Source organism: Betta splendens, chromosome 21, assembly GCF_900634795.4.
Source record: "Betta splendens chromosome 21, fBetSpl5.4, whole genome shotgun sequence".
NCBI classification, from domain to species: Eukaryota; Metazoa; Chordata; class Actinopteri; order Anabantiformes; family Osphronemidae; genus Betta; species Betta splendens.
This window is the reverse complement of record NC_040899.1, coordinates 6,403,228-6,540,110: the sequence shown is the minus strand read 5'-3', so window position 1 is coordinate 6,540,110 and position 136,883 is coordinate 6,403,228. Positions and strand designations below refer to the sequence as shown.

Genomic DNA, 136,883 nt, shown 5'->3' with positions numbered 1-136,883 from the left:
GCTGCAAGTCACTGCTGATGCTCATCATCAAGCCACCACGGCTGCCGTGCCTGTGCAAGCCTCGACCATTACCACTGCCTCCAAGGCTCAGTGAAGCCAGTCAGGCTGCATCCTGAATTAATGCCCTATTTCTTATGTTGTGCACTACTATTATCACACCATGTAGGGAATAGGGAGGTTGTTAACACATGCTCTAGACCGCGGGCTTCACTAACCACCCCCATTTTCTTTAGTGTATCTCATTATTTAATCCTTTTGCTGGCACCAAAAAGAAGTGCCTCGGATGAGGTTGACTTTTTGTTTTTAGTTGGTTTTCTTTATGATCCCTGGATGTTTTTTTCCAAAAAGCAGTAGCCAGATGGACACTGTTGTTGGCCTGCCACTCCTCATGAACTTTGACAATTGTCCAGGAAGAAAATATCCATGACACCATCAAACTGTTCGCATTGTGTGTGTATATAGATATATGTAAATATATTATATATATATATATATATTATATATATATATACATATACGTCATCCTATTTCCAGGTTCAAGTTTGAGTACTTCTAACCAAAAACTTTATGATTTTGCTCTTTTTAACATTCAAACTAAAATAATTTACTACTAATTTTACCCTATTCATCAAAACTAATGGGGTTTGTGTCACCCCATATTATTACTATTACTACTACTATTATTATTATATATATTTTTTTCTATTATTTTTTTTTGGACAGGCCTTGATGAAATCATATCAAATCATTAGTTTTTTTGTTTATTTTTACTGACTGTATTTTTTCTGACATTTTTAAAACCTTTTAAATCTAATAAGTTAAGATTTAACTATCACTTTTTAATCGAGGTTATAAGGCTTTAAAAACAAGTAATAAGTGGCCGATACAATGGTTATCATTGCTTTAAGGGTTGGAGGCACCCGCTGTGTCTCGGAGTCTGTCTTTCTGGAAACACTGAGTTTTTTTGTGCAGTGGCCACCGATCTTTTCTAAAATGTTGGCCTCGGTGCGGATCATAGACACTGACAGGAAATTAATGAAAGCATTATGTTGATAGCTTTAAAATGAGCTGCAGATATACCATCCCGTGTCCAATGAAGGGTGATTTGCTTTGGATGGTGATCGAGTGGAGAACTGTACATTACGATGGGTTTCACAGGTAGACGTCTGTCGTCTTCAGCCGAGGCAGACGTGAGGGTTCAGTAAACCGCATAAGGCGCCGCAGTCGATTGGGCAGTTTTGTTGCGGACTAGTCAGAAGGTGTGGTCATCGTACCAAATGTATGGTGGCGCTGGCTAGGTGGAGTTGTTGTGTTGTTTTGTTTTTCACTTTTTTTTAATAGTAGTACCGTCGTATCTACTTGTGCACAGTATCTGTACCAAAAAACTGGATTGATGAGCTGCAGTCTGCCTGTTTTGGGAGGAATGAAATTCTGTCTTTTTTTGTCTGCAGTCACTTGACTGGCTTATAAACTTAAGATATACCAAAAATATTTGTTAATAATTGCTGTGTGTAGTCGGTGTAGTTTAGTCTAGTCAATATATTTATGAGTGCAGAATCTCTCTTCATCATCAACAGATTATAGAAATGCAATATTTTGATCATTTTCCAAAGATGACCTTTTTTTTAATTTGACCAGGTGTCTCTTAGCTCAACTTTAATTGGCAGCACAACTGACCAAAAAAAAGGAAAGGTCTGTGGCGTCAGGGCATGCGAACGTTGTTTCCTTTTACATGCATCAGTTGTGTTTAGATTTTACCAGGGCTTTGACCCGAACACCTGATCCTGATTTTCTTTTAGCCATGTGATGGCGCCTTTTTCATTTAAACCGTTTTGGTAGCAGTTTTGGACATTTCTAAAGCATAATGGAAAGTTTTATTTTTACTACTGTTCAGCCATAAAACAACAGCTTGAACCAAAGTGGTTTTTCTCAGTAGGTGCTGTGCCTGTCCAAGCACATTTGCCGTTCATGAGCTCCTCTTTCCACACCGCTAAAGCGAAATGTTTTCCTCTTCTCACACCTTGGTTCATACCTGGTAACTCCTGATTTGGTGCTGCTGGATAAGGATCACAGAAACTTAGCTTTAACAACTTGCTGCTGAAGCTCCTGGTGGAGTTGAGCTGTTGAGAGGCCTGCATGCTTTCCTATAGCTTTATGACTACATCCTGTGAAAAAACAGGTTTTGTGGTTTCTCCCCTCCCAGCTGGAGGGCTCACCTTTGTAAATGCATAGACCTGATCATCAGATGTCGTACTAGACCACCTATCGCACCATCGTTCTGAACCAGCATGTTAGAAAACGATGCTGCTCCCTGAATCTGTCTGCGGACTAGTTTAAAACCTGCCAATTTGTCTCGCCTAACACCGTGTTGGGCTAAGTACTGTTATGTGCTACACATTTAGCTGAACCCCTCACAAAAGTAGCATTGTTCTACTGCTTCCACATGACAAAATGGAAAACCACAGTGATCATTAAATCACTGGGACTCTAAGCAGTGAAATTTGTCCGCGTTATCCTCTTGTGTACTTCTTTCTGTTGAATTATTTTGACTGAATATACCTCAGCAGCACTTAAACATAGGGTTCAGCTTTAAACATTTCTGTGTATAGAACAATGTAGAATGTATGAGTACTGTCTGGCTTACCATTCAAAGTTTATACTGATAAACCATACATTAAAGGACAACCTACTACTGCTATTTTCTAGTACTACTATTTATGGGGTATTTCCAGGTTTAAATATTATTTTGAGATCCTTCTTGCCAAAGTAAACGCCTTTCTCTTTGCAGTTAGGCAGGTGTCTGACTGCTCATTGTTGCTGGTTTCCAAGTCTTTCAGGCCACAATGGGCCTAAAGGACTCAGTCCTGTTCCAGTGCTGTTTGTAGTTACTAAAGAGTTGAACGTGTGCTAACAAGATGAACCAGTTGCATAATAGGATGTTACTGAAATATTTATCTGAGGAAAGACTTAAGAATTAGAGAAACGATCTTTTCTTAATTCTATACATATAAATATATATATAAACACTTGTAAGATATTCATATTTTATATTTGAACCAGTATGTTATCAAGACTGAATGTAGTGTTTACCATGCTTAATTAAAAATCTCCCCTAAATTTTCATTTTTTACTCCTGCAAAGGAGTGTGTTTTTTTTTTTTTTGTAGTGTCAAGACCAAAACATAGGAGCGGTCTGAGCCCACGTCTCGGTGGAGCGTGATTCTCTGGTACCCGTGTCTGTCGTGTTCTTTCAAACGGAGATTTGCTCCTGAGAGTTGGCTTCGGTGGTCGGTGATCATCACTTTTGTTCGTCTTTATTTTGGGGGTGGGCGTTAATGTGGACTTGATTTGCTGTGCTGTCTTTAACAATCATTTGAGTTTTTTTATGCCTTTTTAATTGTTTTGTATAGTGCGAGAGGGCAAGATCACTGGCTTTCTTAGTTTGACAAAGATGATTAACATTATCATTTATGCCTTATTGTTATGTAGAAGACATGAGCATTGTAGCATTGTTGTGTTTAAGTGTGACTGGGAGCTTGCGCTCACCTGGTGCATTGTTTTTACTGAAACAGTACAGTGTACTTTGGGCATTTTTGGCACGCGGGATGATTCTGTTGCTACCTATGGTTTCTAGGTGTGACTCAGACAGGTTGAACATACCTGTGAGAAAAGCTTTACTAATAATTCCAGCAAGTGGGTGTGTGCGAGTGTCTAAAGAGGAACTAGCGAGAGCAGTCCGCAAACCATTATGGTGCATTTTTTCCCATCTTCCAGCAGGTGTTTGAGAGTGATTTGTTGTTTTTAAAGACAACACACGAGAGTACTTGTACTTGTTCACTGGGAGAAAGCCTGTTATTGAGCCACTTGGGATTAGTGGTGAGAGTACAGTTTGTGTTTAGTTATGATCAACAGGTCTGGCTTTGGCTTTTCGATTTCACTTCTGAGATTTTTGATGCTCTAGATGCATTAGCCACGCGTGGAGTTGTATGTTGATTCACCACACTGGTTTGCTGGTTTAAAGCGTTGGTTGACGAAGAGTGGAATACCAGTAAGGCAAGGAGCTGTTGTATACCTCATTTCTAACTCAAGACTGAGTGAAACCTGCTTTAATCTACTTAAGAAAATATATAAAAAAAAATGACAAAAACATAGATGAAAACACAAACTTGTCGGTGGAGAGGCCCATTCATACCTGTACTTGGTTAAGGCTTGTGTAAAGTTCCGTCACAAGGGGGAGACAGACTACACACAGTCCCCATGAATGTCTGCTGTTTAGCTCACAACTCGGAGGCGTTTTGCTGCACTTGGACGGAAATTGTTCGCTCTAATGTCCGGCGATTTATTTTAGTGTTGTGCTCTTAAATCGTCATTTGAAGTTTCTTTTGTCACAAATGGACCACCCTGTTTGATCACTTTAAGTTTGACAATCCTGATTTGTTCCCTTTTCGCTTTTGAAATGATTTCTCTGACCAGGTACAGGTATGTACGCGTCTTCCCACGTGACGGTGCGCTGTCGCAGCCCGCTCTCGCTTTCCTGTGGTACCAACATTAACCAAAGATTTCTAACCTGATTGTATATGAACGACGCCGCCCCCCACCCATCCCCACCTCACTGATTAGCATCAAATCCCAGCTGCACCCCGTCGCCCGAACCCGTGGCTCATCTGTAAAAAGTTAGCTTTTTATTGCATGCGAATGTGTCTCGGCATCCTGTCAGTGCAGCGGTTTCAGTGCCTGTGGGCGGGGATCGGAGGGGGTTCAACAGGAGCTGAGCGGGCTTCTCTACGACAGACACCAACGCATCTGGTGGTCGCTGGGTGATGTTTGTTAATACACACTGAGGGTTAATCCTGTGCACACTGTACATGCTCAGGACTCTGTATGTTTGCCTGTCTGTGAGCGCTGTTGCTAGGATGCCCCCCCCCCTTCTCTATTCTCTCTGTCTCTCTCAAGGACTGTGGTGAAAATGCTGTTGCCTCTCACTACTTCATTTGTACACTGTCGTCCTGCGACCATTAAACTCGCTTCTTTCCCTGTCCTCCTCCTGCTCATCGTCTCTTCACTACAGACTCTGATCAGCTGTGACACTATGCATCATGGTCCTTCACTCTGTATGGACTGTGTCCCTCTGGTTCAGACCTCTGGGCTTCAGTGACACTTTGTTTAATGCTTTACTCCAAGTGAGGCTGTAGGGACCTCACAAGCGCTATCCCAAAGCAAAAATCCAAATATTTAACTTTTGACAAATGCAGATACCAAAGATATCTCTGTCCTGTGTCTCTCTCTCTCTCACTCTTTCTCTCTGTGTTCTCTCTTCCACCCTGCAGCATGTGTATTAAGAGACAAACCCAGCACTGGCTTTAGCCCTAGCCTCAGTAATTCCAAAGCTTAGATGTATATTTTGGTATATTTCTGAGATAAACGTACGTGAAAAGCGTCTGTTTCTCGTTTGTTTGTTGTTATCTCTCTTTTCTGTCACAGCATGGAACTAATTGCAGAACTGTCTTACTCTTGGTAGGTTAAAGATATAGTATTTTTGTATGTTTTTGGGTGTGTCGTGTGTGGTTATCAGTTCACAGCCCAGGTGACCATGGCTTTTAACAGGAGAGAAAAATTAAAAAAAAAAAAAAAAAAAAACGCGTGAAAAAGCGCCAACCATGTACATATTACGTCTGTGTATTTCAAGACCTGCATTCTGTAAAACATTAACTACTCACGTTGGAAGCTTGGGCTCATCTAACGGAATGTGTCCCCATTTATTTCCCCTTTTTTCTTATTCTGCAGTCTGGTAGGATTTCTGAAAGGATTTTCCATGACTCTAATGTAAAGAGTTTTGGTTTTGTGGACTACAACACTGAGGGACACTGCTCCGATCTGACTATAAGGAAAAAAAAACAAGGAAAAGGCCTCCAGTCATGGCGGCATAGAACTGAACGATTGTGTAGGATTTTTAAGTATGTGAATCAGGATACAAAGTAGATTTGATGCATTTGTCTGCTGTATTTTTGTTGGTTTTGTTTTTATACACATAAGATAATCTTTTACTGTAACTGTACAGTTCTCTTTTGTTGTAAACATCATTAAACCATTTTCCAAGTGTTTTGACATGTGCTTTGTGTTTTAATGAGATCCAGTGTTCGACATGAATCATATGGGTGAAATGCTACATTAGGATTTACAGCTTCAAAGGCAGCGTAACTAACTCCTCATGAACCAAAGCTAACTCTAGTCTCCCCCATATGTATTTATGTACATGTCTGTCTGTCTATATATGTAATTTACCAACTGCACTGTTTACTGTTTTACAGTAAACAATAAAAAGCAAAGCATATAAGCTGAGTTCAGGCTTTGTATGTAATTATTTTTCATAATAGAGGTTAAATACTGACAGACTAATCAGACAATCCTTTCAGCTGTAACGCCAATGCTGGGCTCGTGTTCATGCAGGGCGTCACATTTGAGGCGGAGGTGCTGGGCTCAGACACTCGTAGGGGTCTTTGTCCTTGTCGTCGGCCTGTGGACAGGGAGGTGTAAAGGTCAAGTTTCGTGTTGGGTGACCTGCACGTCTCAGTTTCATGATTTAATGAGCGTGATGGAACCTGTTGTTTGCTATGAATGAATTAGGAAATTGACTACATAGACCAAAAGACCAAAGGTTTTTCCAGCCTTCGGCATAATAATAATGAATAATGAGTATGATTTGGAGACAAATCTCCTCTATAATAGAAAAAAAATTTTACAATATTTCTAAAGAATGGGAATAAATGCAAAAGCAATGATTTAATGTCGACCACTCTGGCGAATAAACAGTCAATTTCGATGACACCATTTTGAAAACATTAGAAAAGCCTTACCCTAGTTTTCTTTTTCTTGCCAGACTTTTTCTGAAAATAAAATTAAACATAATAGTTGACAGTGTCATTGCCAGAAAATGTGACCTTTTGAATATGTTTATTATTAGATGAAGCAAACTTACCTTTCTTCTTAATGGGTCAAGCTCCTGGTAAGGGTCAGTGTCCTTTGGTCTCTCAAGCTCCTAGAAAATAAAATGCAAACGAATTAACAAATTGTCAGTTTGTGAACATCATGAAACTTCTTCACCTGATTCTGTTAGGAATGAGAGACTCTTCCTTACCTGGTAAATGCCTCCCTTCTCTTCCCCTGACTTCAAGAGAAATACATAAAAATGAAAACCATGCAGATATATTTATAATGTAGGAAGAAACAAAAAACCTAATTAGCAGTCAAACTTAAAGACACAGTAAGAATTGAGGGCGTTTCAAAAATATACAGACTTACAGGCATTTCAACTGGAACACGGGAAAACTGCACCAAAAAGAGAAATTCATAATCATAAGTTAAAGGTCATAACAGAAATGATTCAAACATTATAAATGAGTTAATATAATTCTTATCGCCAGCAGCAAAGTGTTTTTATCTTCATTTACATTTGACGGACTGGAAAAAGGTTTTGTGTTTTCTGCCTTTTGCAGAGAATGACGATTGAGATATTAGGGAACTGATCTGCAGCTCAGTCCATGATCAAAATAATTAGATGGTGCAGCCTTAAACTCAGCGTCTGACAGGAAACGGAGGCTGGGTTTGCAGTATCTCACCTTTTCTCTGAAGTACAGCGCAGTAGCAACAATGCAGTAAACCATCAGGAAACCATCCAGAAAGTAGCAGATGACTGGGTCAGTGAAGAAATCCGCTCCTGGACAAACATTCAGGATAAGACACACAGAAGACAAACTCATGCATGGACTCGGTTACCAGTATCTTTAGCTCTGCTTTAGTTTTCAGATTGAAAAGGAAAAGCAGAAAATGAATGTGTCTGCAAAATCACTGTAAGAATGCGTCCAGATGATTTTAGTGTATCAGTAACTTCTTTGCTGCTATAGAAGATCTTGAAATGTATTTTTAATACTTGATTATATAGATTATGTAGAATCAAGCTTAGTTTTACCATTCCTGAAAAACTACAGAAATGTGTCTTTCTAGTAGTTATGATACATAACCACCTGAATAAAAAGCATGTTGCTGCTTTATTTGGAGACGCATGACTTTCACCACCGTGCGTGACTCCAGCCTCCGTGATGGACATTTAGCAACATTTGATGGAAAATAGTAACACAGTGAGGCACATGAAAATATTGAGTAAGGCACCTAAAACAGGAAATAAGAAACGACAAATGTGCTGCTTGACGCTTGAAGTATCTTCCTGTCAGTGCACTTGGTTGCTGTGAGGTTTTGATGAGGCCTGTTTATCGCTCTGTGTGGTTGGAACAGAGGGTCTATCGTGAAAGCGTAGCCAGTGGTGTAAGATATGTCACATAGGTCAGATGTTGACAATCTGACAATCTTCTTTGGAGAAACCTACAATGTGACGAGCAGCTCAGCTCGGACTCTTTACAACAGCCATCGAGGCAGTTCATGAAATACGCATCGGATTTCATCGGATTTTATTTTTTTAAATGTGTAACTGAAGGAATAATTGGCAGCAACTCATGATCATTAGGAAACTGTCAATACTGAGACATTTAGTGCTTCTCACAGATAATAAAGCTGATAATAAAATTATTTATATTTTTGCACAACATTTAAATCCTTACCAAAGACATTTTGTGGAAGTACATAAATTTAATTATTTCGAGAAGTAGAAAGAATATGGAGAGTTGTTTTAAAAAGACACAGTTGGCTGTAACATTAATGAGCTACAGCCACACTGCACATCATTTATAACTGTCACACACTGTGTTTGTTCTAAAGCAAGACAAACTATCATCAGTAGATTGGAATCCAGGCCTTACAGTTACAAATATAAAGTATTATGTGCTTGATGTGACATTAATCCTCCTTCACTCTTGGTTTATTTCGTTCTATTGTGAAAAATGAAAATTAAACTTTCCATTCACTGCATAGAGTCTAGAGGGGAATTATTTATTTATGCAGGCTTTGTTGTAATCCCTTCATCGCGATGAATCAGACTCAAATACATGACAGGACTTGAAAGAAGTTTTGATCAATTTGAATTCTTTTTGTTAAATTCACACTATGACATAAAAGCGAAAGTCTGGGAAACATCACAGTCACAAACAGCGGCACATGAAAACGCAAACATCCGAAGATAATCCCACAGCAAAGACAGAGAGCACATTATTTTATACTTTCAGTTGACACTGCTTTGAATTATATTTAATACCAAAAATGAATCCCAGAAAACCGGGTGAAGGAATAAAATCAACAAAATATTTCTGCTGCATGCAAATTTTAAAAACAATATAAAAAAACACTTATGCAAAAGAGATAATAACAATCTAATCTACTCAGCACAGAAATTAGAAATGACTAAATGTTCAGGTCCTTTTAAGACACAACTACTTTAAAACAGCAGATTCTGTCGTCGGACAATTTCCTGAACAGACGAGGCCCATGGGGTTTTGTATAAATACAACAGAAAGCTGCGAAATATAATGGAACTGAGATTTGTAAATTATTCCAGTTGTCATTTATCACTGACCGGGTTATACAGTTATGTGTTGAACCTATAATTAAATTTACTGAAGTGATTTAGGAAAATATGCATTTATTTAACTTACCACTACAGGAAACCTGCGCCACGAGCACAAACAGCACAAATACACCTGCCTTCAGTCGCTCCATGACTCTGTCTATGAAAAGGAGCTGTGTCTTTCCTTCTGTGCCAGTTGCTTCTTGTTGCCTCAGTTCAGCTTTCCTTGCACTCTTGATCAAAGGAAGTGGCTGCACTGACTACCTGCCGGTGGACTGAGACCTGGTTGTGTGTACTTCAAAGCGCCGCGCAGCCTTCAGCAACCAGAGGACGTCTCTCTCACCGCGTCGTTTTCTGTAAAACGTGACAAAATCAGCTCCTCCTGGTTCACTTTTGCGTTACTGCTCTCTTCTCTGATGCTCCTAATGTTTACTAACCTATATATAAATGGATCACAAGACATTATAACACAAAATATATTTAGTACACTAAACACTAGTTATATATTCCTTTAAAACAAAATGTTAATGTACTATGTTAGTGCATGTGTATATACCAGTCATGGATGCATTATGAACAGTTTACTGTATGAATGTTGATGAATACAATGTTAGAGACACAGTCTAAATAATCTGGTGTTAAAAAACTGGGTTTATAAAACTTAACATAGGTGGGATCGCATTTGATTTTAGGATTTGTCCTAAAATATAGCTGATATTACAAATAACACAAGTAAAAATAGAATAATGTACTATAATAGGATAGTAACACATTAAAAGCTACAAGATGTGGGTTAACTGTCAAACAGACAAAAATACGAGCAGTCTGTCAGAAGGCTGATGTGATGTTTGTAGCCACTGCATATTCAAAAGGTCAGAAGTCGCCCGTATGACACTTGAACACATTGTTAGTGTGTGTTTGGGTAAAGGGCACGGTTGTGTACATGAAACCTCTGCATTTTTTCAGGGCACTGTGTTTGTCTGAAGTTGCACAATCACTGTGATCTGTGACAGAAACCTATTTCACCAGCTGGAAAACTAGAGCAGGTTGTGTTACTTCATGTGACACCAGTGAAATGTTGGGCCTGAGGCCTGACCTTCCTGACGCTTGAGTAGATTAGTTTTGGGTTTTTTTTAGATTTCCGGAGATGATCAGGGCTTAGAACCAGCAGACCCAAGGACAGAAAACGATGCATTTGTGTGAACTATATAAGACTAAAGCACTTTTTATGCCATTTGTTCTTTACAGCTGGGAGCACATCCTCTCCTAACATGATTTCATAGTCTAGGAACTTTCAAAATAAGATACAAGACAAGTCACAGTAACTCTTGTTTTTACGTTTACCACACTTTGTATGACGTGTAAAACCATGGTGATAATGTTTTTATATATGAAGAATACAAAGAATACGGACGCACTACATTTTTTATGAATCTATTATTTAGGAGACTTCATGCATTTAAGCAGCGTTTATGTTTCCCCGTCTGCGCTCACCGCGTGACTTTCTGGGAGTTTCGTCGTCACATGATGCTGATGTTTGCAGCGGTGGCGCCGATAAACTACTAAAGTCCAGCAAATCTGTGGCTGCAGTCGGTAGATTCGTGCGTGAGGAGTTCGTACGTCGGTTCGCTTCCTCCCGGCGGGCGCCGGTATTTAAAGCAGCGTCCTGTCACTCGAGCAAATCACGGCGTTTGACGCTTGTTGTGTGTCGCTGTTGTGTTGACGCTAGCGTTAGCCTCGCTAGCATCTCCTAGCCCCGCTAAGTGAGCTAGCCGCGTCCTGCCGTGATTTCGCCGTGAACACAGCCTTACGAAACCCGGAGAAAAATGACGCAGGTCGGCGGAGTCCAGTCCTGGTGCCTGGGAGTCACGTTACCACTGGTTTTAGGTGAGTCCGTGTTATTTAATTGATTAATAACGATTGGCTGGAGACGAACGCAAGCGGAACAGATCATGTGTAAAACGTGTTTACAGTTACACAATGCGCCGTGAAAACACTTTAACAAACAGAGCACAGGTTGTTGTGGTACTTTGTTGTCAGACCTACACGCAGTGTTTTGAGTAAATCACGCGTATATTTGTGCGCTAACGTGCTTTGACGGATAGCTCCCCGTTAGCATGTTGCTTCAAACGTCATTAGCTGCTCGGGATGAGTGAGGTCCAGCGATGACAAACACAGAGTCGCTGAGTAAGCGGTAACTGCTGGACTCCACACTTTACACGTGGGCTCATTCTCAGCCTGAGCACAGTGGAGGTTTCAGGTTTCCACAGTAGCTTCCAAGCCCTGACAACTTGCACGCGTGGCCGTCAGACCCAACGCTCGATGAGCTGATTTGTCTTTGTAACGCTGACCTCATGCCTGAACGCGCTGTGCAGCGGCCGCTCTGCTCCAGGGCTTTGCGACGGTCGCCTCGCCCACTGCTGCCCCGCACCAGGACCCCGGCAGACCCGAGAGAGGCAGCTACCAGGTCAACGGCACCAATGGCACTGCGTGTTTGTTGGCGTCCATGGGCCTCCAGCTCAACGTCACCTACATCTCCCAGACGAAGGCACTTGTTGTCTAAATACTTTGAAATCATGCACTGTCACAGGGGATTCGTGATTGTTGAGATGATGACTGTTTCGTTGTTTTACAGCCTGTTCAGGATGTTTTCAACATTCAGCCCAATTTGACAAAGAGCTCTGGGTCGTGTGACTCAGACACTGCCATCCTGCAGCTTCTATCAGACGGAGAGAAAATCAACCTCACCTTCATCTTCACCCTGGTACTTCACCGTGTCTACTCACTGTTGTTCACAATCATTAGTCCATCTGCCAACTTTTTTGTGCGACCTATTTAGGGAGCAGTTTGAAAACAGCCAGTAGATGGCAGCAAGAGCTTGAAGTGAACTTTATTGACAGCAACATAAATGAATTCTAAGATTTAAAGCCTTGATGTTTTTCTCCAGAATACGACGTCCAGTAAATATCACTTGGGTGAAGTGTTTCTGACAGCAGTCTTGACAGATGTGAAAGGTAAGTGCTTTGTATCTCTGTCTGCTGTGATCTCTTAATATATTTAATTTTTAAATTAATCCATAGGTAGACAAAACACACAAACCCAGTACTCCAAAGTGCAAACATTCACCATAAACAAATGCCTCATACCAAGAGCAGTATTCTTGGTACACAACAGTACAGTTGATTAATCCATTACTTGTGTGTTCTGAGGAAGAGGAAGCTCTGAGGCCCTGTGTAACTGCAGTCCTGTATAATGCACACTGTTTATATACATGGTAAACGAGCACCATGTTTGAAAATGTTTAGACTGCCCAATACTCCATAGCTGTGTTTTGTATAAGCTTTCCATATTCAAAACTGAGTTGCATGTATTTGGTTTGGAGGTACACATACACTTCTCACTCATTACTTTGACCTAGATCCCTTCTCGGTCCGTAACGCCAGCCTGGACTACCTGCGGGGCACCCTGGGCTACTCCTACAGGTGCCGCAATGAGGAAACTCTGAGTGTGGCCCAGAATTTGTCCATCAACACCTTCCTGCTGCAGGTGCAGCCGTTTGGTGTGAATGGAAAGCAGTTTTCAACAGGTAACACAGAATTAGGCCCATTGTCTGGTAAATGTGATCAAATGACTCCACCACACCTTCCTCATGAATGTGTATGTGTGTCCGTCACTTTCTCAGCGGAAGAATGCCAGTTGGATGAAGACGACATGCTGATTCCCATCGTAGTTGGAGCAGCTCTAGCAGGTCTTGTCGTCATTGTGCTCGTGGCCTACCTCATTGGCAGAAAGAGGAGCCACGCCGGTTACCAAACCATCTGAGGCAGTTCTGTCTGGAGGCCGCAGTGCGATGTCCCGCCATGATAATTAACCACTGTTTAACGAGACCTGACTCTGACCCTCTACCTTTCATCTCCCTGTGTGCTCTCCCTTGTCCCTCATTAGTAACACTACTCATCGCTTTGTGGAGTTTGATATGCGCTTTCTGAACTAACCTTGTGTTTCATTTAAAAAGGGCAATTTGGAGATAAAATAGGGAAAATGTTGCAGAGGTTTCACTGTCCTGAAGCTGTATTGTACTATTTATCATTTCTGTGAAAGGGAATTTAAAGGAATTGTTAGTTTCTTATGTGTTTGCTTGACTTTGTATAGAGGTCTTTCCATTTAGTTAATTATTGTGAAGGGAAAATTCTTGCCTGTTTCTTCAGACAGTAAACATCTGACCTTTCTATAACCCAGGTATGCAGATCTTAGTAAACCTACTAAAAAGGCATCCAATTCTGAAAATTATACTAAATAATTTGATAAATTCTTAAATGACACTTATATTTAGGAATTTGTATTATCTCCTATGAATAGTTAATGATATGCTTCTCTTTACACTTGGCAATTAAGAACTATAAGTATCTAGCTATACCCAGACGACTGTTTAGAATGAAAACGGGAAGTGCAGAAGTAGTCAGGCTTTGGTCGAATACAAAGAAGAAATCTGCTCGCTATCATCTACAAAGCTCTGTGGTTAATATGTTATAGCTTGCCTGAAAAAGAACATGAATAATTATTGTTACAAGAGTTTAGGTAATTCATTCACAACCTGAGGCATCAGCATCATAGTCGGGTTTGTGTTCACCTGTTGCTTTTATGTCTTTAAGCTGAGACTCGTAGCGCCATCTACAGATCATGCTTGAAAGTTACCTTCGTCGCTAAAAGCAAGCAAGAGAAGGAACCTCCCAGCAGCTCAGAGTTAGTTCTTTGGATTGTGCTATTGCAAAGAAGAAAGAAAAAACAACTTTGCTTAAATGAGCTTTAAAACATACATGGTGCATGAAAATGTTTAGCACAACGGTGTAAGGACTTAATATTGTTGCATTATTATAGTCTGTTGGTATGTTATAGTATTTACGGTAGGGTTTTTTTAAATTTGCGCCTTCTTAGGGTTTAGGTCTGTGAAGGGAAAGAAGCTGCACTAATTCCTGACAAATGGTCCCATGTGATGACTAAAATGCATAAGTTCTGTGGCCAGTATATGCCCGTGCCTTCCTAACAGGACTTAAGTAAAGCTGTCATTGATAGTGTGTGCTGCCATGGATAGTAAATGGTGCCCCACACAGCCTTCATGTACTTTAACTACTGTTAATATATACAGGTACTGTTTGATGCAACAGGAGAGATGGCATATTTATGCATTTCCTGGCTAATCTAAAAATCAAATAAGTCATCTAAAGGGATTTTAATGGGTGTGTTGGAACTGTTTCCTGAAGAAGAACTCACTAAAAGTAAATAAACAAAACTGTTTGAGCTTTTGTTTTCTCTTCCTATAGTTCATCAACTGTCAAACCAGTTTCTGCCTCTGTCTCAAGTCTTTAAGTTACACATGTATTTCTTTAATGTTTCAAGGTACAAGCTTGCAATATTATGTGAATAAAATGTTATTCGAATAGATGCACAGCAGTTTAATGTAGAGGTTTGGGTGAAGTTATAGAATCACTGGTTTTATGGCCTTGAGGAGTAAATCAGCCTCTGTTTGAATTAAAAGCAAACCAAGGATAGAAAGAATAAGCTCTAACCAACAGTGTTCTGTCAAAACACAGCAATTGTGAAGTAATGTTAATGTAATCTGGTTCTGCACTGCTCAAACAACAAGAAACTGCTGGTTCCTACTTGTTTTCTCTTCTGCTCAAAAACAGCCTCCAACATGAAGCATGTTCACTAAATGTCAAACAAGTTAGCGGTCTGTTTACATCAGTCCATGCTCCGCATATAATGGAAGTATTAATAGGTTGGTTTACCAGACAAACCCCCACCCCCGGAGCATTGGTATGAATCCACCTTACTGTTGTTGGAGATGTGTATGCAGTTGTATACTAAACAAAAATGGAATTCCAAACAGACAAATGGAGATGAAGCCTGAATTGGTAGACGTTTTGTGCCTCGAGGCTCTGAGGAGGCCTGTCTCATAAACTCTCACTAATATTAGTGATAGAATGTTAAAAAGGTGCCATTTATTAATTAGAGTAAATGAGTCATCAAACGTTCACATACAGTTTATTACGACATGACCGTTCACCCTGCTGTGAAGTTTTTTAAACCTGCTATTTAAGATTTGATAATTTTTTTTTAAATTCTCATGGTGATAAACAGATCAGTCCTGAGACATTTAAATACTTGTAATATAACAAAGTGTGCAGTCATCCTGAAGTATCTTTAGTAGCAGATTGTTTGGAGGAACATAAGCCCCCTGATAAAACACTAGAAAGAAACACTCAGTTGAGAAACTCAATCAGCTGGAAAAGCAGTGTATCCAGCAGTAGATCCATCCGTCCGTTTAAAGTAACAATGCCCTTGTGGTAAATAGGGAGGTCTTTCAATATGAACTGTTACGGTTGTCCAGATTCTTCATCCAGGATTTGTTGTTTGCATTTCTTTCTGAGTTTTTCAATAGTTGCCATAGAAAGTCTCCCAGGTTCTGAAAAGATTTTCTGTTGATAAAGAGTTAAGAGACTTACTCTACGGATGATTGTCAGACAGTTGTTGTGCTGCTTTCTGCTCATCTCACCTGCATGAAGGTGTGGCAGTCCAGAGTGAAAGCTCCACTGGTAATCTGCTTAAAGCAGTCGCACACATCGGGCAAAGAGCGCGCTCGCAGGATCTCTGGCTGGTGGTGAATGATGAGAGTCAAAGCAACACGGAAGAGAACCTTGGAGCCTTCATAGAAAAGACAATCCCACACCCGCAAAACTGTCTACAAGTAAAAAGAACAAGGAGGAGGATGTTTGTAAAGAGATGAACTTTGTTGTTAACATGACATCTTTGTTTGTTTTAACATTAACGTTAATCTCACCTCAATGGGGAGAATGTCAATATAAAGGCAGATAAACCAGCGTGACACCACCAGAGTCCATATGCCGGGGTACTGGGCCATTAGCTGTCCTACTGCAGGGGCTTTAACTTTCACCAGCTCCTCCAAAACCTCCTGGTCAATCTTCAGGCCCAGCATAGCCGGACTGTAGTAGTCTACAATATGCCAGATTTTTATTGGCTTCCACTCTTCATCTAAGCCCAGCTGTTGGCAGCCATTTAAGCACAGATCTAAGATCAAGTCAGAACTTTCTCTCCGTGGAGTTCCACAGGGAACCATCATGGGACCACTGCTCATTCTTATGCTGTATCATAACGTACTATAACATCATAACTCTAAGCTAACACATTTGCACAGTAAGATAGTTGTACTATATGTAGCAACCAGTAATGTAGCCTAATTTGAATACTGACAATTTTCAGCTCCAAATAAAGGAAATGGCTGAAGCTTTTTGGTTTTTTTTCTGCTGTAAACACGGAAATATACAGATCTTTACAGGAAGTAGGCAGCTCTGTCCCAAAAAGACTGGTTTAACAAATTGTTAAAAATGTGTTGCTCTGAAATTGTTGTCTAAAATTCAACAGGTTTTCATCTAGTGAAGAACCCATTATTTTAGAGATGTTATACAAATACACTCTAAATAAACACTTCATCCATGAGTGTTGCACTTTGTATAACGTGAGCAAGCTCAAGCTGAGTCAGCAGCTACTAGAGAAGTGAAGGAGGCGTAACAACACTACCTGGGAGTATTCTGCCCAGCAGTGCGTCCATGAGCCAGAAGGATTTCTCTTCATCATTGGTGATGATAATGAGGTAGCCTGCTATGAAATTCATGCCCTGTCATAAATAAAACATACATTTAGCACATTTTGTCTTTAGAGACAACTTGAGGTTTAAAGAAATGTGCAAAGTTATGTCTATTTGATCAGAAACGTCGCATTGGGGAACAAGCCAGTCCTGTTCTCTAGGTAAACACGTGTCAGCTGTGTAACTGTGCGCTCACCTGACAGTATCCCACTGCTTTATTGTGGTGACCATAGGCCAGCAGCACGTTGTACAGAACCGCCTGCAGGCCCGGCTCTGCTTTGCTCTTGAAGAGGACGTTGTCAGGAAAGGTTCTGTGCATATCTGCCCATCAGCCGAACGAGAGGGTTGAAGAATCAGTTTTAATAAGTTAAGACATGGATGGTGCCACCTGAAGGGCAGACGGAACCAGCCTGCAAATGGTTGACTGCAGCATTAATGATGACCTGTGCCACTTAGCAAGGCAGCAGGCAGCCATTACTGATACTTACATCAGCGTTGTGCCCACTAAGGCCTCGTGTTGTACCTGTGTGGATGGTTTCTTTCAGCTTGCTATCGTGCTCCATGGCCAGCAGCGACTGGTAATAACCCGGCCTTTTCTCCAGCTGCTCCTGGGCACCGCTAGCTGCCATCCAGATCCTGGCCCGGTGCTCGTTAGGAACACCTTTACGCACGTACCTCTTCACTTCCAAAACACATTTTGTAATTACATCACATAGAGCAGCCGCACTCCCATGAATATCATGAATATAAAGAGTGGGTTTACTGAACGTTGGCTTCGTACCTGTCAGATTCTTCTCTATACGCGGTTTCTCATGAAGGAGCTTGGACCATCTCGTGGACCTTCTGTTGAGGACAGCTACGTACTCATTCATCATGTTCTTGTAGGATTCAAAGTCATCGTGTCTCTCGAAGCCATAGGGGTCAATCGTGCTGAGTAAATCCACACAAGAATAATGCACAAGGTTTTAAAGAGGGGCTTAAAGCTGATTTACTTTGCTTCCCGCCCTTCTTTATCTAACCTATTCCCTGATGACAGACACTACAGCGGCTCCACTGGGTTGGGTTTCTGTAGCTGGGAGATCAAATACCCAAGTTGGATGACTATTGAGTTTTAAATTACTTTCAAGTGGGATCAGATGTAGGCATGACAAACAAATAGAAAAGATGTATTTCTGTCCATACAAAGCTGATAATCATGTCAGACAAACCTACAGTAGCAGAAGCGCAACAGGTAAAACACAAATTAGAAGTACAGTGGATAAAAGAGGGAGGATGCTACTGGAAATAGGAAATAGGTGAGCAGGAAGTAAGCAACACAAATATAGACTTACGAAGCATCTAAGCTCTAGATTAAAGGCAAAACAAGAAATGAAAAGGACATGAAACTTACCCCTCACCGTCGTTAACACTTGTCAGATGCTGACCATCGTTTTCTGCCATTTCCCTCTCGATTGTCCGTCACCTGCCGCAGTCACAGTGGCTCCAAATCCACCCGCGACCTGCAGCGTGGAGACTATTTATTTTAACAGCTCTTATAAAAGAAGTGGCTGCTGTCAACAAAGCAGTCTGGGTTTCTGATATCTCACCTTTCAGCGTTCACGGAGAGGAGGGGCCTAGTAGAGATCCACACAGGGGTGTGCTTTGTTTGCATGCAAAACAATCGGAGGAAGAAACACACATATGTTTGCGCTTATGTCCGTTTACATCCTGCAGTCCACTAATATACTGCATATAATGTGTGTGTGAATGTATATATATATATATATATATATATAAAACACAATCTCTAGTTTACAAATCTTCACCTGTATTGTGACTATCTATAATCAAAGTTTGTATCACAACATGGCAATTTACATTTGAAAAGCATCACTCAGGAACGTTCTTTCAGCCTTAAGCTCATTTTTCATTTTCAGTTTTTTTTATTACTTTTAACATTAAACAGCTTTTTCACAGCTGTTCTATATGCGTCCAGCACCAAGCAGCCGGGCAACGCTGGCAATACCGGGTCAAACAGAGGGGAGCATCAAGCAGCTAAAGAGCCAAGATGAACAAGATGACCCATTCAACTGTTCACCTTATGAGCCTGAGGAGCTATGCAACACCAGGCTCTAACTGGTGCTTTGCTGCCCTCTGTGGTTGAATAAGTCACATCCATCCAGTTCATTGTTCTGTGAAGTCTCACAGATGTCATTATTAACACTGGTCCAAAAAAGCCACGACACTGATGCTGAATGACAGTATACTCCTTATGCCAACATGTCTTTTGTAGAAAGGTACCTTTGCCTTATAAAACTGATGTAAGCAGTTGTCTATTCACAGTATAAACCTCAACAAAGCAGCTACATGTACAGTGTAATGGAAAAACTCATGCTTTATTCATCATTCTTAAATGAACAATATACTTAGACTACTTACAGTATGTTCTAATTGTCACTACAGTACCTTCAGCAACACTGAACAGATGGGTTGAACAGAAACATAAATACTGAAGAGACAGGTATTTATTTTTAAGGCTTACTTTGTCGTCCTGCTGCTGTCGTCTGTAGTGTCCGACCCTTGAACCAAGGGTTTTGCGCCGCCATAACAAACAGATATGTGCCATGCAATTTAACAGCCTGTTAGTCCCCATACTTTAAACGTCCGCTGATACGAAGGATCATCTGATTAGAACCAACCATTCCATCTCCTAAATTAAATTCATGTTGCTTCGGATGTGATCCACACCATACAGATGTTACTCAGAAAAATGAATAAGTTAAACCAATATCATACCTCAATTAAAATGAACTAAATCAAAGCAGTGCCTTTACATTAGTGACAATGTATTGGTGAAACCAGCCTGAAGTGAAGTAAATGTGTTTAACATGCTTTCAGTGAGAAGCTCACAATTCCATGACTTGACAAAATCCACCTAACAATTAAACCAACAGCATATCATCGTATCACAATACTGAGGCATCCCGTTAGAGATCTAGCATTTCCTGTACATAAAAGAAATCTTTTGCATTTATAAATTGAACATATTTATATTATTCTTCATATAGCTCTCTTTGTAAACTGTCCCAATAGATACAGTATGTACAGTAAAAACTGCAACAGTTGTGTTGGTGCTGGTGTAGTAAGCACTTTGTCCCAAAGTTAGAGTAAGACAAGGGGACTTTGCACAGTCATTCAGAGCTTCATGTAACAAAACAAAGCCGACTAGGAAGAATCTGAAAACACACCGCTTTCTTCTCGGCAGTCCATTTCGAGCACACGCAGCCAGTGTGGTCGCCCCTGCGTACAGGGCTTAGCCTGACAGGTGATGCTCGGCCGCGAGCAGAGGGTCGTCCTGGATAGTGAGAATCCAGCAGGAGAGACAGGTGAATCTGACCATGTCCATGTGACGCCTCAGTCTCAAGAGGACGCAATAAGGATGTGGTCAGTTGTTGTCATCTTCACTCCGCTCCCTGAAAGGTGGTGTCCTGACAGTTTTAAGTGCTTCTGTTTTCTTGCTGAAGTCTATGATTTTCACTTTTTTTGTACAAGTCTTAAAAAAAACTATAAAGTCACTGTAAAAGAAACGTTCTGGCTTTCCAGACTTGGGATTGAATTTAGAGAGTTTTGCGTTTCGATCCTGTTACAATTGGTCGAGCAAATTCCACAAAATCATCTATAAGGACGGGCCAAGCTCCTGAGAATGAAGCACAGACACATGATCAGTGCCATAGTGATGACAGCAAGTATATTTGTTGTGTCATCCTAAACTCACCTTCCTCGTCATAATTTGACATGTCATCGGCGATCATGTTCCCAAAGTCCAACAATAGGTTCCATGTGTCTTTAGGGATGGATCGTTTATGGTGTTCCTGCAACACATGACACTGTTTAAACCCTGAGGCCTGTTTGGGCTCAGAAATGTTGATTAATGTGATTCGGACATGCCGATAGTTCAGTGTGACTTAGTCAACTCAGCATGTGATATCTGCATCGTTAATCTCACTCTTTCTGATTTACCAAAAGGAATCTGTTCCAAAGATCGAGGAACTTAAATCGTCCTGACAGCACCAGGTTCCAGTAGGCCACAGCCATTTCCAGGTCTGCACAAAGACACAAAGAAATCCACTTACATAGTCATGAACCAGTAGCATCAGTAAGCAAGGTGCTGCCTTTTGGTCAGTATGCTTACCTAGACCCTTCTGTCCTGGGTTTTTGGCAAAGTTAAAGGTGAACTGGTAGAAGTCCTTGAACTTCCCACTATCTTTTAGCTCCTGTTCTAATCTCGGCAAAAGGGCCTTCAGCTTCTCTGGGCTGTCACACCTTAGAAACGGGGTGAAAGGGGGAACAGAGCATACAGACACCTCAACTGGTTGTAGCATGAGTGTTGATGTTGCAACAAATTGGTCAACTCTGACACTTGAACCTCAAAAGAGAGAACACTGCAGCTCTTCTATTGAGTCTTTCTATGAAGACACAGAATACTTAAGCTGTGGTTGAGTCCGTCTATATATAGACAGCCTTCCCTTCGTGGAGCAACGCTAGGAGAACCACCGTCCAAAGATACTTCACACACAGTGTTTACGCACCAGGACGAAGCCTAGCGCACACTCACCCCAACTCTGTCATTCCATCCAGAAACTCCTTCTTGGTGAACTCGCACTGAGTGGCAGCACGAAACTTCCACGCGACGACCAACACAGTGATGCTGGCTGGATCCAGGGAGAGGTCATCACAAAACTGCTGGATCCCATCAATACCAATTTTATTCTCATCCTGTGGATCTATAAGGAAAAAGTAGAGAATTACTTTTTTGCCAGCTTTAATAAACATAAAACACAGACTGTAGATTATTCCAACTTGCCTTTGTAGCGATTGTAGAGCTGCTCCAGCCTTTTCCGGTCTACTGAGGTTTTCATGGATTCCTTACAGTAAAGATCTGGATTCTGAAAGTAGTTGTCAGTAGCAACTTCTAGTTTCCAGTCATTTTGCGTGAGGCAGTACACAGCTGTCTTCTCCCCAGCCTGTGTGAAGGACATGAACTGCCGTACCTTGTCCCTCTGTGAAGACTTCAGCTTATGCTGTGCAAGTACAGGACACGGACTGTCAGCTGTCTGCGCGATCAGACCAGGGAGCAAAGACAACAACAGGCAAACGCAGAGCGACACACAGACAAAGGCACACAACGACACACACACATCTACAGGCATTCAGACAACAGTGAACACTACACACTTACAGACACTCTCGCGCATGTTTTGAAGGGCTAGTCTGTCACACTGACAAACACACATTAGAAACACATTAGAGTTGAGCCAAGAGGTAATTATGTCCGGTCCAAAAGTAAGCTGGTCTCTTCTGAAGGGGGATGTTGTGGATTCTCAAAGCACATGCTGTACCCCAGAGGGCCCCTCAGATAACTACAGTCATACATGTAACATGAGCAGGCAAATAGGATGGCATCACCAGGAGGTGAAACAAGTCTGGAGTCAACACAAGCACCCTGCAAAACGCCTTAAAGTAGAGAAAGCAAGATTTATACAATTAAAAAGGGGAAAAGCTTTAACTGTGATACTGTACAAATATTTTATATAATGGAAATTTGTGTTTAGAAGATATGAAAAACAGTTCATAGTTATGAATGGGGGCAGGAAGAACCACACACTACACTATTATGATTCTTATTAAGATTATCGTGGCTTTTAGGATTTAGGATGAACTGATCAGGTTTTCAGCTGTAGCTGTGGCTGATTGTTGTAGTTGAAATTCACTATTTTTTTATGTAAAGACAGAGTAACAGACCGATTGACCGTGTAATGGCCATGACACATGCTCTATTAGAAGTCAACATGACATCTCCTCACACCAGCTGCAGCCTCGGAGCACTTGCACTTTACTGAAGCGCAGCATTTCCTGAAACCGGAGACCAAAACTGTGGGTTCACCGAGCTGACAATGGCCCGTTTCTGCTACTAACGACGGCATCGGGTCAACCGTGCGTAGTGGCTCCGTCCACACGGGACAGATTGCAGGTCATCGACTGGGTAACGTTACCGTAGCGTTGTGCAATGATCACCAGCTAGTAACGTTAACTTCTACTGGCTAACGCTAGCTTACGGGAATTAATCATTACCGACACAGAATAACGTTCAAGCGCCGGGCAGCACAGTTAGGAATAAGATGTGCTTCTACTTTAGCGGCCCCGTGTGTGTCTGTGTTTTGATCTGTTCACAGCCGAAGTTACCAGACTGCCAAAAAGGGACGTGTAGCTAGCTAGCTGCTCTCAAAATATCAACTGACCTTCCCTGGAAAGGCAGCGAACACAACTATCTCCTCATTGTTGGCTTTGCACAGCGCGACACGGCACGTACTTTGATAACACGACAGTTGTCTCGGATGTAAGCATTAATGCCACTGAAGCCAGTGCCTGGGTTTGTGTTTATTTTGGTTACCTACCATTTTCACACCCGCTGTTTGACCAGTTTGGTAGCCCGACTGTCGTTCATTATGCGCATGCGCAAAAGTCAAACGCTCATTACAGGATTATTATGATAGAAGTATGTTTGCAGTGACTGCACTTTTCATTTATAGCTAATGCTATTTGATTTGTTTTATTATACTTTTTGGTAATTGTAGGCAAGAACTAAGTAAATATTACGAGCATGACTGGTGTAACAGCAAAACCACAATTGCAGCCCCCAAAGCAAGGAAAAGGTAAAATAAATGTAAAATATGGTGCTGGTTTGTTCTAATACAGTGGATACGTTTGACCTTTCTCCGACTAATAAAGTAAATGTATCTTTAAATTCATGCTAGGCAACCCGATATTTGAAAATAACAATTAAAACGTTGGTCTTTGTTAGTTTTTAGAAATATTTGTAATTTGAATTAACAATATTATTCAAACTTCAACATAACATACAGCTGAGAATATATAGTTTATTTAGTGGCCTTGTGCTTACTTTCTTTTCACTTGTACATAACATAACATAACATAACATAACATAACATAACATAACATAACATAACATAACATAACATAACATAACATAACATAATTGTCAAGTTATGTTATGTTCATTATCCATTTGAAAACAAGTACTGTGTTACATATTTTAGGGAGGCTTACAGGAGGATCAGCTGAGGTTTATCTCATATAAAAACAAATACACCCTTCAACGAGTGTGATTACCACACACAGCACTGTAACTGATATAGTATCAGTGGACCTCAGCCTTCCTTTTTTGTATTTTACAGTGATAAAGCCCCAAAAAACAACCGCAAACTACAATGTCTAATATGGTGGTTGCAGCAACATAAGAATTGGGTTGAGTTTCGATTAATGGAAAACACTTGGCATTAGATATACTAAATCATTAATTTTAGACTTAATAATTATCTCAGTTTGACAGGGTGGATTTGCGAGTCACCAGACATGATGGGAAACAAGTGTATGTTATCTCTCTAAAACTGTCTTTGCAGCAGCTACTACTGTTATCACTTGTAGACAGCATTTCATACAGGACACTTGAGGCTATTGTACTTTTCTGACTTACCTCTTGTTCCTGAATTTATCTGCCTTGTAAAATGTAATTGCTTCCACATGTAAATGCAAATACTATGAGTCGAGGTAGAAGCTGAATTAAAAGACGGTCAGTTAGTTTTCTAATTTGCTGTATTCAGTCTGTCATCCTTTATATATATATATGTATATACATACTTAATATATATATATATCCATATACCTAACATAATTCCTTCCTTCTAAGTGTCTGCTGTGCAGGGTTAATGAGAAGTGCGCCTTTGAGATGTATTGACACACTCCCGTCCAGTAGATGGCGGTGTACATAAATAAAAGCTGGTTGGAATCCACCAATCCAGAGAGGCAGGCTGTGGGCGTGAACCCCTTTGGCTGTTTTGCTTTCGTCTCTTCGATGCTGTCCAATGAGATTCCTCTAAAGTGAGACACCGCCAAGATCAGATTGTGAGACGCGCCGCTGAAGCAGGGCTAGCAGCGAGCGGACAGAAAAGGCTAACAAACAGTTTGCTAACTTGTGAAGTGCACTGGTAAGACGCATTTTATAGAGTTGCGCCTTGCTGCAAAGATGCCGCGTAAAAGCGCTCTTGACGCTAAATGTCTGTTTAAGTAATTGTTGTGCTCCAAGTGTCTTGAAAAATAGCACAAACCAAAACAGAGCTAACCTTCGCAAAACTACGGCTAATTCTGTCAGTGTTGTCAATGACAGCTGTGGATTAAGTCGGCCGCTAGCTGCTAGCGTTAGCAGAGTGTAACGCCAGATGGCTAACAAAGCGACGGTGGTCCGGGGTTTTCATGCGTAAAAGCGAGTTAACTAGTTGGCTCCATCATTGCTGAAATAAGCAATGGGCTTTGTTAAATAGCAAAGTGCAGCGAAGCCTTAAGTCAATGTTCTGCGATGTTGCTAACTTTCCGTATGTAGCTAACGAGACCTAGATCTTTCGCAGGGTTTTTGGTTTTTTGCAACGTTTATGACTACGTCTATTAGTTAACGTATTCAGGTCTGCCGCTGCGTACGTGGGAAACATTTACTACAGATTTTATTATTGGGTGATAAAGGTAAATACTGTAAAAACGTTATACCAAGTAAGTAATACCATCAGTGATGAATTAGTAAACGTTAATAATTTAGAAATAAATATTTTTAAATTGAAATATTCACGCCAATTTAAGTTAGTAAGTACTTTTTTGAAAACTATAAATTAATGTGTTGCCAAGTATGAATATGGGTGACGATGCTACTGTTAATTTCTGACTACTATGCAGCTGATACGAGTGTAACAATTGAAAGAAGCATCTGTCAACAAATGACAAGTAACTAGTTCATATAAACAAATAAGCAAATTCAATTAAAAGTAACAGGCTTTGTAGAAGTCTTGTTGAATTATCACTATATTCACTTGCCTATTTAAGCGTTAACGTTGTAAAATAGCGTTTATGCGTCTTTATATAATTGAAAATTATCATTATTTACACAGTCTAATCTCCCAACTGGCAAATCCTTGTTCGACCCACTGTAACTTCCACCGGCGAGAGAGAAAAAACCTGAAGAAATTGAGTTAAAGAACGGAAACCTCATCACTAATAGAACATTTTGTGCCCATAATTAATTTAAAAAATGCTTAAAAGTACTTCGACATTAGTTAGTTTGTTTCCTGTTTGGAAGGGATTTAGACCTCCTCTTCCTCCATTCGCAAATGCCAACAACAACAGCCGTCGAAGGAACAGGAGAGTGCACTCGTAAGTGCACAGAATCACTATACTAACGTCGTTCGCTGTGTGATATCTATATCCGTTTCTTAAATGTTAGCCCATGTTCAACCTCGTCTGGAATCTGCAGCACGGAACCAATAAATGCTAAATATTATGTGAATCCTTTCAAAACGTGCCTTGGCTAACTAGCTAGCTAACGCCAGTAGCGTTAGGCTCTAACCTGTTAGCAGTCACAGCTAGCTGCATTCAACAAAAGATAGTTGCCCTCGTCGTGTATGAACTCTGTTTCCACCGTATGCAATCGTTATATGAGTTGCCGCATTGTGCTGCTACTTTATTCGCATTCATAGGTTTGCGCTCGTGTGATTAAAGTTAGCATGTTTTTGTGACCTGTAGCAGAAGTTCGATGATGCCTCTCCTCCGGACGTGCTCGATGTCTGAAGTAGCTAGGCCTTGTGCACATTTAGCGTAGTAAAAGTTGAGATCACCGAAGCCTGGTTTAATGGTTGTCTATACTTGGTACGTTGAGGAATAGCCTGGCAATGAATCGTGCATATGGGATTGCTCTAAAATATTCATATTTCCGTCGCGTTTGCTTATGAAATATACTGTAAATATAATAGTTGGGGACTCAAGCTAACGATAGTGATGTAGCTTTGTACAGTGTGCAGTTCAATTGGGCCTCAGTTTTGAAATAGCTGAGGCTTGATACAATAAAATATACTGTGAAAAATGTTTTAGTGATATTTTAATGTATCTTGTTTAAATAGTTGGTATTTTCCTGCTTTCTATTTCCAGAGGTCTGACAAGTGGCAAGCATTAGAAAACTTTCTTTTTAACCTGAAGCTCAATTCCTCCGGTCCTTTGGGATCATGGCTAAAGATGTAAGTAACTTTGTATAATGAAATTGTTTTTTTATCCAGGTTTTCATTTAGTCTACATTGAGCTCATGGGCTGATACGACAAAAAACATGTGTGAAATATAGCTCTATTGATTTATATTTAACCACATTTGTAAAGCTGTAATGTGACTTTTTGAGTATACTAAGGTCTTGTTTTACGTAGGCTGGTCTGATTGAAGCAAATGGAGAGCTGAAGGTTTTCATCGATCAGAATCTGAGCCCCAGCAAAGGTATATATGTTACTAGTTATTGTCCTGATTATGGAAGTATACTGAAACCTGGTATTAAAATGTATCTTCTGTATATTACCTAACCATCTGTTCCTGATTAAAAATGTAATCTTTGATATTTTTTTTAGTATTCAGAACAGATTTCTATCCTCATACACTGCAGTAGAGACACAGATCCTGTATTTAGCAAGAATGGAAAAAATCTGGTGCCACACATCAGAGTGGATGGTTACTATGCTCAATGCCACATATGATATTTTGTTTTTATGTAGTGCCAGAAACACCAGCAACTTGTTAAGCATATTGTCCTGTTACATATTACACATGAAATGCACTGCTTTTGAGAATGTTCCAATAGTGCGTGTCCACATCAAATAAATTTGGCCAAACTGTGGAATGACTTTAAGATAGCCATTCACACCAGACGTCTAAGAATATTGCAAAGCTAAAGCAGTTCTATAAGGAAGACTGGTGGAAGATTCCTCCTGGATATTATGTTTGTTTTTATCCACTACTACAGTGTTTGCTTAAAGTTATTGCTTCCAAAGGTGGTTCAACCACTAATTAAAACACTGCCACCATCACAGTGTTCATAAAGGCATAAAAGATCATGTGTGTTATCAGAATATATAGAGTATTGATATTTGAGCTTTCAATAAATATCCACACACATTCAATTAAAATTTATTATTTTAACTGCCAGATTGATGCAGTGTGGGGAATATAATGCCAGTAAGTTGTAATAATATTGATGTAAATCAATGAAACCTTTTCTTAATTTCCAGAGGTGAGTACTACACAATGAGAAATATTTATTTTTAGATTGGATCACTGGTATCTCAAAGGTAAAGATGGTGTCCAGGTCTGTGTGGTCGTTGGACGATAGAGGGCAATCTAGTTTAATTTCAGAGCTCTACTGTACTCAGTGCTGCTCTCATGTCTTCGATTAGGTGTCCTTTCCTTGGTCACTGTCCAGCCTACAGCAGCCCCCTTGGCAAAACAGCTACTTCCCAAAACCCTTGGTCCATCCAATGTGAACGTTGCTGCACACATGCAACATTTGCCTCACATGGTGAGTAATGCTTCACACATCTATTACATTGCATGGTCTTCCAAAGTCAGGCTTTGGTGTGTTCTTACCCATATTTGGATGAGAGTTTAAATCAGTGTTTGTTCATAGACAGGTTTGCTGTATTACTGTTGTATAAACTCCTCCATTATCATTGTGAGGTGACCAGTTGATCCTAAGCTTATAAACTCTACAGTCAGCAGGATTATACGTATCATCCCATTATACACATGGAATATACAGTATACATAATGGAAATCAGCTTAGATATCACCTCAGTGAAGGAATAAATCGCCTATATTGCTCATATATGTTACAAAATTGGACATCCATAGGACAAAATAAGATAAGAAAACCTTTAATAGTCACACAGTGGGGAAATTACTTTAAAGTACTTAAAAGTACTTCATACATCATTGGTCAGACTTGTTAAGAAATTAAAAATGTGAAATACTATTGTTGGTATATAATAATGTAATGTATATATTTGGCCAAGAATAGGTCAGATAATGATCATTGTTTTCTTCAACCTTGTGCTCTGTTATCTGTAGGTGATTGGAACACCCCAGAGGCCTACAGTATCAAATACCATTTTGGTAAACAGTCCACATACACCAAGCTCCCAGTTTCTTACTCAGACTCAGCCAGCTGATGCTTCTCCTTGGTCATCAGGGTAAATCTTCTTGTTCAAGTTCAGAAGCTTGTTATGTTTTTGTGGTGAGCGGGATTATTTAATAGCGTGACACTTTAATGACGTAAGTAATCTTATTGCTCTGCAGGAAACGAGGTAAAAAAGGGGAAAAGAATGGAAAGGGCTTAAGACATTTCTCCATGAAAGTGTGTGAGAAAGTGCAAAAGAAAGGAGTAACTACATACAATGAAGTTGCAGATGAGCTGGTGGCAGAATTCAGCTCTTCAGATAACCACATGTCACCCAATGACTCGGTGAGTGCTGAGGTTCAACCCAAAAAAGAGATGTATTTACACATTGTGGCACTAAACATAGTACTAAGTAGTTAACATTTAGTTTTTCGTCTGTGTCTTAGCATGTGTATGACCAGAAGAACATTCGGCGGCGCGTTTACGATGCACTCAATGTTCTCATGGCTATGAACATCATCTCTAAAGAGAAAAAAGAAATCAAATGGATCGGCTTGCCCACCAACTCAGCACAAGAGTGCCAAAACCTTGAGGTAGGCGCTCACACAATGAAACTTTGGATTCTTTGGCATCTGCTCTGCCATACGATGCCTGTATTTATTTATCTTTCATATTACCTATAGGTGGAAAGACAAAGGAGGCTGGAGAGGATTAAACAGAAACAATCACAGCTTCAGGAACTCATACTGCAGGTGGGAATGAATTTGTGGGAAACCTAAAATGCTATATGTTGTAAATCTAAAAATAAATCTTAGCTTTCAGTTTTTAACTATTTTTTGACTTTGTTTTGCAGCAAATAGCTTTTAAGAACCTGGTTCAGCGGAACAGGCAGACAGAGCAGCAGGCAAACAGATCTCCACCTCCTAACTCGATCATCCACCTTCCCTTCATCATTGTCAACACCAGCAAGAAAACTGTCATTGACTGCAGCATCTCTAATGACAAGTATGCGATATCCAAAGGCTCCTCAAAAGTTATATTAGCAAATTAACTTTTTAAAATAATGTCTCTACTTTTCATCCACAGGTTTGAGTATTTGTTCAACTTTGACAGCATGTTTGAGATCCACGATGACATTGAGGTGCTGAAACGCATGGGCATGGCCTGTGGTTTGGAGGTGGGAAAGTGTTCTCCAGAGGATTTGAAGGTTGCACGGAGCCTGGTGCCAAAAGCTCTGGAGCCATACGTTATAGGTGAGTGTCACAGTTCATGTTTACTGTAACAGGGAGAGTTTAAACATCCTATCATGGAAGGCTGTCTATGTCTATAACCCTTGGATATGTGTCTAGTGTTATTAATAAGTTGTAATGTGAGTTGTTCATGTCTATGAAAGTTATGAATCAACAAAACATTGTTTGTCTTTTTATTCTCAGAGATGGCAAAGGGTCCTATCAGTAATGTCTACATCACTGGCGGATCATCTGCTAATGGAGCACGCTACCCCACAAGGTGAGAAGCCTGGTGTCTGTTCTAATAGAAGCAGTTGTCATGTCTAATATTAAACTGCCCACTGTTGACTCCCACTAAGCACCAATAAAATCCTTGTGTTCCTTTAGTGATGGTTGCACTGATGGCACCATGGCTTCTAGCTCAAATGACTCTCACTACAGTGGGTCTCGTGTGGAGACTCCAGTGTCGTACATGGGGGATGACGACGATGAGGATGAGTTCGATGAGAATGACGATGAAGACTAAGTTGTCTACGCCTCACCGCTCCAACAAGCACAGTCCCTCAAACCACCTTCACCGTGGGAGTCAAATCCTCTTTTGTGTGTTTCTTCAACCTTTCCCCTGTTCCCCATGCCTGTATTTCTCTCTGGCTTACTCAGGGGTGTAGTTGAATATTGGAAAAAAAACAGGTGTGTGTATTGCACCCAGTCCTTATCTGCTCCTGAATCACGTGCACCTGCACCACAGTTCTCCAGGAGGTCTCATCCAGCTGATCTGTGGTCCAGCCACCACACTGAAGTCTTTGTATGTCTAATCCACTTCTAATAAGCCATCCCACTAAAACAACCTGTACAACCTACTGCTGTTGGAGAATGTATAATGTGCTTGTTTGAACAGTTATTCCTATTATTTTGCAATTTCAAATGGCAGACATGATGACGATCAAAATGTTCCAGGACGGCCAAAGTGTCTGCATAACGTGCTGTTAGTGCAACACCGTGGGTTCTGAATGGCCAAATGCAGTTGCCATGGCATCCCAGGATGGGGCTCCATCAGATGTGTTGATATTTTGTTTTGTGTTCCGGGCAATAATTTGAAATAGTTTCTTTCCCCCAATGTGTTGGACTGGCTTCCTTCTGTTCTGTAGGCAGCTGCTTTCCTGATCTCGTTTGCTAGTTTATTATTTTTTTGTATTCCTGGACTTGACTAATCTCCGCCCTGTTTATGCCTTGGTAGTGTTTACAAAAAAATGGCACCAGCAAGGTAAAGACTTTCACAACCCAGGCTCCTCATAGGCAAATAAGCTTTGTTTGTTAATTACATATACAAATCTACAACGATTGTAGCTCATAGTATCCTTTAGAGGCCAGTGGTTAGACCTTCAGATAGACTTTCAAAAATTATCGATGTAACAATGTGTGGTTGTAAAGGTCTTGATGTATTCCCTTCAAAGATCTCCCTTTTAAAACTGAGCAACACATGTACTGACTCTTCCAAATACATTTTCTGTAATCTAATATAAGTTTGCAAATTAAATATAGATTGTTTTAATAATGTTGCATCTATGATTATTGCAAGTCTGTTCCTGCTGACACACACTCCAGCCTTCTGGAATCAGAATGACTTTTAATTTTGAGCAATAAGCTGACAAATGTGTCCTGTAATACATTCTATCTCTGCATCTGTGCTAGTGACAGCCCGGGTCCATATGCAGCCTGCGTGTGCTCTCACACTGTCTAGGGCATGAGGGTGTTAATGGATTACCAAAAGGTGTTGACTCAGGTGAGCTGCGGTGTGTATGAATGAGTGTGGTGCCGAGTGCACGGATCTATTTCAGACACTCTCCTCGGGAGTCCAGCTCTCGCTCATGCGTCCTCTGCTACTTTCTGTGACCTGTCTCCCGTTACTTCACCTCTGCCATGTCTCCCCTTCGCATTGCTTAACCTCAGCGCGCGCTCAGCATGGATATTGGAGGACTCACCACGGTGGTGGCGAACTCTGCCTACATCAACGCTCGCGGAAGCATTGACGGTTCTAATCCGGCGGCAGCTCGGGATAAGAAATACCATTCGCGCCTCAAACTCCCCCACATCACGGTGTGCGAGGCCCTGAGGGACACCTTGGATTTGACCTTTGACTCTGTCTGCGTCGAACAGCCGATCGGCAGGCGCCTCTTCAGGGAGTTTCTGGATGCAAACAAGGAGTATGACGGTGCTTGTCGTCTGTGGAAAGACATTGAGGACTATGACCTGGCAGAGGACTCTGACAGGGTGAAGAAGGCCTCCAGGATCGTCCAGCGTTACATGGAGCCCTCTGCCAAACACTTCTGCCCGTTCCTCTCAGAGGACGTCATCGCTAGCGTGAGACAAACCATGGAGGCTGCCGGCGACGCCCTGTTTGCCGCAGCGTTGGCTGCAGCGCTGGGGTTCCTGCGGGGGGGCCCCTACGCCTTCTTCCTGGAGAGCCTGTACCTGAAGAGGTTCTTGCAGTGGAAGTGGCTGGAGATGCAGCCCATGAGCGAGGACTGGTTCCTCGACTTCCGGGTGCTGGGGAAGGGAGGGTTCGGGGAGGTGTCGGCCTGTCAGATGAGAGCCACGGGGAAACTTTATGCGTGTAAGAAACTCAACAAGAAGAGGCTTAAGAAGAGGAAAGGCTACGAGGTGAGGGAGCGGACGGAGCCCTTAATGCTTCGCTGCATTGTTCACATGCCTGTGATTCTTTGCATAAGTCCAGCACAGCTTTGCACCTTTTGACCATTAGTTGTAAACCTCATCTCTTATCTCACCATCCCTGCAGCAGCATCGTTGAGAGCTCCCGGATCAGGCTTCATTGTGAATGCAGGTGTTCCTGGCTGTGAAGATGCTAATCATCTCTGTCCCTGCCTCCGTCTCCACTGGCTTTAGCCTGCAGCATTAGACACTGAGACAGGGATAGAGTGATTACTGGAAGCTTTAGTGAAAAGCTCTTCTGAATGGACGCCTCTGCACCCGTGTGACTTGCCCTTCACACGTCCGGGGTCATATTTGAAACGCACTCTAACCTCTTCTCCAAATGCCACGCCGAGCATCCTGCGCTGCACATCTCCGCTCAGTCTTCTGAGAGAAAACTCTCTGTTCTGCTTGTCCTGTTTGAAACGGCACCGCTTTCTCAAAACCCCTCTTTCCTCATTTTCTCCTGCAGGGGGCGATGGTGGAGAAGAGAATACTTGAGAAGGTGCACAGCCGCTTCATTGTGTCGCTGGCGTACGCCTTCCAGACAAAGGAGGAACTTTGTCTGGTCATGACGATCATGAACGGCGGAGACCTCAAGTAACTTCGCATGCTCATGTTAATGCACCAACATGAACACAGACGCTCAGTCACAGCACAATCCCCTCATTTGTCATCCACATATGCATTAACCTGAGGACTGCAGCCAACAGAACATGCTTTTACTGCAGTTTTTCCACTGCCAGCCTCAGCTAATCAGATGATGCATGATTTAGGATTTTAGATGATTCAGCTTGTGCTCTGTCGTCCCTGAAGGTATCATATCTACCTGGTGGACGAGAACAACCCGGGGTTTGACGAAGCCAGAGCCTGTTTCTACATCGCCCAGATCATCCAGGGTTTGGAGCATCTCCACCAGAGGAACATCATCTACAGAGACCTGAAGCCTGAAAACGTGCTGCTAGATAACGACGGTAAAACATCGTTCTTATGAAACCCTCCCGCTGTGTCATTGCTCCTGATCTTTACATGCAGTGTCCTCTAGGGAATGTGCGCATATCTGATCTGGGCCTCGCCGTGGAGCTACAGGAAGGCAAAACCATGACCAAAGGTTACGCTGGGACACCAGGTACCGATGTGGTGCCTTTGCTCCAGCTCCTCACTTGCGAACCTTTCTTGCCACCGTCTCACTTTGCTTTCCTGAAGGTTACATGCCTCCAGAGATGCTGAGGGGGGAGAAGTACGACACCTCGGTGGACTACTTCACTCTGGGCGTGACGCTGTTTGAGTTCATGGCTGCCAGGAACCCATTCCGGAACCGGGGGGAGAAGGTTAGTTGCTTTTTATTGAACCGCGCGAGTTATTTATTTATGCGTCAGTGACCGATGGCGAAGTGAGCGGGTTATTCATCACCTCCGCAGGTGGAGCGCGAGGAGCTGAAGGAGCGCGTGCTCACGCGGCCGGTGGCGTACCCGGACGCCTTCAGCGAGCGCGCGCGCTCCCTCTGCGAGGGGCTGCTGGCCAAGGAGGCTGCGCGCAGGATGGGCTTCAGGAACGGGTGCTGCGATGACATCAGGGCGCACCCGTTTTTCAGGGACATCAACTGGAGGAAGCTGAATGCAGGTACCAGCTGTCTGCGCACCTTCTCCAGCATTTAATGCATGTCACCAAGCTGAAACCGCGGTGTGCATCACCCGTCAGGTATTCTGCCTCCTCCGTTCGTCCCCGACCCTAAAGTGGTGTACGCCAAAAGCCTGGACGACGTCGGGGCCTTCTCCTCCGTGAGGGGCGTCGCCCTGGAGGACGCCGACAGGGCCTTTTGTGACGAGTTTGCTTCAGGCAACATTCCCATTCCCTGGCAGGAGGAGATGATTGAGATGGGCGTCTATGGGGAGCTCAATGTCTGGGGCCCCGAAGGCAGCATCCCGAATGACCTCCGCAGAGAGTCGATACTGGAGCAGCCGAAGTCGTCCACCTGCTGCACGTCCTAGTCTGAGATACGCTAGTCTATAAAAATGACTGGAATAGAACAGGAGACGTGGAGGGTCTCGACAAGTCTCTGCTGAGCTGTCTGACGGCAGAACTGAAACAGATTGAGACTCTAAACTTTTTAAATGATTGGAATCGTTTGATTTTACAGTTCCTTAGCGCAGGTCTTTAGCTATGTGTAGCCATGTGCTCATCTTGGTGCTATGTCACACGTTGAACGTGGATGGTGTGGATTTAGCTCTAATGCTCCTGTAGAATGTATTTCAATCAGTGGAACGAACTTTGTCCGTCGCTAAGAAATAAATATACGCTACAATAAAGACTAAACAAATCACCTGCTCTCCATTTTTTCACTATTAAATGACACCAATTAAAACATACATAAGTTGTGACACATTTATTTAAATGTATTAATACTTTCTAAAAAATACATTGGTCAACGAAACAATTACGAAGGCAAACATCCAACGTGTGAACAGGCCCTTGGCAGTAAAATAGCTTATTTTGAGCAGGAATGTCGCGTTCACACAAACCCCCAGCTCACTTTGCTGTGGCCTGGTAGATGATCACCTCCTGCTGCGGGAGCTCCGCGAGCAGCGTGGCGTTGAAGCTGCCCCTGAAGCGCTCGGCGAACCTCAGGTCCGACTGGAAGCGGACCTTGTTGGCCCACAGCAGCGCCGTGCGGCTGCCCGGCCGGCAGAAGTGGCGCATGGTGTCCAGCAGCTCCTCCAGGCACTCGTGGTGGTAGACCACGTCGGCGGCGAGCACGTAGTCGTAGCGGTACAGCGAGCACGGGAAGTCTCGGCCCAGGTCCCGGCCCCACGCGAGCGGCCGGACCTGAGGGGTGTAGCGGGAGCGGCCCTTGGTGTTCCGCAGGAGGTTAAAGGTCAGGTTGGGCAAGATGTCCGGCAGGTCCGTAGCTGTGACCCAAGCCCCTGGAGGAGAGAGAGGAACCAAAGGGGCTCTTCACATTTACACACTGTTCACCCATATATACGTAAAGTGAATGGGCTTTATGGTCATATTCTTACCGAGCAGACTCGCCACTATGGAGAGTAAACCAGTCCCAGCTCCAATTTCCAGCACAGCTTTGTCCATCAGGTTCACCTGCTGCCGATTGTTCTCCAAGAACTGGCACAAGGCAACTGCCTGCGTAAGAAAGTCTCACTGTAACGTGTATAAGTGCAGGACAATGAGCGCGTGGCGGCGGGGGAGGCGGCGCGTACCCCGGGCCAGATCAGAGCCCCGAACGTGTCCATAGACTCGCGTATGCTGATGTCGTGACCGGCGAAGTGGAAGCTCTCCTTCCCCAGTGCGTAGTAGACGCTGGGCTCCCAGATGTTCCTCCGGTCCAGAGCTTCTCCTGCCATCGCCTTCTGGTCCGTCAATGCTGCCGAGGCGAAGCAGGTCACAGTGAATGCGAGTGCAATGAAACAGGAGACACAGTTCCACCCCGAGCTCACCCTCATCCTGCTTCGCCTGCAGTTTCCCATCGTGGATCTTGTCGTTCGCCTCCGTCTGCTTTCCAGGATTCTTTTGTCCGACGGCTCGTTCGACTTTGGGCGATTTCTCCATCAGCAATAAACACTGCCGAAACAGATGATCTTATAAAATAAGGACATCAAACAGGATGATGTCGCTGTTTAGTAAAACCCTGTTAGAAAAGCTCAATCATGCATCAAAGGTATCCGTGAAGCTCCTGCAGCTCCGCCAGTGCAGGTCTGTTCTGACCTCTGCATCCTTGCCTTTTATAGGCGAAGTACTTTTCAGATGATTTGTGTGTTTGTGACCTATTTAAAGTTCCGCAGAGTTTTTACCATGGCCTTGATTTAGTCCACTAGTCCCTGTGGCTGTCATTGGACTCCGGTGTGGAGCCCACAAACACAGCTGGTTAAACCCTGAGGTCAATGAGTTACATGCAGAGATGCAGGTTACAGTAGGTTGCTGTTTGTCTCAGATGCACATCACAGTCAAGACAAGAAGACAAATAAAAAAGCATCTAAGTATATAATAAATAGTAATGTGTGACTAATGAAAGCAAACGTACCTGTGAGGTCATTTCTTCTCTCTCTCTCTCTCTGCGGTCGTGTTTATATAGAGGCTTCATCGTGAGGCAGGGGTCTCTGGGGCCCTGTTTGAGAGACAGAGGCAGACAAACAGATTCACAACGTGTGACAGACAGATAAATAATCCCGGCCCCTCCCAGCTCTTCATCGTCAACCGCTCATGTCGCCGGGGTTTTTATTCCGTACGCGCGTCTCATCCTTAATGATGCGGGCACCTGATTATATGCAGGAGCTTCAGGATGGACCGGGACATCAGAATGTTCATGTTCATGTTGATCTGAGGTTTTCTATGTCTCTCCTGTCACCGTGAAGGCCAGATAAATGCGCTGCACTATAAAAGGCCGGGCGCTACACATTGTTTAGATTCTGGCCGTGTCCTGCAGGCGCATCGGGCCCGTAACGCAGCATTTACAGCCGGCTGCGGATCCACGAGTATTTACCGAGGCACCAAGTGTTTCTAAGCCGCCGCGCCGCGTTACGGCCGCCCAGAATCCAGGGAACAACTGCTCTGCTGCACGATGCTCCGAAATGACTGGGGGCGACAGATGACCAGCAGCAACACTGAGTCACTCTGTTCTAAACAGCAACACTGATAATCAGTCGAGGTATTATGGGATGTCCAGAGCATCTCCACGCCGGGAGTCCAGTGCTATCTATTTCATTCAATAATCACTTTAGATATGTGATACGCTGCACAGGCGGAAAGTCATTCATTTTTAATTACACCCACTTTACAATGATTGAGGCCGAGATCTGAATATGCACGTAATCTAAAAATATGTTATTGTATCGTAGCCACACAATGTACAGCAAAGCTACTGGATATGTCTCCCCAGTAATAGACTGGGGATGCACATTTACCTGTGATCGCTTAAAACCAGCAGAAGCATCAGAACCATAGAGAGTCTTCGAATGACATGTAATTAATATTAATGTATAATTGATGTGTTTGAATGAACAGTACTTTGGTTGAGTTTGATTGTGTGTTTAATTTGGGCACTGCCTCTCTTGCAATTGTTTTCTGATTGAATTGATTTATCATATGTAATAAATTCATAGACTATTCATTTAAAATTCAAAGTTTAGTCCATGTGAAATCTCTGACAAGGTTGAAGCAGCAAATACACGACATAATCCTCACCTCCACGTCCAAAGGTCAGCAAAGGTCGGAGCAGGTCAGTGGAAAATGAGTCACAGTCCCAACGAGCAACATGTGAGTCTGGGTCATTACAGTGTGTGAACATGTCAGTTAGAGGATTGGTTTTCACTGAGACGCGCTGACAGATGAATGGAGTCAAACACCGCATTCAGACGTAACACTTGAAACAGAACCAGAACAAGCGGAGAGGTGTGTGTGACCGGAGGGAGGACGGAGGGAGAGTAAGAGCAGGATTAAAAGCATCAGCAGCTTCAGTGGGCACTCGGCTCCTCATCTTTGAGAACTTGTCCCTCAGCAGCTCAACGACCGGTGACACTTCAGGACAACAGCTCTGCCCTGTGGCTGAAAGGCGAAGTGACCACTGAAGCCACGTGCACTGGACACAACTGATGATTTAAAATGATAAAGACTAAAAAAAAAAAAAAACCGACGGTGGTGAGCAGAAATTGGAGAAAATATTAGTACAAATATTATGGTATTATTTGTTAATAGTGTAAATATAAACACTTCGTTCTGCAAATCTGAGGCGATCTGAATGTTGATGAGTGAACCTCTGTGGCCTCTGTGTCACAGAAGCATGTAAACTGAAGGCGCGACATGAGACGTGACGTTTCCCAGCTGTCCCATTAACCACCTGTTCCCACTTCCACTGCTTCCAGCAGCTGTAGAGTTGGAACCTTTGCTCCGCTGTGGCCTGTGGAGCCTCCTACCTGTTTCCCTGTCCTGGTTCCTCCTGGTGTTTTGCTTCAGGCTGCTTTGCCTGTGAGCATCCGTCATTTCCACCTGCAGACTGATTCTCTCGGGGGTTTGTTTATTTCATCATCATGTGTTTGCGTGATCCGAGCGCTGCACACGTGAACCAGCGTGTGGGTTCCATGACATCAGTGCAGAGCAGCTGAGCTGGTTCCACCGTGAACAGGCCCAGAGCTTCACTCCTGTTTTCTGTGAGCACACGTGTCCGCATGTATGACCGTGTGTGTGTGTGTTTGTGTGTGTGTGTGTGTGTGTGTGTGTGGACACAAGTGTGAGCATGTGTTCTCATTAACCCGACCCGATCCACAGTGTGCCGTTGTGCGAGCGCCGGTGGTCAGAAACCTAATAGCCATGGACACAGATGCTCAGCCAGCAGCTGCCTCATCTCTGCTTCTCCCACTGCAGCCTCCAATCATGACGCTTCTCATCTTCATAGTAATGACATTTTCATAAGATGATAACTTTTATAGTTTGTGTTGCAGGTCATATTTTAAAGGAATAATAAACTATTTATGCTTTCTGCCAGTGTTTCTGGTCCTGTGATGCCTGTAAAAGTATGATACTAACTAAGTTGTATTAAAGATTTTACTAAAGTACTCAAGTTTTAGACGTTTTATATATAGATAGGCGTATATAGATGTAGTTTAAAAACTCATATATTTCATTATTAGGTTTTCTAATCAAAGCTCTGAAGCCGTGCGCCAGAAACCCAAACAACAGCCCAGATCGTGTTTCCTGCATTGGCTCCACCTGTTGGGAGGACGATGCCCCCCCCCCCCCTTTTCCAGCAGATCAGGGTTTGCTCACACCTCCAAGCTGCAGGCGAAGCTTGAAGGAAGTTTGGAAGTTGCACTCGTCTCATTCAAACTCAGGAGCCCGACGGCACAGACCTGCAGCCGTCACACAACATGAAGGACATGAGGATGCTGACTCTGCCTCTTCTCTTCACTTTACTGCACAGTGAGTAGTTTTCAGTTTAAAAAAACATTTTGAAAAAGGAAAAAGCAAAAATTTTTAAACACTATAACAAAAAATTTAATGTATAAACATTTTATTAGAAAATATCAGATGACGCTAGAGTCTTGATTCAACAGTGTGTTATTATCGGTTTTATACTTATTTCCTCATCTGTATTTTATACATTCATTCTAGTTTAGTCTATTTTATTTCTATTTACTCAGCATTAACCCTAGAAACACAGACAGGTTCATAACCAGCTCTCTCTTGTGAAACTGATGGTTTGTAACAAACCGTGGGCCGAGGCGACGCCTCGTCTCTTCGCTCTGAACTGAAGGAGCTCGTCTTGTTTATCGTCAGTGCGGTCTCATCCTCGCGTCCCCGCGGGCGGAGCAGGAGGTGCGATTAGCTCAGGGCTGAGTCCAGATTGTGCGGGGAGCGGTTCTGCTCCAGCCTCATGTTTACGCCGAACCCGCTCTGATGCTGCTTGAACCCAAGATCCACACACAGATGAAATGCATCCCGGGCCCCACAGAGGAGTGGGAGATCTCACCGCCTCCCTCCACCGATGGCCCCTCACTGACCCCGCTCCTAATTGGACTGAGATGAAAACAACCGCTTGCTATCAGCGGAAAATGCAGTTCAAGTTGCTGTGGGAACGTTCCGGGGCAGAGGCTGCTTCCCAAACAACAGGCTTCACATCGATGTCCGCAGCTTTGATGTGTATCTGAATTTATAATTAATGAAAAAACATTGGATGAAACTATGAAAATGTGATATTGAGAAAAATGTTGGTCATTTCAGTTGCAAAGGTTTCTATGAGTATTAGGGAAGTGCAGGTCTGTGTATGTGGTCGGTCTGACAGCCTGAGCATGTGGTGCCGAGGGTCCGGTCTGAGCAGGTCTCCACAGCTGTGCGATGCAGATGTCTGCGCGCGGCGCCGGCTGAGGAGGCTCAGGTTTCTGTCACAAGGAGCTGCTTGTCTGCACGAGGAACGGGTCCATCGCCACCGACTTTGGAACCTTCTGCTGATCAGAACCATGCAGTTCCTGGCTCCCCGGGGGAACATCCATCTACGAATTTGTCTCGTCAAAGACCTTATGAAGGTTTATTCCGAGCCTTTTCACAACTTGAAAGAATTCCGGCTGTTGTTTTATGCATAATGTATTTTTTCTCGCCTTTCTTTTGAGAGTCAAGGTTTGTAGCTTATGAAATCTTCTTTGTGTGGAAGCTGCTTTTATAGTGGAGTCCAACAGAACGTTGACGTACGCTGAGTTAATGACAGCGTCTGCTTTTCAAGAAGGAGAACAGCAGCTTTTGCAGCCACAGATCACTATTTAATACTTTAAAGACAGTTTTTCTTGTAATTGTGTGTGTGTGTGTGTGTGTGTGTGTGTGTGTGTGTGTGTGTAGGTTATCAGGTTGGGATAAAGCAGCTTGTCACACAGTCATCCATCACCTACATTCCTTCGCACCCGCGCTCCTGGCACCACCAGGATGGAGCAGACCTTATGTCTGAGTCTGAGCAGCTCCTTTGAATGTCTGAATTCAGTCTAAACCAGCGCAGTGAGGACGTTTCAGTCCTTTAGGGTTGATATGATTCACTTCACAAGGTTTTTGTCTTCGGCTGCTTCCAAGCAGAGCAGACGCGCATATGTTGGAGGATTCATCTGCTGTGAATGTTCACATCCTGTTTACACATCTTTGCCTCTGATCTCGGATCAGAATGAAACTATACATGTAGAAAAAACACGGAGATTGTCTGGTTTTTCATCAGGAACTACATTTCAAGTACATATATTCCTCTGTCCCTTCAGGCCCTTTCTGCGTGTCGGTGACCGTCAGCAGCAGCAAACCCAAGGTGGAGGTTCATGAGCACACGGGTAAGAGATGCGAACAGCTGCACAACACACAACGACTCTGCATGAACGTTTAGCATCAACGTGCAACGTGGCCGTGCTGCTCTCTGTCCGCTCAGACGCCGTCCTGTCCTGTGAGTTCAGGACAGAGAAGGACCAAAACCCTCGAATCGAGTGGAAGAAGAGAGGAAAGGGAGTGACGTTTGTGTATTTCAACAATAAATTCACCGGTGAGTGACGCGACTGTGCACGTGTTCCTTTCCACGACGCGTCGCCCACGTTCTTTGCGCTTATTCTGCCTCAAACGTGGCTCCTCAGGCTCTTACGCAGGACGAGCTACAATAGAAGGCGCGACGCTGACCATCCACTCCGTGAGCCAGAAGGACTCGGGCGAGTACCGCTGCGAGGTGACGGCCAGCGACGACCACGTGAACCTGGGGGAGGCGTCGGTGAGCCTCAACGTGCTCGGTGCGTTTCTGAGGACGGCAATGACGTAACGTAAACGCGCGCGAGGCCGGCGTGGCGCTCAGGACGCGGGTTGTGTTGTTTCTTGAAGTCACGTGTTAAGTGCTTATGGTTCAGGACCAGTGGAGCATTTTCCAACGCTTCCTCCTCCTCCGTCCAGTGCCTCCTCATGTTCCGTCCTGCGAGGTGCCGAGCTCCGTGTTCGTGGGCTCGGGCCTGGAGCTGCGCTGCAAAGACAAGCTGAGCGTGCCGCCCGCCACGTACCGCTGGTTCAAGGACAACAAGGCCCTGGCGGCCACGGCGGACGCGCCCTACAGCCTGGACCCGCACAAGGGCACGCTGGTGAGGGAGCGCGTCAGGAACCGCAGCCCGCGGCTGACGGTGACCTCGCCGCTGCTCTGACCGCACCCTTTGTTTGTTCTGGAGCAGAAGTTCCAGAGCGTGTCCAAAAACGACGCCGGGATGTTCCGCTGCGAGTCCTCCAACAGCGTGGGGGCGCCCAAGAGCTGCGTGGCCCAGCAGCTCAAAGTGATTGACTGTGAGCGCTTTGAATGGGACGGCTGCAGTAAGTGGTGCATACTGTTACACACACTGACTCTCTGTTCTCCTTTCAGATCCCCTGAATATGACCATCCTGATCGCAGGAGCTGCAGGGTTCCTGATGCTCACCCTCTTCGTCTGCTTCTGTGTGTGCGTCTGCAAACGTGGAGGCTGCTGCAACAGTGAGACGTGTAATGTGTTGATGTGCAGGAAATATGCTGACTGATACAAGAGGAAAAAACCATTACAGACAGGTGCAAGAAGAAAATCTAAATGAAAACGTTTCACCATAAAGTTAAAGATGCGATACACACAAGGACGCTTGTTGGAGGTCTTGCAGCACACAAGGTATTTTCAATTCCCCGTAGTCTAGGATTCAAAGGGGAACCTCCATGTTTAATTAAAATTTCTTTCAGAGTCTGCAGAACGCTCTCTAAGGGAGGAATCCGAAATATTTTGCAGGCAACAACAGTTGCCCAAGAAGTTTTAATTCAAACCGGCTTTTGGAGACGCTCTAAATAAACACAATTGTTGAGGATGGATGATGAAAAACGCAACAATGTTCCACTGAGATTCCGTCCTGACAGAGTTTAATTATGGCTCAAGTCCAACAGATGCGCACAGAAGAGAGCGGGACTGTGTTTGAGGATTAGGGACATGTCTTTTAATTAAAGCACCTTTTAATGGAAGCGCTCAGGCTTCAACCCTCTGGTTTTTACCCAAACAGTGGCTCTAACTTTAACATTCAATCATTCGTGCATGAGCGTAAAACTATAAAAACACGAGGGGGAAATGACCCCAAACAAACATTATTATTATTATTATTATTATTATTATTATTGCCTTTTATAAACCTTCCGTCTGTGTTTTTGTTCTTTGACCAGAGCACAAGAATGACAGAAGGTGAGTGTTGCCTCTCGGACTAAATCCTAGTTGTGTTTTGGGTCGTGACCCCGTGCTCAGTGAACCCCCACCCGTTGTCTTTCAGAACCAGGTCCTACAAGCCTCCCCCTCCTCCTCCTCCCACCCGCAACGTGAGTGATCAAAGGCCGTCCTCTTGACTTTCCTGCTGCTGTGAGACGCTGTTGATAAGTGGCTGATTACAGTCTCTAATCAAATTCTTTCTTCTTCTTCTTCTTCTCTTTCTTCTTCTTCACAGCTGAAGCGCTACAAACCAACCCAGTCCTTCATGGTCTGATAGTGGAACGCTCCGTATGATCCACCCATGATCTAAATACACGGCCACTTCCTGTACGTCCTGTCCTGTGTGCCGCTGCCTTGCTCTAGGGCCCTACCCACACTCCTCTGGGACCGACACACGTCGAGCACAAACAGAGTTTACCAAGGTTTTGAATGTTTGAGAAATGATCAAAATGTCCAAACCTTCCACAAACAGATACTACATGTTTGAAATGTTTTTTTCAATTTAATTCCTTCTTTTAAACTTGAATGCTACAGTTAATGTTGTATCTTTTTTACCTGCAGGCCAGTAACTGTTCCTCTAATTTTCTGTATAGCAGGTTGGATCTCACTCATTACCTTCAGGCAGTATTTACTTAAAGAGATGTTGTTTTTTATATTTTTTATATACTTCTTGTGTGTTGAACCTATTTTATAATTGTTTAATCTTTGGTTTAAATTTAAATATTTTGAACTATGTGAGAAATGAACAGGTGTCTTCACACACTGAATGGTGCTTTAGAAGCTTCGACCACCTTTTGATAAAAGAAAAAACATGTTTTATTGTGTTTTATGTACAATAGAAACATTGCAATAACATGAATTTGATTAATCCATATCTTGGGTGAAGAACATGTTACTAGATGAACTTTCAGATAGATAGATAAATTCACGTTGGTTATTTACGCTTCTGATCATTTCTAGTGTTTTAATGAGCAGTTTTCTTTCTTGCCACCAGGTGGCGTCACATCCCTGACTCATCACAAACCCACATAGACTATAGGCCCACAGCTTGGTGATGCCAGCCTTTATCCATTATTTGTCAACAGACAGTGACGCTATTGTTCTCTGTCTTTGGTCCTCGTTGTTCTCCTCATTGTGTGGCGCCCATAAATTATAACTTCTGTAATGCACTGGCTTCCTGCTGTTTCAGAAAAGACGCATTGTCTGTGCACATACATGCTGTATGTGTATATTACATACTGTATATCAACTTCTACTGCATATATTTGAATATCTTTTTCATTTTGCTTAATATGGTCTGCATCAGTATTGATGCAGGTTCAGGGAACAGAGATCTATTGTCATATGTGGCTGTTACCTTCTTTAACGATCACATTAAGTGGATCTCATTGATCTGATGATGCTCAGACCGTTCTGATCTGCCACTTCGGCTGCAGTGATGGACATCAGCTGGATTCTGGAGTACCCAGAAAAGAAGGGCTTGTCAATTACAACCCTAGCAGAAACAGACAACGCATTTTGCATTGGTGGATGTTTTTAGGTGTTTGAAAGCCCTGTGGAATATTTTGGGTAGATCGTGAAGGGTGGCGGTGACAGCAGGGTCCCACAGACAGCAACTCCGTTTTTTATACACCTGAAATAAACCTGTAACACTTGCAGTGGAGCCGTTATATTGTTATTGTGAGTCACACGTTCAGGCGGCGTCTGCCGAAGCCCGGAGCTGTCAAACAGGACGCTGGAGCTGCTTTCCGCTTCCTGGAGGCATTTCTTGACACAGGCCAGAATCTTCTCATCGAGGAGGTGCAGTGTCGGGGGCTAATACGTTCGCTAAGCGTGCTGGCATGTGAGCATGTGGTGCGCGGACGCGCTCTGCTGAGCCAACGGCGAGCTTCAGCAGCACTCAACATCTGTGCTCTCTGCTGATAATGATCCCCCCAAGCTACACCTCCACACACTAATGCCCAAGCAATGAAGTATAAATAGTTATAAAGTAATAACTGATAAGAAGCTGCAAAGGCATGCAAACTAATGCTGGATGACCCTGAGTAATAATTTGTATATACCACATGTGATGTTATTGCACCAGGTGCAGAACTAGATAAGTGTGTGTGCGTGCGTGCGTGTGTGTGTGTGCGCGCGTGTGTGTGCGTGTGTGTGTGTGTGTGTGTGTGTGGGTGTGTGTGTGGGGGGGTGTGTGTGTGTGGGTGTGAGTGACAGTCTTGTTCCTCTGGGTTCAGGACAAGTTTGAACTTCCTCCATGTTTGGAGCTGGAATGTGATGAGTCCTATGTGAGCTGTGCATGACTCCAACCTCATCATACAGTTGCAAACACCTGTGCTGGCATGCAGGGCCTGCTCACATTTGAATGTGAGGTGCTTTTCTGTGCAGGGCTTTGCATGTTCTACCCATGGATGCTTGGGTTTCCCTCTGGCGTCCTCCCGCTGTCCAAACCACTAATCATTTAATTGCACGCGAGTGTGTGTGTGTGTGTGTGTGTGTGCTGCGATGGACCTGTCCAGGGTGCGACCTCCTGCACAGAGAGACCGATAGGATGGGTTCCAACATATCAAAGTTCACATAGATCAGATCCTCACGAACCGCATTAACCACCTGCTTGTTATAAAGGACGTTATAAGGACTCCACATGCAATATTACAGGAGTCAGTCCAACTGACAGCAACCATTGCACACACACACACACACACACACACACACACACACACACACACACACACACACACACACACACACACACACACACACACACACACACACACACACACACACACACTCTAACAGTCTGATGGCTGGTTAATGGCGCTGCCCGACTGCCCGTCACAGTCGTGTTTCGTGGTCCCTGCAATACAGCTCAAGGGGCCCGTTACATCACATTCTGTAAACGTGTGTATCTGCCAGATAGTCTGAGGAGCGAGAGAGAGAGAGAGTGTGTGAAAAGAGGCGAGGAAAGTAAGAGAGCGAGCGAGCAGTTGAGTGCGAGTGGGCGGTGGTTGTCAGAGGAAATCTATGTCAGTACCACTGTTTTCTTAGATGTTAAATTAAGCTTCACACCAGGTTTCCTTCAAGACATCTACTTCCTATGATGCGCCGGAGCCTCACCCACATGAACCGAGCTCCTCTGAAACCCCTCCAGGAGCTCCGCTCGTCTAAGAGCAGGTGGGACGGTGCTCAGCACACGTGGCCCGTCGCCCCCACGGATCAGGGAGCGTTTCTCACGTTTCGGCTCAAACAGACCTCCTCCGACCCGCTTCCATTCACGCGTCCTCGTCTCTGCAGGTTTGTTGCTCTGCTTCTACGTTGCTCCGCATTAGCGTTTGGGGAAAGTGTTGCGGCGAAAGGAGAAGGAAGACGACCGCAGACACTGAGGAAACCCGCTCTTCCTGCGGCAGCAGTGAGAAATAGCAGCATTTAAACATTTAAACGACACCAGATGACGCGCCCATAAGTTTCATTAAATCTTTATTCTGTGGTTCACTGACGATGCCGGGAGCGTGCGTGTGTGAGACTTTAAGGGGAGCAATGCAAAGAAAGTTCGTTATGTGAGTCATTTGTAGAAGTGGCTTCAGATGCACAGACTACTACACTGTACGACCACAACCAGCAGCGTGGAACGGGCCACGTGTTTGCGTCCACGCGTGGATGCGTCCTGAATGTCAAACAGGGCCGTTAATAGCAGATACACTCAAAATACGCCGTGTACTTTAGAGGCATCGCTGAAAACTCCAGTGAAAACGTCAGGATCCCTTTTCCCCAAGGCAAAAATAAAAAAAACACAGCTTAAATTAGATTTCAGAGTTTTTCAGAGAGACCAAGGACGCGGCTGACTCGGGCTATTATCGGTATCGATTCAGTCGATGAACAGATCAGTTTCATGGCCACCGTGACAAAAGCAAGAAGACTTAAATTAATTTCAAATGATGAGCGACTGGAATAAATGTAAATAGCAAATCAGCCCGATTAGTCGACAGTAGTAGCACATTATGAATGTCCTTTCCCTGGCGATCATTTAATCTATTTGAGTAACTCTCCTACAGCACATGGCTTTAATATGAATATTAAAATGCATTATTTATTATTATGCAGCCTACGACCACATTATGACAAAACCTTTGTCAGCTCCGCTCCGCTCCTCGCTGCCCATCACTAAGATGCTCTGCTGCACGGAGCCATTTGATAAGCCTGCTCTGCATTCAGGAGGAATCCTCGGCACTCATGTACTCCCCAGTATTATGCTTTTAACTGATTCCCTCCAGAGGAACGGGGGGATGGAGAACGAGAGGACGGAGCGAGGAGGAGACGCGGAAACAGAAGGATCCTTAAGGGGAGGGTGGGATTTCACAGGACAAAAGCCCGTTATTGAATTCCTGTCATGATTCTTTGGATAATAACCTCCACTACCCGGTCCCCGAGACACGTTTAAAGGCTTGCACAATCCCGGTCCCCTGTGGTTCCACTAGTTGAAAGTGTAACTGCACACTCGCCCGGTCCCACGACATGCTGGATGCCGCTGAATGCCTCCATATTGAATTAGACTTCGCTCCCCTCGAGAGAGCGCTTAGAAAAACTTCACAATGAGTCCCATCAGTGTGCGAAACACCTTCTGGAGCTAACGGCGCAGTGACGTCATACCCCGGTGAAGCGAGAGAGAGAGAGGGAGAGAGAGGGAGAGAGAGAGAGAGAGAGAGAGAGAGACGAGCCCGGAGCGAGGGTCCGGCCACGGGAGCCGCCACGAGGCCCGACGAGCCACGGCTCATCGATGGACGCAGGAGGAATATTCATCAATCAAAGCAAATCATAAAACAGGAGCAGGAAGCAATTTATTCATCACGGAGGCCAAATCCCTGTTTGGAAAACAATGGTGTAATTCACACAACGAGGCCTGTCAGAATATGAAGTCATCGGTCCGCGCGCAGGCAGCTGGAGCGCCTGTCCCTGCTGCTCAGCTGGACTTCATTAAAGTCAGGTAGGTAAATCAGAGGGTGAGAGAAGAAGAAGCCAACAAGAGGAGCTGATCTGTGCCCGCCTCACACCCCCCCGCCCCCCCCCTCCGGCTCAGTCTGAGCTGTCTGAAGGCAGGACGGGAGGAGACGAACCCGGCTTATTAAACCCTGCGTCCGCTGGAGGAACCGCTCATGTGGAACAGATTTCCGCGAAGAGGCGGAATCCGCTCGGTTCGGCCCCGGTCTCCGCGCGCCAGCCCGTCTGCTCCACGCGGCGCGCACGCACGCACGCACGCACGCACGGCGCCGCCGACCGACTTTCCCCTGCGTTTGGACGCGCGCGGCGGAGTCGCAGCTGAGCGATGTGCCGGATCTGATTGGAGCGCGTTAAAAATATCCCCGGTGCTGCCGCACACCTACATGTTGTCCAGGCCGCCTTCTGTCTGCGCTGTCTGTCCACTGCCCCCCCTCTGTGATTAAAGGCTTACTTCAGATGTATTTTTATCAAATTCCTCACTGTGTGTGTGTGTGTGTGTGTGTGTGTGTGTGTGTGTGTGTGTGTGTGTGTGTGCGCGTGTGTGTGCGTTTTTCATTTCGTCCGTCACGCTTTGTCTGTTTTCTGCCAGAGGCCTGTTTGATTATAGCTTGGCTTCTCTCTGATTACGACCTCTTGTCTCGGTGAGTGGTGTTGTCTTCCTGGCACGATCCCTCCCCATCAGGCGCGGTGACCTTGGCGGAAAAACAACCTCGGAGCAGGCGACAAACTCAACAAAATCTTATCTGATTGCAAGTGAAAACACAAGAAGAATAAAAATATTGAGGATAACAATCCTTCAGCTGTTTTGAGACATTATTTAAGCAAACTGTATTTATGTTCCCATAGCATTTGTTTAAAGTACAGCTTCCTAGATGATACATTAATAGAGATAAACTCACAGTTACTCACAGTTCTTGCAGAGGGGCAAAACAATCAGCTCAACCAGAACCAAAAAAAGGAACTGACTCATTAAAAAAAATGTCAACAGGGACCGCAACTGCTTTCGTCAACAAAGTAAAAGCTAAACCAACGCCTTTACAGAAACATGTACAAATGAAACAAATACTGTGCTATTTGCAACAGCATCTCTAATCAAATCTCTAAACAGCAACAAAGAGCAAACACACAAGGAAACATTTCTGGATGAAGTTGGCTTCAAACTGAATTAAATTACTTTCATAAGTTGTTACAGGAAATGAGTGTGGCCAGAGCCTTCATTTAACTATAAAGTCAAACAGGCTTCAGGCTGTAGCGGCAGCGTTTCCAGATATAATGTTATAAGAAACACTTGTTTCAAGTCACTAAATCTCCTTTTAGACCAACACAAGACCGACAGCGCAGTCTCTATTTTCAAAACGGATCCTTGTGTCAAATACCTGAATGGATGGTGTCTGGCAGCAGGTAGTGCAGGTGTTGTGTGCCTTTATTTACAGCTCGTGGGGGCTCCTTAGAGACCTTAACGCCTTAAAGCAACCGACAGCGAGCCCTTGATCACAGCCATCGTCTTCATGAATGTCAATGAGACTCGGCTGCGGATCGCGCTCTCGTGACTTATGGCTCCATCGAACCAAGGACAATACCACAACTGATATGTCCACAACAGTGTTACGGGAGTGACGGAGCACAAGAAAATGAATCTTTGCCAAGACGAATGACTCTCTCCCTCTATCAGCGTCCCTGCTCTTCATCCACGGAGAAGAATGTAAAGACTCCCTCAGCGACTCCCTGCGTGTGCGACATTATCACCAGAACGGGACATAATCTGCAAGCGGCTGATGAACCTCGACCTGCTTCACATTTCATTCAAAACCCACCAGAATAACAAACAATGTGAGCGGATGTGTGAGGGGAGCGGATGCTGAGCGGCAGAAGCTGAGCAGGTGGTTCTGCGTACGCGTCACGGACTGCTTCCCGATTATAAAGCTTTTGTTGTGACTCGGCGAGTGGTCGCGAAGCAGGAAGTGAAAGAAGCAAATGGAGGGTTTGGGGAAGTTCGCAAACGAGCCTTTAGCTGGGCTGGTGGGAAGTCGAGGCATTGTCTTGGATCCGCTGGTTGCAACGCAGTAAATGTAAAGCAGAACACAGCAGGGGGTTCCCAGTGTCATCATTCAACGCGAAGGGGGCAGTTCAGTGGAATGAAACCAGACCTGCTGGTTGAACTGGATCGAAACCGGCAGTTACATCGTCTGAGAGCTCTTCTGTCCGTGACGTGACTCTGACATTTAGGCAACACACTAAAAAGCGCTCCGTCAGCAGAATGCAGCTCGTTTACACCAGCAATATCCGTTATGGACTCTCTGTCCAAGAGCCAAATCATGTGATTGAGCCTGATTGTGTTTATGTGGACACACACTCCGCAGGGTGTGTTCAACTGCTATGAGCTTAAACCCTGCTGTTGTTATAATCCGAACGTTTTAATTGGCAACTTGCAAATAAGCAATCAATTTAAAAATCTCTGAGTGTTTTTATTCCCCTCCTCCTTCGGGGGCTCTGTTTGTTCAGCGGCGGTGTTTAGTTTTTGTCCCTGTGGTGACAATCGCAGCCCCCGAGATGAGAATCTGTCTTTTACGCGCGGTTGCATCACAAACAGTCACAATTTAACATGAAAACAAAGAGTGAAATCTTCACTGTGATGTTTTAAACATCTGAAACAGACGCAGTGTTTTTATAAACGCGCTCACATGAATAATAGAGGACGAGCGGCGGGTGCGCAGCCTGTTTCAGGAGAACACCTGCCAGTAATAATCTCCTGGCTTTGACGAGTTCCCAGTAACACACGCGTCTGGGCCCCGAGATGAGAGATGGAGCGGCGGGGCACGGATCAGCAGAGGAGGTCCTGGAGGCTCAGAGCCATTCAAGGCGTTCAGGGAGACGCCTGTAAATGGACGCCGTTCATCATCCTCTCACTGCAGACGGGTGGAAGATATTAGACATTCTCCTTTCGCCCCTCTCTCGCTCCGTCAGATGCGTCTCGCTGCATCAATCATTGCCTGTGACCGCGTGTATCTGCTGCGCCACATTTCCTGCACGCTGCCTCAGTCTGTCTATTGTTACTGGTGCTCATCAGCGCATTCGGCGGCGTCCTGTCCATTAGAAACAATGAGGAGACGCTGGATGGAATGAGTTCCTTCTTGTTCGTTTTCAATATAAATATTTATTGTTTTATAGTGTAAAAAGCAGAAGATGAAGATTGTAAAGATTTCTTTATAGTTTTAGCAACTTGCTGATTAGGACACAATTTAAAAGCTGCATCCCCAGTTCCTGTTTCTGCTGTTGTGTAATGTCCATCAGTCGATAGTGTGGCCTGGATTACAGTGTGCTGACCCACATGCTCACATGGCCATAGATGATTCACTGCAGTTTCCATGTGTCACAATATCAAGATAAAAAGACAACTTCTACTTTCACAGTAGCAGTAACTGAAATGCTTTTGATCAAATACAAACATTTGTCCACTATAATACAAATAAGTAAGCATTAACATGATAAATTAATCAATAATTGTCAAATGAGGTGGCCCCCAAAATTACTTTTGGAGCAAACAGCTTGAAGAACTGAATTCAAAATTCTTCTGATCTCCATGGCAACACCCCGCCGTCTCCCCTGGACACACATCCTGCCTTTTGTGGCATCTTCATCCACGCCCCCTTCGCCCGTCTCTGTTCCTCGTCTCCTCCCGGGTCGGCCTCACCCCTTCTCCCCCTCATCCATCACTGGACTGGACACTCAGATCTTTGTCTGTCCTCCTCCGGCCCGTTTTGCTCGGCCGTACATCACGACCCGTCCGTCCCCTGACTGCGTACCGCTCTCTCCCTTTCCCACCGGCACATCCGTGTCTGGGGGACCTGGAGTCAGAGCAGATTTGTAACCTCAACCGCTGGTTCTCCAGACGAACAGGAAGTCACACAGGAAGCACATTTGCAGATGCTCCAAACAGGAAACAAGGAGGAAAGTGATGTTTGTGTTGGCAGAGACGCCTCATATGAGCTTACGTACGCAAACAGGACTGATGCAGATTAACTTTCCTGTTACTCAGTAGGATCATTCCTGTTAATAGCTGTTACCACAACACAAAAGAAATGAGAAGAGAAGTAACGGCTCATTTCAGTTTATCAAATCAGCAAATCAGACAAAAGCTTAAAACGATGACACGAAATAAAACTTTATGCACACACACACACACACACACACACACACACACACACACACACACACACACACACACACACACACACACACACACACACACACACACACATACACACACACACCCCACAGCTTGTGGTGAGCTCTGCGAACTTTCTGCTGATCAGTGTCCTATCTGCAACAGGAAGTTTCATAGCTTTTCTAATAAAAAGCATTCTTGGACTCACTCCGATCGGGGGCGCGATTGCGTGACAAAATGTCATGACAGAAAGCGCTTATGGCGGATTATCTTACAAACTGCCCGTAAACAAAAGACGTTTGCGTCTCATCAACGACTCATCAAGAGCGAGGCAGAAATGAGTAGAGGAAACGATTTGGGGTTAAATGCCCGCGCAGGCGGCGGTCGGGTGGGGTCACGGCTGCACTGCGAGGTCATGTTTTCCGCCGCGCTGCCGTGCTTACTCAGCTCTCTCCCTGTCGGCGGATCAGAGGGAGGGGCGTCCGCTCCATCCAGCTGCTCCTTCGTGTGACCGAGCGTCTCTCAGCTGCAGTCGCTGCTTCCCTGCAGAGTTGTAACGTTGATGTCGAGGTTAAAGCACGCAGATATGAAACGCAGCTGCACATGATGGTTCTGAAGTGTTCGCGTGCATAAACTGGACCAGTGGAGCCCTGAGGACGACTCAGGAGCTCCTGACTGACTGACGCCGGTGGAGCAGGTCTCACAGTTTGGTTTTGTTCTAACGAGGCTCCGTCTGCTCACAGATGCTTCTACACAGCTTTGCTTTTTGCTTCAACGTAACTCAGTCACATTCGTTGAGTCACTTAAACGACTGCATGTGTACTCAAGTATGTATTCAAGTGATACACAAGTTAAAAGCGGGTTGAGTCCTTAAGTCTGGAGCTCGGCGCCTTAAAACATGAATGAATTATTGATAAACCACTCAATAATCTTAAGGTTCTTATTTCCAAATAAAATTCAGTTCTCTATTTTTTCTTCTCCTTAAGAAGCTTGAAGGTTGCTGAAATAGCCTTAGCTCACGCTACGTGAGGTTTTATAGACGATGCTGCATATTTTGTATCATCTGCTTCACTGAAGCTATTTGATGTTTATCAAGAGTGATGAGCCTAATCCCCAAACTCGGTGGATTTCATCATGAGAAGGAAAGTCTGTGTTTATGGATCATTCCTGAAAACTCAGCCTGGTGTACGGCTTTTGTTGAATGTAAAACTAAGTTTTGTGTGTTTGGAGTTCGGCAGCTCAGGCTTCTCTGCTTCACCTGGAAGCGTGCCCTTCACGCCTGGTCTCTGACAGGAAAGACACACTTTAAACCTCAGTCACACACTGATTGACTGGTGGCTTCATTGACTGCAGCTGAACTGTCTATTGGTTATTATCGTTATCGTTATTATCTGATCAACTGTTAAAGAACAATATTGATCCCTGCATCATATATATTTTTATCATTTTCATCCTCTTGTGTGTCTCACATTGGTTTCACCCCATGTCTGCACACAAGGGGTGAATCCAATGCATCAAAAGGTGAACGTCTAATGAGGCCTAATCTGAGCAAAACACCATATTAATCTCCAGCGTAATCAATCCAACACGACGCTTTCGGCAGCGAGATGAATGACACCCCGCAGCGAAAAGGCCCGAGCAGCTGATTCATGCAGCGACTCTCCCCTGCTCGGCTCCATTTCGCTTCCTCACCCCGCCGCCCGTCCTTTTACCAGCCGCTGCTTTGTCGCCGCCCTCTCAGAGCAGCCACAGTCGCCCGTCCAAGCATGAGATGGCCGTTTAAATGTTATCTCACGTGTGGGTGACCTTTCAGGGGCACCGTGCCAACAAAACACTCTAGATGAAAGCCCTGACTGGATCTGGGATGGCCTATGATCCCCCCCCCCCCACCCCCCACCCCACCGGGCTGTCACACTTGGGTGAGTGTGCAGAAAGACCGTCTCTTTCCAGGCTCCTAATGGACGTCTCTGAGCCGGTTGCCAGGTAACCACTGGGTAGCTTGAAATTTCTACAAGGATGTTTTACACTGTTAAATTAAATACAGCATAAACATCCAGACAACCAGCACATCTATTTATTTATTTATTTACATCTTTTTTTGTGATGTGTCTTTCCACACAGCATTTCCACTGTCCTAGATTATCAGTGAGCCCCAGTTTACAGTGTTTACCCACGTCTGACACTGACGGAAATATCCATGAGGAGCAGCAGTCTGAGCTCACGATGCCTCTCCCGCGGGCGGCCTCGTCTCGATGCTACGCGCGGGCTTTCTGGCCGTGGAACCGCTGCACGGCGCCGCTCCGCTCTGCCTTTCACCCTATTCCAGCGGCACGAGCCTGTTGGGTGCCATTATGCGTGGCTGTGGCAGACTCATCGTGCCCCGAGCTGAATCATCCTCGGCTGCTCGAACGGACTGTAAAGCAGTACAGTACGGGTTATATAATGAAACGCTGCAATGAATTATGCAAACGCTTGATGGAAAACATTTTGGCTGGATTTAAGGTGGAGAGAAATGAAAGCGGACTGAAACTTTCAAGTCTGCTTCACATTTTAGGTGATGAAATTATATAACTGCGAAATTTCAATATATTTTTTAAAGTAACCACCTGATTTATTCATACTAACTGAAAAGCATGTTTTGAATAGAAAAAAAATGAAATGAATGGTAAATGAAATTATCAGAAACATGTCTTTTAAAGTTGTTCTGCCCATGAATGAAATCCAACGACATCTATGTCGTCAGGTTCCTATTCACGCAGCACCGGAAACGCACATTCACGCCGTCAGCATCTTAAATGGGTCTAATTAGCTTTTTCTTAGGTTAAACGGTGCCAAGCTCATGTAATCTGAATGAGACGCGTTATTGGGCACGATGAACACCTCAAACCTCCGCGGCTCATCACCAGGATTTAGCTGCTGTACCTACAGAAAGCCTCTTAGAGCCCGATGCAGCACAGCAGATGATCCCGGCTGCAGCCATCAGCGGGAACCAGCTGATGGGCGGGTGCTAGCTACGCTAACGATAGCAAGCAGGGAGGCTGGAGGCCCGTCCACATACAGCGTGTGTATGTGTATGTGTATGTGTATGTGTATGTGTATGTGTATGTGTACGTTTGCCGCGAAAGAGAAAGTCGCTAATTAGATTGACAGCAGACAAAGCGATTAGCTGGCGAAGTCTGCTAATCACATTAAACCCGTCTCGTCCGCCGTCGCCTCCTGAACATATGGACTACGCATTTGCTTTCAGTGACGTGGAGCACATAGGGAGGAATCTGAAATCATGCTGTTGGGTGCTGTTGGTCCTGGTGAACTCACAAAGTTGTGGTTTTCCCTAGCGCTGGCGCGAGTTTAAGCCACGCTTCTCTTTCACTGTGGTATAAACAGAAGCTGCCGCTGCTAAAACGTGGATTCTCTCTGTTCCTTCTTCTGGGCACCACCGCTAAATATACGATCTCCATCTAAAGGCTCTAAATCCGTCTGTGTGACTCGTCTGGTGGCGAGGACTCTCACTCATTAACATTTGGCTCCTACGTTCCCTCATTACACGCGATGGGGTTTCTGGCCAGTTTGGCAACAAGGGGGAACGTCGCTGTTGGACCGAGATTAGCCGAGCAGGAAAAAACTTCAACAGATGCGGCAATTAGGTTGAAACAAACGCGCGTGCGTTTATTGTCGGTCCTGTGGTTGGATGAGATTACTGAGAGGCAGCGGGGTCCGCGAGCGGCTGTCAGACCACTGTCGCGCTGTGGAACCCGGTCCATTCAGTCCTTGTTGCCAAACCTTTCTTTGTCACACACACACACACACACACACACACACACACACACACACACACACACACACACACACACACACACACACACACACACACACAGCCGCTATACGCTCACACCATCTGCTGCCTCATCACATGGACCTGATGGAGGCCGCCGTCGAGGGGACCTGTACAGGAGCACCTCGCTGTGCTGTTGAGGACCATCGCCCCCCTGCTGTGCGGCCGCAGGGGGTCCTGCTCTCCTTGTGATTTGCAAACCAAGACATATGTTGGCCGTGACCCGCAGGTCTTGACATCACGAGGTCCAACAGGAAGGGAATCTCAGTCAGGCACGCGTTCGCGCCGCTGCAGGATAATTACAGCGGCTTCAGCCGCAACGCTGCCGTTGTTCAGGGAAGTCGGCGGCTACGGGCTTGTTTTTTAACAACCTGAGTAGAAAATTAGCGGTAATAAGAAAATGGCTTTCATGCGCTGAGCAGCTAGAGAAAGGAGATAAAGGAGGAAGAAGTGAAAAATCTCATCCTCCTCACACAGTAATCCTTTAAAGAGGGCTTTGCTGCTTCTTGCTGCCATACACTTTCATACATCCCTTTTGAAAATAACATTTTAAGACGACTCGGGGAGAATAGAGAGAGATTTCTGGTAAATTCACAACGTTTAAAAAAGTATTTTTAAATAAAGAAACTTGTATAGTAAAGGGGAAATTGCAAAAGACCATAATGTGATGTCAGACATCTAAGTTCCTCCGTGTTAAAGTAAGTAAGTCAAGTTAAACGCTTGATATGCAGTAAAAAAATCTGTGTCTAATATGAAGCAGAGCATAATCATCATCATCAGTGACAGGACGTAGAAATTAGACTAAATAACTGGATTTGCGAGATTTAATTCTCCACTTTATGGGTTAACTGGCTCTTTATCATCACACAGCACATGACTTATATCTCACATATGCAGAACACAACAGATTGCCACGTTTTAGCCTGAAAGCTTTGTTTATCTCCCGCGCGGCGAAATGATGAGGCAGAATCACACGAGCCGAATTCCGCGCGACACAACGGGCTTTTGTCTGCGCTGCGCTGTGGGTTTGTAGGACTGCGTGTAGAAAAAAAAGAAAAAGCGCGTGTGGGCGGTGGTTCCTAAAAGTAGAGGTGAGGAACCGAGGGCGCGATGCTCGCGCGCGCGCTGAACGCACGAGTGCGCATGTTAATGGAGGGGGTGGGGGGGGGGGTGCTTTCTGCTGGTGCGGCGGCGGAGGGGCGGAAGCTCTCGCAGCCGACTGGCCATCATGCGCGGGCCTGTCCGTCAAATGCCCGGTTGCCATGGAAACAACCTAGTTCCAAACTAGCGCGAGGCGATGCGGCAATATAATGGAGGACCAGACGGAGCCGGGGATGCGCTGCCGTTAAAGCGACCACCGTCCCAACGCACACACGCAGGAAACACAGGGCGGCTTTGTGCGTCCTCAGGCCCCACACACACGATCGCTTCCCTGGAAAAAATATGAGAGGGGGTTTACACAACACGGCAAGATGGCTCCTATCGTCAACAACGCGTAATCATTTAAGGTATTACAAGCGGCTTACATCAGTCAGATAACGGGCGGATTACACGCGAGCCAGGAAAGAAAGCGCGATGGAGCAGAGGAAGACGAGCGTAAGTCAGAGGAAGACGAGCGGAATCGAGCTGGTGTTCGAGGGGAACGTTAGAAGGGGAACAGGCGAGGCCGCGGCTGTCACGGCTCGACAGTAGAGTTTGTAAGGAAGTGCGGGAACGTGGCATCCGACTCAAATCTTACCAGCGCGGTGATGAGTGTGACCTCGCACTGTCAGACGTAGACACGCACAAAAAAGACTAATTGCTGTTTCCAAACGTGTGAAGTCTGTGTAGGAAACACTGTGAAGAGGAAGCAAGTGGAGGAAAACAAGCCTGAAGCCCGTGAGACAAAGGAAGAGAGAGAGTGAGAGAGAGAGAGAGAGAGAGAGAGAGAGAGAGGAGTGGAGGTGACAAAGGGTGAGTCTCTGGGAGAGGAGACATCAGCTGACAGGTACGCTGTGAAGGAAACCTCAGCCAAACATCACGGGGTCCGAGGCCGCTGCGAAAACAGCAGCGTGAGCGAGGAAAGCTGCGAGCCGCAGCAGCTGGAGCGGTCCAGCTGCGGCGCCGCCGGGCCCAAACCGGCGCTCAGTAAAGCAACCGAGCCCAGATCATCACCATCACAGTCACCTGCAGGTGGGAGAACGAGGTCAGAGGAGCTTTGGTAGCTGCCGAGGGCTCTTATCGGCTCCCGCGTCTCCTGCAGCAGTGGCACCTTTGCTCCCGCTGCGTTTGGACGATGTCGTCCACAGTCGGAGGCAAAGCACTCACATCGGCCCACATCCGACGGATCTGGGCCGGACGCAGTCATCGCAGCCCTTAATAATGAAGAGCGCCGCACGAAGCGTTGTCCCCGGTGTCGTGACAACAAGAATACGCCTTTATTATTTTACAAGTTCTCAGAAGAAGCACTCTGGTTAATAAGTAATTTGATTTCTGAGTTATGTATCATTCATTATCCGCCTCTGGGGGGTTTTACAGTGCATGTGTTTGAGCTGACTCATGTGATAAGCAACACTCACGCGGGCGGTGAGATTAGAGGTTTTCCAGTGAATAGGTGTGCGTCAAGATGAATCCGCGCGCCTTCTACCACGGCCCTTTTAACCGTATTCGGGGTCTCTCCAGCTTCTCAATAACTTAAAAATAACAAGGTTGCCATAAAACACATGAAGTGCGGCGTGCGGTAATCACGTTTCCAGACCATTAGCGGCGGGTGATTGGGCGTCTTCTCCCAGAGACGAATGCATGGGCTCCATCAGACGACCCGCAGCCTCCACGTCCCCCCGTCTCCCCCCACAGCCTGCTCAGGGCTCAGTTGCCCTCCTGCTGTCACTTCACTACATCATTTGCTGTTTGCTTATCACTCTGCAGTGATGCAGAGCCCCCCCCCATCGGGCCCCTCCACCAGCGTTTCGTCGCCGCGAACCAGCCGCCGAAGCTTTTGCAATGCGTTGACTCACGTAATTGCAAAAGCGGTGGCGACGCCGCGATCAGAAGGAAACAGATGGCGCGGAGTGACCGGGATGCGGGAGGCTGCGGACGCCCGAGCACGTCGGCGCGTCGCCACGGCAACCGTCACGCTCCTAATGGCCGCAATTAGCCGAGAGAGGCGGCCAGATGTTCGGAGGGGGTCCGAGCGGCGGCGTTCTGATTCGCGGCGGGCGGCGCTCACGCTCAGCGGTGCCCATTTGTAGCGTGAAGGTGCGGACGATAGATGTTTGTTTCTCTTCGTTCTCCCACTCACTTTATGATTGGCCCATGGCGTTAGAAGGCTGACTATGCACTGGTGCTGCGACGCGCAACATACTACGAAACACAAACATTCACACCTGGACTCCCCCCTCCAGCATTCCTCCCCCCCTCACCTCCCCCGCGCTGACTGGCCGCTGACGAGCACCCGGGTCGCCGCAGGGGCCTCGGCGCCGCTCGGGGCCACGGGCCCGTTTCCCACGGCCCACTCACGCTCTCCGTCCACATCCGAAGACCCCAGCGAGACGGTTTGAGTCATCTGCCTCCAACTGCCCTTTATTTGAGCTCCGCTTTGAAGAGAACAGCGCGCGTGCTGTGGAGCCAGTGCCTCCAGTTGCATTATTTCCAGACATTCGGAGCATCTGTGCGTGTCTCTGATCCATCTGCGTGTTTCTGTCCAGAGGTTGCAGGTGATACGAGGGTTTTCACCACTGTTAAATGAGGCCATCCCAACCTTCAGAACGCTCCCACTGTAAACACAGTCTCCCGCATGTTTGCGTTCCAGTCCGTCTCATGGATCACAGACAGCTGCTGGGATCTCTTAGCGCTATGATTTATTATTCATCGGCACATTCGTCTGTGCAGCAGTAATTGCAGCAGCGGCAGCAGCGGCAGCAGCGGCAGCGGCAGCGGCGCCCGCGTCCGACGGAGCACAAATGAATAAATAAATCTAGACGGCGGAGCCATTTGAACGTGTGACATTTACTGATGAGGCAATTAAGGGAGCGACCCACATTACTGCGGCTGATCCCAGCGCAGCGCCGGGGCCGCGTTTCCCACACGAACACGAGCCTCTGTGTTTTGATATCTGCTTGTGACGCGAGGCCGTGCGGCGTCATGGTCAAACAGTATATGGGTCAAATAAACATCAGGCCAGTTCTTTCCATGAGTCAGTGCACTGTTTTTTGTTTTTTTTTAAAGCACAACGACAGCCATTCACTAACCCTTTCCAACGGGTTAATACAGCATATTTACCACAAATGGTCTTGAAGCTTTAACTCTTAACATAGAAAATGGTTCAATTAATGTAACATCAGATCACACAACTTGGACAAGTGTCCAGGTTTATATAAACTCTCTCTCCAGATAACATTGATGTAGATGCAGTCTGGGAGCTGGGTTCCAGTCCTAAGGTCGTCCAGGAGCCTTATCGTGGCCTTTAAATAGCCCAAATCTGATCCCATGTCTCCTTATGTTTAAACATGACCTCACCACACGCAAATCGTGCTAGTTTATTATGGTCCCTGAAAGCAGCACAGTCGTTACGTCACCTCTAGACTGGGAACGTGTTCATCTGCCTTTCTAAGAAAATACTTGCTGGTGTTTCCATGTAGAACCAACTGTGTGACAGTTGTGTGACACAAACGCGACGCTGAAGGTCCACCGCGGCCGAGAGGGATGACACAGCATCTCGGGAACTCAATAATGATGCCATTCCTACAATTCCAGGTAACGACAGGATCGACGTAGGGGAAAAACCGGGACGCCTTCTAGCACTTCATCACAGTCACGCTGGAGCCAAGCCCAGCTGTCAACAGGCGGGCTTTACCCTCAGACGCCAGCTCACACTCACACACAATTTAGACTCACTAAAGTCACTAGTCAACCTACTGTACCTGCACGGGTTTGGACTGTGGGGGGTTTGGACCCCATGTAGAAAGGCGCCTGGAACCTCTACTGAAGTTGTGAGTATAAATCAATAAATGTTATTGTTGGTCAAATTTCATAAGGCGGTCATCACGTTGACTTGCTCATAGCCTCACACCCAACATCCAGCGGTTGGTAGTGGATATCTGATGTGATGCCACGTAATGTGTTTACTCATTCTGAAAAGGTCAAACTGCCTTTGGTGCGTGTTTGATAAATAAAGAGCGTTAACTTGTGACCTCACATGGAAACATTTCATTATTCCTCTTCTAAGTCATCACTCTTTCTTCTTGAATATTAGCAGTATTCCAGATGTATAAATATTGATATGCAGTAGGAAAACTGCAGGAATGAATTGTCTCTTAGTAGAAAAATATTCCACAGACTGTTAAATAATTGCTGAATATAAGTGTGCACATCAGACTGACTGACTTTTATAGGAACTACTTTTCTCTCCACGTCCTTCCTCTTGGGCAGAAAAATCAGCCTGACAGTTTCCGACACTTAAATATACAGGATCATAAAGGTCAAAAAAATTCCTGCTGCTTTAGTGGCTTAGTTGGGAAATTATTTCTAGTCTTCAACGGTGGAGGATGGGCAATTTAATGCCATGAGTTGATGAAGCCAATGCAACATGGGGGTCTTTGTTGAACAGGACAAGCTGTGTGTGTGTGTGTGTGTGTGTGTGTGTGTGTGTGTGTGTGTGTCTTCTCTCAAATAAACGTAAACATGATTCTTAATAGATTTGTGCTCGTGCGAACATTGTGAACGGGTCCACATGCCCGTCAAAAAAAAGACCCAAACCCTGACTCCGCCCCCTGAGTTTCTGTCGCGGATGAGAGAAAAAGGCCAGCGACGATGTGATAGACAACACAGCCCCTCCGATCCGGTAGGCGTAGTAGTGGATATCTTCACAGAGACGGGGGGTTGAGGCGAAGCCGAACCGAGCTGCGTGCTCGCTGCGCAACAAGGCAACCGGGAGCAAAATGCACCCACGGCCGGCGGCGTCCACCGAACCCGAGCCCGAACCCGCCTCTAGGTAAGGCTTTGTTCGCGTTCCGCAGGATCCACGCGCAGATCGGCTTTGTGCAGGGCACGGCGGAGGCAGAGATGCGCACGCACGACGCTGGATTTAACCGAGTTCCCTTCGCGGACCGAACGGGTGAAATGCATCGGGTCGGAGAAAAGTCTTTTGTCCTCGTTTCCGAACCGGAGCGCGGTGGTCGCGGCGTGAATCCCGTTCCGCGGCGCGGTTCGGCCACGGAGCGGCTGCGAAGCCGCCTGAAGGAGCGTCGCGAGCCGGAGCTGCCTGCGCCGCTCCGCCTTTGTGCGCTGGGAGGAAAATGAGGGGTTTCTCCACAGCGACCCGGTGACGGACCGGGCCTGCGCGCGGCTCCGAACCTCCGCGTCAGGCAGACTTTAATGTCCGCTGGACGCTCCGCTATTGGTAAACAGCTCCGTGCACATGGCGCTGGGTTGCGTGGGGTGTTCGTCATAAGACGGGCTCCGCGCGGACCCACTCGGCCCATTCAGTGTCCAACAGGAACACCTCGCGTGGGGTCAGTGTTCCTCTCGTCACGAGTGGCTCGTTTGCGTGTTAATCACAGGCCCGGCTGAAATGTGCTCACATCACACTTCAGTTCACTTTGTTCGCAGCAACTTCATTAGGAGCCGCCCGGCACCGACGCTCAGAACCCGGACCGGGGCTTTTAAAACCAGTGTGAACCAGTTTGAAACCAGTGTGAAATTCCCCATCTATACATCACACGACGGAGGAAGCGAAGGTGTTTCGCGGAGGTGTCGGGCGGTTGGGAGGAGGGGGGGAGGAGGGGGGTGACGTGTTTAAAGCCCGTGTGTTGTCACCTGTCGCCAGCGGGGAACCGGCGACACACGGCACCTTTAAAAAGAACCAGCGGCAGAGGTCGGCGGGAGTCCAGAACTCACCTCGGTAGGAGTCCACGCGCTTCCCTGCGGTCCGGGCGAATCAAAGGTTTAATCTGCGCTTTGTGTTTACTTACCGCAAAGCGATGGTTGTCGACGAACACCGCACGCTGTTTGTGTGGAGCTGATTAACGATGTGCTGCAAAAAGATGCAGCTTAGAATGTAAATCATCATGTAAGAGCACTATTGATGGTGCTACTCACTCTAACGAAGCCTTATAGACGTGCTAATGGATGAGAACGACACACACACACACACACACACACACACACACACACACACACACACACACACCCTGTGTGTAAAACAGATGAGCCTCTGCATCACGGCGTTTACACATAATTATCTATGTGCTGCTCCACATGGGCCGGCGCTGCTTTGTCTCTGCAGCTGGATGTTTGTCTGAATGGGCCGCTCCTCCTCCTCCTGCAGACGGAGCACAGGTGTATAATAGAGCTACTGTCCTTCATTGCTGCTGTATCACGGCCGTCCACCACACGCACCACCCGCTCCAGTCCTGGAAACTCTCCGAGGACAAAAACGAGCCGCGTCAAATGTCCAACAAAGAAGCGCGTGACGCACGAATTCACAAATATGCTCAAGCAAACTGCATTAACGACTTCTGACTGATACCACACATATTACAGTGAAGTCAATCAGCCTCCGGGTGAAAGTCCACAGATCACTTTATCCATGTTTGCACAGTACACATGCACAACGAGCTCCCATGATGCACTGCTGCCGTACGCAGTGTATATATAATATATAGTAGTGAGGAGTGAATGAAATGACACCAACTGAGGAAATGAGTGTCGGTTGCTGCGCTGACCCACTATTTGTGTTACACTAGTTGATGAGGACGTGGTCGCTCTAATTAGCATCCGACCAGAGACACGAGTGATTAATGTGGAGGAGAGTGACACAGTTTAGTAACTGGATTTGTGCAAAATATGCAAATCCTGTCTCTCTGATGCTGTTGTGTGAGTGTTTGGAGGTGGAGTGCGACCGATTGTTCCCGTCCTGGGGACGCGTCAGCGTTTCGCTGCCTCGGCCGTAAGCCTCTGAAAGCGCTCCGCTCATGAAGCGAAACCCGCCGCGGCCGCTCGGGTTCCAGCTCTTCGGGTTCTACGTGACGTTTCCGGTCGGTTGCATTTGAAAGGCGCGCGGTTCTAAAATGGAAAACGCCCGCTCGCCGTGCGGCGCGAGCGCGGACGCGGGTTAAGATGCAGGTCGGACGCGAAACAATGAGCCGAGCGGCGCCGCGAACCTCTGTGCGGCTCAGATGCAGCTCATGCATGTGAGCGTGATGGAAACGATCCATCTGAGCGTAACACTGCGTGCCGCCCCCACGTCTCTCCTTAAGGGCCGTGAAGCCGAGGAGCGGTCGCCGCTGCAGGTGCAATTTCAGATGAGCGCTGACCCGACACAGCGGCGGTTACTTGAACTCGGCGCCGCCCGGACCAGCTGTGGCCCTCGCTCCCGCCCGCAGAGCAGGGCATCCTGGGTAATTAGCCCTTGTTTTGGGGCTCTCGCGTCCCGCGGATGTCTGGAGCGCTCTGATCCCGATTTGTCCTGTGTTCTTTTTAAACGGGACACGGCGTCTTTTGAGCAGCTTATTGTGGAACGCCTTTCACTGTCGCCTTTAAGTCTCTGATCGGCCGCTAATCTCGGCCCCTGTTTGGGTGTTGGCCTCCGGGGTTCACACACACTATGGGGGGGGTTAAGCTGTCTGGAAATGGCTGCAGAGCTGTAGATTAGTGGTCTTGTTCTCGGGGCAGTCGAACCTAATTCTTTCCCAACCACCAGAGTGTGTGGACGTCCGATATGAATGGACGCTGTCAGCGTTTTTAACAGCTCGCCGTTCGGTCGGGTCTCATCCCAGAGACTTGGAGACTTTAAACCATCACCTCCTAAAGTCTAATGTCCAGCTCGTTTCCTTTTTTTTGCGCAGCCATGAAATTTCGACCCTGGATCTATTGCTAGTGGGGCGGGGGGGGGGGCATGTGAGCGGGTGATCAGTCATCCAGTTTAACGGTACAAGCATTTTTATGTCCCTTCAGCCTCCGTAGGAAGAGGAACGGCCGGCGGAGCGGGCTTTGAGCCGACTTTCTCTGCTTTCTCACATCAAACGCCCGCCCGCTGTGGGCGTCGGTGCTCCCAGACGTATTTATGGGCCGTAATGTGAGGTGTGGGGCCGCGCTGCCTCCACAGGACCTTGCGGCTCGCGGGCCGCATTCAAGCGGGCTCCGTGCACCGTGAAAGCCTGTCATCAGCAGCCGCGGCCCCGTGTGATTTATCAGAACGGAGGAGGCGCCCAGGAGGTCGGGATGATTCAAGCGCTGCCTTTCGTCATGTCCTTCCTGCTTTAAGTGGAGGTTACTCTTTAAAGCAACGTGCCTGTGCCTTTTTTCTGCAGCTCTAATTTCTAAAGTGCTTCGGGCACTTTGTTGTTCCTTTTAAGTCTCCTGCTGAGTCAGTGGATGTCGGATGACTTCGCCCTCACATGTCCGAGTGAGTCAGGGAGCTGTTAGGAGTTAAACGCATGCGGTGATTACAAGGAGCCCGTCCTGTTCAGGTCTGCGTGGAGTTGTTGTAAAATCTATTTCAGATGATTCAGTTTGAGAGTTTTTTTTTTATTGAACACTAAAGCCTCTAATTCAGATGATTATTCATTCACAGAGAGGTTAATAAAGCACAAAACATTACCAAGAACGTGGGGGTGCTTTTACTTTTTAGGAACGTTAATTGTTAAATCAGCAGGTCCGCAGCTTTGCTACTGGGTGCCTCCTGATGATAGCAGACGCAGCTCAAACATCACGTACTCTATGTGAGTCCTTATCTGCGTTTACTTCCTGGTGCCGATTACATAGAAATCTACAAGCAAAATGTGATCAACCAAGCATTCTTACGTTAGTTTGCGCACCCTCACATCCAGTTTAACTTGCTGTCCTGGCCGCTCCAGGAAAATATTTATGTTGGTGACACATGTATGTTATGTTATAAAGAGAGGCTGTGTGTTCAGCAACCACCCTATCCACAAACCAGGTAAGGTACAAGATAATATCTCATTAAGTACATGTTTTATTGTTTCAGTTTATTTCTCTGTTGACTTTGAGTGAGATGCATCAGTAATTGTGCGACCGCTGATGGCGACAATCTGCAGCGAACCGTCCGACTCTAATGTTTAGAATGGACTGAAAAAGTTAATTGTGTGCGTGACTAGATGTAGGATTTAGAACCTGTTCCCTTTCCTGAGCTGTTCTATAGTTAGTGTGTGTGTGTGTGTGTGTGTGTGTGTGTGTGTGTGTGTGTGTGTGTGTGTGTGTGTGTGTGTGTGTGTGTGTGTGTGTGTGCGTGCGCGCCCCGCCTCCCTGCACCTCTTGGCCGTTTCTAGGTGTAGTCATTTCTTTGGAGGATTAACGGGTGTCTAAGCTTTGCCTTTGCAAAAATCGACGTTTCTGTGCTGCTGATATAATCTGTGCATTGGCTGCAGGATGATTGCAGGGGACAGCGCAGGGCTAATCTCACTCAGTGGCATGGGGCTTTAATAGAGTTAGCATTTTCTGGTCTGACCTTGCTGGACCTGATATTACAGCGGCACAAAGCCGTCCATGATGAGTATGAACCTGCTCCCTCCTGCTAGAAATCACAGTCAAAGATGTCTTGTTATTCTTTGGTTTCACCAATGAGGAATGTGCTTTGGTGTTATTTTTCAGAACACAACTGATTGTTTGCTTTATATTATACAATGTACATTTTTCTCAGTTATCAGAGTCGGTGTGCTCAAAGAAATATAGAAAGTGCGCTCACACACACGCTGTAGATCAATAAATGAAATGTGACTTTGAAAAAATGCCAATAACAGCATTCAGAGATTCTGTTAAAATGGATAGGATTTTTCTCTCATCCCAAAAAGAGAAACATGCAGCAATTGAGTCTCCTTATGTTTGACTATATGAAAAATAAAACAACTGTTGGCGGCATCGTTTTGTTCCTCCTGCTTTTTAGTATTAGCTCGTGTGTCTTCAGTCTCCAGCCGTAGACGGTGTCGTTGCATTTCCCACCTATTGAAGCCGAACGTGACAGACAACAGACCTCGGCAGGAAATGGTCAGCAGTCACAGGGGTTCACCTCTGCAGAAGCTGGACACCAGGGCACAGCTGGACAGCAGGGCACAGCTGGAGTTGAGCAGTAAGGTTTTACAGGCGCAAATGAGCAAAAGACCCTGTGGAATAAATCAGATGATCTTCTCTAAATGATGAGAAAGCGTGACCTTGTGCTTTGTGACCTGTTTGCGTACTGAGCTTTAGAAACAATGTGTCTCGCTGACAGGTTCAAGTTGACTCGCAGGGTGTAGCTGAAGTCCATAAAAGTCGCTGGTTGAGACGAGAGTGTTTGTTGTAGTAAGAATATTGACGCAGGGTTTGTCGTGATTGTGTAAATGTTCTGACATGCAGGTGAATGATGGTTAAGGAGCAGGACGCACGCACGCACGCACGCACGCCTGCCCCTCGCTTCTTTACATTTGACGCTGTTGTGAATTTTGCAGAAAATGTGAATTAAGTTTTTTTTTGTGCAGAAATACAGCCAGCGATCGAGCCAAGATTGACTTATTCAGACTGAACAGTCCGTATTTTAAAGCCATCTCCGCAAATTCTACATTTCAACTCAACAACAACAATGAAGCATTTAAAGGTGAGGCTTCCTGTCACGTTCGTTCTGTTTGTGGAAAACGACGTGGTGATGTGACAAACGAACCCGCAGCTCATCAAAGCCCAGTTTGATAAAGAGGTTTAATAGGTGCCTGAAAGGAAGTGACTAAACCACAGCAGCCGTCTTCATGCACAGTGGATCTGCTGGCGCTCCCTGTTTAAGCCACCGTGTCTGTGTATCTATCTATATCCTGCTGCATGTGTATCTCATTTCAGGGAATGTGCTATAAGCAGTTCAGTCGCACTAGTAGAGAGTAACGCTCCTCCATGCAGGTCCCAACAAGCTGATCTGTAGTCCTGCAAAGCGAGACTTGTCTGCCTGTTGTGTACTTATGAAAAGGACGCTGAGCTGTGTAAGTGCTGTGATTATATAGTCTATTGTGTGTGCATGTGTGTGTGTTTGTGGCCAGTTGTGTCTCTGTTCCTGCTTCACCTCAGCCTCCGCTCAGATTGGTGTGTGTGTGTGCACACGCGTGTGTGTCTGTTTGTGCATGTGTGTGTGTGTGCACGTGCATACGTGTGTGTGTGTCTGTGTGTGCATGTGTGTGCATGTGTGTGTGTGTGTGTGCACGTGCATACGTGTGTGTGTGCATGTGTGTGTGCGTGTGTGTGCATTCGTGTGTGTGTGCATGTGTGTTTGTGTGTGTGTGCGCGTGCATACATGTGTGTGTGCGCGTGCATACGTGTGTGTGTGTGTCTGTGTGCATGTGCGTGTGTGTGAGACTGGCAGGCGGTTGCATGGCTGCAATGAGCTGTATCGCCTGCAGTGAGTTCTCGGCTCCACATGCTACGTGCCACTGCTGCCTCGTCGCTGGTGGTGAGCGGCGTTCCCTCGCAGACGGAGCAGCGGCCTCCGCGCATCCACGCTCGCGCTCCGGCGCAGAGACGCTGCGCTGGACTCAGTATTAATCCCGTCCTTTTGCGTGGGTGCGGCGTAGTATGAAAACGAGCGCGTTTCTAACAAGCGCGGAGGAACCCGGCCCTTTCTGCATCTGCATGCGAAGCACAACAGCTGAATGTAGGGCACAGACGGAGATGTGGGGGAAGGAGGGAAGGTGAGCAATGTAAGTGGAAGTGAAGGGAGGAGGAAGCCTTTCATTATGTCATCATGTTGGAGCACAGGCGGGATTAGGGCTGGAGATGAAGGCGACTCAGCTCCAGCTTAAGATTTAACCACCGAAGTAAAGTCATATTTTTTCCATCCATCAGTAGCAGCAAAGATTTTCCATGTCATCAACCTTGTCCTCCTCCGCTCGACCCAGAAACCGGCTGTGGAAACGGCGGCGCCGGATGGTCAACGCCACCCGGTCGTGACGCGTTCACACGTAGGTGGCCAGCGGCTCCGCGGGCTCTTCTTAACAGCTGTGCTCCGTGACGAGGTGCCGTGGGTTTCTGCTGGTGTAATTACACGGGTCTGGTGTCCGACACGGTAATAACCCTGGGGCTAAAACGGGCCGGGCCGGGCCGGGCCTGCAGCAGGGGGTTCATTGAGCGGTGCAGTTTGGTGTGTTCGTGCCCCCCATTCATTCATTTTTGTTTTGATCCACAGCCAAACCGTTACCGTTACTATTTGCAGCTCATGACAAAGTGGTGTAAATGTTCCTTTATACGACCGCGAGGTGACACACTCGGCCCGAAGCCCGGAGGCACGTCGAGGTTTGACCTCGACGGACGACTGGTCTCTTCCGGCTGAAGGACTCGTTCAGATGCTGGGATTAAAAGCTCCTTCGCGACGTTACTCGTTCCTTGGCTTTGTCTCTGCTTCTGTCCAAGTGTGGGGTGAATATTAGGGGAAGCTCCTTATTATTTTGGTGGACAACAGCTCCAGTCCTCAGGACTTGCAGTAATATTTCATGAGTCACGAGCCCCTGGGTCCGTGTTTTCATATTCATGAGAACATGCACACTTGTGTCCTACTGCCACGCAGTGAGAGGGGAACAGCGTGTTCTCCTGCAGAACTCGCCCTCCCCCTGTTCTCTGTTGGTTCCTTCACTCAGACCAGTAATAAAGGTCTTTGTACTCCATACAAATGCATTGTTTGTTTTTAATGCCTGACCCGTGAGTCCTTCACCGTCGAGGCTTTTGTTGTAGCTGAAGGGTAAAAGGCGCCTGGAATTCACTTCAGTTTCTTCCAGCGATTCTATAGATCCGCTGACGCAGGCGGCGACCGGACCGGTTTGGTTGCAGGAATGTGGGTTTTTGTGCACACAGGCTCAGTTGTCTGTCTCTACAGTAGTTTGTGTTGAACTACAAACACAGAAAAGCAATGCACTGGTCCAGAGTCGCTGCTGCCAGTGCACGCTTTTCGTAACTGAGACGAGAGACGCGAGACGAGCCTGAGCCGCGGTAAAATGAGACCTGACTGAAGCTGCTGGGGCGAATGACTGCTGCTATTGTTGGAGGAACAGAGAGGGCTTCATGCCATTTTGACACGTTGGCACGTGGTGGTGGCAGCGTGATGCTGCGGAGCTGCTTCTGCTCAGGTGGATGAAGCAGGCTCCAAACACCGAGGCTTTGGCTTCAAAACGCTTTTTAGGACAGAGAAGCGAAACCAGATGTTTCCCTATACTCACTAATTGTACATCCCGTCGTTGTCCACGGCGACGCCGACCGTTTCATTTGCAGATACTACTAGTAGCTAATCGCCATTTTGCTCCATGACGTCCAATAATAACATTCGATCCCTGCATCCCTGCCTTCCACCGGCCTTCTTGCTCGTACCACCAGTGCTCCTGCTCCTCCGACGGCATCGCCGCCCCCTGATAAATCCCACTTCCATGTTTCCCTTTTTGTACGGTTTTGTTGTGTAGCCCTCACAAGACTAGCTCTGTCCTCCACCCCCGCCTCTCCATCTGTGCCACACATTTATGTTGCCTCACCACCGCTAGCCAAGCACACATCTCGACTGCTGCCAGGTGAGCAGGCTTTCAGCGGCGCACGCACACACGCACACACGCACGCACACACACACACACACACACACACACACACACACACACACACACACACACACACACACACACACACAGATGACATTTGCCTGTTGATGACTTTGCTGTCGGGCAGCTGCGTGTTTCTTGTTCTGTGGTTTTGCTGCTAGGTGTTAAATGGCTTGGTGCACGTGTCAGGGACCAGAGGATCACGGCGTGACACCTTTCCCACCTTTCTATGGTCCTGAGTCGCGGTGTTGTAGTTGTAGAGCGGTTTGTTTGTGCAGGTGGGGTTTTTATGTTGTAACTGTTGGATCCGTCTCCATCCACTGTTTTCCTTTCCTGTTCAGGCTCTGGTCCCTTTTGGCCTAATTGCTCCCTGCCGCTGTTCTGCTGCTTGACCCGGGTCGGAGGTTGACCTCTGACCTCCTGTGTGGCCTGTGGGTGGGAGGCCTGGATGCCGGGGGGTGGGGGTGGGGGGTGGTCCTCACTCCACAGGGACCCGGCAGTCACAGAGACAGGAAGCTGTAATTAGAACTACAACAGGCTGAACACTCAGGAGCTTTTATTCCTCCCGTCTTCCTCCGACACTCTCTCTTGAGGAAAATGCTGCACATTAAGAGACCAAAACTCATAATTACATGTGTTGGAGGGAATTGTTTCCTTCTAATGAAGCAATTTAATGCTCTGTATTTCCCCCTAAGCCATCAGTGAACCCAGCGTGTTGTACGCCAGAGACAAAAGGCTGTAATGATGATGGTGTGTGTGTGTGTGTGTGTGTGTGTGTGTGTGTGTGTGTGTGTTCCGTATCGGCCCGTGTGATGCACATTATTTTCACATCGTGTATTAACACAGCCGTGCATCCACACAGACGGAGCCCCGGCCGAGTTGGCACCGCGGAGGCGTTCGGCAACTCCTTTTATTTAGCATTTATTTAGCTTCATGTTCAACCTAAATAAAAAGACACGAGTCCTGCAACAAACGGACTAGGCTGAATGACGGAACGAAGGTACACGGAAATAATGCTGATGATTTCTGGAGTCATGGCAGTTACATGAAAAACGACAATACACAAAGAAATGACAACAATAACTGAAGTCTGACAGCTGAAGGGCTAATTGATATTTAGTTTGGAGCGGCTCTTGTGTGTTGCCAGGTTTTGCCTGCGGGCTTTGCGTTCCCGAAGCGTGTGTTCGCGCCCCCAGCTTCATTCACGCCCGTGAACTCTCCGACCTCGCTAACTCGTGGCGCTCCTCTCCGCAGGGTCCCAGTTGCATCCTGCTGGACGCGCGGACATGACAAACAGCAGCACTAGCTGAGGTGAGTGCATCAGACCTCTGCTCCAACCCGTCGTTTTCACCTGCCTCATCCTGCGCTCACTTGTGTTCCAGGCTACGTCCCGGCTGCGGTGTGTTGTCATTGGTGGGCTGGCGGAAGGTGCGTGCGGCAGGATGATGTCCAGCATGCGGCAGTGGCGGAGGCTGGTGCTGCTGGGCATGCTGGCCTGGGTCGTCCTCTTCCTCGCCCTCCTCTCTTTCTTCCTCGACGCTCGCGTGGACGAGCCCCTGACCTCCGCTGGCTCCTTGCTCTCCCAGCACCCCGACACCCGCCGCCTGGCCTCCCTCCAGGGCTCCCAGTTAAACCAGGCCATGTCGGGCCCCCGCCCCGAACTGGCGTTGGCGCTGACTACAGCGTACCCCAGAGGCGAGCCGGAGCCCAGGTCCACGGTCAGCTCCACAACCCCAGAGTCCAGCCTGGAGGTGAGCCACAGCCCGGACGGTGCTCCTTACGCCAATTACGGGAGCCAGGAAGCGGGTCACCAGAACTACCTGGACCCTCAGAGCCTGGCCGCCTGGTCCTCCTTCGGTACTGAGAACGTGGGTTCTAACTCGGATCCTGCCAACCACAGTCGTGAGAAAACCTTTCAGATCGCGGACGACCCGAACGTTTTCGGACCCAAACACGCACGAAGCCGCGAGACGGAGAACTATAACAATATTGAAGTGAGAAAAGTGGGCCGGAGGCGGGTCGCAGCGTCCAGGAGGAGAGACGCCTACTCGTCTGACCTGGGGGAGTATTACTTCTCCCGGTCGGCCTCTGTGGTGCAGCAGCTGTGGCGGGGCAGCGTGTCCGCGGACATGCTGAGCCCTCGGCTGCAGCGCGCCATGAAGGAGTACATGAACGCCAACAAGCACCGCGTCCACTACAGGGGCCGCCGCAGCGCCGGCCAGAGCCCCAAGGAGCTGCTGTGTCAGCTGAAGACCAGGGCCCGGCTGAAGACGGTGGACGGGTCGGAGGAGCCCTTCGCCTCGCTCGACTGGGCTCGGCTGGTGCCGCCCTCGCCTCTGGATCAGCTGTACGGGCGGCGCGGGCAGAGCGGCCTGAAGAGCTGCGCCGTGGTCACCTCGGCCGGCGCCATCCTGCACTCCAGACTGGGCAGGGAGATCGGTGAGTGGAGAGACTCCAGTCAGCAGAACCGTAGGCCCGCTTCGGTTTGAATAGGAAAGTGAGTGTGGCGTTATTGATCCTCAAAATCAGCCAGCAACTCCATTTAAAGGCAATTATCATTGTCCTAGTCCTCGGTTTTCTGTTCATTCAGAGCCGGAACACGTGTTTCCAATTTGGACCCTTCCATTTGGTCTGAGCGTAAAAAGTTTCACCTGACTTCACCTGAAACCTCTGCAGGAAGGGTTGAGTTTCATTATGAGCCGTCTGACGTCGACAAAGCACAGCCACAGGGTTTTTTTATCAGCACCTGACATTCTTCAGTTCCACGTGAACCTCTATATACGTTTCGCAGAAGCGCTGGCCGTCTGGCTGCCGTAGAGGAAACGGAGCCGGTCGTGGTAACGACCCCGTCGAGCTGGTTGTGAGCAGCTTTCAGCGTCTCTGCTCAAACACACACATGTGCGCGTGTGCATTCGAATGTGTGCGCTGCTGATGTAGAGACGCTAGTGTGGAGAGTGTGAACTCGGTGGCAGATGGCCACACACACACACACACACACACACACACACACACACACACACACACACACACACCGGTGTAGCTTGGTTGAGGAGCCACATTAATGAGGACAGGTTGTAGCTGCATGTTCAGGGGGCTGAACCCCCCCCCCATTGAAGGCGAGATCAAACGACTCGGGTGGAAAGATTCTGACGCAAACCCAACCCGTGGTTACAGTGAAACGAACGCGTTTGTGTCGGCCGCAAGGTTCCACTCGTCTTGAGCCTGTGCAGTCAGTAACGTCTGTCTGTGTGATGGTCTCTATTTCAGGAAACAAAGAGCAGAGAGGCACTTGCTGTTTTTGGGTCTCGGGCCTCAGCAGGTGCTTCTGAATCTTTGCTGATGTTTTCTCCTCGCTGGTTGTTTTGCTACGACGCATATGCAAATGAGTCACACTTTAATTGACATATTTTGAAACACAGGCTCCAGATTCAATATGAGAACATAAAAATGATAAAATCATTACGCAAATGACCTTTTTAATTTTCATATCAATTTTCATATCACCTGAACTCACTAGTCCAGCCACGGAACGAGCTGAGCCACATGCAAATTGACTGAAACCGGGCTGCAGGACAGATAAACGGTGTGAGCGCGTCGCCTGTGTCGTCGTCGTCCTGCGCAGCTGTGACGGCGTGCGACTGCCATCGTGTGGCGAACAGGGCGAACGGCATCCAATACGGAGGAAGCGCAGAGGCCGAACGGAAATAAATATTTGTCACTCTCAGTGTTTTTGCAGTGGAGCATGTTATGTGTATATGTGATCTTGCCTTGGATCTTAGCTTTTTCCTGCTGACCCTCTTTTCTGCAAGTGTTGCCACATAATTTCAGATTCAATTTATTCTTATTGTTCCCCAGTTTGCTCTACTGCCCTCAAGTGGCATTAATACACTGTGAGTCCGATTGTCTTTAAATACTTAATTTCCCAGTCAATGAAAATGAAGCACAATGAAAATAAAACATAAATGTTAGCACCATTTTTTCAGCGGTTGTTTTCTGGAGGAAACGGTGGGATTCAGGTCCATTCAGGTGTCAGATGTAAAGAGGACGGGGCGTCACTGGGACGGACGCATCGATCAACTGACAGACACGCGTTAGTTCGCAATTATCGCAAGCATCCATCGGCATCAGATGCTGTGACAGGACACAACGAGTAAAGCAATCTACAAAAACGTGTGTTTGACCAAAGAGGCTGCAGGTTGCGCGTGATTCAAACGTTAGTTACTCAACTCGACCACTAGAGGGCGCCCTGGTTCCGCCTGTGAGCTTGCCGTCGTTCTTGTGATCGTTCACCTCGCTGCAGTCAGTGTTGTCATAGTGACTTCGGCCACTGCTGATCTGTCTGCAAAAGGCACTGTGTGTGTTTGTGTCTGTGAGAGAGTCTTTATGCGTGTAGATGCCTTGAAAACATCAGGATCAAGACACACGCGGGCCATAGTGACACCTTTAGTGCATTAAGTGTATTTAATCCAATAAACCAATGACAAATCCACTAACTGTTCTGCAAAAAGTAAAGACAAAAGGGGAAGACGTTGTTTTGATAGTGAAGCTCATATTATCATACGGACATAAATAAGACGAGGGCCCATTCATGAGCTGCTTTGACTGATGATTCGTGCTCTGCCTTCCAGATGCTCATGATGCAGTGTTACGGTTCAACGCTGCCCCGACAGAGCGCTACGAGAGAGACGTGGGGGAGAAAACCACCATACGCATCATCAACTCGCAGGTGAGCGAGCGACGCATTCATACCGTGCATTAAAATGAATCATTTAGAGGCGGCTCAGCTGCTCACTCAGCACATGATGAAAATATGAAGAATGTATGACTTCAATCTACTTTTTTGTTGCATTTTACGAAGGGATGTTTTATTAATGGCGGGTTTGGGTCAGTTAATTGTATCTCTGCTCAACTGTCCCCCTGCAAATCTGAATAGTTAGCCACACATCTGCATAGTTTCACGTTGGTTTATGAAGCGATCCCTCAGCCTGATGAAGAAACGTGAACAGAAATGAGCCCAGAGAGATGAAAAACGATCGGAGACAAACAAAACGACCATCAGACAAAATGAGGCCTGGTTTATTGAAGTTATGCTGCGTCTCTTGCAGATCAAGCTCTTGTTATAGATTTAATCAATGTGTTAAAGTGCGTGAGGGCGTTTTGTTACAGGGACTGAGCCAGTGTAATTTGGCTGCAGTCTAACGTTGATCGCGGTGTCGATGTTCATCCAACTTGTCAAAACAACTCCGCAACCAGATGAATCTTTTCTTCCAAGTCGGTGAATTATTTATGGACGTTGTGTCTCTGAATGACTGCGAAGCCCAACATCACATTTGTTCCTGCAGATATTGGCCAATCCAAGTCATCGGTTTAATAAAAGCTCCATATACAAGAACGTGACGCTGGTGGCCTGGGACCCTGCACCCTACCACGTCGACCTAAACCAGGTAGGTGACTGTTGAATGCCTCACAGCAGGGGGTCTGCAGTGAGGCGACGTCCAGACCTCTCCATCCACTCTCCTCCCACCTTGTAATAATGTTTAATTCAGTACGACTCTCCTCCTCTTTGTCCCTCCCCGTAATTTCTATTCAGAGAACAGTCTGCTGCCACAACTAATCAGATCCCAGACCGCTGTCAGGGCCCAAGTAATTATGTTCATGATATAAAAAATGTGCATTGCAATTAAAATTAATTTGCATGTTGCAGGTAGCGCTTGCTTAATAATTTTAATCGTTTGGCCGCGTCGTGTTGGAAAATTAAAAACGCCGCCGCTCGTTCTTCATTCCTTCCCCCCGTGTTCTGTTTAATCTCTTAAAATAGACCCTCTTGTCCGATCAGATGAACGGTGACGTGGATGCGGGCGCTAACCTTTCCCGCTCAGCGCAGCCTTCGCCCGTCGCTCAGTAAACGGCTGCTTAACGAAGGCGACGCTCCTTCAGAGTTCAGCACGTTTGTCCGACAGCATTTTGTAGCTTGCATCACTGCAGCACATGTATTCACATTAAAAAACCCATATAAATTACGGGCACGTACTGAAGTACTCGACTCAAGCACATATTTAAATAGCAACGCTGCGTAGGAGTGCGTTCGTAAGGAAGTGGTTCCGACCCCGGAGTCTAATGAATGCCGACACATCACCTTTGACCTTTTCATGGACAAACATCGGTTTCCGGATGTAGCGCGGAACAGTTGCATCTGTTAGATTACAATATCATGAGAATTTAATTCCAAACCAATATATTATATACGGTACTTGGTCCCGTTTCAATTTATTGAGATGCACCTTGTCTGTAGATGTAGACGTACATTTCAACAGATCAGACAGTTCATGTGTTGTGTTGCTAATTTGATCTCATGTCAATTAGACAGATCATCAGCGCTGGACTAGATTTGTGTAGCGTGCTGTCAACACGAGTTTGTTTGTGTAGGCAGGTTCATTAGCTGAAGAGGAAGAGGAGCTGATTGGAGGTCAGACCAGGAATAGCACAATTATTACACTGTGTACTATAGATTTTACTTTCTATTAAAACTGCAAAGTTCACAATGCACATATTCGGTGTCTGTACATACACTGTACAATGCATGATATTACTTATACTACATGTACTTAATGTAAATAAGTAGGTTTCTTGATGCTGCTTTTCTTAAGGCCAATAGAAACACAGCTTTGGAGAAAGTGATTTTCTGACCACGTATATGTGTAATTGTGAGTTAGACGTGTAACTGTTGCATTTAAACACAGTCATGTGCACCTCCTCTGCAGAGGGCTGGCGCGTTCGCTAAACGGCCTGTTGTGTGAACCATGTGCAACCTACTTAACACCAAAGCACATGCGTGAATGCAGCATCACCCTCCTGCTGACAGCAAATGAAAGCATGAATCATAAATAGGACCCAAAGCTACTATTCAGCCACTCGCCACAGCACGCGGTGGCTGCGGGAATATTTTAACGGATGCCTGACGTCTGCTCCGTGTCCGTGGCTCACTGGGCCTTTTTAACGTTTCCAAGGCTCTTTGCATATGTTACAGGCCATCCAGCTGTGTTTCTAGCGGCTTGGATGAAAGCAAACTTTGCCTGACAGGTCTGATTAAAGATCTGAAACGCCAGAGAGTTCAAGGAATTGTTAAAATCAGAAGAATGAAAAATGAAACGAGAGGAAAATCTGGAGAAAGGTTCAGTCTGTTACAGGTTTAAACCTCCCCTCTCTCTCCCTCCCTCCCCCGTGCTCTGACACATCAGTGGTTCCAGAAACCAGACTACAACCTGTTCACTCCGTACATGGTGCATCGCCGGCTGCATCCCGACCAGCCCTTCTACATCCTCCACCCCAGCTACGTGTGGCAGCTCTGGGACGTGATTCAGGGCAACACTCAGGAGAACATCCAGCCCAACCCTCCGTCGTCTGGCTTCATCGGTCAGCGCGCACACACACGCGCACACACACACACACACACACGCACGTACGCACACACACACACACACACACACACACACACACACACACACACGCACGTACGCACACACACACACACACACACACACACACACACACACACACACACACACACACACGCTGCTTGATGGCTTGTCTGTGCTCGGCTCCTGGGGCACACACCCATGCGAATACACCCCCGCACACACGGGGCGCATGCTAAGATATGATGAAAATTTTATCTGGAGTATGCACGCCGACATAATCAGCATGCAGCGTGGGGATGCGGTGTAGTACAAAGCAGGCCGAGCGTGCAGGGGGTGGTGGGAAGTGACTGCTGCATCGAGCTTAGATCCTCTCCAGCAGCCGCCTTGCCTCCTGTTGGTTTTATAGTCCGCTCACACAAGCACGTATCGAAGCATCCAGTTATGGCAGATAAATGCTGCTGATTGGAATCTAGTGGCATTTTCAGTCCCGATGAGCTCCCTTTTGTCTAGAGCCCTTTGTGTAGTTTCTGTATGCCAGGCCTCACTCCATCGCATATGTCTTTTATTGTGTTCACAATAATGTTATCAAGGTTATTGTGAACACAACGCAGTGAATTATGTGCAACACACTACACGCAGATTACAGATAAAACAAGCCTGAAATACAGACGCTGTCACATAAACACAGGCGCTCACATTTTTACCAAGAACAAAAGAAAATCTAGCAAAGACAACACTTGAGCTCAACTGACCCACATTTCAAACTGTTTTGATCCATGCAGGATCGTCAAATCTATAGAATATTATATGTCCAATGTGCCAATGGGACAAACAGGTCTGTGTGTGGTTAGTGCTGATATTTACAGCTAAATCGCTCCAGAGGATCAAAACAGCAGTGACTACATTAAATATTGGCTTATTGGCATTTACAGCAAATGACCAACAACAGACAATATGCGTCAGGCTCGATGCATGGAAATCTTACATCCTGAACACAATAACATTAAATATAAAGACAATAAACATGATTGTAAGAGGACTTGTAAAGAATGTAATACAATTATCTTCATCATAGACAAAAACTGATTCACTAAACGTGGAAAATGAACAGGTAGTTAAATATTAGTAGTAAAAGAATCATAATTTAAACACCTCAAGATCATTAGTTTACATTTCAACAATAATAAAGACAATTAAATGAGTTACAGCTACATTTGAATCCTTATCATGCCGAGTTATTTACACAGGGAAATGCTCCCACAACAGCTCGGCAGATTTGAGGAATTTCATTTCCCGGTTCCTTTAAAAACCTGCAGAGCTCCAATCTGAGCCCATCAAACACATTTTGGGATGAACAGGGACGCCGGCTGTGAGGCAGGACTTATCAGCCGGCATCGACATCCGACCTCACGTTGTTCCTGAGCTCAACAAAATCCCTGCCGTCGTCATTATTCTGTGGGAATGCACCAGCAAAAAACCCAGAGAGAGGAACCATCACCCAACAGGGCGTGTTCTGTCCCAGCGGGCCGGTGCCGCCCCGCCGCCGCCGCCTCGGGCCTCAGGCCGTGACCTCGGGGGCGGTCGTGTTCTTGACGGCCGCCGCGCTGCACGGGGGGAGCCCGACGGGGCCCACGTGGACGCCGCAGGCCACGGCGCCGTCGCCCACGCGGCGGTTCAGCTGGATGGCCGTGGTCTTGGAGGCCACGGAGGTGTTGCCGTTCTCCGCTGACCAGTGTTTGCAGTGGAACAGGACCAGGAAGCACCTGTAGAACTGGGACGGACACGGAGGGGAAAACGTTGTCATTATGCGGCGCACCTGAACTCAGAGGTCCCGGGAATCGGAGACGGGCTGACCTTGACTTCACACTCTGAGGCGCGTTGAGGGAGCGATTAGGCAGCGGTTAGTGCACTTCCATGTTCTCGCAGCCGCGTGGGAACACGGCGGTTCCCAAATGGTCTGTTGCTCAGACCTTTTCCTTTAGCGACCTGCAAAGCTGAGGAAGAGCGGCTCTCTGCCGCGTAAAAGCTCGTTGTCTTGTTTGTGTCAAACTCTGCGGTTAGAGAACGATTCACACGCTGCTCTTTCATCATCACTTCAATGTCAGGATGAATTTACAAGCGAGGGAACGCTTTTAATGCTAAACATCTGACAACGTGTCAGAAACAGTGTTTGGAAGTTTAATAATTGGCCAGTGGTGTAATCATCATTTGGCCTTTTTATACCTGTGTGTACGCACACACACACACGCACACACACACACACACACACACACACACACACACACACACACGTTACTATGGGAGGGTCTCTGCTTGGTTGTTTGTGTTGTTATCTTGCCGGAGAAGCATGCAATGCGAGTAGAATAACAATCACCCGCGAGAAGACGATAAACAGAAATCAGTGAGAACCTGCAAAGCGGGACGGAACAAAAAACAAGGAAGGGCTTAAATGCATGTGGAGGCTGCGCGTCAGACGGCTTGAAAGAAGCCACGCAGAGCCCGCCGACAGGCAGATCCACCGCCATCCGACATCACGGGCTGTTATCAGCCGTCCTATCTAAAGGAGCGCCTGCTAAGCAATTTAGCACAACTGGACCGACTGAGTTCTCCTTTAAAAAATCTAATTTACTCCAGCGAGCCGTCAAAACGAACTAGAGTCCAGGACCAGTGAGACTTTGCAGAAATCAGCCGAGATGTCGAGATAAACGCTGCTGACGTGCAGCGCAGGGTTGGTGGTTCAACTCCTGGTTCCTAATAAAGGTCTTAATGTGATTCTTTTGTCCCCTCTCTGTTCTCCCTGCAGGCATTCTGCTGATGATGGCGCTGTGCGAGCAGGTGCACGTGTACGAGTACATTCCGTCCATGAGGCAGTCGGACCTGTGCCACTACCACGAGCACTACTACGACGCCGCCTGCACCCTGGGGGCCTACCACCCCCTCCTGTACGAGAAAAACCTGGTCCGGCGGATCAACACGGGCCCGGAGCGCGACCTCCGGAGGGGACGGGTCACGCTTCCAGGCCTCAGCACCATCAGCTGTGACATTTGAGATATGAGACGTGACCCTCTGAGACCAAGACACACGGACGCGTACAATCTGGCCTTTAGCGGCCGACTAAGGGAGAGGTGCAATAAAGCCGCCGGAGACGACGAGGCTGGAGCTTACAAATTTCAAATTAGATCCCAGAAGAACATAAGCCATAGCCGTCCATCGAGGGATCAACACGGAGGCCTTGTCTTCATCATTCTGGTTTACCAGATCAGACACTTCGATCTCTGAGATGAGGACGACGAGACGTTTGTCTCTGCTTTAGCTGAGCCACGTTAGCTGTGGGTAGCAACAGATCCGTTTGTCTAGATAGAGAAGTGACTTTTACATGACTCGATGTGTTCTCAATCATTTTGCATTTTTATTTTTTAAGTGGTTCAAAGGTTGGTGAATATCACGAATGCAGCGCGATCGTTTACGCCCGTGCGTCGAAGCGTCCGCGGGGTCGAAGTCGAGCCGCCGCGTACGCGTCTGTACACGTGACATTCGTCTGGTGTCTCCCGCGCGGGATTCGTTTCTCACTACTGACGTCTAGGCCCGAACGCTCGAAAGTCGCGGGACGAGTCCTGGCTCGCGCTCCGGCGCTCGCGGGGAGCCTCTGGTTGTTCTGTTTTTCGGGCTCGCGCACTTCAATCAAAACCGACGGGGCCGAAGTGGAAGTAGGGAGCCGGTGCTTAGAACAGCCGCGAGCCTGTGCCTGCCCGCGGCGACGCGCTGTCCTCGGGTTGCCTTGTGACTGTACACACACACACACACACACACACACACACACACACTGTGGCAGGACTGCAGTAACGTGGCGGCCGTAGAGCTGCTGAAGTGAAGGGCGTCGGGGGGGATTCCCAGCTCTGCCTCCGCGATCACCAGCCCCCGCTTCTGTCCCTTCACTCCGTATTGAATGTACGTTTACTACTGTGTATGACCACGCCCTTCCTGGGGCTCGCCACCGCAGCCTGGTCCGCGCACGCGCTGCTCGGGGCTGCGACTGCATGAAGCTCATTTCCTACAGCTTTAACCGTCTCGTCGCTCCCGGAGCCGCAAATATTGGTCTGCGACCGTCCGCAGCTCAAGGTGGAGTTAGTGCAGTGAGCTCTAGAAAGTAGTTCAGCGTAGGAAATAGGGTTTTTTGGTTGTTTTTTTAATGAAGACCTGCAGTCAGTTTTTTTAATCTCAGATAAATGTACTTTTATTCAATATGTTCTCGTGCCATTGGTTGTGGTTTGGTAAAAGATGTGAAAACGTGTCAAAGAAATGTTGCTTTTAACCATCTAATGGCTCTGTTGTAGAAATGAGCTTGTGTGGCTGCGTCTCGCGTTGCTCTCTGTGGCGCTGGGCTGGGTATCATTCACAGCCTGCCAGTATTAGTACACACACTTTTTTATATGATATTTTGTAAAAACAACCTGTGTTTTCACGACTGAGAGGAGATGAATGTCAATGAATGATACCTGTGAAGACGCCACCGTTTGGGTTCATGTTGAGAAAGATGGTGGAAATTAAAATTCAGATCTTTGTAGCGTTGTGCTTCCCTCAGGCTGATTGAAATTAACAACTCAAATGACTTTCTATCACTTTCGAACATCGTATTACCTCAACAGCTCTCTAAATTATATGAATGTTTCTTTAACTTAATACATCAGAATTTGAAGGTAACTCTAAGTCTTTACATATTTAAATGCTACCTACGCTTATGTCAATGATGATTTAACCTATTAAAGTCCCAAGAGAGTGAAACCAGAGGAAGCAATAATGGGAAAAAAAAATGAAAGCATTTACAACATGAGCCAGCATGCTATCTTGCTGCTGGACCAGTAACTATTCAGCTAGTTGCTTGCTATGACTCGTGTTTTTCTGAGTTTTAGTTGTAGGTCGGCCCACGTGTCTGTGGATGTGTAGCAGGGAGCTCGCGTAATTATTGCAATACTGATTTCCTTCATACTGTGAAATCTAGAAAATATGATTTGGAAATAGTGAATTATGGGACAAAGAGGCTTCATCACATGGATGCAAATGCCTATAAATCCTAGTTTATTGCAGCATCGTGTCTCATTGATTTGCAGCATCTCTCTCGTTTCTGAATGTAAACACTGACGTTTGATACCCAGCCCTGCGACGACTGGAACAAGGAGCCAAGTAAAGGCTGTGGCCCACTTTTGGAACGGAAAGAAGACGTTTTGTAAACTGGGGTTTGTAATTTTGATTTAAAAAAACGGGTTCACAGCTCTTCTAGGTTTTACATTTCTCTGTTGGGATAAATCAATGTTTTAGTGCTCGTGATTGTAACACACTGAAAGTGCAAAATCCCTGAACATGGTGTACGTGTATGTTTGTGATAATTGATCACTGATGGGCGCACGGAGCATGCTGATCAGGATCAGGGCGAGAGTCTTAAACTGTCTGTGCTGTGCTGCCAATAGACAACATTTTCATCAATGTCGTGCAAGGAGATTGTACAATAGTTTTTTTTCTTTTAATAAAGTGGTGTTTTGCATGCGTGTGGACAGGCAGTAACACCCGGCTGCCGTTGAGCCAGTCGAGGTTCGCTGGGAGCACTTGATTAAATGCCTTCTGGCAACTTGATCCTCACATTTTAATACTGTGCCATATTCCATTTTTAATTATGTCTTAACAGGTTAAATGTGGGATGAGTAGACGCAGTAAAGACAGTACCTCTGAGATTATTGCTTCTTCTGGAGGACTTTGAGTGAATCATTTTCAATACAGTGATTGTGTTGCCAGTAGATACTTGACTTAAACATTTAATCTCTCATCTGTGGTAGAAGGAAAATGTGCTTAGAGGCAATTAATCATGTTTTGCCTTTTCTCAATATCAGTTCTGTTTCTTACTGTTGGAGCATAATTTTCGTGTCTTGATTTAATCATTACTGTGGGAACTGCTGCACCACACTGCCTCTTAATGATTCTTCGACATTTAGTTGTGTTGTTTTCTTTCTCTCCTAATGATTATAAGACAGAAACACCCCTGACCAGGCATTAAGAGGAGGACGGTCCAACAGCCTTACGGTGTTTCTTCTTAACTTTGATTTGTTGATGAGTTTCCTCCTAAATACACGCAGGTTGATATTTAAACAGACCATTGGTATGATTTCAGCTGTTGTAAGTTGTCTTTTCTACCTTGTAAATAAAGCTGTTGTACATGTGGTGGTGGTTTTGATTGGAAGGCATCAGCCAGACTAACCTGCTTGTTCATGAGTATGTAGATGAGCGGGTTGATGACGGTGCTGCTCTTGGCCAGAAGGGAGGGCACCACGCTGGCCACGGGGCTGATGATGTCGGGCGGCCCGAAGGTCGCCATCATGGCCACCACGCCGTAGGGCATCCAGCACAGCAGGTAGCAGGCCGCTGTCGTCAGAACCATGAACAGGATGTGGTACTCTCTCCTCCGGGCTGCTGTCTTTCGGATCTTTCCCACCTGTGGAGCGCAGCAGAACTCAAAAAGTTCAGTTAACAAGCAAGAATACTTTTTACTTACTTATACTTTTTTCCACCTTTTTTTGACCCTTTCTTTTGTGTTGTGCTCATCAAGCGTGACGCAGACACTAAAAGCCAATATGTGAGCACAATACAGGCTGCAGCAAATGTTGATGGATTGAATGCTTTAACTGTTTAAGACGACCTTGTACCAGAGTTGTGTTAATTCTGCAGCATACTTAAATGTCTAAAACTTTTAAAATGAAGTAAGAGAGAATTTTTTTCTGCACTTCTGTACTTTCTCATGACTTCATGTGAGATCTCTGCGCGTTGAATGCAAATTGTGTGTTTCACGGGGGATTTAGGAGTCACGGGAGCACAGCTCTGCTCATGGGTGAGATAAACTTAAGTAGCATGAGATCCTCGGGTGCATTCCGACCGTGCAGCACATTTGCACCAGCGCTGCTGTGTCTCTGGCCGCAACTCCACCTTCTCCCACTCAACGCTCAGATTTTACATTGAAATAGTGTCATGTGAAAAAATGGATTTTTCTAAACTCTGGAGAAGATAAACGATAAGAAGACACACCTAGGTTTAAACATTGTAATAAAAAATTATGACTTGGTTTTATCATTTTTCGCTGACAGTGAGGATGAGGAGGATGAAACTGTGTCCAGGTCTTGTGCCTTCATCTGATTAATGCTGATCTGATGCGATTAAAATGTCAGTTTCTTTTGCTGATGTGTTTCTGAAGGAGCCAAAGCATTTTTTTTTTTATTATCAACTCAAAGAGGAGATTTTAGAGTGAAAAATCCTGCAGCTGTGGATTTTACTCGCTGAACTTTACAATACGACTTTATTTAATAAAACAATAAAGCCCATATGGCAAAAAGTATAGTTTAGTGGAGGTGATAGCCAGGGCTGCTGTAGACGGAAGGATGAAATAGAATCCCTGTAATACTCATGGTATTTCTACAGGTACGTATGTGATGAGTAAAATAAAGAGCGCATTGTATGAGGTCTATTTAGATGAAGTGGGCAGCAGCTCAGGCCTCGTCACGTCTCAGCCATGATGAGTCATCAGGTTGTGTAACGGTCAAAACGCTTCCTGTGTGCGAGCGTCAGATTCAAGCAGTGTTTGCGTGTGACAGATTCTGCTTAATAAAATCTTGAGCAGTGTGTTTTTGCAGATGCATGAAGGGTTTTCTAAAGGATGTGATCGGACTCAGAAATGAGTCGATGTCGTTAACTGAATTATGTGCACACAGAAGCGGAGATGATTAAAGCTTCACTGCTGAGTGTAATTGTTTAATTGGTGTTTTAAATTAAAAGCGCTTGTGTGCTAAATAATGAAATATTACTTTATCATTGGAATTAGAAATGTGGCTCACTGATGGATGTTTGAAACGCATTCCACTAAAGTGACCCTCAGAATTGCAGGCAGAGGGACTTTGTGAAAGCTGCTTATATGTAGCAGGGGTCTTAGCGTCCATCTGCATTTGTGCACTTTACAACTGTCCTTTCATTTGTACAGCTTGTCTAATCGCCTCTCTGTATGAGGTGAACTTTATGAATCAAGCTGATTCTATCTGAATAGCACTTAAACGCTAATCAACGTGCTCACTGTCCAAACTGGAAACTTCGAACCAAACAAAGCGTCGTCTCAGGGGTGAAGGCATTATCACAGCAGCTGATGCTTTAAGGTGCACCGCCGTGATAATCCCTGATAAGTCCCTCTGATCTAAAGCACAAACATCTAAACCCCGGAGGATTCAACATACTTAGTCTAGTGAAGTCACTCTAGGTCTAAGTCTGCACGAGTGGACAGAAGAGTTTAGAGCACACAAACACAGTATATTTGCATTAAAATAAGAAACGTGGTCCTGTTTATTTTCCTACAAATGTTACAAAAGTGAATTCAGGCCCTAGACAAGTGCAGTAAAAGTAAAAAATTGGAAAAGTAAAGTAAATGTGACTCACAACTACTTGAGTATATGTACGTAGTTCTGCATGTTGCATATTAGTAAAGAGAGTCTCCATCTCCAGCTGCACAGCCTCTCACTTTCATTTCATGCGGGAGTCAGTGTTTTCTGTGACTCATCCCCAGCCCACAGCTCCTACTGTGCAGGAAGAACAAACTCTGCAGGTTCCTGGGGCTTTCTCCTCTTTGTACATTGGAAACCATTTCAGCATTTATTATTTAAAGCAGTAAAACCATTTAGCTTTATCCTGAATCCACTGAGAAACCCTGACTGAATCAAATATTTTTCCATATGACAATAATATTTCGCCTTCTAGTCAAACCGTCTGAGTGGAGAGGCCACTATTAATAAAATATTTCCTAGATTTTGTTGGTGTTATGTGAATCAGCCCTCCGCTACATGCAGTCAAACTAAATGAAATGAATCCTAGCTCAGCGTGACTTGGGGGATTTCCTGTATCACCTTCTATCACAGAGACGCAGGTCATCCCCTGGGAACCGGGTGCTCGCTCCAGCTACATACAGAAGCTATTTCTGCCGTCCCGGCATAAGGTGAGCTCGTTGCTGGCTCCCCATGGATCAAAACACTGCTCATACAGTATACCTCCTCCCGTCCCTGTATGCACATGCACTACCAGAACGCAAGCACGTGTCTGTCAGAACCTGGGATCCACTGATGAGTGAACGCCGCCGCGCTACCTGTTTGACCGCCCAGAGCAGCCTGCCGTAGCAGTAGATCATCACCAGGACGGGCAGGCCCAGGCAGAACGTGAACAGGCAGATGATGTAGGCGTGCGACTGCGCCGTGCGGGCCGTCCACGACACGGAGCAGCTGGTTCCCGCGCCCTCCGTGCTGTAGCTGCTCCAGCCCAGCAGGGGGGGCACCGTCCAGAACAGGGAGTAGAGCCAGGTGGCGGCGACGGCCAGGAGGGGCTTGCGGTAGTCTGGGCCCCGCTTGTTGTACACCGTCAGCGTGCTGTAGCGGTCGTAGGAGAGGATCACCAGAGATATTAGTGACACAATACCTGAACGAGAGAGAGAGAGAAATGATTTGTAAAAAAAAAACAATCCCTCTTTTCTCACTTGCTCTGACTGGAGGTACCGGTCACACACCACATTAGCATCTGATGGGGGATCCAGACGTGATGGATGTGCTGGCATGTTCTCTGCCAGAGGCTGCAGCTGCATTAGTGTCACTGCCAATTTAGACCCAGCCCGACACGCTGTGGCCTCTTTTCTTCCACCGTTATTTTATGATTCATTTTTTTAAACGCACGTCTCTCGCTCTGCTTTCAGTCACTCAGTTCGCTGCGAGCGAAAGCACAAACATGACGTCTTTCTTAAATCATTCGGCCAGAAATCTAATTCAGCTTATTTTATGTCTTACTACTGAACTTCCTGTGTTGAAGACGCCACTTCCTGTCCTCACAACCGTTTAATCGGCCTATTTCTTTGCACCTGCGCCTTTATGAGCTGCCAATAACCAGTGTTTACCCCACAGGAGGCTTTCTAGTCTGTCACGCTGTCTTCCAGATGTTTACCCCTGTTGAGTTACTCTCCTCCCTGTCTTTAACCTCTGGAACAGGGCGTTAGTTGCTGATTTGTGCTAACTTTGTGCTGTGATTGCTTCCGTCCCAGTGACTCTGGATGTCTCCAGTCCCCGGCTCTGGGACCCTGGGCTGATCCCCTTTGCCTCTCCCCTGACTTGGATCTGTGATTGCTCTGTGGGAAGGTGGCTCTGAACTGTGATTATTCTGTTCCTCGGACCAGCTTTACAGTGAACACCCCTGATTGCCGCCATCCTGAATGACCGCGGGGCCGAGCTGTTTAATTCTCACCTGCTACAGGGCAAACAGAGCTCTCACCAGTTCACCTCTTCTTCAGCCTACAACAAACACACACGGGTCCCGGCGTGTTAGTTGATTCTTGGGCTTATGCTGAGTTTTAGACGGCGCCTCGTGCAGCTAAAGCTGGAGACGGAGCTTGCACAGATGTGTGTCAATGATAAATGCCCCCTGCTGCTAATCATGCAGCAAAGCATCCTCCTCCCCGTGGTAATTTCAGGTAAACACCGTCACATTCTGCATTGCATTCTAATGCCTCATTGGTTTATACCTCAAGGCTGCCTTCCTGTTGACGGTTAAATTCTGAAAACCAGCTGAATGTGGAATCAGTGCCTCCCAGAGACCCAGCCCTCTATAAAGTGCTCCACTCTTAGTTTGATTTTATGAGGACATTCCTATTTTCTCTAAAAACCTCCAGGGACATTAAAAGTTTTACTCAGGGTCGACTTTTTCCATTCATCGGCCAAACTGATATAACAGAACAAGAAGCAGAACAATCTAGCATGCCTTTGTTCCCAGGAACCTGCTCTGGCCTGCGTTTAGCACTGACCTGCCTCTCCGAGTGGAGTCCTGCCACCCTGACCCCCACTAAGAGGCACCAAGCAGATTAATCCAGCCGCTGTGTGAAAGTGAACGCGCTCCGTACGAGCCCAAACACCCTGCAACCTCCCCCTCCCTGCACGCGGTTCATCCTCTGCATGCTGCAGCCTCTTCGTGAGTCTAGTTATGCAGCTGCTCCTAATGAAGCTGCCGTGGGGGCTGTACTCCACAGCTGTGCTTACCTTGGGTTTGTACTGTCTTTGTTTGCTAATGTCACTCCGCTTTTCTTCACGTCTCGTTAACAGATTTCATCCTTGATGTTTCTCCTTTTGTTTATACTCTCCTGTGTTTTCCTTTGGGTCCAACTGGTTCATGAATAATTTCACGTGCGTTTATCGCTTATGTCCTTTCGACTGATTCTGTCTCCTCTACAATGTTTTGCTCATTGGTTCTTTGGGTAAATGGATCACAAACACACCAGACAGGCACAGACTAAGCTGAGGCTGAGTTGAATATTTCAGATTTGTCTCCAAGCTGTAGAGCGAGCTTTTGAACATGAGCTCCCTCGCGTCCTCGCGCTCCCACTTACTTTTTCTTATTCTCACCACTAAAACCTTTCTGCTCTGTTTGCATTTTTAAAAATCATACATTTTGTATGTCAGTGGCGACTCAGCTGTAACATAAATGCGTAATAATCTTTAGCGTGTCCCTAAACACGCGTTTCCTCTTAAGGTTTTCCGAATCACCTCAGCTAAGCATTCAAACAGATGGAGATGAGATGGACAGACACTGAGGCATTGAGTCCCCAGTCACCGCGGTCACTGGTGCACACTGCTGCACACGGAACAGCAGGCTCCGCTCATATGATGGTAACAGATTAGTTTAGCTTTGTATATCTGTTAGGTTGTGTCTATTCTGGGCACTGTTGTGTTGTTGCAGGAGTCTGTTCCGCTCTGAATAAAATCGAGGCTGTTTAGGCTGTTTTTGAGTCACTGGAGTTATTTTTTTGTTGTTGCCTATTGTAACATGAAGGGTTTATGACCCGTTAAGGTTCGTTTTGGCAACACACTCATAGTCTATTCATCCTTTATTATTCAATGAGAAGTGTCAGAAATGTCTTGATAATGTAGTTAAGCCCTTTCTCGAGCGGCGGAACCAGAACCTACCGAAGCAGGAGTTGATGAAGCCGTACCAGTTGCAGCCGCTGGGTCCCAGCAGCCACCGTCCACGGATACTGGACGCGAAGCTGAGCGTGGTTCCGAACATGCACACCAGCATGTCGCTGACGCTGATGTTCAGCAGCAGCATGTTCACCGGCGTGCGCAGCTTCTTGAACTTGCAAAAGAGCAGCAGGACGACGAAATTGTTGAGGAAGCCGAACGTCATGATCAGGCCCAGCATCACGGACAGAACCGCGAAGCCGGCGGGGGACAGCTTCCGGTCCCCCGGTGGGTCCATCAGCTCCCGGTCATCGCTCAGGTTGACGCTGTAGTTGAGCGCGTCCAGGCCAGAAAACATCCTGAGGTCCATTCATCTGGGTTCCTCTTCACTCCGGAGCCGGTTCGGTTCTTTTAAAGTCCTCTCACCTTCGTAAGTCTTTCTTCATGCTGTTTTTCCTTTTGGACTTTATATCGTGGGACAAACAACGTTCCTCTCTTGATGTGCAGCGCACGTGGCTTCCCAAAAAAAAAAAAAAAAAAACAAGAAGACGAGGACGCGGCGGGTGAAAACACGACGCAGCCAAAGTTCTACCTGTCACTTTTGCGCATCGCTCCTCCAGCTGCTCACCGGATGTGCGCGAGCCAAGTCACCCCCGGGTTCACTTCGCACACACCAGCTGGTATTTGCCCGTAGTTCGCGCTCACGGTGAAGACTACACGCTGCAAAGCGCGCTCCGCTCCTCTTCAGCATCTTTTAAAGGCGGCTCCTACCGTACGTCACGGGGAAGTGGAGCGACTGCAGCTGGCGTTGGAGCGCGTGTGTCTGATCCTCTCTAAACTTTTCCTGACAACATCATAATTATTTGATACTTAATGCCGCTGCTGCATGTGTTGATGACTTATTTATTCCCCTGCAGGGACATTCAGGTGATCAGGTGACTGGGAGCGGTGAGGTTTGGCCGGCAGCGGGGACGGGGGGCATCCTTCACCCTGAGCCCTGTGACGCCGACGGGTGTTGCTCTTGAAGCTGGCAGGAGGGTTCTCCTCCCTGTGCTGCCATCTCTCCCACCCCCTGCTGGAGCCGAGGAGCACTCCAGAACAGAGATCTCCCTTCTCTGAGGCGTGTCCAGTTCTTTTAGGCCACCCACGAGAAGCTCGTGAGCCTAATTTTCATTTAATTTAGATTTATTTTATTGCTATATCTTTTTGTTTTTATAGCATCTTAAAAATTTGTTCTTGTGGCACTTTTCATTTTGAAGAATTCTATAGTAGAACCCAACAAAGCCCCCAGAGGAAGCATAAAAGGGCAGTGAAGAAGAGAAACTGCCTTTGATAGAAGAACGGAACAAAGAGTGGGCTGACCATCCTGAACGCATGAATTAAGCTCTGCAATGACAGAAATTATAATAACGGATGGATTACACAACTGGGTTATGAAATGTCGGCTGCTAATAAGCATGTTTTTCACCTGATGGAGTGGTGTTACCTTTCAGAAATGGTGTGATTGATGCAGAGTACGCAGAATCTGTAACATGTCAGATGGACGTTTCAGAGGACAGACCACAAGAGACAAACATTAGCATTCAATATGAAATAAAGCTTGAGGGGACCTTTGAAGAATGTTATGATGGTGGATATCAGGCGTGACCTGCATACTGTACTGTACGTCTGTGTCCTAGCGGTGAAAGACTTACATTAGACATTTGTCACAGCGGACTTGTTTTATTTTAAACCAGTAAAAACACGTTACATATATAACGTAGTAAAAAAACTGAGCCCTCATTACTTTTAGTACTCATGGCTAATGCTGACATTTCTTGCTTATTATTCCACTTGATGGAATTATTATGAAGAGTGACTTTTTGTCTCAGCATTGAAAACAATATGCTGTATAATAGCTGTATTTTCCTTAATGCTCTATAATGGTGCCATGAACAGTGTCAGTTCCTCTTCTCACTGTTGCTTGCAGGTTGGATTCATTGTTGCTGTGTCAGTTCCCTGAGTTTTCACTTCTACTAATAGGTCTGAGCCATTATTCATGAGAGACAAGCTCTGGGCTGGCTGTATTTATGCCAATCCCTGGTATTATCATGGGTCAGGGTGTCTATTACCAAACAGCTACCCTGACAAATGGACTGAAAAAGATCTCCGGGGTTTTATCAGCTGACAGCGTGAACCAACTTAAACATGACAGAAATAAAAAAGAAATGAAGGGAAAACATTGTAATGCTCTCTGAAAACTGCCTTTGATAATGAAATGATCATTTGCTTCTCCTTTGACATTTCATTTACAGTTATTGGTTTTCTGGCATCTAGGGAATTGTTTTAAATCAGCCTCTTAAAGACGAATTACTATATGAGACAGGGAAGCAATGTTAAAACCTCCTGATGTGGAAAAAATAGCCTTCCTGTAAATGTTCTCCTAAAAATAACCAAAGCATTTTCTGTGATTATTCCACATCTGAAGTACACTTTCCTTTTATTACAGCAGATTGAATTCTGTGACACTGTCTTGAAATAAAACAGTCAACTGGCGGGTTGTTTTTAATCATGGCCTGTGACTTTTTTCTACCATCTCAGTGACTCAAAGCAGATCCATAAGCTGTGCCACTACAGACATCAACAACTGAATTATTCTTATCTGAGCACTCATGTTACCTTCTGCTTGCTCTGTGACAGCAGGAAGCCAACCACATAGATTGTACTGTTTCTGTCACTCCACATTTATCAAACTTCCTTCATGCATGGAGCCACACCTGCCTTTGAGGGTGGGATGATACTGTATGTAAAGCCCACTGAGACAGGGTCCACATCTGATATTGCGAACAGAGTTAATCTGATCTTACAGAGCTGGTTCGTCGTTGTAATAGTGCTGCATAATTAAAACTGATGGAAATATGCAATTAATATGTGATTCTGATGCCACTCAGCATGAATGTCTTTCTATATCTAACTGTTGCAAAGACAATAAAAAGCATGAACATCTTCTGTGACCTCCCTTTCAATTCTAACCTCTGTCTCTAAACTGTTCTTCACCGTCACTCCCACACATTCACTCCTAGCCCTGTCCATCCACCCAAACCCTTTTATTACAGACCTCTAGTGACACTTCTCCGCTCACCCCAGCCTGTCTGATCTCTCTTCTTCACATCTTGCTCTCCTGTTTACTTTTTCACCTCTCTTACTGTCTGTTTTAGTCTCTTGCCTCTTTTCTTTTTTGCTTTCATAAACTATAGCACTAAGTCTCTCTATCTCCCAGTCCCTGTTAATATTTCATACCAAATACCTTCTACGCAATAGCAGCTCAGCAGCCCATCTTGGTCACCAGGCGTCTGACTCACCTTCTCCCTGAAATTCACACAAAGGTCTTTTTTCAATTTCCTCCATCTGATCTTTGGTTTAGTCACTCCTGTCCTCCTCCTTCTCACCTGCAAAGTCATTCTACAAGTCACCAAGCGATTCTGTCCATTTACACTATCTCCAGTCACCAATGTCACATTCTCTTATCTCAAATTCTGGTGTTACATCTCCTGCACATCACCTTTATCTCTGTTTCCTTCACTAATACGATTGAAGTCTCAAATCAACACCCTTCGTTTTATCAACTCCCCAACACCTAAAGCTGCAAAAACCAGTGTCCTTAGGTTAAATGAGCAGGGTGTAATGTAAAAGGGCACATGGATTTAAATCTTTTAAGTCATTAATCAGATTTGTTACATGGAGCAGACAAGATTTTGAAATAATACGACATAAATTGGTAAATTTTTACTGTTTAAGTTTTTATTGTCTTGTTGTCATGTAGTCTCTGGTTCTCAAATCTAGTTATTTATTTGCTTATTATAAATTAATGTGGCGCAATATTCTACGGCACCGGACGTCTGCAGCGCCAAACAAGTAACAGTGGCGGAGAGAGGGAGGTCACACTGTGGAAAGTTTCGTGTGAATTAACGTGTCGTGTTGGGAGTTTTAGAGCTGCGCCCTCTTCGTTGTAATAATCCAGTGTTTTGTTAATCAAAAATTTCCTCCGTGGTAGCATGATGCTAACAAAGTTAGTGCGAGAGGAGAAGCAGGTTGCTAAATCGAGCCAAGAGTAATCGCTCATGTGCTGCTACTCCTCGGCCTGGCTGAGGGGCGCAAACTGCGACATATGGGCGTCTGCGCTGGCTTAAGCTAAACGCTTGTTTCACCATGCGGGTGTTTTTCTCTATATAAATGCGAGGAAGGGTCTGCAGTTCAAGTTTCCCCAGCGGCAGCTATGAACGGGAAAAAATGCGATTTCGGTGAATTAGCTTGCTAGCTAGTCGTAGCTAAGTGCTAGTGTGGCGCTAACGGCTGACCGTTGGGATCCCTGTCATACTTGTTGCTAATGCGGTAGCGCATGTAAACAAGTCTTTAACGACTTTATCTGAGGAGAAAGAAGTGCTAACCCGCTGCGGCTAATAGAGCTGTGTGGCTAGCCGGGGATTGATGGCGGTGGCACACAACTTTGCGTGTAACTAGTGGTTGATGTTGACACTCCAGTGTAGCCTGTCACCTGATAGCGTTGCTACCTGTGCCGTGTGTACGCTGCTAGCCACGTAAACCGGTCCTGCTCTGTGTTGACGTAGCAGCAGCGGCAGCAGCTAGCTCGCCTGTCGCCTTTAGCCGGCTGCGCTTACTTTGTTATTTACGAGCAACAAAGTCACCGCAGTCCTCGGAAAAAGCCACAACATCCTCAAGATCGGACCTATCCAAGGACATGACGAGCTGCGAGCCAAAATGCGGTAGCTGGACTTGAGCGTGTCTCATGGTCCAGTTGCATTGAGCGGATGATGAAGCGGGTCATCTGGATGGTATCAGGACTAAACCGAAGAATGATGAAGCTGCTTTTTGCCCTCGCTTTGATCGCGTATATTGCCTGTAAGTCCACGTATTCTTGTTTTTGCGTGTTTTGTGATATATAAAGCTGACAACTGAAAAGTCTTTGCTTGTTTTTCTAAACCTTGGCAGTCAAGGTAAATTAGTACTGTATGATTAGTTAAAGCTGGCATAGATTACTCTCTGGTGGTCAAGCCCCTATTATGTAGCTCTAACAAAGTGTTGAATTATTTGTTTGTTCATTAATAGTTCAGTGTGATTTTGAAACCATATTATCCTCTTAGCACTTCAGATTGTTTTATGTTATTGAGCTGTATTTTTTTAACATCAACCATTTCATTGAATTTTCCCTGTTAAACTTATTTGTACCAAAATCTTTCTTGGGTTTTCCACAGGAAGTTACTTTTTTTTGGTCAGTGAACTTATTATTCCCTTAAAAAAGTTTTGTTTTTAAATGTTAATATGACTCATAAGGCTCCAGACACTTTTTCCCTTTACTTCTCATATATTCTTTTACTGTTGTTTTGAGGAACAGATCTTTACAACACCTTTAGTAAAATTGCTAATTTTAGTGTAGGTTATTAAAAAGTCTTTAATTTCATTACATGAAATGTAGTTGCTTGGCTTTAGTCAACAACACCAAGTCCAAGCTAGTCTTGATACCAACGAGGGAGGAGATGCCAATGGTCCTTCAGGTTTGATTGATGTGGTTTCCTGTCTTTTACATAGTGTTATTTATTTTTTTGCTAAATCTTCTTCAATAAATCTTCTAAAAATTAGAATGAAATTGGTTTTCGGAGTTGTCTGAGGCCTGTAGGTCTTAGTCCTCCTCCGCTCAGCCTCCATTGAAGCATATTGTGCTGCTTAGCTCTACACAAGCTTAGCGAAAGCCATTGTGGGTGGTCCACTTTTGGTTCATATGTGTCTGATACAGAAATACCCAGCGGTCTCTGGGTCTTTGTTGGACTGATGTAACTGCTCTGTAAATATTTTTACATGAATCTTGTTTCATGACAACCCTTTTCTCTGCCTTACAGCTGTTTGGGGAACATATACGAACATGAGGTACATTTCTTTCTATATATTCTTACATCTTTAAATTCAGGTACAAGATCACGTTGTCTTTCAGACCTATAAACATTACAGAACAGACTTACAAATAATATAATGCTGTTTTGAATGTCAATATAAATGGGTTATTTGGATTTGAATTGCAGTGGATGGGCGCAGCCAACACAACTCAGACTTGTCATATTTTCCACCCTAGTGTGATTTATTCATCTTAAATGGTTTAGCATCGGTGCTTTAAACTCTAATCAGGATTCTCCCAGGATCTGGAGCTTCAGCAAAAGGATAAATCATCCAAATAAAGTCACAGAGTCACTCTAATGACATTATTTACTGAACATTATGAATGTGATCTACATCAGCAGGGGGCATTCAACTAGTTAAGTTAATCAATCCTGACGGGAACATTTAATGAAAAATGCCTCTTTATACCCTCTCTTGGCAGATATTTAACTCAAGAGCATGATGATGTCTCACGATGTAGTTATTATGTAAAATAATAACTATTTGTCAACCACTGAGTTTCACCTACAGTGGTTTCCCTTATATGTCTTGAAATATATACATGCCTTTTCTTTCATAATAGATCAATTCAAGAAAATGAAGAAAATGCGATCAAGGAGAAAATTAATGACGTGAGTTAAACTTTGCTGTATTTAAATTCACTTATTGTTGTCTTTTGCAGTTTTGAATTTCTCTGTTGTGTTCTATCAGCCAGTATCTTCATTATTTAAGAATTAAATACAGGAGTTAAACAAGCACATACCAAACGTTCTTAAAGTGTTATGTAGAAATGACATATATTACAGATACAAATTATAATTGCTTCAGGTTTTAATCTAACTTTATGCTTATCAAGTGTTGCAGGTGCTCGCTAAATTAATTACATCAGCTTGACCTTAGATTTCAAAGACTTGACGGGTCTGTAGAATCAATCACACTTCTGGCAGCCTAACAGGCAAAAATCGTTTTGATGATTTCAAAGAAAATGCATCTGCTACTATGGAAGAATTGACATTTAGTTAGGCTATGAAAGTCAAGTCACAAATCATAAACTCTCCTCAAGGACTTCATGACCCTCTGTCCAGCAGATGTGTCACAGTCGGCACACAGCCTTATGTTCATGTATTCATGTATGGAGTAGTTGCTTTACATCCATGATGTGTCTTTCTCCCTTCCTCCTTTTTAAAGCTTCCCCTGCTTTCATCAGTTCTGACCCTGCCTGCACATATCTGCTATTTTATAAGTTAGGCTAAAGATCTATACTCTATGCAACATCTATCTATCTATAAAACACTCAACAATGAGCAAGAGCAGAGGTAGTAACACATAAAGCTGAAAAATATATTTTTTATAAACAGGTGACAAGGAAGAAGAATAACAATAAACATGAAAATTATATCAATCTAACCATCAGTTTACATTAAATGCCGTGTCTGTTGTTACAACCTTTGAGAAAGACATTCAGCGGCCAGTTCAGCACTGAAGGCCTTTCAATCTCCCCTCTCCTTCAGGCTTTGGCTCCTCTCAGGGAAAAGATTCATGATCTGGAACAAAGGTAGGTTTAGTGTTATATGTCAAGTACAGTAACAAGGGCATTTAGCAGGAATAATCTTTGTGCAGTGTATTGAGATAAGCATGTACATTATGTTATATTTTTCATATATTAAGTTTTTTTTCTAAAAAACAATATGAAACCTAATGGCTGAAATGAATAGTTTAATTATAGAACAAGCAATTACTTTGACTTTTCATTATTTATTCATTCTTATTCTTGCTGCTGCTGCTTTCTAATTATCTCTAATACTGAACGAGTCACTCACAGAGGCGAGAATAAAAACTGAACATTGTTAGAACCTTGCATAAAAAGGTTAATGTTAATGTCTGTTCAGATTCCCATAAATAAAGTGTTTCTTTCTCTCTCAAAGTTTTTCCCAGAAATATCCACCTGTGAAATTCCTGTCAGAAAAGGATAGAAAGAGAATTTTGGTACGTGACAACCCTGTATTATACTGTGGTCACAGTGAGCTTATTTGACATTGCTGTACAGTTCTCAACACAATGAAAATGTTATGTTAATTCAACCTTAACATAAGAGCATGTTACTACTGGTGCTCATACAAGTGGTGCACATTTCCTTTGACTGACGTCTTCTGCAAACCTTCACATTTGATTGGTACATGTGTTAGTGGCCATGTCCTGACAAGACATGGTTATACTCTACAATGATTAAGTCACTCAAATATGTTTTGCTAATAATTAACCTACCAGCACTCCTGCACGCCTCAACCTCTTGTGTGTTTCAAGATGAAATTTATTATTGCTCTTTTATTTGCCTTAAAACAAAGTTGTATTCCTCTGCTAGATTACTGGAGGTGCTGGTTTTGTTGGGTCCCACCTGACTGATAAGCTGATGATGGATGGCCATGAGGTTACTGTGGTTGACAACTTCTTCACAGGGAGAAAGAGAAACGTGGAGCACTGGATTGGTCATGAAAACTTTGAGCTCATCAATCATGATGTGGTGGAGCCTCTCTATATTGAAGGTGAGTGAGGGAGTAAATGGTGAGTGATGACACTTTTACTCACTGTTAAGGTTTAAAGCTGAATTGCAACCGAAAGTTAAACAATTATCCTGTTAACACAAAGGTCTAATGGGCATTTATATATTATTACATGAAGGTTTACTGCTTACCTGCTCTTAATATTCTAAATTTCTCATGATACTGTTCGCATGGTTCCATGCGGTTATTATAGCGTGTGACAAAGATAGCTACTGTGGTGTAATGTGGCAGACACTAAATAACCCCCTGCAGATGTGTGGGTGCTCCGACGTTTTGGTAATGGACAGGAAATGTCTCATTGTTCCAGCCTTGTTGCTATGGTTTGTTAGCCCTGCAGCCTGCTGACAAGGGATTTATGTAAGCTGACTGAATTAATAGCTGCAATATCATTAACGATGAATAGAGTAAAGATCTATTGCAGTATATAAGTTGTATTTTTGAGTGAAGTGATTAATTTGCCAACTCTGAGTTATTGGCATATACTTTACTCAGTTTATGCTGAGATAACATTGGATGGTCTCAGCAGAACAACACAAACAAGGACAGTGTTAGTGATTCTCCAGTTTTATAGGTTGATAGGACCTAGACATAATCTAGTATGCTATCACTGTATGAATTTGCACAGGCTAGCTGGCAGACACATCAGCGCCAATAAATAAAAATAAAATATACATGAAGTTACACAGACACCAAACAAGAAGCTCCACTACCGTGACTGTAGCAAATGCAAACACGTAAACATGGCTCCTATTGCTGTGTCTTTGTAGTTGAAATATGATATTTGTAAAAATCCACCAGCTTTGAATACCAGCCAAGAGTCTCGTGATGTGTGAAAATGGGAAATCTGGAGGAAGTTTTAAGTTTTGCTGATGGAATAAGATGGAAGGCTGCACCATCAAAGTGACTGCTCCCACCAGGATGCATCATGGCTGTCGTGACAATTACAGCCGTGCATGTGGTAGATAAAAGGAAATAAAGCAATGGAAAATTAAGGAAAGTCTTCACTAACTCTCGGACAAATTACTCTCGGACACCCTGTTGCTGCATAGGATTCTGAAATCAGTGTGTGTATTTTGCTGACAAGAACCAGGGATGGTGATGAATGGCAGACATGCTTTGGAGAAGCAGTTAGAACTGTGTTCATGTTTCTGACCCTGTCACTGATCATTTGCATGCAAATGTTCAAATTTATGCAGCAACTGGAACTGTGATAGCTGATATGTGGAAGTGTTATTTATTAGGTAATGTACCTTGAGAATGAACTCAAGAAAATTATATACCCGAATTTGCCCGTCTCATACTTGTCTTCAGCTCCACCATTTAAATGCTTTTGTATGGTGTTCTCCCCCGAGTAGCCAGCACTATAAAAATATTTCTTCGTATGTCAGAAGGTGACGTGACTTTTTCTTCCTGCTTCTCACAGTGGATCAGATCTATCACCTGGCATCTCCAGCCTCACCACCTAACTACATGTACAACCCCATCAAAACCCTGAAGACCAACACCATTGGTACACTTAACATGCTCGGTGAGTAAGTGCATAATGCATAACTTAGTCCACCTATTTATGATGATTGCTTTCATAATGAGCGAAGTTAAAGCAAGAATTTTTCTTTTATATTTTTATTTTTCAAATCTGCTTTAATCACATTATTCACCTAATAGAAAACAATTACATTAAATTCAAAAGTCACTAATTTAAAAAAAAAGTGTAGCATAAAGTCATCAGCTCAAATAAAGCAGAAGCTGTTAAATATTCAAAATGGTAGTTTACACTGATGACATTTGTTCTAATGAATTCATTATCGGAAATGACCATGAATCCCATGACTCAAACACAAGACCTTTGTCTGTATATCCGTCTTGGATAAAGCCAATGTTTTGACATTGTGTAGCCTGTTATGGTGCAGTGTGTTCCATCACACCTTTTCAGTTCGTATGCGTCTGCTCAGGTTTAAGGCCAGAGTTTAATCTCCTTATGTAAAAGGACACTGTTTGACTTTTCTTTTCTCAGGGCTGGCCAAACGTGTGGGTGCCAGACTTCTTCTGGCTTCTACTTCTGAGGTTTATGGAGGTAAGGCCCCAGAAGAGCTGGTTCCATGTTCACAGACTCTGTATGTGAATTGTTAACTTTACATACAGCCCTGGAAAGGAAACACAGCGAATTGTAGGAACATATGTGTACAGAACTAAATGTTATTCTCTGAGCTGACCCCAGTAAAGCCCATTTAGTTCTTAATGCCCAGAATAACATGACAACACATCCTGAAATCATCCATCTGAATATTGAACCATTTGAATTGGACTAGTGAGCCATATTTTATGGACTCATCCAGCTCAGGTTGTGCAGATGGTAAAGCCATAAAACTATAAACCTACATAGATAAAGCTTGATTAGATTGTTTTGCAAGCCGAGTTGTTTTCTCTAATTTGTTGGAAGCTAAAATGCAGCAGTGATGATCTTCACATTTGTCTGAAGTGTCACATGTTCCATTTATATATTCTCAGACCCAGAGGTGCATCCTCAAAATGAGGAGTACTGGGGACACGTGAATCCAATTGGTCCACGAGCGTGTTATGATGAGGGGAAGCGCGTGGCCGAGACGATGTGTTATGCCTACATGAAACAGGTACGACCGCTGAAGTTGAACTGCGTACAGAGAAAATGACAGGTCGCTTAGAGATCCTCCTTCCACTCAACATCTCAGTGAGTCAACTAATCAATTAATTAAAAATTATTTTTTTTCCCCACAAGAGTATATAACTGCCTCTAATTATAACTTCTTCAGTGTCAGCATATAAGATTCAGGTGCTGCTAAGGGGTTGTTTTCGAGAGGATATTCTGGTTTTTGTTAAGACATGGCAGAGAATCTTGTGTTGAGACTGGACTGGAGTTATGTGTTGAAAAATGTACTTTAAAATGTCATAGGCTTTTAAACAGCTCACATGACACTTAATATTTTTTCCTGGTGATTGACGCCAGCCTTTGATGATCAGATATGATTAGCTTCTCATGCATTTGCTTCAGGCAGGTGATATTTATTTATTGCCCTCGCCTCCTGCTCCACCGCAGCTCCTCATTATTTCCTTCACACTTTTCTTGGAAATTGCCTGTCTTCAATATCGGACTGTCAGTCTTTTCAGTAGATTGACAAGAATATCACACACTACATCTATAGCCTGGTCATGTAATCGAAATATATTAACATTTAAAAAATGATGAGTGCTCGTCTTCTCTGCTTCTCAGGAGGTGAAAACTGTGACATGACTTTGTAGCAGTCCATATTTAGTTAATAATGATATTGTGCTGACATCATGTATTTAAAGTCAATTTTTGACCCATGGGCAAATTATCCACATGTGCAAAGCTAAATAAAGAAATGTAGAAGTTAGAAAGATGTAAAGGAATATACATTTACAAATTGGTTAACAACATTGCTGCACAGTTGTGTTGCTGATCAACTGCAAATAGTCTTCCTTTGGCAGAAGCAATAAATGAGCTGCTTCGAAGGTGTGTGACATTAAGTAAATATTCTCGTGATGGCTTGAGATCACACCAGCATTGCTGCCAGCCAGTGCAAGCTAACACTAGTGCTGCTTCAACAGATGCCGGCAGCGTTGCTTTATGATGTCATCTGTGTGTTACGGTGATAATTACGGTTACCTTGACTTGCACTCCAAACAGGGGAAACCAGATTGAGTGGAAGGAAATGTTCTTTTATTAGTTTGATAGTGGTTCTTGGTTTAGACACAAGTCAAAGTACATACGTTCAATTCACTGTCACATAACATGTACATAGCATGTAATAACGAGAGTACGTAATGAAAACTCCATCATCTCCACCACCTAACCGTACAGGTTTCTCATGTTATAGTGGCAGAACAGGAAGTAAAATGCGATCAGTGCTGCGCATACAGATTTGAGATTTAATGTTCTTTACTACTAACTAAAAGGCTTCATGTTAATTTCCAGCTGTTAGGACTTGTAGTGTGTTTAACATTCATACAGTAGGTCTTCAGTCCCGACTTGACCTTGGTTACGCGGCCACACTTTATTAATGGCTTTGCCTGGCGGCTCAGTATTTGCTGCTTAATCTGCATGAACCTTGGCATTAAGAACAGTGTGCCTCAGTGTGACTGGGGGTCTCTGCTGCTGCTGCTGCTGCTGCAAATAAGACCTTGCTATTCAATATAGGGACAAGTCACATCTCTAGTCAAAACCAGCTGAATTATTGTTGTTTTTGTGGGGAGATGCACCCAATTATTAATAACCTGTTGAATTTTATGCTTGACACGAGTATGAAACTGGTTTGATTTTTAAGTTCTGTGGTTACTACTTTGAAATGTTGTGCTTGCATTCAAATGCACATTAATTTTTCTCGTTCATGACAGGGCGATCTATCAATGCCTTCTCCAGACCTTAGTCATGTTATCATTGTGTCCTTGTTCATGTCTGTACTGAAATAATTTCCATGTGGTGTCCATTGAATTTCATGTTCAGTATTTTTAAGAAAACAATCTGCATAATTTTCATGTTTTTATTCATAATGATCTACATTTCAGTCATGCATAAGGTTGACTGTAGAAGGCCATGGGTTTTTAAAAAGGTGTGTTTTCACGTGACTTCAGATGGCAGTCAGTTCATTTTATGTGGGTTGTGTATACAGTTCCTCTAAATGTACACTGTAGGAAGAACCTGGTAGCACAGTAGAATCTATTTATTAAATGTCAAACATTTTCTTCCATGTTTGTTCCTAGGAAGGAGTAGAAGTGAGAGTGGCGAGAATCTTCAACACCTTCGGTTCTCGAATGCACATGAACGATGGACGTGTTGTCAGCAACTTCATCCTGCAGGCTCTACAGGGAGAACCTCTCACTGTGCGCAGTTTAGCTTTACCTTCATGTCAGCAGCCATTGTGTGTGTTTGATGGCTCTAATTCCCAACTTGTTATACCATAGTTTTTTTTTTTATAATCCCTGAATAGTTAAGGTCGTTTCACTTTAAATTCAAGAGAAACTGTCCAACATTATTGTACCTACTGTATCTGTATTTCAATTTGCTTTAAGAAATTCCAATCGGTTTCCTTTTGTGTTGTAGGTTTATGGTACTGGTTCCCAAACACGAGCGTTTCAATACGTAAGGTAAGATCAGCAACTGAAGGCACGTGTTTTTTTTTTTTAATATCTTCGGATGAATTAGTAATAAAGTAATATACATTATTTATTGGAGTTTACAAACGTTAGAACGCTAAATAATGACTGAATTACTTTTTATCTGACAGAAAGCTGCATCTGAATGAGAAGCAGTTTAACAGCTCCACCAGTGTTTTGTAGAAAGGTGGTAGATGGCTCATGGTTTGAGGCACTGAGTTTGTGCTGCACTTAAGTGCAGACTATTGATCCTGGCATTCCTCAAGTGCCTCTGCTGAATTCTAGTGTTTCGAAAGTTCTTTGTTTTGTCCTTCTGATTATTTTCATTGAGACTGTTGTAAATAACACACACACCTCTATATAATGCTGGGCAACCCAACATGCATAAAGTGAATGGAGAAATCAGATAGGTCTGTTGCCTACTTATTTATTGTTATTTGCAGCAGTTTCCATTAGCCTGTATTAACCTGCTTGTCATGGTCAATTGTACATTTCGGTGCATTCTTGGTGGCTTATTGAACAGGTTTCTGCTGATGCTGACTAGTGAGGCAGGTTGGGCAAATAAAGGAAAGAATTTCAATTAGACTTTATCTTGAGAGGCTGTGCGAGGTCTGTTTTGTTTCTGCTACTGTGGGTGTATTTACGCATGTTCTCAGCATCTTCTCAGCATCTTCTCCAAGGCCTTGGCAGGTAATCTGATGAAAAGCAAATGACTCACAGCACTGCACTGACTGTCAGCCCAGGCCCACAGAACTCCTACGCACTTTGTCTTTTCTGCCATTTTGTGATCTAGTTTTAAAGTATACTGATCTTGGTAGGGATTTATTGATTGTCATTGTCACTCTGGTGGATTGGGATTAGCACATGTCATGAGCTGAAGCTTATTGATGTATCTCTGTCTAATTTGTTTTCCAGTGATCTGGTGAACGGCCTGGTGTTGTTGATGAACAGTAACGTCAGCAGTCCAGTCAATCTGGTGAGATCCACGGTATTTACTTACTCGGATGCTGGACCTTGTGTTCACAGTGATGTGATGGAAGGTTTTGTTTGCAGGGGAACCCAGAGGAGCACACCATATTGGAGTTCGCTCAGCTGATCAAGAGTCTTGTTGGTAAGAGTGTGTGTGTGTGTGTGTGTGTGTGTGTGTGTGTGTGTGTGTGTGTGTGTGTGTGTGTGTGTGTGTGTGTGTGTGTGTGTGTGTGTGTGTGTGTGTGTGTGTGTGTGTGCGCATGTGTGTGTGTGTGTGTGTGTGTGTGTGTGTGTGTGTGTGTGTAAACACACAGGTGCCTTGGTCCAGTTTATCTCTGTTTACTCAGGCTCAGCTCACCCGTCTGCCTTTTTCTTAAAATTCTTTTTCATCCTCATATCAGTTTTTTAGTCAGACCTCTGTGGCACAGTGATCTCTGGAACATAAAGCTATCTATTTCTCTGGAGGAATAATGGAAAATTTATTTCCCAGTTTGCTTTCATCACTTTCATAACAACAATGAAAGCGGCTCAGATTATTGACTGTTTTATTGGCATTTTACTATATACACAGAGTAAAGTTGGCTTTGCGCTATATTAATTATACTTTTTTTCCAGTAGTACTAAAAGGTTTAAGAACTGTATTAAATCTTGTATGTGCAAAACATACAGACAGAAACAAAAGAACCTCACGCTGACGAGTCATTTATAATCTCATGGGTTTTTTACACAGTAAGTCGGAGTGAGATTGAGTTCCTTCCAGAGGCCCAGGACGACCCACAGAGGCGAAGACCTGACATCACTAAAGCGAAAATTTCGCTCAACTGGGAGCCAGTGGTACGTGTGACCCAAACCTGTCTGCAGGAATATTCTGAAACATTCACATGTGCACACACACAGTCATGCAATATGCACAGTAAATGTTTTAATACCGAGGAGCTCAGTGCAAATTTAGGGATTTAATGGACCAGTAAAGCAACAAAACAAACATCAAAAGAAACAGAGATTTAGACACGGACATAAAGGGGTTATTAAAAGTCATTATTACCCTGTTCTCTTAATATTAGTACAGTATTTCTAAAGTATGGTAACTTGAATATGATAAATTATGAAAAACACAGGTCAGGTTGATAATATTTATGTCAGCAATATAATGTTTGTGTGTGTATATAAATATAATCCATATTTTTATGGCCCCATAACATTTGTACTTATTATAGAGAGATACTATATTAATATTATATTAAATGTCTGTTTCTCACATCAGGTTCCATTGGAAGAAGGCTTGAACAAAACTATTCAGTACTTCAGCAGAGAACTGGAGCATCAGGCCAACAACCAGTACATCCCCAAACCTAAAGCCGCCCGCATGAAGAAAGGAAGACCTAGACATAACTGACTTTCCACTGACAGATGTTAAGACTCCTTGAACAGCACTTCTCAGAAATACACTGAGTAATGCACTCTGGAAAATGATCTATGTGTGTTTTTTGAGAAGCAGAGACTGTTTGTCATTAATTCACTTTTAAAAGATCCAGCTGCCTCGCGTTGGGCCTGCAGCTGCACCGTGGGTAAGCCTGGCCTTCCTTACCAGACTTTGCTTGACTGGACGAGCCTGAATTGAGGAGGAGAGAATTCTGAAACCCAGCCTACTTTATTTGTGGATTTTTGTTTTTGCTATTTAAAACCAACATCTTTGCGAACCGCTTGTACTGTGCATCAGTGATTTGTGTTATTTCTTCAGTTGGTGTTTGTCTCTGGAGAAGAGCTGACTTTATTGTTCCACCGGATGATTTGTCCTCTTTTGTGGACACGCAGGCTGCACAACAAATCCTCTGGATTCTTACAGCATCATTATCTGTTCTTCAGGACATCATTGTGTTGTGAATTATGCATTTCAGGTGAAGATGCTATTTTAATAAAATATTTTCAGTGTTTTGTGTATGATATTAGGGAGACAATATCTTGTGTGTGCTTGTGCAAGTGTTCAGTTGTCAAGCAGAGGTTTATATCGTTTGCATGAGCAGATGCAGCGGTAGAGTGAAGGTGTGTGGTTGATAGATTCAACCAAGCCATAACTTAAATTGGTGATTTTGAAGTTGATGTGTGATTCAAAAAATTGTCCTTTTATTTAAAGGGACATGGACGATAGCTGCTCATTCTGTTTTTTGCTTATTGAAGGGAAGGCGTGATGCCTTATTTGGTGGAGCGGCCAATCTATACAGTACTTAATTAGCGTTTTCTTGGTTGTATGATGACAAAAGAAGTGCTTCAGGTCTTTTATTATCGCACTTTAAGTGTAATACACAATTATGCCTAAATAAGGGGGTTTCCAAATATTTTTACTGTTACAGATTAAAATCAGCAGCTGTGGAGGGAGTAAAAGTTAAGGCTGCCTTGGTAAGAAGCTACTCGCTGACTCAGACAAAGGAAGGAGCCTCTGGCCAGCGGGTCCTGGGACTTCTGTGAATGCCGTGGGGGTTAATAGTAGTCGTAGTTGACGTTCGCCCCGTGTCTGTAGGAGCTGGGGTGCTGCGGGGCGAGCGGGGCGTTTTCATCGTAGTGGTGCTGACGTCCCTGATCATTGGCTCGTGCGTGGTCCATCCAGTACGACAGGTCAGCCTCCAGCCTCTGGTGAGGAAGAGCACGGCGGACGCGCCTCGTTAGGAGAGGGCCCTGACAAGTGTCTGGCGTTCAGAGCTGATAACAGGCCCACAGAGACCGGCGGCAGGCTCGGATGTGGCGAACGCTGAAAAGGCCAGCGCTCTGACAGCTTCGACCTTTTGAGCTAAACGCATCCATGCATCAGTCGGAGAAATACTGCAACAATTGCTGAAAGGGAAATACTGTCAGCTGTCACGGACGCTGGCCGGTCGGGTTGTTCTGTGCACCGCGTTTTCCTTTTCGCTGCTTTTATCTGCCCTGTCATTCATCAGTCTCTAGTGGATTTCACACGACGCTGACTTGGAAGACGAGTAAACCGGCTCCGTTGTGCTCCGTGTGAGAGGTTAGACGTATTTATGTCTACATTTGTCTAATAATTCAGTCAGGCAGGAACACTTTTCACGTCATGAAGCCCGATCACAGACTCTGACTCTTCTCCCTCTCTTGTTTCAGCCTGTTTAAACCTGACAGTCATTTGTGACATACAGTGAAGAGCAAAGCTCCATTTCCCCTAGTAAATCTGGTTTTTGCTGACTCCTGGTGGTTTAACGCGTCACTCTTTTGCAGTCACTTTAGATCAGTAACGAGTGAGGTGAACACTTCTGGCCATTATGTTCACCAGAACCGACCAGGACGAACCTGATGACGTCGCTGTACAGACTCCTGGGGAATCCAAAGCATTCCCAGGCCAGGTGAGACGCACTGTATCATCTCTCCAATCACACATTTCTGTCTTCTCACTCCTGTAAATACCAGCTCACCTGCTCATCATATCCCATGGACATGAACTGCGCGATCCACTGCTGCACGTCTGGTCTGGTGCGATCCCAAATGTGCCTCCTGGTCCTGCTGAGCTTGGCCAGGAACTCTTGAGCCTTGGACGGTTGGATGGCGACGGACGACTTCGAGGGGCCGGCAGCTGCTGCTGCCACTGGGTGGGGGCACAACAGTAAGAGGTGTGTTTTACTGGAGTTGGTCTTGGTTGGTGATGTAAGAATACTGTATTGTGTTTGCATGGGTGGTACCATCTCTCTTTCTTAGTATCTTGTGCAAGCTGCCTCCACTGGACGCATCTGTAAAGGGGTCAAGGGACTAATGAGCTGCAGGACAACACCCGTTTTCCATGCAGGTACGTCAGACTGACTGATGATTGTTCAGTCAATGTGGATGTTAATATGTTCTTAAGGCTGACATTAATTATACACCTACAGTTACACTATTCACTTTTCTCTGCATGACATCTCTTTTATACATGTGATTGTTCTCAGTTTTCATAATAGATGCAAATGTTGAAGTGGGGCCCTCTGTCATTAACAGAGAACTAGTAACTGTTCAATTTGCATATAAATATATTTGCCAGAGTGTTTTTCATGGCCGTGTGTTATCGCTGTGGTGCGCAGTAATGAGTTGTTTTGTACTTTTGGACGCTACACAGACAGGGGTACTTCACAGAACTGCTTATTCTCAGAGAATATGCACAGAACAGCAGTGCACATCGTGCCTTAATCATAAAATATCATGGTTCAGTTAGAAGGGGGAATTGGGGAAAATGGCTTTCTGCACATAGCTTGTACTGCACGTCACACTAACTGTTGGACAGATCAACTTTAAAAAGAAACAATAAGGTCCAATAAGCAGAAAGACATAACTACTAGAGTTTACTTTTTGCCTGCTCTCCAGTTTTAATGTTGTCATACTTTATTATAGACATTCTACGGATTCAATCACGCCACAGTTTTATGAACAAAAAGTAAAGTAGAAGAAATGAAACTCACCTCCGAGCGCCAACACTAGCAACAGTGCAGCCAGCCCAGTTAAGCTGACATAGAACTGCTGGGATGCCATCTTATAGACACTGTACAGATCTGCATAAAGACCCGAGAGAACTGAGCAGGCTCCGGCACAAAGGGGAGGGTGGGCGGCCAATGGAAACTGGCCTATGGCGGAGGAATGCGGTTAACCTCCCTGCCTACAGAAACGCGGCAGCATCTGGGAGCATTTACCGTCTTGAGTCTTCATCCGTGTCCTTTCCCATCTCCCATTGAGGCGACGCACAGTGAGACGGAAGCAAACGCTGCATGTGGCCCGTCACGCAGGTTAATTCTGTGAAATGATACGCGGGCCTTGGAAATATTGAAGTTAGGCTTTTCTGAAAGGAGACGCAGCGGATGGAAATGTGTTTGCAGTTAGCAGGAAGTGTTTTGCTGAAGCAATTGATTCTCTATTGACACATCAGTCAAATCCTTTTTGGAATTATATGCTTGAAAAAGAGTGACTGTAACATTTACTACAGCAGCTTCTCCTGATGCTACTGAGATGAACTGATAAGAGGAGAAAAGATCGTGCTCTCTATGTGTCATGACGTCCCAGATGGAAGAAGCTCAGTGCTGCATGAGGTTTAATAGAGCTGAGTCCCATTGTCAGGCCCTGGGTGGGTTTTACGTCCTGGCTGAATGTCATGAAAAGCATAAAAATCTCTCTCTGGCTGCCCTCATCCCTCCAGACTTCTGACTGCAGCCAGGCTCAGTATCTGCAGCGTTGGGCAGGTTTCTCTAATCTTGTTGTGAACCGCTCTGATGTCTGACTCTGCTGCAAGTTTCCTCAAAACGACGGCACCTTTTCAGCTCACGTCGCGTAAGCAAAACTTTTTCAGTGAACATTTTCCTGCAAATCAGCCCAACTGTGCAGAGGTTCGCTTCTGAAGCGCGTGTGTGTGTGTGTGTGTGTGTGTGTGTGTGTGTGTGTGTGTGTGTGTGTGTGTGTGTGTGTGTGTGTGTGTGTGTGTGTGTGTGTGTGTGTGTGTGTGTGTGTGTGTCGTATGTAGCACTGGAATGCAGGAAACCAGAATCTGCCAGATGATTGTGCTGCTTTCATGAAGAGAGTGAGGGGGGAGTAAACAGAAAGAGGAAAGAAACCAGATGAGGAGAAAATCAGGATCGGTTCCATTTAGACAGTCTCTTTTTTTTTTTTTTTTTTGATGTCGTCATTCAGCCTGTGCTGGTGATGTTTGCGCCGTCTTTGCTTCCAGCTGTGCGTCTCACGTCTCACTTAGCTGAACGGCTGCATGAGAATAGGGGAAAAATAAGATGAGCTCCTTCTGGAGGGAATCGAATTGAACCAAGCCATGAATGATGCGCTGTAAAGGTCGCTGAGGAGCCCAGGCCCTCGTTTTGCTGCCGCTGAAGAACAGGCTGGGGGCGACTCGTGCTTCCTGAGCGGCTTCATGCGCTCGCTGTCCTCCGGCTCACGTTTCCACTGAAGGTGGAAAACAGCAACGCATGCAGTAGGTGGATTCCTGAGGACAGATCTTCAGGGTTTTAGTTTCAAAAATCACTGGATGGAAAAACAATTATTTCTCAGGTTTCTTTTATTCGCCTTTAGTCATTTTCAGTCATGGACCCAGAGAAAATGAGGAGAGGCATGAAAGGCTGGAAAGGCGGAGATCTCAGTGTTTCTGAGAGGATTCATAGCTTTCCGTTTCGATCGCGCTCGTCCAGATTTGCCTGGAAAGAGGAGCAAAGCGTTGGTACATGTGGACGCTCGCGTTTCACACGTCTGCCTGCGAAAATTCCTGGACACAGATAAAGCAGATCATAATCCTCTCTATAGTTCTGCCAGGAACTGGAACATCACGAGATCAGAAAAGTACTGAACACGGATGAACACGGATCCGTGCTCCAGAACACATTGTCCTCTCAGTTCCTTCACCCTCATTCATGTCTTCATCTCGGCCTCCTGGTGTGACGTTAGAACCAGTGACAGACTAATAGTAGTGGCTGAAAAGCTCTTATCCCCTGAAAGATATTTTAACTGATATAATGCATTTTCCCAGTGCTTTAAATTGGGTTTGGCTTGTTTTCTCTCTGCACTCATCACAGGTGATTCCTACTTGGTGTCAAACCTCCGAGCCTCATCTTATCCGTGTGCTCCTCCAGGATGAATAAATGTTTTCACTGCACATCTTCTGGACGCCAACGCTCCACCATCCTCCTGACTGACCTGCTCCTCCGTGCTCCCATCAAAGCAGAGACACAAACGGGTACGAACCTTGTTTTTAGGTTGTCCATTTGTCTGGGGTGCCTCGTATATGCTGCTGGTAGGACTGGCAGACAGTAAGATGAACAGAAGATAGGACATAAAAGGCTCCACCTAAAACGGCCCAGTGATGTTCGGCCTTGTCTGAAATGAACGTGACGGTTGTGGCATTTTGCCTTCAGGACACATCAGAGTCTCCTTCACACCTCTCACGATCAACACAGCGTCGCCTTTTCTCACCAAGAAGGGTAGAAAACGACCAAAGCTATCTTCTTTTTCATCTCAAATAGAGATAAATTAGACGCGATGAACTAAAAGGAGAGGTCACATCTGGATGCGGCCGCAGGCCGTCTCCTCACACCGACGATCGCTATAATGAGGATCACTCATTATTTCTCTTCAGTATATATTTAACAGTATCGTCACAACCATCAAGAGCTCAGTGGGAGATGTTGAGCCTTGAGCTGCATTGACTTATATGAATATTTTTTTTATCTCAAGGTGAAAGCGGAGGGGGAGGCAGAGGGAAGTGTGAAGTGATGGATGAAAAGGAGCCTGTACTGTACCGCTCAGCGTTCACACCTCGCAGCCAGATGGACCCGACCGGACCGTTTTAGCAGCACGGCTCCGCTTCTGCGCCGGTGCCGCCCCGCGGGCCTTTCGTGTAGCTGCCACATCTTCTGCTGTTCCGGTGATTTCCTTTGACTTTAACCGGGGAAGTGCACCATGGCTTGGATTGATATCAGGTGACCCGCTTACATAACAGAACTTCATGTTTCTTCTGTTAGTTGCACCAGTAAAACCAGTTAGGGGTCACTTTAGAAACTGGACTGACCTGATTTTAGAGGCCAATGATTGGGAAGGTTTATTCAGGAGACGGCCATTCATGATTGTATTCTGTTCTCACCCAGTGCATTTGGAAAAATCTCTCCAGTCTAATCCTTTGAGAGACTTTGAATTTCTATATAAATGTAAAGCGCAAAAGGAAAACATAAAAGCCTTTCTATCAGTGCGATGCTGGTCAGACAAATGTGAGTGTGTTCTGGAGTTGAGCTTTTGACGGAGGAAAATCCATTATGTTGTCTAAACATCGCTGCTGTTTCTAAAGGGGCTTTTACTCCCAGTGTCAGAACAGCCTGTGTTCACTTAGTGTGTCTGTATTACATGTAGGTCTTGACAGTGATGTAACAGGTTTCTAATTACTTTTCTGCCTCAACGGGCTGTTTCAGCATCGCCAGAGTGCTCTATAGTTGTAGATAAGAGGAGGAAGAGTTAACGGCCAAGCCGGCTTCGTCTGGCTCCATGTTTGTCTTGGATTAATCGAAGCATTAAAGCTGCCACTGACTGATATTTGCACCTCAAATACAGTTAGCATCTAGTTAGCATCCCTCATCACATCAGTGTGTTGACTGAAGCTTTTCTCCCGTTAACTTCACCCAACAACATATGTACTTGTCACGTTTTAAAGAGGGGTCTTTCACATTTGCTCTGGACCAACTGATGAGGTCTTCTCTGGTGTCTGTCTCTTGCAGGAGCGTGACCAGCTGTTGGCTGAAGTGTAACAGCGCCACCATGTGGAACCTGAGCCGTAGTGTAAGCCACAGGTTAGTCTGCTACATTAAAAATACAGCAAATGAGCGTCAAATCCACCAGACTAGTCAGGAGCTCAGTGAAAACAATGACCAATCATTTTAACACGTACATTTACTACTGAAAATCTTTTATTGAACAAAAGTATTTAAATTCTCATCATATTGTCGGTGATACAGTACCATAGTTGGATCTTAACGAGTCATATATGCACCTCATCTTATTTTGAATATATACATACAGTGAAGACAAGAATTAAATAACAATGTTCAATAACATTCAGATATATCATATAAAAGCTGAGGACCCCATGATCAACAACACTTCCATTGGTAAACAAATGCACATCGCAAAAGAAGAAACGAACAAGGAAGATGTTTGGTAGGACTCGATTTGCTTTCGCTACAAACCATACAGGAAGTATTTGGTTCTGTGACAGTGAAACGTGGCCGGCGTTAAAACCTGACCATCCGTTAAGCTCCGTCCCATCAGGGGGTGAAGTTAGAATTTCCTCAAACTCTTTAATACAGACGGTGACGTTATCATTTCAGTTACAGCAGACTCAGTGATCATAGTATTAACTTTTGAATTCAACTGTGTGTTTGGCTGCTACACACGCTAAGCTATGTTGAAGGAAGGGGGTTTAATCAACGGTCGGTAGCTGTGGGTGGATTATTAGCAGTTCATAACCTTAACCTGTATGTGTATAAAGTTCATTTATTAATGCTTTGCTAAATTTAAATCACAAGCTTCACAAAGATATATGTATCAGTGAAAAATTCTATCTGAAGAATCATCTTTATATAATTTATTAGCAGGACCTGGAGAAGATTAAAAAGGATTTAATCAAATTGCTAACACATCTTTTTACAACTCTTCAGTCAGTATCCTGGCACAGTTACAGACAGACACTGGAGAACTGTGACAAAGTATAAAGCAGGCGCAGGGAGCTAAGAACGAATGTCTAGCGTGGTGAGTGCAGTGCAGACCTGGGTGCAGGGTGGCACATTTGGTTACATTGATTAACATTCAGACTCTACAGGACCTCAGAATTCTCCCCTATTACGCTCCACCGCTGCTCTTTAGAAATATTACAGGAAGTGTTGTGTCCAGATCTCCACTAGCATCACTAATAATGGCTGAGCCCGTGAAGACAGAAACAAGAAGGAATCTGAAAAGAGACCGAGAAACATTTTTGATGGAAGAGAAATCATGTAGAGAAATAAGGAGAAAAAGGCAAGAGAGTGATTCTGGTCACTTTGTGAAGTCTCGAACAAATATTACAATAAATTACCTTTTGAAAGAGAGAAAACAAAACAAAAAGGAGCAAGCCAAACTAAAACAATGACAATGGCCAGCAAACTGACAGAAGTCAGGTCCCTCAAAAGGTCTGTCCATGTGTGTGGATTAAGAGCAATGGTGTGATCTACAATGTGCATGGCAGTAAACGGACAGTATGCATGACATCATAGTGAGCGCTCAACCCTGGAAAGGCCTCAGGCGTTCTGTTAGCAGCAGGTGTGGTCACTGCACAGTAGCACATCCAGCGTGAGAGGTGCCGGGGACGCCCTTCCACTGGTCGCCACCAGGGGGCAGAGCGGGTAGAGTCGTGGCTGAGGCCCTGGATGTGGTCCAGGCGTCACAGCGAGAGGGTCCAGAGCTAAGGCTTGAGTTAAGACAGTCAGGGAGACGTTAGTACGATGTATGTATAATGTGCATGAGTGTCTGTGTGAGATCCAGTGTGGGTGCGACGCGGGTGGATCACTGCAGCACTTTGACCAGATACAGCTTGTCTCCGTGCTCGCTGGTGAAGATGGGGGCTTTCTTGTAGTGCTCCACGAGTTCGTCCACGGAGTTGAACTTGCGCTGGCCGATACAGTACATGCCATCCGAAAGCTGCACTTTAAAGTGTTTGTTCTTCCCCGCTGCCTTCAGAGACACCGATAAATCACTGGGCTGTGGGGAGAAGGAGGAGGAGTGAAATTAGGCAAAATGCTTTACACCAGCAGATGGCACTACGGCATCATTTAACATCTGAGCTCTGAGGAAACTGGAACCACAGGTTAAAAAATTATAACCTATGCATAAGGAAAGACAACTAAATGAGTCCTATGTTTTTAAGAGCACCATAGTAATTAGCAATTTAAGTATTTGAAATGACGCAACTCAAATTATCCTATTATTGACAGCCATTAAGTCTAAATCTGACTGTGTGTTTTGACACTCTCTTCATGCACTTAAACTTCTATATATCACCAGCATTTACTGAATCATGTTCTTATATTTGAGGTTGCTCCTACTGTAACTGTTTCAATTTTCTGTTTCCAAACCTATTTGATCAAATGTGATTTAACGTCATCATGTTTGGTCCTACAACAGGAGTGAGTGAGTTGATTGAAGTAATTCATTTCATAAGCGCAGTTCTTCTTTTGCAGTAATGTAATCTGTCTTCCTTTCTCCCACAGCCTCGCTGGTGCAACGCTGCACTGGCTTCTGCCCACAGACTCACCGAGGACTCGCTGTCTCTTATGAGGAAGTCGCCCTCCGCTCCCCTCTCGTTGAGAATGCTCTCGGCCTGGTTTCTGGTGATGTTGCCATAGTACCAGTCCCTCCCGGCGAACTTCCCCGAGCGGCTCTGGGGGGAGCTTGGCGCGGAGGCGGGCGGCCCGGGCCGCTCGTCCACCACCATCACATAGTTTTTAGGGACCAGGCCCACCATGCCACGCGAGTTCTTGCACCGCCACCACTCCGGGTCGTTCTCGGGCTTCTCCACCACCTCCATGACCTCTCCCTTCTCGAAGTTCAGCTCCTCCTCCGTCACGGAGCTGAAGGGGTAGAGCGTCTGAACCAGGTGGAGCACCGCGCCGTAGCCGCCCGCCCGCCCGTTCGCTAGCAAAGTCCCCGGCCCCGCGTGGAAGCCGCGGGAGGAATCCCCCTCCGCGCGCTCGTCTGCTCCAGCGGGCTCCTCCTGGACGTAGTTGGACGGAAACCAGCCCACTCGACCCGCCTGGCTGCCCCGCCACCAGCCGTCGCTGCACTTCTCCATCACCATGACCCGGGAGCCCTTGAGCAGGGTCAGCTCGTCTTCCCTCTCCGCCGAGTAGCCAAACTTGACCACGGCGGGGATGTTGAGGTCGTAGATTCTCTCGGCGGCGCCGCCTCCCGTCCCGCCGCCCCCGCTTCCATTGGAGGGGTACTCGGTGTCCGAGCTCGGCGTTGGCGAAGCATCACGAGCGCTTGTCTTCCTCTTTGTTTTTCCCAAACCTGCAGAAGAAGAGAATAATAAAACATCAATACATAGTTGTTTTAAGACACAAAGAGCCTTTAACTGTCAGATAAATTTTATAACTCTTCTATATGTACATAATTAACACACTATCATTTAATATTTAAGAAACCTGGGAAAAGCAACAAGCTTCTACTCATAAAAATCCTGTGTAATGCCTCTGCAACTTCCCTTTAATGTGCTGTATAAATACAGATTATAGCAGCTTTAATCTTTTAAAACCTTTATATTATTAAATATATAATCGAAACACTGCTTAATGGTGGCATTAGAGCAACGGCGAGAAGCACTGAAGACTGAAAGCAGGTTTAAGAAAACAGGAAAGGGCCTGAGCTCCGCAGGGAGACGAGTCCGTCCAGGTCAGAGGAAACTAATTGAGGCTGCGAGTTGCACTCCTGGGGTCCGAGGAGCGAAGAGCCGAGGATACGGAATAATCTATTAGAAGCCTCAGCGGTGAGCGACGGGCGTGATCAATACTCCTGATGGTAGAATTAACGCGGCGCTGTTGTACACAGCACAAACGAGGCAGGACTGGAGGGTTCTATAGTCAGTCGACCTCTGTACGATGAGGAGATACTGATTCCTGCTCCATCATCACATATGTCGCTCTACGGCCGTATGAGAGGGGCCACCGTTTCCCCTCACGTCGCCGCACAGAGACATGAAAGCTCTTCGTCTACTTGGTATTCTGCGGACGCCATCTGCACGACGTACACAGATCCATACTGAGCAAGCGGCAGAAAATAGGTGGCGCACGCAGGGAACGGAAAGTGGAGCAGGCGCCGTGGGCTCCATCACGACGAGCACGTCCGCGATCAAAGCCGCCCGCTGTCTTACCTGCCTCTGACTCCTCAGCTCACGCGCCTTCAAAGACGAGTCTCTAAACACGCGTTTGCACACCTCAATTAAACCTAAAGTTTCTAAAGCCTCTCCGCTGAACGGAACCTGGGAGGTCCCTTCAAAGTCACGGTGAAATAATAATGACGCGCTACACAGCTGACAACATTTAAAGCATTTACTTGACAGTTGAGGCTTCTGTCAGCAGCTGCTCGTGTGCGCTGCCGACGACTGAAGTGAGATTCGTGACAGCTGATCACCCGGTTCGTGCCACAGAGGCTGCTGAAATGCCACAGAAATGTCACTGCTGAATAGTAAATCTACAGTGTTCGGAAAATCACTGGGTTCACGCAGAGTAGCATGAAACTTGTTGGCAGGAGGAGGAGAGCGGCGAAGAAAGACGAGGGGTCCCCTGGCAGCTGTTTCTCTCTCTCACACACACACACACACACACACACACACACACACACACACACACACACACAGTAGACCGAGCACATCAGAGGCCACGAAAACAGGGCAGGAATAATAAGAGGACCATGTTTATGGATAGCAGCGCGCATCCTGGATATCTGATATCTGGATGTGACAAGGTTCTGTATCGTCTGGCTGCGAGCCCGAGACTGGGGCGGACTCTGGAGCTCCCACGGGACAAATAAAACGTTACTGCTATCATGAGTTAGAGAGACACACAATGAGCGCACGCACACCTCCTTTTTCCACTCATTTCCACTTCAAGGCACTGGCCTGCTGGTTACAGCAGCACTGGCCTGTATTTCCTCCTCCCACGCATTCGCTCCCTAGCTTCACCTAGTGCTTCGTCTGTGGGAGAGGGAGGCTGGGCTCCCAGGCCCCCGAGGACCCGCGCGCAGACGGAAGCCAGCGGATGAAAGCCTCCGCGACCCGATGTTGCAGCACATTGCTTCACGCCACTGCTTCCAGTGGAAGCATCACGTGGGCCCGAGTCAGAACGAGGAGCCCGGCGCGGCCCGCCGAGCGGAGGATGAGCGCCGTGGTTGACTGTGATGAGCTGTCAGCTGGCGATTTAAACCACGTGCTAAATTTAGCGTGTTCGTCGCCAACGTCACCACGCTGTTGTGAGAAAATGCTGCAACAACATATTGTCCTTCGCTTCCACATTTTGCCACTTTTCAGCAGAAAAGGACGCGTTGCTACAAATGAAAGCTGGCGTCACTAGGAACCTATGGGTTTAATGGGCTGCAGGACGGGACGCTGCAGCGTGAGAAACTTCAGCCGACACAGAACCCAGCTTCACCGTGCGTTCCAGTGGTGAGAACTGGCCCAGTTTCACCAGTGGGCTGCGCACTTTCTGGATTCTCTCAACTAATAATGGTTTTATTTCCTGTCAGAGGAAACTGGGGCACAAACCAGCATGCGGCCATTCAAAATTCAATTCTGCCTGGGTAGATGTTGATGACGGCCGCATTAAAAGCACAAATTCCATGCATTGTTCATCGCGGCGCTGTCGACGCCGCCACCGGCTGGACGAAGCGCCGCGCACTGGAGACGGCATGACGCAATCGTGCTCTCAGCCAATTCGATCCTCCACTTAAGCGCGGGTGAGTTGCATTATCCTCTCTGACCTCACCTGCTGCTCGTCACCTCGCCGCGAAAGCGCTCGCGCCTATTGGATTTGCGCAGGCTTTTAATGCCGGAGAGGTGGCGGACGGCTCGCGCTGAAATGGATCTGGGCCATAATGCGGGGAGTTGATAACTTAGACCGGGTCGGAGGGCTGATCCATCATTCCAGCACATCCATTAGGCTGCTGATCCCCCCACTGATCGATGCTACTGATCACAGGCCTGACGTGAGGAGGGGGACGCGTGCCACGCTGGCCCACATAGCGCTGCAGAGTTTCCCCGAGGGCTGTAACCACAGAGCACATCACACCAGACTCTCCTCGTCACTTTCTATTCTCTCCTCCCCGACTCTAAATATGGCTGCCGTTCGGGGGCCGCGCAGTTACTATTTTTATTACCGAGGCTCCTCTTGATCGTTGTCTCATTAGATTTTCCGCCGCTTCTTTCCGCATTCTCCCTTTCCGCCCGCTCCCTGCTCGACGAGGAACTACCGCACGATGATCGCGTCCAGCTCTATTCCCACACAAGCCGGGCGTCCAAGTTGAACGATAATTCATAACTAGAGCCATCTGATTTTGTTGACACTTTCTGGATATCACATATGTGGCATCTGTAGTCTGTGGATGATGCTTCATTATAAGCCAATAAATCTGGGCCTCTATCTAATTTCTAAAAATTAAAAAATATAAATGAGATCACACCCTAATGTGAAAGCCTCGTAATTTATGAGGTCATTTTTCTTTCTGTCTTATCACTAATCCAATCTTGCAATGTTAATGAATGACGTGCCACTAACTGGCTTAGACGTTCAGCCTCCTCCAGGCAGCTCCATCAGAGTCTACCATTAAAAATAAAAAATATCTAAAAATAAAAAACACATGGGAGAGCTGGTGAGACACACCTGCCTAATAACTGCATAACCATGGATCATATTAGTCATTTATAATTACTCTTTCACGTGCGTTTTGGTTCCGGATCAAATTTGAGTAAATAATGACTGTTTGTGTGCGAGTGTCTAATTAACTGACTAACAACGATACTCAGAAGAAGCCGTGTGTTCGGGAGACAATAGATTGAGTTTTGGCTTGATAAGCTGTGCGAAAGCATAAATAACTCCCAGGCTGCGAGCACCACCAGTCCCTCTAATAAGCTGGCAGCTCTGGCTGTATGTATTGAAGTCATGGTCGGAGGCCGAGACGGTTCGCTGACAGCTGAGAGCAACTCCTAACTCAACAGGATCCCTGGAGAGCGCAGTGACAGCTCCCGAAGAGCGTCGAGCACCGAGACGCAGCATCGAGGGCTCTGCTTTACTTCAACACGTCCGTCCGTCCGCCGCCGAGGCGACGGATCAGAGGGGAAGCGGCCATTTTCCCTTTTCATGTTACCGGAGTGAAGCGAAAGGCCTCTTACCCAGCGTGTCCTTGATGTTCTTCACCAGCGAGCCTTTCTTCAGGCTGTTCTTGCGCTCCACGTAGTTGGACGGCACGTAGCCCGTCTGGTTGGAGGCGTTGCGCACGCGCCACCAGGTCTTGGAGTCGTCGAGGAGGTGGAGCCGCTCGTTTTTACGGATGTCAAGTTCCTGGTCCTGCTGGGCCGTGTAGTCCCACTTGGCTACAACAATCACCTCCTCTGTCATCTTTCATGGAGTCCCCCTGCAGGGAGGAGGGGGAGGGAGGGGTGAGTCAACAAGCAGGTTAGACTGAGAAACCATTAATCAGCGGGTGAAAACAAACAAACCACAACCACAAAGCTCATCGTCCTAATCGTTTGTGTGATGTATTAACACTGAACCCTGGCCCATTAGAAGACATGTTTATTTCTAATGGGACTGGCAAGTCATTGCGAGGCCATGTTTGATCCCAGTCTATCATGAGGCTAAATTACATAACCAAGATGATTAAAGTTCGAGGTAACACTCGAACAGCCCAGAGCAGCGTCGTAACCAATAAGCCCGGGATGAAGATTATGCAAATCGCCCTTTCACTGTGTAATAGCTGGAAAACAGAGGCGTCACAGCAGGACGACGGGACGCGAGTGTTCCAGCACGCGAAGGCGCCCGTGCATCCAAAATGGAGCAGGCGGCCGAGAAAAGCCCGAAAAGCTTATTTGGTCGAGTGAAGCGCAAACACCAAAAATCAATATGTGCATGCGCTCACTCTGCATGTTGCCTGACACACAGACACAGACACAGACACACACACACACACACACACACACACACACACACACATACATTACACGCTCTATTTCACCAGGCTTTAGGTGAGGCCGTCTGACACAACTCGCCACCTCAGGTCTACGTGTATCTGTTCAAACGCTGGGGAAACGGGAAATAAACTGTCCATTTAGAAATATTTATAAACGCTTCAGGAAAGTTTGATGAACTGCAGTTTATTCCTGTGCCATGCAAAAAAAAAAAAAACACTCTTTCTGCGATAAAAGGCATCTGACGGAATGAGAACCATCCGAGCATTCCAGCTTATATTTAGATCAGCGCCATGTGGAAGCGTCTACAGCTGCAAACACAATCAGTGGGGGAAGTAGGAGCGGCGGAGATGGAGCGGAGCACAAGAGGCGCTGATGATGAGGGCCAATTCGGAATTATCACCCACGCTGCCGCGCTTCTGTGATCAAACAGAGCTGCCCGTCTTCTGGGCGACGCCGTGTAAAGTCGTCCGTAGCTGTTGTGAGGCACTGATTTACAGCAGCAACATGCTCCAGGAGCCAACGCTGACAGTTTAACATTCCCACTGCTTAATTACTCGAAACAGATGCTTTTTATGGAGCCATTTGGGCAACGGTGACAAGTGAAGCCATTGAGACACGGCCTGCTGGTTTAAAGGCGCTTCAGAACAGACCTGTAGGTGAGTAAGGTCCACGTGTGGCCCACAGAATCACAGCCACGGTCCAGAAAGATCCCATATGATCGGCATTTACATTTTATTGTGTGATGACAGGGAGCAGCACGGATGAAGAGTAACCACAAAAGAGAATTATGGCTCATGCACAAATTAAAACACGGGGAGTTTCCATTACTGGTGGAAAGATTGATACGGTCCACGTTTTACTAATGCAAATGAAATGCAGCAGCTGCGTTTCCAGCCAGAGATTTTATTCCACTTCGATTAGGCCACGACCTCGAAGACAGTGCAGCCGCTGCTGAATATATTATGTGACTTATAGCCACGACGCAGACGCTCTGCGGTGCCGCGCGGCATCAGATCGTCCAATGACGGCTCCATCGACAGGGCTGAGCTGAGCTGCCGAGCGTCTGCACCGTGGAGGCTCAGAATGGGCCTCTGCTTGCCGTCAATAAAGCCGCCAGACTGGATTTCTTCACAGGCCGGGACAGGGACGGCGCACGAGGAGGGAGGAAGGGGGAGGAAGGGGGAGGAAGGGGGAGGTGGGAGCGCGTTGTGCAACTGGCCGAGATTATGTCAAGTTCGCCAGAACTTCCCTTTCACAACTTTCCAAAATGTGACAACTTTTGCTGCCGCAACAATTGCGCCGGCGTAAGAAGCCGCCGGGGCGAGTGTGACATCCAGGAGATGAAACCGCGGGAGGAGCGCTCCTTCAGAGAGAGCAGGAAATTGAAGCTGAAGGGCAAGTTGATGAGGAGCTGGGGGAGGGTGACGTCAGCCCTTCCAGGAGGCAGGAGGAGCGTGAAGTGCATGCGTCTCGGGCCACGGCTGCTGGATTGGACCAGGCCACGGCTGTTATTCCGCCCGGTGCGGACGGAAAGAACCGCGTGACGCCTCCATGCACAGCCGAAGCAGGAAAACACAGCTTCCCTCTCAGGTCCAGCGCTGAATCACACACACCAGGGTTAGAAAAATCTGAAATAACACGTTTGGTCATCGGACGACTCTGGTGACGTGACGCTGAATCATCGCTGCTACAAAATGGGGAAATCAAAGTCTTAGGACTGACAGCAGATCACGCTGTATGCAGCAAGACCTCATTTAGATCATAAGATACAAAAACAAATACAGTAGGGTTTAAAATGCTTACTGCATCGCTAGCCAGACGTGCACACACGGACTCCACACTGAACCGTCCTCGGTCCTTCTGTGGCCTCTCCACTCATGTTCACACAAAGCAGCAGAATGAGACTCTTTCTCCGCTCCCGGCACAAGTGCTCTGCCTCCTCTCGTCCATGATACCCGTTTTCCCGTCTCCTTGACAACCTTGCTCATTAGGCGAAGTGATAAAACGCCACTCCATCCTCTTCTCTGGCCAACCGTGTGTGTCAGACTCGCTCATTCAGACGCCTGCCAGCGGGCCGGCACCGGCGCCATCCACGAGGGCTGTTTATACAGTAAAAGCTGCATCCTCTGACCTAACCTGTGTTTATTCAGACCTATTAACTCCACTTGGTGGACATGTTCGACAGACAGGTGGCCGGGCAGAGGACCGCGCTTCCTGCGAGAGCGAATACAAATAGACACAAAGGAAAGCAAACAGATTTGGGAGCGAGGCTGGTTTTGAAAGGGAAAGCCTGAGAGCGCCTGCTCCCCGTGACCCCGTCATTCCGCCGCTGGGGGCGTTAAAGGGGGGGGCTGAGCTGGACTTCACTGAGGGGGCGACGCTTAGAGGCCCTTTGAGCAGCACACAAAGAGAAAGGGAAAGTAAAAGAGGATTATAAAGGAAAGAGAGAGGAGATGTTTAGAGAAAGAACTGGTCTGGCAGGGCTTTCTGTGTTCGGCATTCAGGTCGAAGACAGGCAGGTTTCAGCCACATCCCCCTCCACTCCAAACGGGCCGCAGGAGTTGCTTCTCACAGGAAGCTGCCTCACTCCCTACAGTGTCCGAAGCATCAGGGAGACAGACTGGACATGTTTATCATTTGAAGAGGCCTAATCCCCTTCACACAGCGATCCAGGCTAAGATGGCTCTGACACATACGGCTGCTGCAGCTAATATCCAAGCCTGCCACTAAAATGTGACGTAACCGCCCGTAAAGCAGGCTCTAAACAGAGGGTGCAGGAGATGAGCTCATCGCCGCCTCTGATGCGGTTGGTGGCTGCTCCTCTTCAGGTTCTTGAATGCTATCACAATGATAAAAAAGCCAAAACTCAAACCACTCCAGGACGGTTCAAAGAGGGTTTCGTGCTGTCGGCCCAAAATAGGGCCGGGAGGAAGACGCGCTTAGACCACACGGATGCAGTCGGGCCTTTTACCGCGGCACGTTTCCGGAGAGAAGAGTCTTCAAGATCAAACCCTGCTGGAAGACGACAAACGCACAAAAGCAGTTAAAGCGAATGTTTGTAAAAATGAGAGGAAAAAACAGCAGAGGCAGAGATATTAAAAGTAACCCTGGTTCCTACAATACCCACAATGCAAATCTGTCTCGTCTTTCAGCACACTATCTGCTGCTATCGTGTCAGCCTTTGTCCTTGGACACATTTATAATGGAGGATTACAGTCAAATATTTAAAGTCCCAAGTCTAACCCAGTAAATCAACCTCACTTCCTCAGACGCTGTGGTTTTCCCAAGGACTACAAACAATTCAGTGAACTGTGATTAAACTGGTTGAAAAAAAAAAAAAAAGCTAAAATTCACAGACATTTTGATCATTTTACTATAGCATTCAGTTTATTTTGTTACAAAACCTGCAAATTAGATTCAAATGCAGGTTTACAAGCCCCTCAAAACCTAAAAATCTCAAACGACATTTTAACATCACACAGTGAAATTCTTGCTTCAGCCTGAGAGCTGGATGCTGAGCTCACACAACAACAAGCACCTGATTAAACCCTGAATATCAAAACCGCTGGCGTGAGCAGGTTTTGCTCTACTGACACCTTCTATCCGCAAATTACTTTAATGAATGCTACCGAAACGCAAGCTCGCTTTAGAGAAGCGTCTTCACTTCGCACTCGTCTTGAAGCACAGAGGAGGTAAAAACTCCTAAATAGGCAATAAATTAATTCCCCTCCTTCCAGAATGGGACCATCCCCCGGCAGCCTCTCCAATCTTTCACCTCACTTTCTTTTCTGTTGATACTTGCCTCCGACCTCTGCTGAGCGGATCCCACATTGTTGAGTGAGTCTCCATGACAACAATCGCTGGGTGGTCCCACCTAAAGACCCTCACTTCTATCCTTCATGCCTCCATTTTCAATATGGAAGGAAAATACAGGCTCTGCACAGTCACAATCAATAGCCATTTAACGCCATGTTTAGACAATAGAATGATGACACTGGAGTGATCATATTGTGTAATACCTGCTTCATTCCATCATTGTGATTGCAATAAAAGGTCAAAAACAGGGCTGAATCCCTTTCATAACGTTCCCTTTTTCCTCTCCTCATCTTCTGCTACAAAGAGCTGGTTTCCAACGTGTTTCATCCGCTCCCTGGCGTCCTCTTTTCCTCCCTCCATCACACTGCAGCATTTGTTCATTTTGCTAAACATCATGAGGAGATTGAGCAGCTTGTCCTACACAACTTTTCTAACTCAATTCTCCAGCCATCATCATTTCCTCGGGTCTTTGTTCTGTTTTCTTTGCAGCTCTGGTTCATCACTGAAGTAGAAAGGAGTATCTATTTTTACCGGTGCATGCGACAGTCTGGTATCCATGTCCCCAGGCAGAACTACAAAAAAGGCGAGCACTGTGAAGTGCAACAGGGCAAATGTAGCGAACGCAGCTTTGATATTCAATTTTTCCGACTGGAGGACAAGAAGAAACCCCTGAGCTGTTGGTCTGTTTGTGTGGATGCCAAACATAGGACATTATGTGTGAGGTGGGAAGGTCGACGAGTTTGTAAGATAATTCTGATAGATTGTGGTTATGACGTTAACCAGTGAGCCCATCACCTGAAGCAGTGAACAACAACAAACAAAAACAAAGGATGCAGGATGTTCAAAGACCGAGCAACACTGTGCTGCGTTCAGCACTTTGAGACTCGAGGCAAAAACATTTCCACATCATCTTATTGGCTTGGGAACCTTATTTTGTTGAATATGAGCGGCTTGGGAAATCAAATAAACAAAACGCCCGGAGCCAAACAAGCCGTGCATTTCAGCTTTCCTCACACGGCACAGTCAATAAACAATCCAGAGTCACTCTAGCAGGAGATGAGCAGGGTGTCATGAAGCCTCAGGAATCTATGAGTTCCTCCACACGTCACACCTGCAGCCATAAGGAAAATACATCATCAAATAAACCCGTCCACCGTTGTCCACATCACTGCAAACACAATGTAGGAAACAGACAACCGTTGTCTCACTAGAAATTCTTCATTCTGTTGGCTTTTCAATGGAGAGTAAAGAAATAATCACATGAAGGAAGGAACAATTTGCTCCCAATGCAATTTTAAGTTAGTTAAAGTTTGGAGAACGTTTGTTTGGCATTACTCATCATCAAAGAATGCTACTGTTGAAAAGCATAAAGGCCATTTTCCTTCCCACTGCCTTTCATCATGTTCCAGCTCAACTCCTCCAGATGACGTCATCGATGACACCTACAACTCTGGACTTCAACGTCAGTACCAACTGAACTTTCCCCCGTTGTCACACGTCAAACTATTTGGACAACTTGACCACAAGCTGTGGTTAAAGCAGAGGAGATGCAATGGTTCACAACATGGAGGACTGTATTGCAGTTCGCGTGACCTTTGCTAAAAGACGAGTTCTGCTGGGGAATGTCGCTGCGTCGGGGTCCGAGCGCTGCTGCCCACTGCACATCTGCCCAGTCACCGTTGGTCACCACAGGGTGCCCAACAGGAAACGGCTTAGGGCCCAGGCAGGTGTTTAAGACAGTTTCCTCCAAAACACGTCGGCACATGGCCCCAGCTAAGGTCAGGCTGTATTTATCACAGCTACCAGTAGAGTTTTGATCAATTTGAACATTCAGACGCTGGCATTCACTTTTTTAGAGACAGGGGTAATAAGGGGCTTCAGTCTCAACCTTGTACCTACAATTCCTGTGAGGGCCCTGCAAGCAACATGTCAGGAAGAGTCCTAATGAGGTAACATGGGAGGGAAACCCAATCTGCGTCTATTGTGAGCACTTTCGATTTAATTCAATACGTGCTTCATTACCAGTCAGAAGCACCACTGATGACATGACATGAGCTGCACACTAACGTCCCACATGGTGCCAATTACGTCTTAACGCTATCGCTACAGGAAATACATTGTGAAAGGAAGGTAAGTTACAAAATGAGCCCAGCTCGTGTGGAAACAGCCCAGACCTACTCCTCAAATCCTCCCCCCTTTCTTCTCCGTGCAACACAAACCAATGTTGACTCTACCTCAGCTTGAGCTTTAGCTTCTCTTTGTACCTTCTGCCCCATCGCTCTTCTTTCTGCTCCTCCCTCGGCTCAGGACCTGAATTATTCCCTTTGATCAGATCCTACCTTGAGGCTCCCAAGAGAGAGCTGACTGATGTAGCAGGAGCTACAGAAGCGCTGGAGCAAAGCAATGTGAACCTGTTGCACACTTTCTCAGCCCAGTGGATTATTTACTCTGGCAAAAACTCAGTGTCTTTTTTTGTGCCACGAAACAAGCAGAGGGTCAACGAACAGAACTGTACGAATCATTTTCTACTAAAAGGTGATGCCAAAGCTATGAAGAACCATTACTTAGATGACCTTGGGGACCTTGATTAATTTTCTTCTCATGTAAAATAAAATGTTGCATGTCAGCAAATCAGTATCAGGAAACATCAGTAAACCAAACTTTTAGACTTCATCACTTCACATCACACACACCAAGAAAGGTTAGAATTCGACAGAACGTTCAGGCACAGAGAACAGTAGCATCCACCAAAGTTATTGCCGCTCCATGAAGAACTTATTTTCCATGACTTATAAAAACAATCTAAATTTATTAGACCTTTGGAGACACAAGGGAGCTCTCTGTAAAGAGCACGGACAGAGAGCTGCTTGTCTTCGTGCTTGTTTACGTTACGTAACTTCATGATGAGTCGTTGGGGAACCAGCAAATGCGATGTTGAAAGCAGAACGGACACACGCAAGAGCCGTCTCTCATGCACAAATACATGGAGCCACACATATGCCAGCTTCTGGGAACCCTGTCGACTTAAACTCAGTGAGAAACCAAAGGCGCTCCTTCCATCGCTCACAGGATGAGAATAGGTTTGTTCGACTCCCCGGAGGAGACACTGACCTCTGGAATGGAAACAAGTGGTGGGAACGAACACAGGAAGCGGCCACCAAAAGAAAACAAGTAGACTTTTAAAACTCACTTCGGGAGTTTGATTGCTGATGAATAAGAAAAGACACAAAAATGGTTTAAAGCAATCATTAAGCATTTTTAAGGAAATCTTCTGATTTGCTGCAGCGATTTGTACGATCAATACGGTCAAATGCGGCGACTCGCGTTCGCCACGCTGGAAGCCAATTAGCGCAGCCAGTCTGCAGGGACATTCTTCCCTCCCAGCTTGAGATCTAATGGGTTTTTTGCCCTTCAAGGCCAAAAGCAGCGTTTACTCCAGGGCACCACCTTCTCTTCCGTTTGAGTCTTTAATTGCTTCTGGAGCTCTCATCGTTTTCCTGCAACACGCTCTATTGTTGTCCCACTGATTTGGCGTGACGAGGGCACGGGGCGACGTTTCTGCTCCACTGGAAAAATCACAGCTCGCCCCAAAAACGCTGCCACATAAATTCACACTCGGCAGCTTCTCATTCGGCACTTAGGAGGACCGAGGTCACGCTCAAAACAACTGTGCCCAGCGGAATCGGCAGCGAGGGGTAAACAGGTGTCCTGCAGCAACTGTACGCGGTCCGGAACGCTGGGGAGAAGCCTGTGGCACTCTGAGCTACACGCCTCATAAATAAAGCAGGATTTCCTTGAGCTGCAGCCGTGTGTGAGAGAATACGCGGGAGAGGGGAAAAAGGTGCTAATGGATTAGCGGGCCTATCGAGTTCCTCCATTCAGCAGCTGAACGGACGCCCATGCACGCAGCAGTGCATCTGAGGACAAATTGAACCAATTGAAGGCAAATCTCTACTTTCACAGCCTCTATGTTACAATTAGATAAATTGGTGATTCCCTCCCATAAGCCGCCTTAAAATATTACAACAATTAGAGCGGAAATATCGAAACTGAGCAGTTCTCAAAGCATTAGGCCGTTCTTCCACAGATTAATAAGCACTACCCTAATAATCTCTGCCTCTAGGGGGGTGAGAGGTGTATTATAATCTGCGTGTATTGTTGTGTTTGGAGCTAAAACACAGCTTTACTAAAACACAGTTTATGAAAGGGCCTTCCAAGCAGCACATCCATCCGTTATCTGAACGGTTTGTCCTTGTAAGGGTCAGGGAGGTGGGGGAGGCTACCCAAGCTGTAATTGCGGTGAGGCGGAATACACCGGTCCATCAGTCCGTCAAATGGCCACCTATAAACGACCATTCACACTCACACCTTTTAGAGTCTCCAATTAACCCGGGCTGTGCGTCTGTGGAGGACAGAACCCACACAGGGAGAACACAGACAAGCACCTTAGTAAGCGAGAAGCTAAACAGGAATAACCACAAATACACGTTATCTGCCGTTGTGTGGACAATGTGATCCACTGGGAATGTGTGCTAGTGGCCGGGTGTCGTCGGGTTATGAAGCATTTACTGCGCTACGATGTGTCTGATCCGGTCTCTGCAACATTACGTCACCTGGCAGCGAGATTCTTCAACCAGTCATGTACACACACGAGCGCATTCCTGCCGGGTTACTTTGACACAACCCCTTCGCCTCCAGGTTGCCATGACTGAACACAACAATGAAGGAGGGCGACTCCAGAGCTGTACAGTCCTGCGCTAAACGCCATAAACCAGCCCTACTGGACGTCCTGGGTCGGGTTTCACCAGCGCTATAAATACACCTGCGCAATGTAGCCGCCTTGTTTTAATGCAGGGTTAGTGTCTGTGTAAATACTTGCACAAAAAGCAGAACACAATCGGAAAATAGGACAATCAGCAAGTGACAGTCTTTTGTCGACTACGGGAACATTTGGATGAGTCGTGTCTTGTTTGGCACTTTGTGTAATTCTGTCAACATTGTTTAGCTCCTGTGAAAGCAGCAGAGCTGGTGGCAGGTTTTCACTAGACTCCTACTAAATCCATATAATCCCTCTCATAATACACACACACAAATGAAATGCATTGGAAAGCTGTTACTTTCATTTGTGTGAGCAGTTTATCAAACTGAATCATCAGGTGCAGCACGAAAAGCTCTAAACATGGAACTGGGCAGAAAACTGAAGTCATGTGACCAAGTACTAAACAAACTAAACAAAGGAAAAAAACATGAAAACAAACAATGTTGAAATTTTATGATTGTTTTTTAATATGACTGAACATGTTGCTGTGTCGGCTCCGCAAAAAGGGCCCAACACGTGCTCAGACTCATTCATTTGCTCATTAGCAAAACCAAATTTGCATCGACGGCTACTCGAGCACTGGTGCTCGAGTAGCCGTCGATGCAAATTTGGGGAGATTGGGGAGATTGTAAATGACACGGAACCTCAGAGGGACGGATGCGACGTGGGCCCGCGGAGCTCCGAGGGCGAGGATCGCTCTGCAGAACGCAGATAAGCAAAGCAAGCGAGTGGGTGAGAGCGCCCACGCGCGACTGTTTGTACCACAACGCGGCCAACGGGGACGCGGTCCACTTAATTAAATCAATTAGAGCATGACGGGCCTCCCAGAGCAGAACCGACAGACAGGACGAACCCACAAACAGCGGCTTGAATGAAGCCGCAGCCTTCTGCTCGTTTCACAACACAACGGGAGCCAGAGGAACGCGATAACGCCGCCGCCTCTGAGGACCGATAATAATGACACACTATTTACTGCGACAACAAAGATGTTGACAACGACTTTCACGCTCACAGGAGCTCCAACGCTAATGATATCACTTTCACCGCGGAGATTTCCACTTTATAGAAGAGGAAACACAACCCGGCGCCACGTTTTAAAGGACGAGCCTAAAACAACTGTAGGTGATGACGGTTGCCAGGGGAAATATGTCGCTGAGCAGGTTGGTTCCAGCAGGCAAATAGGAAAGACCTGTTTGGTGACGGAACCTGAAGGCAGCGATCCTCGACTCTCACGGCGGCTGCTCTACATCTGCTGACGGCAGCAGCGTGCGCTGATGAATATGTGATGATGTGTCTGTGGCCAAGAGCCTCGTGTGTCACAATGTCAGCGCTGTACAAACAGATGGTCGGATTGATTTGAACAATTATACACAATTGTTTACAGTGGGATGTTTGTAACATGCGGCTAAATCTGACGCTGGTTTCCTACGAGGTGCTGGGTTTCATCCCTTGTCTCTCAAACTACGTAACATGAGCCACGTCCTCGCTGATGGACGGCGCAGGGGAGGTGCTGACGCCTGATTGCAAGTTAACGAGCAGTTCTCAGTTTGCTTATGGATTTATAGGCTGCTTCCAGTCTGAGAACATGAATCCCAAAGGAAAACCGAAATCTTTATATTCATGAATAAAGTATATTAATATACTAAATGAAGACGTACAGTCCCGTCTTTCGCTGTTTTGATGGTGATCCGTGTTAGGTAGACGCATTGGCAGGTTTTGGTTGGGACAGGTAGGACAGAGCTCGGACGCTCGGCCTCAGCCGCGGCAAGGACAGTTCCCAGAAATCAACGGCATGCGAGTTACTGGCCGCTGGATAAACTCAGCGTTATGTTATCAGGGGCTGGAGAGTGGCAACTCTGGCTCCAGAGCGCGGACTCCTACAGCGGCAGGTGTTTGTTTTCAGGATAACAGGCTTAGCTCTTGGCTGGAGCATTTAGGGCCATTCATGCATCAAGCCAACACCGACGGATTCATATAACAGCCCCGTGAGCTGCTTCAGAACCTGCACACAACAAACACTGCAGGTGTTTACGTTAGCGGAGCTACTTGACAGCACAGCACTCCTAAAACCAGTGACCTGTCTCGCGTTCTGGACCCATTTCAAACCCCCCGGGTGGGTTCTACCTCGTACTTCTTCCGAGGCCTCGGAGTCCATCTTAGGCCTCTAAATCATGGTGCAGCATCCAGAGTTTCCACAGTTGTGTAGCTGTACCACTACTACACCCACTTCCTCCCTTCCTGCCTTACGCTCTCTCCTCTTCCCGTCATGGGCCCCGCTCAGCGGCCCACAGAAGGATTAGGCCCGGTGCCCAGACGTGACCCGGGGACACCGAGAGCTCGCAGAGTGTGAGTTCAGTTGTGAGACATGAATTAGGAACTCAAGCCGGGCGCCGAAGAAAGGAGATGATGATAGAGACGAACGACAAGGAGGCGAGAAAGGGAGAAGTAAGAGAAAACAAAAGGAGAAGCCCAGGAGAGGCGCCCGAATCCCAGGACTCCAGATAAAACGCAGAAAATGAAGTCGTGGAAGAACTAAGGTGTGAAATTACAGACAACAGAGACAGATGCTCAGGTCGCAGTAGCCTGGATTTAAAACGTGTTTCCTGCCACACAACAACTTGCTGTTCCACCGTAATGAAGACGTATAGTTCTAAAACCAAACAACACAAAAGCACACAAAAAAGAAAATCAGTCACTGTCTTGTGCTTAGCAGAGGAACAAATCCCGTCTCCTCTGAGGCCACGGGGTCATGTAAAGGGACTCTATTGTCATAACTCTGTGTCCTCAGTGTAATGGTTACCCGTTCCCCAGATTACAGATGATTAAAATGACAATGGGACACCCTTTATCTCGCTGCAAACATGATGCTGTTCACTGCCCATCTGTGCCTGACCTTTTAATTCCTTCCCCTTCTCGTGTCCTAGAAACGTTAAGTTCCTGAGGGAGACGAGCGCGTCCGCGAAGACTGAACTCAGCTTTGTCAAAGCGCTGGACCACAGCTTCCTCCCCGACAGACAGCGGCAAGTCACCGAGCCAAATATTTGTCGTCTCATTACTGCTGTTTAGCAATATTTGTTTTTTTTTGGTGAGTTGACCTATTGAACGCCTCTGTGATTAGGTCACAGCCAGGCTGATAGAAGTTTAGGGTGTGACAGGTCACAAAGCCACCGGATCGTAGATGTGCAGAGAGTTCAGACATCTGCAGAAAAGGGACAGACCTCCAGGACCGACCGGGTCAGAGCGCTGCTTAACTTTTACTACAACGTGACCGGGGTGATCTTCAGACATGGAGCCGTTCACAAACCTGCTGAATGATGGAGGCGTGTGTGTTCATAGGCAGCTTCCTTCAGATCCTTTAAGAGCCACGCAAATCTACTTAGAGTTTCATTTCCAAGTCTCCTAATCACAGCAACGACTCATAAATGGTGAGGGGATTATGTAATCAGCCTTAAAACCTCTGTCACAGTGTGTAAAGTCCATAGAAAGAAAAAAGGTTTATTCTTACTAATCATAATTAATGGTTTAATATATTGGCTCACTACTAGAAAGTAGTGAAAAGTCACTGTCAGAGCCAGGGAAGAGTTTTCCAGCTACTCAAACAAACAGACGACAAAAACACAAAGGGCTGTGTGACATTTAATCACTCGCCGCGTGAGCGAGGACATTTTTAGGTCCATTAAGCGTCTTATGAGAGGACGAAGAGCGAAGTAATTAGCGTCTGCTCATAACTGCGCAGCCAAACATGAAGACGACACGGGCTCCGGCTCATTATCCCGACTGGGAAGATACGACTCGAATTACAACTCGGTGTCTGATTAGCACCAGACGCCTTTCAAATGACGCTAATAAAACCCAAAAACAACGACACGGCTCCAGGTGGTAGCGTTCCAGTACCACCATCAGATTAGCTATAGCTGAGAAATTGTGAAAATATTTTGATCACCAGGAATATTTCCATCTGGTTATTAGTCACAGCTAAATACGTTGAGCAGCCAGAAAGTCGCTGCGTGAAGATTAATCAGTCATCAACGCCTCCGTTTGATCATTATGACCAGTCTGGATGTGGTTAAATATTACATGTAGACACATGTTGTTATATCAGTGCGTTCATCATTAACTGCTTGCGTGGTATTGCTCAAATTTCCATCGCGACTTGAAGCAAACACAGTAACAAGTAATAAAACGTGTTGATCGCCTGTGGTACTTAACGCCCGGACTCTGACGACGCACCTCCCCAGATTAACGCCGGACTGTTTTACTTTGTTAATTGACAAGGGGCCGTCTGAACGCTCCATTAGTTTGAGTCCCTGCAAGGATAAGGAGGCTTCACGGCGACGCTCCTGAGGGCGTCCTCCGAGGGCCGGAGCTGTGTAAGCTCTGAACTCGCTGCCCTTCCACCACAGCCAAGTAGATGCTCAGTTATTATTTGATCAGGTGTGTCAGTTGGCTTCTCCAGCCTGTCATTGACTGAACACACCTGGTCGTGGTAATCAGCAGGAGCAGCAGGGCGGCCCTCGATGGCATCACTTTGACGCCCCTGATTTAACAGAACACCTAAAAATCACAGATTGTTTTTCTTCTATTTAAAATGTTTCGTTTTAACTCCACACGTCTTTTTAAATGGAAAAACCCTGTATTTCAGGCAGCAGATGAATCAAAACTGACAGAACACAACAGACGAGCTGTTCTGAAAATAAACGCTTATGTATCAAGAAAGATGAATGGCATCAGTGCAAAACTCCTTTTCTTGGCTCATTTCAAGAAGCTGTAAACTATTTATTCTACACACACACACACACACACACACACACACACACACACACACACACACACACACACACACACACACACACACACTTAATATTTACAAGCAGTAACTAGTGAGCGGTTGACCTTGTGGCCAACACCTCAGACAAAACAAGAGGTTGCTGTGGAGCTACTTTACTCACATAGAAATACAGTGGAGATGCAACTACTCAGCAACAAATGAAGCAAAAACACAATTCACACTCAAAATCTCCTCACATCCAGTGTCACTATGCAAATCCTACAAAGTAAATATCCAGAATGTAAAGTCACTCAAGTGTCTGGTAAAGGTAATGGGTTAAATATTTACTCTGTCATCCACTGAGCTTCAGTCCTTTTTCTTTCATTGCCGTTTCTACTGTAAACCGGTAAAACAAACACGCAGCACATTTTCTCTGCTCAGTATCAACCTGATGGGAGGTTTCTGTAATACTGGCCCAGCCGTGTGTGATTGCACCCTCCACATACCTGTCATTACTGGACGAACCTTGTCCCAGACTGTGTAACAGAGGGTGTGTCTGCACAAAGGTGTGCCAAGTAAATACACCTGAACCACAGCTCTGCAGCCAGAGGTCCCATGAGTCACTGCCCTGATGTTCTGCTGCTTGGACAAACTCAGCATGTGGGTCAGGAAAGAGATCATTTACATATGCGCCACGATTGCGCAGTTATTGCACATCAACCAGAAAGACAATGCTTCCAATCATCTACGGGAGTCGCGGTGCAGTTACCATCGAGAGCCACTAGAAACAAGCTCGACATGTGTCGCCAGTCTGTGGTGCTTTGGGAAAAAGCTCCGCTGTTTAAAGCTGCTGCCAGGCACGCGACGGGCCAAACTGCGGGGTTTTAAACGCGCAAATAAAGAGCGAATGTGCGCAAACGGGTGCGCAGATGCGTTTCGAGCCGCTCCAGCAGCCTGCGCCTACAGGCCTCAAACCCACAATGGGTGATAAAGTTCCCGTTGTGGTTGGCGAGAACACAAAAGGTTCTGGAGCGTGGGCTGGGATCGAGGCCAGCACCGAGGCCACGGGAAGCGAGGCTCCGGCCCCGAGCCGAGTTACCGACACCAGCTCCGAGCGGACAAAGAGCCGGCGACGAACCGGGGGGAGAGACGCCGCAAAGCTGCCGTTTCACCCCCACAACTACTGCCGCTGTCCGTGATGTAACCGTCCTACGAGGGAACCCCGCGCGGAGCCGTTCCGACGGAGAAGAGGTCCAACGGAACCAACTCAGTCTTACCTTAGTGTTCGCTCCAGGCAGGTCGGGGCAACGGCGGCACTCAACGTCTGATGGACACCGGCGTGCGGAACAATAAGTAACTGAGCTCGCGTTACAGACACACAAACAGCGTGTTTTTCACAAATTCGCTCATCCCTGACTTCCACTAGTTCCCCCTCATTTAGAACCGGGACCGAATGCGAGCTCTTCGATCTATCCTTGCTTGTTTGTCTGGCGCAGGCTGACTGCCTCCACCTCAACCACTCGAGTCAAGTTGCTCGTTAGGGGCATGCAACTTCCGCTTTCAGCTTTCAAAATAAAGGCGTAGAATTGTGCCCTAGGAGTCGACATCAGTCTTTTTGCGCGATGACAGTTCCAAAAACTCTTAAAGACGTCTCAGATAACACAGAATGAGCTATTCAACGCTTGATATCAGTTCATTAATGACAATTATGGAAGTATTTGCACAAACAGTAGGCGTTTTTTTGGTTTTTCACAAAATATGTGAGGAGCACATAAAGTCGTAAATTAGACACAATGCCTTGTATTTTTTATACTTATCGTGTTTGTATTTTCTCTGTGCTGTATTTTTCTCTTATTA

General features: G+C 45.9%; 14 protein-coding genes and 1 long non-coding RNA gene across 35 annotated transcripts in view; 8 read left to right on the top strand and 7 right to left on the bottom strand.

Annotated features, from left to right (window-relative positions):
• Nucleotides 1–5,636, top strand: part of pou2f1b (POU class 2 homeobox 1b) — an 18,082-nt gene extending 12,446 nt beyond the window's left edge. For all 10 annotated transcript variants that reach the window (XM_055505054.1, XM_055505056.1, XM_029135800.3 and 7 more), the window contains one exon: nucleotides 1–5,636. This exon is cut by the window's left edge and continues 178 nt beyond it. In XM_055505054.1, coding sequence (XP_055361029.1) covers nucleotides 1–94 — 94 coding nt within the window. In that variant the 3' untranslated portion in view covers nucleotides 95–5,636.
• Nucleotides 5,637–6,096: 460 nt separating this feature from the next.
• Nucleotides 6,097–11,138, bottom strand: cd247l (CD247 antigen like). Its single transcript, XM_029135808.3, has 8 exons — nucleotides 11,005–11,138; nucleotides 9,599–9,864; nucleotides 7,616–7,713; nucleotides 7,299–7,325; nucleotides 7,135–7,164; nucleotides 6,976–7,035; nucleotides 6,854–6,883; nucleotides 6,097–6,513 (listed from the first exon to the last, which is right to left on the bottom strand). The coding sequence occupies exons 2-8, from the start codon at nucleotides 9,660–9,662 to the stop codon at nucleotides 6,451–6,453; spliced, it is 372 nt and encodes a 123-aa protein (XP_028991641.1). The 5' UTR covers nucleotides 9,663–9,864; nucleotides 11,005–11,138; the 3' UTR covers nucleotides 6,097–6,450.
• On the top strand, nucleotides 11,039–14,808 carry lamp1b (lysosomal associated membrane protein 1b). Its single transcript, XM_029135807.3, has 6 exons — nucleotides 11,039–11,397; nucleotides 11,886–12,058; nucleotides 12,146–12,274; nucleotides 12,458–12,524; nucleotides 12,929–13,096; nucleotides 13,193–14,808. The coding sequence occupies exons 1-6, from the start codon at nucleotides 11,337–11,339 to the stop codon at nucleotides 13,330–13,332; spliced, it is 738 nt and encodes a 245-aa protein (XP_028991640.1). The 5' UTR covers nucleotides 11,039–11,336; the 3' UTR covers nucleotides 13,333–14,808.
• Nucleotides 14,809–15,539: 731 nt separating this feature from the next.
• Nucleotides 15,540–18,781, bottom strand: LOC114846760 (growth hormone-regulated TBC protein 1-A-like). 3 transcript variants are annotated; one of them, XM_055505081.1, is made up of 9 exons: nucleotides 18,763–18,781; nucleotides 18,567–18,675; nucleotides 17,958–18,106; nucleotides 17,700–17,858; nucleotides 17,373–17,497; nucleotides 17,110–17,206; nucleotides 16,352–16,524; nucleotides 16,067–16,252; nucleotides 15,540–15,989 (listed from the first exon to the last, which is right to left on the bottom strand). In XM_055505081.1, exons 2-9 carry the CDS (start codon nucleotides 18,614–18,616, stop codon nucleotides 15,888–15,890), a joined length of 1,041 nt encoding a protein of 346 aa, XP_055361056.1. In that variant the 5' UTR covers nucleotides 18,617–18,675; nucleotides 18,763–18,781; the 3' UTR covers nucleotides 15,540–15,887. The 3 variants fall into 3 exon arrangements, with proteins under 3 accessions (XP_055361056.1, XP_028991639.1, XP_055361057.1); XM_029135806.3 differs by lacking the exon at nucleotides 18,763–18,781 and having other exon boundaries at nucleotides 18,567–18,747; XM_055505082.1 differs by lacking the exons at nucleotides 18,567–18,675; nucleotides 18,763–18,781 and having other exon boundaries at nucleotides 17,700–17,853; nucleotides 17,958–18,064.
• A 751-nt stretch (nucleotides 18,782–19,532) lies between these two features.
• dcun1d2a (DCN1, defective in cullin neddylation 1, domain containing 2a) lies at nucleotides 19,533–23,689 on the bottom strand. 3 transcript variants are annotated; one of them, XM_029136791.3, is made up of 7 exons: nucleotides 23,611–23,689; nucleotides 22,020–22,236; nucleotides 21,771–21,939; nucleotides 21,348–21,478; nucleotides 21,176–21,258; nucleotides 20,931–21,027; nucleotides 19,533–20,852 (listed from the first exon to the last, which is right to left on the bottom strand). In XM_029136791.3, the coding sequence occupies exons 1-7, from the start codon at nucleotides 23,611–23,613 to the stop codon at nucleotides 20,773–20,775; spliced, it is 780 nt and encodes a 259-aa protein (XP_028992624.1). In that variant the 5' UTR covers nucleotides 23,614–23,689; the 3' UTR covers nucleotides 19,533–20,772. The 3 variants fall into 3 exon arrangements, with proteins under 3 accessions (XP_028992624.1, XP_055361059.1, XP_028992623.1); XM_055505084.1 differs by lacking the exon at nucleotides 23,611–23,689 and adding an exon at nucleotides 22,395–22,874; XM_029136790.3 differs by lacking the exon at nucleotides 23,611–23,689 and having other exon boundaries at nucleotides 22,020–22,874.
• On the top strand, nucleotides 22,286–31,989 carry tfdp1a (transcription factor Dp-1, a). Of its 4 annotated transcripts, none has more exons than XM_055505064.1 (12): nucleotides 22,286–22,305; nucleotides 27,203–27,288; nucleotides 27,470–27,536; nucleotides 28,487–28,608; nucleotides 29,157–29,278; nucleotides 29,385–29,550; nucleotides 29,652–29,798; nucleotides 29,889–29,957; nucleotides 30,059–30,210; nucleotides 30,292–30,458; nucleotides 30,639–30,714; nucleotides 30,822–31,989. In XM_055505064.1, exons 2-12 carry the CDS (start codon nucleotides 27,277–27,279, stop codon nucleotides 30,958–30,960), a joined length of 1,239 nt encoding a protein of 412 aa, XP_055361039.1. In that variant the 5' UTR covers nucleotides 22,286–22,305; nucleotides 27,203–27,276; the 3' UTR covers nucleotides 30,961–31,989. The 4 variants fall into 4 exon arrangements, with proteins under 4 accessions (XP_055361039.1, XP_028992622.1, XP_028992620.1 ...); XM_029136789.3 differs by lacking the exon at nucleotides 22,286–22,305 and adding an exon at nucleotides 23,051–23,198; XM_029136787.3 differs by lacking the exon at nucleotides 22,286–22,305 and adding an exon at nucleotides 25,050–25,221.
• A 141-nt stretch (nucleotides 31,990–32,130) lies between these two features.
• LOC114847253 (rhodopsin kinase GRK1-like) lies at nucleotides 32,131–35,466 on the top strand. The gene is made up of 7 exons (XM_029136786.3): nucleotides 32,131–33,095; nucleotides 33,616–33,743; nucleotides 33,960–34,117; nucleotides 34,189–34,272; nucleotides 34,350–34,474; nucleotides 34,565–34,766; nucleotides 34,845–35,466. The coding sequence occupies exons 1-7, from the start codon at nucleotides 32,397–32,399 to the stop codon at nucleotides 35,132–35,134; spliced, it is 1,686 nt and encodes a 561-aa protein (XP_028992619.1). The 5' UTR covers nucleotides 32,131–32,396; the 3' UTR covers nucleotides 35,135–35,466.
• Nucleotides 35,467–35,514: 48 nt separating this feature from the next.
• Nucleotides 35,515–37,291, bottom strand: mettl21cb (methyltransferase 21C, AARS1 lysine b). 2 transcript variants are annotated; one of them, XM_029136985.3, is made up of 5 exons: nucleotides 37,180–37,291; nucleotides 36,596–36,719; nucleotides 36,359–36,522; nucleotides 36,164–36,281; nucleotides 35,515–36,067 (listed from the first exon to the last, which is right to left on the bottom strand). In XM_029136985.3, exons 1-5 carry the CDS (start codon nucleotides 37,237–37,239, stop codon nucleotides 35,673–35,675), a joined length of 861 nt encoding a protein of 286 aa, XP_028992818.2. In that variant the 5' UTR covers nucleotides 37,240–37,291; the 3' UTR covers nucleotides 35,515–35,672. The 2 variants fall into 2 exon arrangements, with proteins under 2 accessions (XP_028992818.2, XP_055361060.1); XM_055505085.1 differs by lacking the exon at nucleotides 37,180–37,291 and adding an exon at nucleotides 36,950–37,173.
• Nucleotides 37,292–39,931: 2,640 nt separating this feature from the next.
• Nucleotides 39,932–44,729, top strand: jam2b (junctional adhesion molecule 2b). Its single transcript, XM_029137921.3, has 10 exons — nucleotides 39,932–40,070; nucleotides 41,885–41,950; nucleotides 42,046–42,156; nucleotides 42,245–42,394; nucleotides 42,552–42,733; nucleotides 42,821–42,929; nucleotides 43,006–43,113; nucleotides 43,816–43,834; nucleotides 43,920–43,965; nucleotides 44,091–44,729. Exons 1-10 carry the CDS (start codon nucleotides 40,019–40,021, stop codon nucleotides 44,127–44,129), a joined length of 882 nt encoding a protein of 293 aa, XP_028993754.1. The 5' UTR covers nucleotides 39,932–40,018; the 3' UTR covers nucleotides 44,130–44,729.
• A 16,951-nt stretch (nucleotides 44,730–61,680) lies between these two features.
• st6gal2a (ST6 beta-galactosamide alpha-2,6-sialyltranferase 2a) lies at nucleotides 61,681–84,999 on the top strand. Of its 4 annotated transcripts, none has more exons than XM_055505060.1 (8): nucleotides 61,681–61,817; nucleotides 68,301–68,416; nucleotides 72,627–72,683; nucleotides 72,755–73,811; nucleotides 76,001–76,098; nucleotides 76,715–76,816; nucleotides 78,611–78,785; nucleotides 81,594–84,999. In XM_055505060.1, exons 4-8 carry the CDS (start codon nucleotides 72,815–72,817, stop codon nucleotides 81,836–81,838), a joined length of 1,617 nt encoding a protein of 538 aa, XP_055361035.1. In that variant the 5' UTR covers nucleotides 61,681–61,817; nucleotides 68,301–68,416; nucleotides 72,627–72,683; nucleotides 72,755–72,814; the 3' UTR covers nucleotides 81,839–84,999. The 4 variants fall into 4 exon arrangements, with proteins under 4 accessions (XP_055361035.1, XP_055361036.1, XP_028993343.1 ...); XM_029137510.3 differs by lacking the exon at nucleotides 61,681–61,817 and adding an exon at nucleotides 62,595–62,818; XM_055505061.1 differs by lacking the exon at nucleotides 68,301–68,416 and having other exon boundaries at nucleotides 61,729–61,817.
• tmtops2b (teleost multiple tissue opsin 2b) lies at nucleotides 79,336–91,716 on the bottom strand. Its single transcript, XM_029137514.2, has 4 exons — nucleotides 90,802–91,716; nucleotides 87,951–88,276; nucleotides 85,038–85,271; nucleotides 79,336–80,561 (listed from the first exon to the last, which is right to left on the bottom strand). Exons 1-4 carry the CDS (start codon nucleotides 91,163–91,165, stop codon nucleotides 80,349–80,351), a joined length of 1,137 nt encoding a protein of 378 aa, XP_028993347.1. The 5' UTR covers nucleotides 91,166–91,716; the 3' UTR covers nucleotides 79,336–80,348.
• Nucleotides 91,475–93,430, top strand: LOC114847600 (uncharacterized). Its single transcript, XR_003784235.3, has 2 exons — nucleotides 91,475–91,612; nucleotides 91,713–93,430. It is a non-coding gene; the product is annotated as an uncharacterized LOC114847600 (long non-coding RNA).
• Nucleotides 93,431–94,693: 1,263 nt separating this feature from the next.
• Nucleotides 94,694–107,348, top strand: uxs1 (UDP-glucuronate decarboxylase 1). Its single transcript, XM_029137512.3, has 15 exons — nucleotides 94,694–95,694; nucleotides 96,690–96,717; nucleotides 97,307–97,355; nucleotides 98,235–98,278; nucleotides 98,649–98,709; nucleotides 99,086–99,266; nucleotides 100,708–100,812; nucleotides 101,299–101,358; nucleotides 101,793–101,914; nucleotides 104,043–104,162; nucleotides 104,383–104,426; nucleotides 105,351–105,411; nucleotides 105,489–105,546; nucleotides 106,135–106,238; nucleotides 106,669–107,348. Exons 1-15 carry the CDS (start codon nucleotides 95,604–95,606, stop codon nucleotides 106,798–106,800), a joined length of 1,260 nt encoding a protein of 419 aa, XP_028993345.1. The 5' UTR covers nucleotides 94,694–95,603; the 3' UTR covers nucleotides 106,801–107,348.
• A 320-nt stretch (nucleotides 107,349–107,668) lies between these two features.
• On the bottom strand, nucleotides 107,669–110,000 carry ecrg4a (ECRG4 augurin precursor a). The gene is made up of 4 exons (XM_029137515.3): nucleotides 109,841–110,000; nucleotides 109,091–109,138; nucleotides 108,827–108,996; nucleotides 107,669–108,032 (listed from the first exon to the last, which is right to left on the bottom strand). The coding sequence occupies exons 1-4, from the start codon at nucleotides 109,908–109,910 to the stop codon at nucleotides 107,883–107,885; spliced, it is 438 nt and encodes a 145-aa protein (XP_028993348.1). The 5' UTR covers nucleotides 109,911–110,000; the 3' UTR covers nucleotides 107,669–107,882.
• A 3,799-nt stretch (nucleotides 110,001–113,799) lies between these two features.
• Nucleotides 113,800–136,623, bottom strand: nck2a (NCK adaptor protein 2a). The gene is made up of 4 exons (XM_029137513.3): nucleotides 136,304–136,623; nucleotides 120,826–121,067; nucleotides 116,200–116,954; nucleotides 113,800–115,646 (listed from the first exon to the last, which is right to left on the bottom strand). Exons 2-4 carry the CDS (start codon nucleotides 121,049–121,051, stop codon nucleotides 115,452–115,454), a joined length of 1,176 nt encoding a protein of 391 aa, XP_028993346.1. The 5' UTR covers nucleotides 121,052–121,067; nucleotides 136,304–136,623; the 3' UTR covers nucleotides 113,800–115,451.
• Between the last annotated feature and the right edge of the window lie 260 nt (nucleotides 136,624–136,883).

Coding starts and splice junctions, on each gene's coding strand:
- cd247l (XM_029135808.3), bottom strand. CDS start 9,662: ATGGAGCGACTGAAGGCAGGTGTATTTGTGCTGTTTGTGCTCGTGGCG. Junction 7,165..7,298: donor GTGTTCCAGTTGAAATGCCT/GTAAGTCTGTAT, acceptor TTTCTCTTGAAG/TCAGGGGAAGAGAAGGGAGG. Junction 6,514..6,853: donor GCAAGAAAAAGAAAACTAGG/GTAAGGCTTTTC, acceptor CCCTGTCCACAG/GCCGACGACAAGGACAAAGA.
- lamp1b (XM_029135807.3), top strand. CDS start 11,337: ATGACGCAGGTCGGCGGAGTCCAGTCCTGGTGCCTGGGAGTCACGTTA. Junction 12,059..12,145: donor CCTACATCTCCCAGACGAAG/GCACTTGTTGTC, acceptor GTTGTTTTACAG/CCTGTTCAGGATGTTTTCAA. Junction 12,275..12,457: donor TCACCTTCATCTTCACCCTG/GTACTTCACCGT, acceptor GTTTTTCTCCAG/AATACGACGTCCAGTAAATA.
- LOC114846760 (XM_055505081.1), bottom strand. CDS start 18,616: ATGGCAGAAAACGATGGTCAGCATCTGACAAGTGTTAACGACGGTGAG. Junction 18,107..18,566: donor AGTGTTAACGACGGTGAGGG/GTAAGTTTCATG, acceptor GGATTTACTCAG/CACGATTGACCCCTATGGCT. Junction 17,859..17,957: donor TATAGAGAAGAATCTGACAG/GTACGAAGCCAA, acceptor GTGTTTTGGAAG/TGAAGAGGTACGTGCGTAAA.
- dcun1d2a (XM_029136790.3), bottom strand. CDS start 22,365: ATGCCTGTAGATGTGTGTGTGTCGTTGTGTGCCTTTGTCTGTGTGTCG. Junction 21,940..22,019: donor GCTCTACAATCGCTACAAAG/GCAAGTTGGAAT, acceptor TTTTCCTTATAG/ATCCACAGGATGAGAATAAA. Junction 21,479..21,770: donor GATGGAATGACAGAGTTGGG/GTGAGTGTGCGC, acceptor CCCGTTTCTAAG/GTGTGACAGCCCAGAGAAGC.
- tfdp1a (XM_055505064.1), top strand. Junction 29,551..29,651: donor ACATGTCACCCAATGACTCG/GTGAGTGCTGAG, acceptor TCTGTGTCTTAG/CATGTGTATGACCAGAAGAA. Junction 30,715..30,821: donor GGAGCACGCTACCCCACAAG/GTGAGAAGCCTG, acceptor GTGTTCCTTTAG/TGATGGTTGCACTGATGGCA.
- LOC114847253 (XM_029136786.3), top strand. CDS start 32,397: ATGGATATTGGAGGACTCACCACGGTGGTGGCGAACTCTGCCTACATC. Junction 34,118..34,188: donor CGTGCTGCTAGATAACGACG/GTAAAACATCGT, acceptor AGTGTCCTCTAG/GGAATGTGCGCATATCTGAT. Junction 34,767..34,844: donor CTGGAGGAAGCTGAATGCAG/GTACCAGCTGTC, acceptor ATCACCCGTCAG/GTATTCTGCCTCCTCCGTTC.
- mettl21cb (XM_029136985.3), bottom strand. CDS start 37,239: ATGAAGCCTCTATATAAACACGACCGCAGAGAGAGAGAGAGAGAAGAA. Junction 36,523..36,595: donor GCAGGCGAAGCAGGATGAGG/GTGAGCTCGGGG, acceptor TCGCCTCGGCAG/CATTGACGGACCAGAAGGCG. Junction 36,068..36,163: donor CATAGTGGCGAGTCTGCTCG/GTAAGAATATGA, acceptor TCTCTCCTCCAG/GGGCTTGGGTCACAGCTACG.
- jam2b (XM_029137921.3), top strand. CDS start 40,019: ATGAAGGACATGAGGATGCTGACTCTGCCTCTTCTCTTCACTTTACTG. Junction 42,157..42,244: donor TTTCAACAATAAATTCACCG/GTGAGTGACGCG, acceptor GTGGCTCCTCAG/GCTCTTACGCAGGACGAGCT. Junction 43,966..44,090: donor CTCCTCCTCCCACCCGCAAC/GTGAGTGATCAA, acceptor TCTTCTTCACAG/CTGAAGCGCTACAAACCAAC.
- st6gal2a (XM_055505060.1), top strand. CDS start 72,815: ATGATGTCCAGCATGCGGCAGTGGCGGAGGCTGGTGCTGCTGGGCATG. Junction 76,099..76,714: donor TACGCATCATCAACTCGCAG/GTGAGCGAGCGA, acceptor TTGTTCCTGCAG/ATATTGGCCAATCCAAGTCA. Junction 76,817..78,610: donor ACCACGTCGACCTAAACCAG/GTAGGTGACTGT, acceptor CTGACACATCAG/TGGTTCCAGAAACCAGACTA.
- tmtops2b (XM_029137514.2), bottom strand. CDS start 91,165: ATGGACCTCAGGATGTTTTCTGGCCTGGACGCGCTCAACTACAGCGTC. Junction 88,277..90,801: donor CTTCATCAACTCCTGCTTCG/GTAGGTTCTGGT, acceptor TCTCTCGTTCAG/GTATTGTGTCACTAATATCT. Junction 85,272..87,950: donor TGCTCTGGGCGGTCAAACAG/GTAGCGCGGCGG, acceptor TGCGCTCCACAG/GTGGGAAAGATCCGAAAGAC.
- uxs1 (XM_029137512.3), top strand. CDS start 95,604: ATGATGAAGCGGGTCATCTGGATGGTATCAGGACTAAACCGAAGAATG. Junction 95,695..96,689: donor TTTGATCGCGTATATTGCCT/GTAAGTCCACGT, acceptor TCTGCCTTACAG/CTGTTTGGGGAACATATACG. Junction 105,547..106,134: donor GCTGATCAAGAGTCTTGTTG/GTAAGAGTGTGT, acceptor TTTTTTACACAG/TAAGTCGGAGTGAGATTGAG.
- ecrg4a (XM_029137515.3), bottom strand. CDS start 109,910: ATGGCATCCCAGCAGTTCTATGTCAGCTTAACTGGGCTGGCTGCACTG. Junction 109,139..109,840: donor GCTAGTGTTGGCGCTCGGAG/GTGAGTTTCATT, acceptor ACCCCTTTACAG/ATGCGTCCAGTGGAGGCAGC. Junction 108,997..109,090: donor GATACTAAGAAAGAGAGATG/GTACCACCCATG, acceptor GCCCCCACCCAG/TGGCAGCAGCAGCTGCCGGC.
- nck2a (XM_029137513.3), bottom strand. CDS start 121,051: ATGACAGAGGAGGTGATTGTTGTAGCCAAGTGGGACTACACGGCCCAG. Junction 116,955..120,825: donor GAACATCAAGGACACGCTGG/GTAAGAGGCCTT, acceptor CTTCTTCTGCAG/GTTTGGGAAAAACAAAGAGG. Junction 115,647..116,199: donor TAAGAGACAGCGAGTCCTCG/GTGAGTCTGTGG, acceptor TTCTCCCCACAG/CCCAGTGATTTATCGGTGTC.